General features: G+C 40.5%; 4 protein-coding genes across 4 annotated transcripts; 2 read left to right on the top strand and 2 right to left on the bottom strand.

The window, feature by feature from the left end:
• Positions 1–2,900: 2,900 nt before the first annotated feature.
• Positions 2,901–6,994, bottom strand: nefm (neurofilament medium). Its single transcript, XM_022769159.1, has 6 exons — positions 5,936–6,994; positions 4,980–5,104; positions 4,405–4,868; positions 4,019–4,353; positions 3,810–3,898; positions 2,901–3,539 (listed from the first exon to the last, which is right to left on the bottom strand). The coding sequence occupies exons 1-6, from the start codon at positions 6,992–6,994 to the stop codon at positions 2,981–2,983; spliced, it is 2,631 nt and encodes an 876-aa protein (XP_022624880.1). The 3' UTR covers positions 2,901–2,980.
• A 30,964-nt stretch (positions 6,995–37,958) lies between these two features.
• Positions 37,959–106,940, top strand: LOC111239308 (ankyrin-1-like). Its single transcript, XM_022769153.1, is given in 44 exon segments — positions 37,959–38,084; positions 65,129–65,224; positions 68,177–68,278; positions 72,395–72,493; positions 72,930–73,028; positions 73,384–73,482; positions 73,842–74,027; positions 74,196–74,294; positions 74,513–74,611; positions 74,764–74,862; positions 75,351–75,548; positions 75,941–76,039; positions 76,409–76,507; positions 77,081–77,179; positions 77,380–77,577; positions 77,702–77,800; positions 78,017–78,115; positions 78,379–78,576; positions 78,687–78,785; positions 79,224–79,322; positions 79,571–79,669; positions 80,497–80,589; positions 80,801–80,873; positions 81,058–81,078; positions 82,474–82,597; positions 82,790–82,853; positions 83,261–83,373; positions 84,691–84,915; positions 85,363–85,517; positions 85,870–86,081; positions 87,742–87,946; positions 88,161–88,257; positions 88,391–88,619; positions 89,054–89,182; positions 90,672–90,791; positions 91,989–92,073; positions 93,250–93,324; positions 93,416–93,547; positions 93,903–94,061; positions 100,388–101,039; positions 101,191–101,461; positions 101,820–101,891; positions 102,439–102,533; positions 102,764–106,940. Coding segments are annotated over 43 exon segments (5,865 nt in total). The 3' UTR covers positions 102,508–102,533; positions 102,764–106,940.
• Positions 106,941–108,521: 1,581 nt separating this feature from the next.
• LOC111239317 (eukaryotic translation initiation factor 4E-binding protein 2-like) lies at positions 108,522–112,922 on the top strand. The gene is made up of 3 exons (XM_022769163.1): positions 108,522–108,778; positions 111,518–111,709; positions 111,828–112,922. The coding sequence occupies exons 1-3, from the start codon at positions 108,643–108,645 to the stop codon at positions 111,857–111,859; spliced, it is 360 nt and encodes a 119-aa protein (XP_022624884.1). The 5' UTR covers positions 108,522–108,642; the 3' UTR covers positions 111,860–112,922.
• A 99-nt stretch (positions 112,923–113,021) lies between these two features.
• LOC111239315 (nodal homolog 2-A-like) lies at positions 113,022–115,311 on the bottom strand. Its single transcript, XM_022769162.1, has 3 exons — positions 115,048–115,311; positions 113,712–114,487; positions 113,022–113,584 (listed from the first exon to the last, which is right to left on the bottom strand). Exons 1-3 carry the CDS (start codon positions 115,259–115,261, stop codon positions 113,432–113,434), a joined length of 1,143 nt encoding a protein of 380 aa, XP_022624883.1. The 5' UTR covers positions 115,262–115,311; the 3' UTR covers positions 113,022–113,431.
• Between the last annotated feature and the right edge of the window lie 23,950 nt (positions 115,312–139,261).

Here is a 139,261-nt window from a genome sequence, read left to right as displayed (position 1 = left end):
CCAGGCGCCTACATTACCCACAATGCAATCGATAGTGGACGGTTTGGTCAGAGATTCAGGTGTGTAGTGCTAATGTAGCTGTCTCCAGCCTCTAGCTTCAAACAGAGGGCAGGTAAGGTCACTTCTTTCAAACTCCACACCCCCAGTTGTTGTTAATTACAGACATGTCCTCAGCTCCAGCCGTTTATCAGACTACACGCAGTTCCCCCTGGAGCCAATGTTTTTAGCATGAGCAGTAGGCTAACTAGTTCTCCTCAGGTGTAAAATTGTTGGGGTTCCCTATTAAACTTTACTCGTTTCTCATATTAAGGCGAACATGCGTAACTTTCGTTAAAGAGCGGCCTCCATGGCTACAAGTGGAAATGATATGATTATGTCACTAGCAAATGTTTAAGCACAGTGTAACAGTAGAGACGAGTCAAGAAGTAAGTTAAATGACTCAACAGCGTCAGTTAGACTACACAGCAAGATTTTATCTTAAGTTTGCTGATATTTGTAAACATTAGCCACCATAAGCTACTACTCATACTAGACAGAAGCATAGACTCTAAGAATTGTTTACTGCTCATGAATTTAACTCTTCATTTTGGAGAGAAAGATTGGGATTTTCTTCTTTCAGAAATAACATAGTATACTTTCACTGAAAGTAACATGAAGGACAGACCAGGACAGTCCTAAGAGGAACTACACGAACATAAACCAGTCAGTGTCAAGAGGCCAAACTACCATAAAAACAACACATTTTTCAATTGTTAATGTATCTAAACAAAATGACAATTATCAGGGTAAGGCACAGTGATGTATGCCATTATTTATTATACTTACATGTTCTTACAAATTAAGAGAAATTATGATGATAAATCATATGAAAGTGTGGTCTGTTTTCCATTATATATTCATCATTATATATTATGTTATTTCATTAACAAGTAAAATATAAAGATTGGAACCCACTGAAATTAGTTAAGCTATATCTCTTTTTTTCAATCAGCTTTGAGTGAGAGACAGTTTACCTTCTGTTTCAACAGTACTACATCTATAATCCTCCCTAATGTGATAAAAAGCCATCTACACACAAACATTAGCCACCGACACCTGGTATCACCCAGCAGTGGCTCCATTATTTTATTCTCTTGAGTAGACATTATAGTAGGGATCATAGAGCCCTGGAGATGGGTTTGAAAAACTGATATTAAAAATCTTTTTTATGTAGTGCAATTTATTTTCAGCCTGCCTCTCAGTGATCATCATTCTCCAGCTTTATGTTGCTACTGACATAAAAAAAACAAGAACAAAACAAGCCATGTATTTAAAACATCTTGGCAAACTAGTTCAGTAGCTCATCAATCGGATCTAAGGCTGAAGGAAATATCTTTCAGCAATATATGAACAGATAAGAAGAGAAATAATTTTTTTCCATCCTTTCAGCATAAACAGATCTTATAACACCGGTTTCTCCAAAATTAAATATCCACTAAAAATTTAATTAAAATGATTAATGGTATTTAATTAAATGAAATACAAAAACATTCTTAATTTGATTAGATAGAATTAGATTCCTTGGTTGATAACTTTAGTTTTACAATTAACATTAATGGCAAGATTGTCAGATATTGAGCTACTTTTTAATATAAGTACTCCAAAATCTGAGGAAACATACAATTATGTGACCACTAGAACTTTCTCTGTTTAACTGTGAAATTGAAAATTATATATGAAGGTCATCTGTGGAAACTCTTTATTGTTACAAGTATTATGTATTTATTTGATATTATATCATTTAATACTCATTAGCTGTCTCCAGAGTCATATCAGTAATCTTACTTATTTAATGAGTAGCCTGTTAGTTAAAATAGGTGACCATATAAATCTTACATAAGATATCATTATATCTTAAAGCTGCTCATTTCATAGTCAGGCATTTATTGTAAAGCTCTTTGCTGATAAATTGCAGTACGTCTACCTACAAGCAACAACTTGGAATAGTAGATGCATACAATTGTAAAGCATAGTAGAATAATATAACATGACAAGACACAAGACTTTTTTTATTCATTGACATTTATTGAGCAAATGCTGCTGGGAAATTGTTCATGATGAGTAAAGTCATGGGATTGCAAACAGTAGCACCTCATTTATTTCTGTATTTAAATTCAAGTCCATCCTATGCATACAAGAATGCATGTATCTGCGCATTTACAGTTTTTTTTTAGTTGCACTCAGGTAAACATAACAGACACTGATAAAAAGCATGTTTAAGGCTAAGAGTTTCTTCAGTTTGTTAAGCTTTAGTTTGCTTCAGTTACTGGATGTACTGTATATGGTCATGTGTTTATCATATCACTGCCTGTGTCTTTCTTCACTATATGTCGTGTATTTATTTCTTTTTTGGCTCAGTTGGTATCTTCATGTGTCAAGTAAGGCTTCTTCAGTAGAACGTGTGTCTACATCGAGGACCCTCCCTCCTGTCTGTCCCCCTCTTTTACTTAAACTCAAAAATCCTCTTAACTTGAATAATATTTCTTTCGCTCTCCCACCCACAACGCATTTATTCCTTTTATATATTTACTCTTTTTACAGTGTATTTCTACCATACATACAGATAAGAGGGGAAAGTACTCCCCTCCCCTGAGCTAGCATGCAGAGACCCCCCTCCCACCCGAGAGCTCACCCATGAACTGCAGAAAGAAAAAATAAGAGGATAAAATGTCTCAGTCACTTGCTCCTGACCGCGGCTGCAGCGAAGCCCATTTAAAGCTTTCACTCAACATGCATTTTTGAAATTTGTAGCATTTAAGTTTTGGCTTCTCTCTATGATTTGTTTTGTATGTTTGAGAGTGGTTATCTTTATTACATCGCTCTAGCTGTATGATTTTCTTTGTTATGTTAGTTCTGGGTTGATTGCTTGTGTTCATGTCCCCTCCTCTGGCCCCTGCCTCCTACACCTCCTCGGCCGCTGGATCAGCCATCTGGAGTCTCCTCAGTCGCCCTCTGTCACCTGCTTGATGGACTGGGTGGAGTGCTTCTCTGTCTTCTTGGTGGAGACCATCTTCTCCTGCAGCACCTCCTCCACCTCCTTCACTGTCTCGGTCACAGTGACAGATTTGGTGACATGCTTGGATCCATCCTCTCCGGTGGTGATCGTCTCCACAGTCTTGGTGATTACAACTTTCTGGCTGCCATCTTCCTTCACGGGGCTCTCATCAACACCGTTAGCCATCATGTCGACTTCTTGCTCCTCATCCTTCTTGTCTTTCTCTTCTGGGCTGCTCTTATCTATATCGCCATTCATGGCAACATCTTTCTTTTCGACCGTCTTGTCCTCTGTTGTGTCACTCTTTTTCTCTGATTTCTCCTCAGCTGCTTTAGGAGCATCAGGCTTGGCGGTCTCGGCCTTTGGGGATTCAGCTTTGGGGGATTCAGCTTTGGGGGATTCAGCTTTTGGGGATTCAGCTTTTGGGGATTCAGGTTTTGGGGATTCAGCTCTTGGAGATTCAGGTTTCGGGGATTCCGACTTTGGGGACTCAGCTTTTGGGGAGCTAGGTTTGGGAGATCCGGCCTTTGGTGAGCCTTCCTTGGGAGACTCAGACTTAGGAGATGCAGGCCTGGGAGATTCAGATTTAGGGGATTCAGGTTTAGGAGATGCAGGCCTGGGAGATTCAGATTTAGGGGATTCAGGTTTAGGAGATGCAGGCCTGGGAGATTCAGATTTAGGTGATTCAGGTTTAGGAGATGCAGGCCTAGGAGATTCAGATTTAGGGGACTCAGGTTTAGGAGATGCAGGCTTGGGAGATTCAGATTTAGGGGACTCAGGTTTAGGAGATGCAGGCTTGGGAGATTCAGATTTAGGAGACTCAGGTTTAGGAGATGCAGGTTTGGGAGATTCGGATTTAGGAGACTCAGGTTTAGGTGATTCAGACTTGGGGGAGGCAGGCTTTAGGGATTCAGGTTTTGATACCTCTGTTTTGGCAGCCTCTTCCTTCTTGGCCTCAGGCTTTGCAGCTTCTGTTTTCGGAGCCTCAATCTTGGCTACCTCTTTTTCTGATTTGTCATCTGCTTTCTCATCTTTTACCTTCTTATCATCTTCCTTTTTGCTTTTGTCTGCATCATCTTTTTCCTCTTTTTCATCTCCGCTTTTGGATGCTTTGTCAGAGCCTGCATCTTCATCCTGATCACCACCTTCCTCTTCAGCATCGGCTTCCTCTTCTGCCTCCTCCTCTCCTCCACTGCCCTCTTTGTCTCCAGCCTTCTCTTTGTCAGGAGAGGCTTTAGATTCTGGAGCTTTGGCGCACAGTGCTGTCTCCTCAACTTCCTCTTCCTCTTCCTCCTCTCCTCCCTCTTCTCCTTCATCACCTCCCTCTGCATCATCCCCCTTTTCTCCCTCATCCTCTCCCTCAGCCTCACCTTCTTCTTCCTTCTCTCCCTCCTCACCACCTTCTCCTTCTCCTTCTTCTTCTTCATCACCTCCTTTTCCCTCTTCTTCTTCCTCCTCTTCCTCCTTAGTGGGTGCACTAGAGCTTACTTTGGCTTCAGTGGCGCTTACAACTTCCTCCTCCTCTCCTCCTTCTTCTTCCTCTGCCTCTTCACCCTCACCCTCTGCTTCCTCTGCCTCTTCACCCTCTTTCTCCTCCTCTTCCTCATCTCCTCCCTCTCCGAGTGTGGCAGACAGCTCTTGTGCTATCTCTGCCAAGGCCTCGTCAATGTCAGCCTTGTCATCCTCTACCCTGGTCTCCTCGATGATCTCCTCCACAAACTTGTGCTGCACCTTAAGTTTGGGAGTTTCTAATTTAGGCTTAGAGATTTTGGTGGTGACAGTCTGGCGGTAAGGGAAAGTGCTGAAGTGGGTCTCCTCACCCTCCAAGAGTTTCCTGATGGGACAATAAATGTATCCATATTTTTAAAACTCACATTTGATATAGAGAAGAGAAGCCATTCTGTAAAATTAATGTAAATGTTAATTCTAAACTACTTTTATGTACCTGTATGCAGCAATCTCAATGTCCAGGGCCATCTTGACATTGAGGAGGTCCTGGTACTCGCGAAGGTGACGTGCCATCTCCCATTTGGTGCTCTTGAGCTCATTATCCAGCTGGTGAATTGTCTCCTGAGGAAACACAGAGCAAAGACAACACAAGGTTGATTAGGTACAAGAAAACTGCATGCAGGACAAAGCTACGTTCCCTTTTACAGCTGCACAGTTGTGCAGTTTTCAAAGTCACTGCGTGGAGACTCATAGCAACGATTTACTTAAAAAACCTTTTTCTCTAATCGACCTTGCTTCAGTGTAACTCAGCTTCTTTTAATTTATCCCTCTTTTATTGCAAACTGTGTAATCTCTGTTCACAGAGAGCTGTTGTAATTTATTCTGACGCAATACAGTACTCTGGAGATGTTGAATGCCTTTTTTTCAAGGGCAGCCTCCACACTTGTTCAATGCACCCCCACCCACGCCCCAAAGTCTCAGTGATGTGATGCAGAGCCAATGAAGGCATCGACCCATGCCTCTGACTCAGCAAGACAGAGAGAGTGAGAGAGGGGGAGAGGGAGAGGGAGTCTGCTGCAGTGACTCCCTTTAACTATTTCCTAACACTTGGAAATCTCTCAAGCTTGAAAAGAAAGTGAGCTCAGTGATTGTAAGAGAAATGTAGAATCATTGTGCAGCAGAAAATGTTTGAACAACCATGAAATACAAATATGACGTTTTACTGTTATTAAGGAAGTTGGATCTTTTATAGTGCCTCTAATGTAAACTGCGTCACTATGATAGAAAATTTGAATTTTAAGCATATTTACTTTATCTATCCATTATCATTAAGTGCCGATTATTAAGTTTTAAACACACATAAAAACCATCTGTTAAAGTATGAAATTAATATTTAAAAGTCTATTCAAACTGTAGTCTATTTTCAGCTCTGTACTCGGAGCTGTTTCTCACCTGCAGGCTGGCCAGGTCGCTGTTGTGGCGGTCCTCGATGTCGTTCAGCTGCCTCTCCAGTGAGTCTCTTGTCCCGCGCACAGACTCCAACTCCACCGTCTTGGACTGCAGCTGGCGACGGTAATCGGCTATCTCATCACGGGCGGACTTTATGGCGTCCTTGTTCTGTTCAGCTGCCTCGGTGAGCTTGGCATAGCGACACATGAACCAGTTTTCCACCTGCTGCAGGTTCTGGTTGGAGTGACCCTCCAGCTCGCAGCGGATCTCCCGGAGAGCCTCGGTGATGTCTGTCTTCTGGAGGTCTTTCCTCTCCATGGTCACCTGAGAAGCCTGAATCTGGGCGATGAGGTCGCTCACCTCTTCCTCGTGGTTGTTGCGGATGAAGGCAATTTCATCCTGCAGCGACTGAACTTTCTTCTCCAACTCTGACTTCACCAACTCCGAGTCGCCCATGTCCTTCTTCAGGACACGGATAATGGCCTCTGTCTCCTCCCGGATGCGAGCTTCTTCGTCAAAGCGGTCCCTGAGCCGCTGGATGTCCTCCTCAATATGGTCGGTGTCGAGCTGAATTTGCGCCTTGTCATGGTGGATTTGCTCCAGCATCGAGCGCAGCTCCTGCAGCTCCTGGTCATAGTGGTCGCCCAGCTGGGAGCGCGACACCTGCTTCTGCCGCAGTGCCTGGATCTCCGCCTCGATCTGCTTGTTCTGCTGCTCCAGGTAGTGCACCTTGTCAATGTAAACAGCAAACCTGTCGTTGAGCCCTTGAAGTTGCTCTTTCTCATTAGATCGCTTGTAGTCTCCGTTCAGGATGGAGGTTTGATTATAATCAACGCTGTCGGCGGAGCTGAGCACCGTGGAGCTGTAAGCTCGGGTTACCGGCATATTCACGCTCCTCTTGTAAGATGTGGTCATGGTGGAGCCGGGGCTTGCTCGGGACCAAGACTGGGAGCGAAAGCCGCTGGAGGGGGTGCCGCTGGAGCGGCTGTAGCCGTAGCCGGTCGTCCTAGTATCCATAACTCTCCGGAAGGGGCTCCCTACCGTGTCCACCGGGTAACTCATCCGGTCAGACTACCGCAGGGGATGTGAGCTGGAATGAAGGGGGACCTTGTAGAAGGTGGAGGCGTGTGGCAAGTGTATATGTGGGTGTATGTGTCTATGCAGGTGAGGTGTGTATGGCTCTGCCAGCGACTGAAACCTTCTCTGCCTGCTCCTTATATATCTGAGGCTCTGTCGCTAACAAGCCAAGTCTAAGCAGTTTTCTCTCATCCATTGATGGAAGGGAGGGGAGGGCCATCCCCCTCAGGCCGTCTGCTAATGGTCCAGGGTCCCATTCACTCTGAACCACGTGGGCTGGAGGAGCTGTGTGGGTGTCCGATTTGAAAAACATAGATAGATAGATAGGTAGGTAGATAGATAGATAGATAGAAAGAAATGAGTGGCTAGTCATTGCTGAATTGATGCTGTAATTTCAGCACCATGGAGAGCGACCAGCAGTAAAGCAGTCAGTTTGTTTCCTCGGCTGAAAAACTCTGTGATAAAATTACAGCAGTGTTTTTTGTTCACTGCTTATTGAAGTGAGTTGTGAATACAAGAACTTGAACAACCACACCATGACAGTGTCTATATGTTAAATATTGCTGACAGAGTCTAATGAATGCAACCAAGTGTTTGTAGGGTTGTAGTGGTGGCAGGAGTTACAGTAATAGTACATAACGTTATATGAAAAATAATAGGCCAGTTTAATATATTTCCTCATTTGTGTTCTAGCATTCATAATGAAAAAAGAGAAGTGAATATGTGATGTGTGTGTGTGTGTGTGTGTGTGTGTGTGTGTGTGTGTGTGGGGCCATTGCTCCTGGGATATAAAAGGCTTAGCCCTGCCTTTCTGTTTATTTCTATGCTTTACAGCAGTTCTCACTCCCACATTTGATGTTACTGACTCAAACAGCTCACATTATGAAATATTTAGTTCTTTACAATAAACAATTTATTTGCTGGCATTTGTGCCCATTTAAATTGTGCTTTCTAGATTTAACAATTGTTGATTTGTTCTAAATTTGTTTTGCAGCTCTCCTAAATTTGGTAGCCTAAGTCGATGCACGTTCAGTGTATTGCTTTGGATTAACAACTTAAGGTTTGTTATTGTTGATGATAAATGTGAGTAAGCCAGTGTGGAGTTTTCCCTGGTAGGCTTTAGTGGCGGCCCCCCTTTGAGGTCGATGAGGACTGTTGTAGTGTTGTGGCCAATGTGGGCTAAGCAGGCTTGTGTGCATAAAAGTCCACCACAAGTACCAGCAAGAAGAACATTGGCAGGACCTGGTTAGTTGAGCTTGGGTTGTAGTAGCTAACATCAGTGAAATCTGAAAGGTCAAATGTTCATCCAACTATTAAAAGGGTAAATATAGATGTTCTCACCTGCAGATTGTTGTAAAGCTGGGACATTTTCAAATATATTCTCCTGTATGGGGGACACATTTGCAGTTTTATACATGCATATTTAATAACATGTACATCCCTCCCCAGTTTTAACATTTGCATATCACACAGACAAACACTTTCCTTCTGGGAAAGTATCTCTGCAGCTAGAATATCTGTAGGATCTTCACTATAGCAGGTGGTGCAAAGCTATGTGAGATTTGTGAGTTATCCATCCTTTTGCTGAGACATTTCCCCCGAACAGTGAGGCGGTGTGGTGGCTCGGCCTCACCGACAGGCTATTGATCTCCTATCAGTCTTGATGCTTCACTCTAATCTCAGGTCACTCCGGTCAATATAAAACGATTACCAATCATTGGAGGCAATGCACCAAAAAACGGCTGCATCAGTGCTTTCTGAGGATCTATCACTTAATGTATTTAATTTTGTCAAAATCATCAGTGCACTTATCTATAGTTGCAGCCATATTGTGAAGTCCTGCAACCTGAGTCATTTCTCTGCGTCTGAACTATACATGCATGAAAACTATAAACCAATAGAGATGTGTCTTAGAATTGATGTCAGGTTATCACTTTTAAAAGTCTGCTTGTCATGGATCTAGAATGTGAGCAGAAAACTTAACTCTGCTTTTCAACACCGAATTAGCCATTTGCCGTAAATCACCTGTCTGCATTTCCTTGCCCCCCCCTCATTGGCTTTCCATTGCAAGCTTTAGTCAAGCAGAGCTAATGCATCAAGCACGGCCAATTTTAGATTGCTCCAGAGACAGAAAGGCAGACAGAGAGAGAGAGAGAGGGAGGGAGAGATGGTCAGAATTACTTTCTGCTCCTGTGTGTGCGTGCCTGTCTATTTTAAGCACTAATACCCTATGTATTGTCAATGATAATACTCCAGGAGCCACACCCATAGTCTCTTCGCTTGCTGACGTTAGTGTCCTTGACCACTGCCCCATGTCTCTCTCTGTTCTGGCCCTCGTGCTGGCTGCAGGATTTCAGATGAATATATTTCACAGTTGTGCTGTTCACTCGGAGCCGCGAGGTGCTTTTGGATGCCCTACGGTGGCGTGATGTACACGGCGGAACCAGGGTGCGTGAGGGATGGGCAAGAACAGGGGAGGCATTCAACATCAGCTCTGGGCTCCAGTGCACTGCAGAAGGGTTGGAGTGTTTTCAAATGGCACTGCAGCAGAAACGGGCTCGAGCAGGCAGACGAGCCCAACCCTGTGAGCACCCAGTCTGTCCCAGCCTCCAACCTGCAGAGTTCACAGAGTTAAAAGGAGCGCATTCCCCTTTGAATGAGGTCGAACACGGGCATCTTTAGGTGACATAGTGCAGAGGCGTGTTGTTATATATGCTGATACACAGACTACAAGGACAGCATGACCTTTTATTCAGCTGATACATTGTTGAGTAGCACATATAAGTAGCAGCGTTGTGGGATAATAAAAAATAATATATGTAGCTATCCTTTGATGACATGCATAAGGGCAAATAGCCAGGATTTCAGATATAGTGAGGGATAGAGTCCAAGTCCCCTTGAAACAGTTTTTAATTTCCCAATAGTAGCGATGGACCTAAATAGTATTTCTGCCCTTTAAAGCAAGACTGTAACTTTTACTAACCAGCTGCCACTGTGACCACAAGTGACAACTATAGGATAATGGTAAATTCTCCACAACAGTGCAACTGTAGCACAGGTAGAAAACACTAATAAAGTCAGCAAACTGACTTAGTAATGTTCGTTACACACTAATAACATTAATGTTAGTGAACATCTGCCATCATAAGCTACTGTGGTTAGCAGACAAAATAAGCTTATAGCAGCAAAACCACTTTTTCAATTTATTTACTGAGTAAATGCACATTTTGTCATATGAAGTAAAGTTTTGAATGCAGAACTTGAACTTGTAATGGAGCGTTTTTGTATTGTTAAGATAAAGGACGTGAATATTTCTTCCACAGCTGCAGTGAAGTGTTATATAACCAACATGTTGGCCAGTTACATTTCTGTTCCTAACATATTCATGAGGATGAGGAGAGAATGTCATGAGCCAGTGGAGAGGAAGAATGACAATGAGATAGAGAGGGAAGCAAAGGCGGGGACCCTAATTAAGATTTGCGTTGATGATGCTTAGCCCACCGCTGCAGCGGGACCTCACAGGCTTACAACTTGTGTGTATGTGTGTGGGCGGCTGAATGAGGCCGGAAGATTAATGATCTATGTCATGGGTGGTGTCAATATTGTGATTACACTGTTTTCACATGCTGTACATAAGCTATTTTAGTTGAAATGAAAACAATGTTGTTTGGTTAGGTATGTGGACAGCCAAATATTAAAACCACATTTGATTGTTGAATATTTCATTATAAAACCATGGGCTTTAATATGCTGCGTTAACAACCTACACAGCAGGGGGGAAACTGGGAAAACCATTCTTTATGGACCTCACTTTGTGCGCAGGGGCATTGATATGTTTAAGCGGGAAAGGCTCTTCCTTAAACTGGTGCAGCAAAGTTGGAAGCGTATTGTCCACTGTAGCATTAAGACTTACCTTAATTGGAAATAACTGGATGAGCACACCCCTAGAACAAAAGAACTCATCCACACACTTTTGGATAAATAGTGAACATCATAAAACCAACCCATAAAGCCATTAAGGCCCTTTGTTGTAGTTATAAAGTTTTTCAGTTGTACATAAGGGGTTGTATGTGAGTGTGTAACCACAGTCACCATAGTGTCAAGAAGACATAGAGGACAGGTTTGTGCGACTGCAGGTGGCCAGATAGAATGACTTGACACATACACAGCCATAAACACTGAGCTGCTCAGGAACCCGATTGGAACAGTCTTTTCTTTCTTTCTTTCTTTCTTTCTTTCTTTCTTTCTTTCTTTCTTTCTTTCTTTCTACTACATCCTCATGTTTGTTGCTATCATCTCCTGTCTTTCCATCTGTCACCAGCGTCTGTCCTTTGTCTCTGTCCCGCCTCCGCACTGTCTCTCCCGCCATCACTGTGTCTGGCTCGCACACTCCTAGTCACCACAATTGGTGTCTTCTCATGTTCACCTTGACAACATTATTACTTTTCCACTGTTTACAACTCTAGCATCCATCTGCTACATCTGGCATCTTTTTCCTTTAGTTAAACAGGAGCAGTTGCCACACAGGTGTCCTTCACAGGATATGGTACATAAACACGCTGGGTAGCAAGGTCGCAATTATGTCCCAATGCACCATTACACCAGAGCCAATGTGTGCTTCCAGTTTGTCATGAATAATGAGATATTATGGAATAAAAACGTAAACTTGACGTGTTAGATTCAAAGTTATACTAAATAATTCAAGTCAACAAAAAAGGTTAGTGAAAGTTTTCATTTAGATGTGTTTGGAACGTCACACATTTTCGCTCATTTGCCTCAATGTGTCCGTGTGTTTGTTCATGTGTGTGCACTTCAGAGCCTTAACAGTGGAGGATTTAGGTTATTGCATGTTCAGCTCTCAATTGAGGTTTATTGTATATTGATGAACATCTTACCCAAGAGGTTTTCAGAGCCCTGCTGATGCACATATTGGCCAAAAAAATCTATATGCAGGGTGCCTTTTGGGTTGAGGGAAAAATGTATTGTAAAACACCACGCTGAACATGCAAAGACTGAGGTCCCCATGATTATCCTGTCGATATATAAATATTAATTGCAAAAGAACAGTGGAATATAAGCATATGTACTGGTGAGATTACTGTAATTCACTCCTTTAAAATCTTAAACCTCAATGATCTGTTTAAAGTCAAATAATAAATTAATTTTACATTCTACTTGAATCCTAAATTTCCCAAAGATACCAAATATGTCAGACTGAATTGTAGGAAAATATGTATAAAGTGATGCTGCATCAGGTAAAAAGATTACTACCAGTGTGTTGTCCATATCCAGTATTTACAACTTCCTGACCCTGTCTGTAGCACTCAGCCCCAAGCTGATTCATTCTTACTGAAGAAAACACAAATATATAGTTTATATATAAATATATATATAGTTTCATGTTTGAACACAGCTCATTAAATTTCCAAAACAGCTGGACACTACTTCTCAGCACACATTACTCTAACAGAAGTAAATAGTGCATTTATTTGAGCCTCTTTTCAGCTGTGGATTATTAGTGTAAAACTAGTGTTATACTTTCTGCATCCGCAAGTACACAAAGGTCTGCTACGGTCTGCGTGACGTAAATTTGAGGAAATACGCAAGGCTCTGTGCGGATGTCTGTGTACCCTCTATTTGTTGTGTCACTATGAAGGGCACCAACTGCGTATGCACTCCTCCAAGCAAACTAGAAAGAAAAAGAACAACTCAGTGTCCATGTGCAGGTCTGCGAGTATTTACGGCAGCAGGATGGCCTATCTGACACTGACATTAAACTACAGTGTCCATGTTCAACTCAATGAAGACAACAATGGAGATTTTTGATTTATAGACAATACTTATTAGTCAATTGTTTGTTAGTTTTTGTCTTTCAGTGGAAGTTGTTGACTATAATAAAAATCTAGATCAACCTAAATCTGAGAGACAGTGGGAAAAGTTGATTTTGCCAACCTTAAGGTTATTTAAAGGGAAACAAATGGGGGGGGGCAGCATATGTCAAGGGGCTAAAGTGTCAAAATGGCAGAAAGGCATTTTAAAGTAAATGTAATTTATTTTATGCTAGTTTTTTTCCATATGCAACTTCATACTTTTACTTTATTATGTTTCAGAGAAATATTGCACTTTTTACTGCAGTACATTTATCTGCCAGCCGTAGTTACTTTAGATATTAGGTCATTTTATATAGGTAATATATAATCGTCCTCTAAAATATAGTCATTTGCTATAGACCTAAGTGCCAAACAGTATAAGTAGTAGTAGAGTAGTAAAATTAGCTCCTCCCTGACCAACTAGCAGATTTGTTTGCCACAAAGTGCAATAATTCACATGTGAAGTAAAAGCAAACAATAAATCATCGTCAGAATCAAAGTAACAAAAGAGATTGAGTGTAAGTAGTAAAATGTTAGTGAAAGATGGAGTCATCACTTATTTTGAAACAATCCAACATTTGTAATGGGGCTTAAGACTTCACACTGCAGTATTCTGCAAAGGGCAAAGCTCTGTTGGCTCTTGAGATGGATGGGTGAAAGGTGTGAGGTTAAGAGGATCAGATGGTGAGGTAAGCAGGGTGTGACAGGCTGTAGATCGCTGTATGGGGTGAAGTGAGTGGGAGGTCTGGAGGCACTGATATCATGAATAAAAAAAAAAAGAGCAACAAGAGAAGGGGGAGGGGGGGTTGCATAGGAGAAAAGAAAGGGAGGGGTTACACTAGGATCTGCAGTTTATCTGCAATGCATCAGTAGCTCTCTCTCTCTCTCTCTCTCTTTCTCTTTCTCTTTCTCTTTCCTTCTCTCTTTCCCTCGGTGTGTAGGTTGGGCAGATACAGCGTCTTTTCTCGTAGGTGATCCTCTGTGGACGGTTAAGTAGCCACAGAAATAAAACTGTTCCACATTCCCTTCACTGAGGGAAAACGACTGGCAAAAACCCAAGAAGTAGTTAGTGTATGTCACCTCAAACACATAACTGTTATAACACTCAAAAACACACACACAAAAGATGCCATCAGATTGGACTTGTATGGATTCCAGCAGGGCATCAAGAGTAAAAATTTGACTTGGGTAGTTATTCTTACACTCAGTACTCAATAAGTATAATTTATGTACCATATTAAAAATGGGAATAACTGGGGAAACAAGACTTAGGTTGAAGATGCACAAACACACAAATCACTTGCTCGTCTGTTAAGTTTAGAACTGCAACCCGAAAAAAAAGATATATCTTTCATCAGGTTCTTCCTCAGCAGGGGAGACATCAAGTTTTCAATAAAACGTCAACATTAGTTTAATCTGCCACCTTCTAATGAAGTTATGCAGCAAAATATATGACAAACGAAGTGGGGAGTGTGGTATAAATCTGTTGGCTCCCCGAATAACTGAAAAACCAATTTAATGAACACATACACTAACACACACACACACGCACACACACACATACTTTATATTCCACTAAACTTGTATCCTAATGTCCAACTGATGAAAGGAAAAACCATTAAGTGTTGATTAACCAGTGATTTATATTGTTGTTTGCACTTTATGCAGCATTTGGTGCTACAGATAAATGACTCAGGTCTAGCCTGATTATCAGACTGCTTATTCAGGCTATGTATTATTATCATATTTGCTCTGACCTCCAGTCACATCAGCATCTGTGACTCTGAGAGTTTTGTACTGTGTGTTCCAGAAATTACACTCTCTGTGATCACACCACAGCTAGCAGTATGGTTAGTATGACCTTGACCTCCATCTGTGAGGATGCTAACACTGTGTTGGCAACCTAAATACTTGCATTGTTCTTCATATTGCAAATGCGTCTGGATATTTTGCCAGCAATATTTCTTTGTAGTATGGTTTGATTGTCTGTATTTAAGGTTAGGGTTAATGGTTTTCTGAGACCATTAATTACAATCTTGTTGACCTTTTTCCAGTAAGTAGCCTATACCATACATTTCTTCATTGATTTCTTTCTCTTCAGGCAACAATTAGATTGTTTTTCTCACTATAATATAAAAGTGAAGTGGGGGAGACTTAAACACAGTTGAGTTAACCATAATCACCAATTTATCAGCCCAGCATTTAAGAACAGAGACCAAAACCAAATCCAGTAGACAAACAAACATGGACATGCTATAAAGAATGATTTAAATTTGTCCGTCACCTAAGTTTGAGATGCTGAAGCATCACTGAACAAGGAGAGTTTTCAAAACAGGCTTGTGCTTGCACCTGCACTGCAAGGATTAAGTTAGTTTGAAAAAAAAGTGACGGTGACAAATTGTTCACATTGATGGATTACCTATCTCACAATACTTTCAAAGTAATCAAAATGCACATAGTATGGAAATTACTTGAGAATGCAATAAGCACAACATATATCTAAAATACTGAAGGATCCCTACTATGATCCTTTAAGTATATAGTAAGTATATAATATATACTCTACAGAAAATTACGTTTCAGTTTTGCTTAAAATGTAAATGAGTCAAGCAACTCATTAAAAGTGGCTATACTACATTATACAGTATCTATTTGATTTAGAATCATCCTGTAACATAATATTTAACTTTTTAGAAACATATAAATATTTGCTACTGTTTATCTTTGTATGGTAGTGATACTCTAACAATATGACAACAATGCTTTGCCATATTCAGTACATATGGACTGTTTACTGTATGTATGTAAAGCAATGCTCTCAGCATGTCTGGCTGCTCTATTCCTCGCTATATGAGCCCCTGTTGTCCCTGAAACATTGTCAGCATGAACTGTGGGGCTTTGTAAGTTGTCAATATGTCCCTGCGCCAATGTCACTGAGACAAATTCGTTTACACATGTTGCAGTTTGCAAATAAAGTGACCTAATGCCTGAGGAGGAAGATCCTGCATTGGGCTGCTGCTGCAGCTGCAGGAAGCTGTTATAGATGCTGTTCTTCAGGGTCATTCAGAACAAAAGGAAGGATCACAAAGTGTGTCGAACACACAAAAACTGTCATACACACATGACAGGCACACACACAGTACACAGGAGATTAGTGTGCTTCTGTGTTTTTCTGTCTTCCTCACGCTTGCTGACAAGGTCTTGCCTCACGACCATAAAATGGTTAGAGCTGAAGTCAGCAGCTTTTCTCATCTGGAGGAGGAAGTGAGCGATCAGCGGAAGACAAACAGATTAAAGTGAATTGCCCCACTGAGGGTGACCACTGTGAGACCCCTATATAATTATTACACCAGTGTCTGTTTTCACAAAATCAGACTGTGTTTGTCATTTAAGAGGCTTCTTTTTGAAAACACAAGCTGTGGCAAGTAACTGAGTCATCCACATGGTCAAGTCATCAGGAAGAGGCTATATAAATGCCAGCACACTTGATGAAACAATTATTCACTCTGAGATACGCTTCTGTGTGTAAGGACAAACTAGCAGGTCATTGAATCTGTGTTATTTGTTTGCCACTCCTCTCTCTTTGAATCTATTACAGTAAATGATCTGTCTGTCTCTCCATCTACCCGTCCTTCCTTTGCTCAAACTTCGAGGCACTCAGCAAAGCAAACATTTGTAATTTTAGATGAAAACATCATATATTTGAATCACTAGTTATCAGTGTCATAACTAAAAGCACGTGATCAATTTCCAGAGTTCTATCTATCTCCAATATCCTGGATCACCTACATTGGTCTGACATCATGTTTTTAATCTGCAGAGTCACTCATCACCCTCTTTCTCTGCAACCCTCCTCCCTCCCCTGCTGTCTCCACCTACACAGAATCAGATTCGCTCTCTCTCTTTTTATGTCTCCAATCCTCTTCCATCATTTTTAGACATTTTAATGTTATGGCCTCTGTGGATTGCCAATTTGGTACCTGTGCTTCAGGAAATTACCTCAGTGCGTATTTTTCAAGTGCACTGGACAAAGGGTGAAGAAACCAGACTTCAAATTAGAAAATCCTAAATAACGTCTGCAAAAAATGTCTAAAAATATTTCAAATACATGTATAAATGACACTTTTCACACAAGCCAGTGGGGATAGGATACTGTTAGGAGGCCCAGCCATGACTGAGAAGTGTGACATGAAACGAAAGCAACCTTCAGATGCTTAACCATGTCGTTGAAAGCACTCAGTTCATCACATTTGTAGACATGCTCCAGTAAATAAATTGCACTTGTTTTTGAGAATACTGTCAGCACAAAGTCAAACGAAACCTTTGAGTGGAAACAGAATACTATTGTTTTTTATATCACTGTGAAGGAGAAAGAAACTGTTAAAACTAGGTTGTTTGTGTTTGACTTGGATGACTCAGCTGAATCGATCTAACTGTTATGAGTCATCAGCTGTTGTACAGTACCTGTGTGTGTATCACATTTAAATTACAGCACAAACTCCATTTAAAGAAAAGCAATTTTTTAAAAGAAATTACTGCATACGTATCGAACGCAACGTGTCAAAACAATCAGATCACTCAACAGCACATAAGATATTAAATGGCAAAGAGAAGATTTCAAAGCAGATATTAATCTTGGATCTAAATAGAGTGATGGTGATCACATAAGATTAAATAAAGACACGAAAACTTTTTCCATCCTATAAAATGACATAAAATAAAACTTAACAATCATCAAAACTTGTTTCTTAGAAATTCAACTCTAAATCATAAATCCCTCATTTCCATGACTGTTGAGCTTTTGCTGAGATGACAGAGGATGCAATTGCTGGGCTGAATAAGTATCAGGGATGTCAGTAATAACAGATTTTATAGGCCAAAACAGCTAGATATCATCAGTATAAAAAGAGCAATGTGTAGAATGGGAGTTTAATGAGGAAAGAAAATAGGAACTAGGATAGAACCATGAGGTATTCCCATATACAATATAATTTTGGCCATACCAGTATTGTGTTGTTAAAAAAAAGGATAATGTCAGTTGATCTCTTTGGGACTCAAGAATAGCTCAATAACTGCTGGATGGATGCCATGAAATTTGGTTCAGATACTCATGACCCCACAGAATAAACAGTAATAACTCAGGTGATCTCTTAAAAGAATACACCATAGATTTAGCATTGCACTTCTTAACATAGCTGGACTCACAATTGACAGTTGTTTTTTTTTTTTTTGTAATGTACCAAAACCGATGCAGCTGAGACAGAGATATAGTCTTCAATGCATTCTTCTTGCTTACTGTTGTGTTATGCTAGTAGTGGCTTATATAGCCTAAAGCTGCTAGCCTCAAACACAGGTGAGGAGCAGGTTACATATGTCTGATAAGCTCACTTCTTTCTAAATCCACACCCCCGGATTTTTTTCATTTTCAAACTTATCTTCAGTCCCATATTACACTGCCTCAAGTGGCAGGGACAGCTCCATGCAAAGAATTAGGAGAAACTGAGGTACAAATATGTAATTTAAGGAGAGATTCAGGGAAAGGGTCTGTGTACAAACTGTTTATGTGGTGCTGTAGGACATTAACATGCCTTTTTTTCCACATAAGCTGCTGTGGAACAGCTGTATGCTGTGTTGTTAACACTATTTCCATCTTTGAAAAGCCTAAGGAGAACCAAACAGTCTGTGGTACTAAAAGTACCACTGAGTGTTGTATGCTACTTGTTCATGTGTGTCTCATGAAGAGTGTGAAGTAAGATACCATGGCATGAGTGCTTGTGTGAATGAGAAAGAGAATTAGGGAGTGTGTGTGTGTGTGTGCATGCGTGTGTGAGTGTACTACATGTACTATAGGTCTTCCTCTAGTTATTTAAAGCCATTCCAGTATTTCTCACGGAGTTTTCGATGTGCTGCTGGAGAGGCAGACAGAGGCGCAGAGAGGAAAGTGGAGTCATGCTGCAGAGGTTGAGCTGCAGAATCATGATATAGCTGAATGAGGGAGGGAGGGAGTAGGAAAGGGAGGGGAGAGCGAGGAAAAGAGAGGGGGAGAGGGAGTGAAATTGGTATTGAGGCTTAGAAAGGTGTGTGTGTGTATGCTGTGGGGATGCTAACTAGCCATTCGAAAATCTTTACATAACTGCATCTGTTGCTGCAGCATGAACAGAATATTGTTGCAGTGAAGGGGGTGGTCTCTGTCTATAGTGCTGAACTCATGCACTCAACAGGTCTTCTTACCAAAATGACAAAATTTGTCATTCCCTCCTAAATGACCCACAAGACTGTTAACTTCTGGTTTAATTTAGGAAACTAAACCTATGTGGTTAGAATTAGGGAAAGATGAAGGTCATGGGTAAAAGAAATCAGCATTTGGCTGTTTGTAGGACATGGGATGGAAACTGCGATCTTCAGTGTCAAAGTCAGATGTTTAGGTTCATTGTACCTGTTGTGTCAACAGCATTTGAATTTCTGTATTCTGTATTGAGTTGAAATGGCCAGCATTAGCATTAAAACATTAGCAAACAGTGGCTTATTTTTCCATGAAGCTGGCACAGAGCAATATTAGCATCCATTGGAGTGTAAGGAGGTGAGCAAGGCTACATTTATTTTCAGACAGTGATCAGTTCAGTAACATGTCACCAGTGTGGGGCGCCTGTAGCCAAACCTGCTAAGTACCACTTAGTATTCTGAGAGTGTATGTAATCCCTCAAGTCAGTGTTACCGCCTCCTGTAAATTGTGGGTGTGTGTGTGTGTGTGTCGGTGTGTCGGTGTGTGTGTGTTGGTGTGTGTACTTGCATGTCAACTCTGCCATTGCATACAAGATATATGCGCATGTGTGTTTGTTTGGAAAATTTATCTAGCAAACGTTCATCATACATTCTGAATCAGATGGACACTGGACGATACCAGCCGCATAATAACATCACCCTTTTCTCTACCTTTTAATAGCTTTAATGTTTAGGGGGTGGGGCTAGGCACACAGCTGTGATGGTTAAGGTTAGGGTTAAGATATTGCTATGCATTACGTCAATTGGAACCCTGAAAGTGTATCTGCATGCATGTGTGTATGAATGCTGCGTACTTCTATCTTTGTGGAGACTTTGGTATTTTGGATATTTTTACCTCTTCTGTCTGAGGGCTAAGACTTGTCATTTGGGTTAGGGTTAGAATGCTGAGCGTCCTCACAAGTACAAATGTACAAAGGTTTGTGTGTGTGTGTGTGTGTGTTTCATTTTGAGTGTTTTTAATGCCAGTGATTGACAGCTTTTCCCATGGTGACTGCACTAAAAGCCAGAGATGAAAGTTGAAGTCGAAAAGCATCTCTCAGTCTCTCTTCCTCTGTTTCCTTGTGTCTCTCATTCTTTCCCTTTCATTCTTTCCTTCTTTCTCCTCCCTTATCATTTTTATTTCTTTCCACCTCGTCTCTTAATGCCTCCATCTTCAAGTCCTCTCTGCCTATTCTGTATAAATGAATAGAGTCACAGCCCATTTCTAAAAAACATATCCAAATAGCAGCACAGCTAATTACAAGGTCAGATATTGAGTTGTGTTTTGCAAGGAAATAAACTTCACTATTTCAAAGAGCTCTGCATCGAATTCAGTCTATTGTGTTATGACATTCATTTAAGCATTTTCTTGCACTAATTCTTTTTACCTGCACCCCGGTTAGCAATTTACTGAGGTGTGCTCTCGAAACTTTACGTGACACTTCATGACTAAAATATATTAAATTCAGCGTAACGAAAATATTAGATTCCGAATTTACTACCGCTACTCACTGTTCTCGCTCTGTCTAAAAGACTGTCATGAGATGCAGGGTAGCGATGCATTAAAGGAACGGAGGGATGTGGGATGGATAGAAGAAACGGAGGTGAAGGGAGGTTGTTTCCCTAACGGAGATGACTCATGGTTGTTGCAGCCTTGCATCAGCTTTGTGCCTCTTGCATGAAAATCCCTGAAGTTATTGCTTCCCATTTTTTATTTAAAATGGAAGAAATTCTGCAGTTGCCCTCCCTTTCCCAGATCTCACAGCCACTCCTCTTTCCTTTGTGTGAGCTGGGCATTGTGTATATTTGTTCCATGGCGTGATTTGTACATTTAAATGACTTATACAAACTACAGTTTGTATGATAATTTGTACTTCTCCATGCTTCATTGTTAGCTAGATTTCCCTTCAGGGACAACAAAGCCTAAATATGATTAGAAAGTAGTCCTTAAGCTCTTACTGCACCAACAGCTCAACGTACACTAACAAAAGGTTTATAAAAAAGACTGATTAGTATTACTAAATTCGGGAAAAATAATGGGAACAAGTTGGTTTGCAATAATCTGACTTCAAAGCAGATTTTTGTCACTTATTATAGATGCTAATGCTAATTTAATGGGGGCCAGGTGCAGAAAGTTTTAATATAAACCACGGGGCAATTAAACCTTTGGCAGATCTATAGTGTCAGTGTTCCAGTAATATCTTACATAAAAACCTAACCACATGTTAAGTAATGTACAGTGGGATAATGGGCATTGTTTGGTAGAATGTATACTGGCAACAATAGGGATGATTCCTTTAAAGTTCACCCATGCAGAAATGTCTGCATCCACACACTGTTACATATATAAATAAATTCATCAACTGCCAGAATGATGTCATTTGAAAAAAAAAAAAAATGCAAAGCATGACAATGTTGTTTTTCTCTCTCTTCTTCTCATACTACACACTGTGCAGTAAGGCAGACGGGCCGAGCAGAGGTAGAGTAGTATCACAGTTGAGTAATCCGTCTCTCTGGTTTGGGTCATGAAGCTCCAAGTCACGCAAGCCTGACTGGTGAATGGCAATTACGGAGCTTAACTCTGCATATTTTATGAGCCTGAACCAGGCTGCAGAAAACTGCACACTGGCAAAATTGTGTGTGTAGTGTGTAGAGGGAGTGTTTCAGTGATCCGTGCTGCTGCTAAAAAGAACTGTATGTTTTTTGGTTATATTAAATTTTCAATTAAGAAAATTATTGAAAGTGATTTGACTACATGCAGTAGCTGTACTAGAAAGTGCTTTACAGACCAAATAAATCAAATATTTATTGCAGGAAAAAAATTCAGTCTGAGAACATTTTTATGATGTGTCATTTTGCTCACAAGTTGTTTAGCCCACTTCTGATCCATTTATTGATTTACTTTCAACCATCCATTTGTTGTCCTTTTTTCATTCTTGGCTCACCACAGTGCAGTGAGAAATTAACAGCTGTCACGTCTGCAGCTTCGAAATACTTTAAAGTAAAAACTGACAGTGTTCAGACAGAGTTTTCGAGGGTTGGCTAATTCCACTAATTGAATCAAAACACTTGAGAAGCAGCTTTCCAAGATGAATAAGCTCTCACAAACACAAAAAGAACCCAACGCAGGTCCTATCTGAACTAGAGGAAAAAAAGCGGGACACTGTATCAGAGACACAAAAGATTTGGACATCCCTAACAGAGTCACTTCATACATTTTTTGAACACATATTCCACGAGGACAGAGCAGCAAGTGCAGTTAAAACACCACCGACTGACAGAGATGAAATACCCCACCCCCCCACTCCCTGGTTGCCTGACTCACTCTGATGTCTCAGAAGTGCCAAAATGCTTCGTCTTCAGCCATGAGAGACGCACCAGCTTCATCAGCATATCTCATTTCCTCTGAAGAGGGAGAGGGGCAACGAGGGGATGCGGTGTGTGTGTGTGTGTGTGTGTGTGTGTGTGTGTGTGTGGTGCCATGTTTTGCATTTTGGGTGTGGCTAGTGTTCCCTTGTGCATGGCGAGCATGAAGTTTCTTCCCTACAGAGGCTCCAAACTCTTTCTTCTTTTGTGCAGCTTTGTTATTTTTGTCTCTTCCACATGTCGTTGTTTTCTCAGAATTAACTGTTCAAAGTCAAACAAGTTTGAACGAGAACGTCTGTAAGTCAGTGTAATGCATGTGCTTGTGTGTGTGTGGTTGTGCATATGTGTGAGGCCTGTACAGGTTCCTGTTCTCAGTATGCAGTTTCTTGTCTACCACAGTGAGTCTGACATTATCATTACAGTTCTAACCCGAGGCCACAGAGGGTCTGGGTATAGCCTTGGAGATTTCATCAATATTTAAGGCGCACATTAAGTGGGGAAGCAGGTCTGACGCAGTCAGGCACCATTGCTGGAAACCCTGAGTTGTAAATAACTGCATCAGCAACAGTGCACACTGAAAAAGAAACTCAATCTTTTTGTTTCAGTTTGAGCTGAAGTTAGAAATCTTACTTTCCTTGGGGCAAGTTGTCTCAAAAATACAACTTTACTTCCATCCAAGGCAAGAGTTATTTCCTGACAAGATGTACAAACGAAAAAAAGTTCACTTGCGTCGTTTCACTGTAGTATTAAATGTCATATATCAGATTCTCTGTGATTGGCAGGACTGCCTTGTGTCATGTCCCGTGCTACACTAAAGGTACTAGACAACACAACAGACATGGAAAACAGTCATTTTCAGTAATACAAGCACTGTGACATCTACACAGCCCCAGTGATAAATTAGTACATTTCCAAAGGGAAATATATATATATATATATAATGTAATGTTTATTTACTTTAAAACAGTGGTCAAGAGTGGAAGAAACCCATTTGGGAACATAAGGAAATGGAAGCCATGAAGTCCAAAGGGGTCCAGAGAGGTGACTAATTACACAAACAAAAGCTGAAATGGAGTCAGATTAGAAAAATGAATATGACCCAAAAAAAGTAACTCATGAACACAAAACGTGCCAAAACAAAATTAGTTTACAAAACACTGCCGTGTCATCTTTCCTTCAAAAACCTGTTCCCTCTGAACTGTCTTCCTCTCTGGGTTACTTCAATATCTATCCCTCTCTTCTCATTTGACATTTTCTCTCTGTTTTTTCACTCTTGCTGTTTTATACCTCTCTCACTTGAGTTGTATTCCCTCCGTTTCTGTCTCTGTCTCTGTCTCTGTCTCATTTCCTTTAAAAGCAAACACAGCTCTCTTGATAGCAAAAGTAGCACCATTATCAATTACTCCCCGTCTCCTGCACCAAATACCCCCCACCCCCCCACCCCCCTGCAGACACAGCACATTTCCCTGGCCTGGAGAGAGAGACAGAGTAAGAGGGAGGGAGGAAGAAAGAAAGAAAGAAAAGAGGAGAAATGGATGAAGAAAGACTGAGAGGGAGGCAGAGAGAGAGAGAGATTAAAAAATAGAGATAGAAGGAGCAGGGCAGCAGAGGAAGGACGAGAGAGACAGACAGACATATATAGAGAGAGGGTAAAAAAGAAAATGCTTACAGTGTTACATTATATTGCCTGTCTTAAGGTGGGTTGGGTGATAAGGGAGCTTCTGGCACATTATGGCTTCATATATTACAATATGGCAGCTCGCCTGAAATTACCTGCTGTGTGTGTGCGTGCGTGCCTGCGTGCGTGCGTGCGTGCGTGCGTGTGTGTGCCCGTGTCCTCATTAGACCCAGCCAATACACTCACGCATGCACCGTATAAAATAGGAGCAGCTTCTCAGGATATGCTGGTGATGGTCATTACTGCAGCATCCACACCTACGTGCGTATACAAAGAATAAGTGTCCATTATCTGAAGTCCACTGACTGGTAATTTATTGAACACAGAAATACAGCAGCTGTAGGTGAGCAGCTGGTGCAACTGGTGAAAATGGAAGACAATGACACAGCACTACATGGATTTAAGTCCAGCTGTTTTGCTATTGTGACGTCGACTCTGAAGTAATTAAGGACGGTTTGGAAGTTTGAAACATTAATAAAGTTAATTGTACAGACATTGGAACCAAACTGAATATCCCAGAATTAAAACTGACAGTATGCAGAGATGAGACATGTGACCTGAATGACCCCACACAGAGAGAGGGAAAGAAAAAAAGAAAGTGGTTACTTCAATGCATTTATATTTGTTCAAAAATGCACTTTACAGTCATATCTAGTTTACTAACCCTGAACCATAACACCAGCCTTACCCTGACCTCCCTGTTTTTCTATACACTATATGATGGAATATATTTTTATATATGATATATATGATTTTTTTGGTGACATAATTATGCAAAATAAATAAATGAATAATAATCTTGTAGCAGTTTCCCCAAAGCCTGACCTATCTGGTCACATTTTTCATAACTTTGAGATCTTTAAGTAAAAGTAGAAATGCCATAATGTAAAAATACTCTGTTACAAGTAAAAGTAAGACATTGAAAATAGTTTTAATGTAAAACTACATACTTATTATCAGCTAATGTACTTGAAGTTAATAAAGTTTCAAGAGTAAAAGTACTCATGCCCTTGGCTTTCACACTTTTGTATAATAGTTCATATTATTAGTAATGATTATATATTGTTGTGTGGTTCAATCTATAATAATGGATCGTATTCTATTACCTGGCATTTTATTACATTACATATTTTTTGCATGGAAAAGAGGAGTAAAAAGTACAGTATTTTTCTCTGAAGGTGCAGTACAAGTATAAAATAGCATCAAATAACAGTACCTCAAATTTGTACATGAATCCACAGTTTCAATGTACTTAGTTTCTCTTAAACATTAACTCAAATGTAACTCCAACTCCTTAAAAACTTAAACCTTAGTTAGTTCTAACCTAAACCCATAATTTACTCAAGTCATCCAAAAAAACTCAGAACATTTCTTTACATAGTTACATTTATCCTGCTGCCTCTCCTAGTGACATTTTGTGCCTAATTCTTCTCTCAATACATCTAATCCACGTCCCATGCACCCCTCTCTCTTTCCCTGTCTCCTCTGCCTTTTGCTGCCTCTTTCTGTGAGCTGAGCCAACGCCCAGTTGCTGCAGTGCAGCTCACTTCCCCGTTTCCAAAAACTCTGCCTCCTCCCTCTCCTGATCTGAACACCCTTGCCTCTCTCTCTCTCTCTCTCTCTCTGTCTCTTTGCATCTCTCTTTCTGCAGTGAGGCAGCAAGTTGGCAAAGGGACAGTAAAGAGAGTTTTCGTGCCACTCTCACCAGCTCAAAACTGCACTGCCCTATAAACAGAAGAAGAATCTACAGTTGTAGCAAATGTTCAGTCAATACATACGTTGTAATTTGAAGAACTTGATTTGAGGAATGTTGAAATCCTCCTGGCTCACTCTCTCTAATGTAGTTTAACTGTTACTCATTAGTAATAAAACTAAATTAATTTTTTTTAATCTTTAAAAGAAGCACCACAGCAGGCAGATATTTAAACTTATATGACTTCTTCCTCCCTCCTGTTAGAAAACTTAATGACCCCAAACAGACTCACGCAGATCATCTAAATGAGTACAATTTGCTGAAAGTTCAGAGTGGTTTGGGATGCTTTTCTCTGAGACTTTAATGACCTTAATAACCTTAATGACTAACTATTAAAGTGCTTTGTATTTTGTTATCACATAAGAAGTGTTAATGTGTCATGTAAATCAGTGCTGCGGCTTTGGGAGTAATTTAAGATAAAATGAAACTTTATTGATCCCCACAGGGGAAATTAACATTTTACAGCAACTCAAAAGAAGAAGAAAAATAGTGACTGATAAATAACTATAACTGTATAAACTAAACCTATCACATATACAGATATGACCTGCAGATATGACCTGCAAAATGGTATAGAGTGTTATTGCACAAGTTTGAAACATAAGAGAAATACTATGATAAATAAATGAGAAAATGATATATGAATAAATAAGGTATATTGGCTGAAATATACAGAGGATTCAGAAACTCTTCAGACCCCTTCACCTTTTCACATTTTGCCAGGTTATAGCCTTATGCTAAAATTATTAAATTTATTTATTTTTTTAATTCAATACCCCATAATGACAACACAAAAATAGAGTTTTAGAAAATGATTTATTTATTTTGAAATTGATCAAAAAGGACTAATTGAAATATCACATTGACATAAGTATTTAGGGCCTTAGCTACGGCACACTCATCTTTGAGAGGTTTCTACACCTCGGTCCACCTGTGGACCACCTATGATTTGGAAAAGTACACACTTGTCTATATAAGGTCTCACAGCTGACAATACAGATCAGAGCAAAAACCAAGCCATGAGCTCAAAGGAACTGCCTGCAGAGCTTAGAGACAGGATTGTGGTCAAGAACCTGATGGTGACTCTGGCTGAGCTCCAGAGATCCTGTGTGGAGATGAGAGAAACTTGCATAAAGCCAACCATCACTGCAGCACTCCACTGATGTGAGCTTTATAGCAGAGTGGCCAGACAGAACTAAGCTCAGTGAAGGTTTGCAAAAAAAAAAAAAAAAGCACCAAAAGGACTGTCAGACTGTAAGACTTTAAGACTGCAGAGAAGAATGGCAGAATATCCCCAAATCCAGGTGTGCAAAGCGTGTCGTGTCATAGTCAAGAACACTCAAGGCTGTAACCACTGCCAAAGGTGCTTCAACTAAGTACTGAGTGAAGGGCCTGAATACTTATGTCAGTGTGATATTTGGGTTTTTCATTTTCAATGAATGCACAAAAATTTCTAAAACTCTGTTTCCCCTTTGTCGTCATGGAGAACTGAGAGTAGATTGATGAGGGAAAAACGATTTTGGAACAAGGCTGCAACATAACAAAATGTGAAAAAGGTGAATGGATCTGAATAGCTTCACTGTATTGTATAAAATGGTTGTGATGTTGAGGTGAGTGGTGGTGACAGAGACAACAACAGTGTAACAGTATGCCTCTGTTAAAACGTCTGACTGCTGTCAGGACGAGGGACGTGCGGTATCGCTCTTCTTACACTGAGTGTAGCAGTCTGTTGCTGAAGGAGCTGCTTAAGGCACCTCACACCCTCATACAGGGGATGAGAGGAATTGTCTAAGATGGACGACAGCTTGGATAACAGCTTCCTCTCACCCACCTCCTCTATGTAATCTAGAGGACATTCCTGGACAGGACTTACCCCCCTTAACCAGTTTGAGTCTTTCTCTGTCCCTTTCCGTGCCTGCACCTCCCAAGCAGACCACTGCGTAAAAGATCGCTGATGCCACCACAGTGTCATAAAATATTCTTAACATTGTCCTGCACACTCCAAAGGCGCTCAGTCTCCTCAGCATATAGAGATGTCCTTTTTGTACAGGACATCCATGTTGTCCGACCAGGCCAATTTATTGTTGAGGTGAGGTAGTTTGAAAGTGAGGAGACAAGGACTATTCGTCACAAAGAGAGGAATAGTTTGAGAGATGCTACTGGTGTTAATGATGGAAAAGGAACAGATATTTCTATAAAAAACAGAGGGTCTTAATTTAAGTCTCACAGAGATGGCATTACTTTTTGTTTGCCACATGTGACTGATGGTAGAAAGAACATAGAGCTGTGCTTGTGTTAAGGTTGTGCTTTCCAGCACTGCAGACAGCTCTTGGTGAGTAAAGGAATGAAGTCTGATGCTGAACTTGCAAAGTTTCTTCTAGACTAGTAAGTAAACATCTGTTAATGCTAAGGTTTGCTATGTAGCAATAGCAAAACTTACAAATAGCTCCTTTAAAGGTGCTCTTATCAATCGGTCAGCTGGCTCTATGTAATGTAAACGTTGCTGCTAATAGTGACAAACCTATAGAGAATTATTACCTGACTGCTGTTCCCATCAGCTCTACAGAGCTTTTTAGCATTTAGCATTGTTTTGGTTGCACGTCACGCAACTTCACATTTAAACTTACTGTGAACACACTCAAAACTTGTTTAAACTGGCTATATCACATAAACCACACTGAATAAACATTTCTACACTAGCTTGAGTTGGGGGTCCCATTGCTTTTGTAGCTTAGTGGGTGTGGTGATGGGTTTGTGCCATATGGCTTCTCATTAAATCATGACATACCCTGTCCTGTCCTATCATATCCATTATATTCTATTATATCCCATCGCATTCCATCATGCCCTGTCCTTTCCCATCACTTCATGTCATGTTGCATCATATTGCAGCATGACATAAACTGAAGATTACAGCTACAGTAAAGAGAGGTGCTTGTTTTGCCATACTTTGTGCAGCCATTTGAAAAGGATCAGACTTCTACATCTCAGCTGTACCTCCTAATCTATGGAACAAGGTATTTACTGTTGCGGTTTATAGAACCACTGCAAAGCAAACGCATTTACTGTAATGTAATGCTTGTAACAGAAAATAATAATAAGAAAAAAAGGGCAATGTCGATGAGCATTGATCGAAAGCAGCGCAAGTCTTGTCCTCAAGTACACTCGAGCTGCTCTCGGGACCTGCCGGGTAATCCAAGCCTCAGAGGTCAGCGAGTTTCCCGGCAGCGTGGTGAGGGAGGCAAGGCTGCAGCTCCAGAGTAAAGGAGACAAACTAATCTGGTGCTGGATTCAGTGGTGATTTTCAAGAGTTAATAAACACCTTTCGGTGTACCTCGTAATTTTTCCCACACCAACAGAAAATTGGATGATGGTGGGAGGTGTCAGTTTAAGGCACAGGGAGAAATCCAATGATTGTGTTTGAGAGCTGATAAATATTCAGGTTGCACCATCATCAGCTGCTTACTGAAAGGGCTTTGACAATGAAAAAGGAGACTATTATAAGCAATGCAGAATCGCCATGCGCGCTAGTCTCCTCATCAGCATTTCAGACGGAAAGAGAGAAAGTTTGCATTACTCTTCTTCTTGACAGGAAGCTGGTCTGCAGTATTGTGGCGTCTTGGCTTCCACAGGGGTGACTCTGAGATCATTTTTGAGTGTCTGCCAAGTGCTCTTCACCCCCAAGCACTTTGATTCTCACAGAGTGGGTCTAGCATGCCCAGTTCTAATAATCAATGGGTCCTAATGGAGTAGCGGTCATGCACAGCGTGAGGCTTAAAAAGAACACTGAGATTCTGTGCCTTTTTTCCAAGGCTATTTTCTTTGTGTCAGCATAAATCAATTGTGCCAATCTAATTTTTATGATCCATTCAAATGTGCAGGAGTCACCCCAAGAATATGTTGTAAAGGTTTTTAAACTTAGAAAGTATCTGAGTGTTCAAAGGACTTTTTGCTGATGAGAATCTAAGATCACCACTGGGCTGGCAGCTCGTGCCTAAGCGAGCAGTGCTTGACCAGTTAAAGCTAAAAATACACATCCATTAGAATGATATCAAAGTGGAAGCGATCTCTCCTTACATCTCAGATTAGTGTTCTATCCTTTAATATACAGTCTGTGGGTCTGATATCGCCTGTTTGGATTCATCTTGTAGTTTACTGCCCTCTTGTGGCTGCAGTAGGCTGTTTTCTCTGGAAGCTATAGGTGGACAACCATCCAATGCATCTATTGTTTTTTTCATTTTTACGTGGCAATGGCTGTGCCTGTGTCCTTTTAAAGGCTAGGGCTGGGGCTTGTCAAGCAGAGGGGGGAGCAGCATTTTTTGGACATTTGCAAATGCACATTGTGGATAATCCTGGGATCTTTGACGAAGGACTAGCTATAGCTAGCTACAGACAAGTGTGCCTGTCTAGCTGCCCTTGACTCAGCTTCCACTGTTCTGAGATCATTTATGATAGCCTATTACATGCATTATTATACACATGCAAAGATGCATGTGGAAACTATACAACAGTCAGCAGTCTTTTCCTCAAGTATTAAGAGGTAGCTGTAGCAAGTAAAGGAGCAAATTATATGGTGCTTTATCATCTCAAATTGCTATAAGTTGTTTTACTAATGTGTGGTGATGAAGAATAAGGGTGTAGAGTAGAGCCGCTTTTAATAAGGAAAGCTTAGACCCAAGGCTTTTAATTCTGTTCTGCTTCTTAGTTATCATATTAATATCTTTTCCTTTCTGTAGGGTTCTCTGTGCATGCTCTGCATTAAGTTTGAGAAATTTGTGCTAAATATTTTAAAGATAACCACAGAAGTGATTTTTCCCTTTATACTGCACATTTGATGTGTTGATTGTCGGTTTAAAGGAATAATACTAATACTTCTTCGGTCAGGGAGGAGTGCAGAAAGGTGAAGATATCGAGGCAGAATGCAGCAAGATGCAGGAGAGAGATTCGTTACTACCACTGTCATGAAAAGGTAACTGTCGGTGTAGTAAACAGCTGAATCCCTTAACCCTAACCCAGCCGAATCGCACATTGAGATAGTGGTTTGTGGGAAGAGGGGAGTAGAAGTCACTGTACACCGATGCTACCAGCAAGTTCTAAAATTCTAACTCTCACTTTATACCTTACTGGAATGGACCACACTTATATAGCACTTTTCTAGTCTCATCAACAACTCAAAGCACTTTACAATGGAAGCTACATTCACACACACACACAGTTGTATAGTGCTTACTTCTATACATAAAGTGCTACTATCATTCACACACACTCATGGGACAGCCATCAAAGGCAATTTGAGGTTAAGTATCTTTCCCAAGGACATTTCGACACAGACTGGAATCGAACCGCAGACCCTCTGATTAGTGGATGACCTTCTCTACCTCCTGAGCCACAGCCGCCTGTGTTTAATTTATACAAAAGGTCCCATTTAGAAAATGGTTTTACGAGGGATTATGGGAAGGACTATTGCACGGGACTATTTCTTGGCTAGATGTAGTGACTACCTGGGGTCTTCACATGTTACCAGGAAACCTTTTGGTGATGAAGTCACTCTGCCAAGCCAAAAAATAGTTCCACACATAACCCCCATAAAACCACAGATTTACTTTTTTTCACCTGCAGTCTTTATGCCTAATTATAAGATAACACTCTGCTCGCTGTAGCGTCAAACAAACATCAGAGTGGTATTAACCTTCTCCTCCAACTCTCTGCATGAAAGAAAATAAGCACATTTCAAAAACATTGCCAACATTGCCAGCAATTCCTGGAGTCTCATCTTCATTAGTACATTTCATTCATGTTTTAAAAAAATCATTGTCAGTGTTTGTGTTCAAGGACATGTAATTGCATTGGTATCAGCTGTTTCAAAAAGGGTTTAGAGAAGAAGTCAGACAGAAGCTTTTTATTCTTTTGTTTGGGTATTCTTTAGTTCTTTCCTCTGGCTGTGATTAACCATATTTAATATGTCTCAGAATGAAAAACAAGCCGTCCCATTCTCCTGTGGTGCAGTAGCTGGAGTGCTGAGCAAACTCAAGTGGCTTTTTTGTTTCATTGTGTATCTGCATCGGTGCTCTTACAGAGTCATATGTTATTTCTACCCTGCTGGGCATTGCTTAAGAGAGCCAACAGTACAATCTGTAAAGGGTTATTCCGTGGCTTATTGCTGAGGTTGCTTAATCAGATGTTATTTTATACAAATGTCACAGTATTTATGCATAGCTACATTACAGTTTTAAGTGACTGACACCCCCACAGCACAGACAATGAGGCAGAAAGAAAAATAAATAAGAAGAACAAGAGCAGAGTTATTACTCATGACATGGACTAACATATTTTGCTTACATTTTCACAGCAATTTTGTAGCTGATCTTTCTGAGTGTGGACTCCTATATCTAGCAAATACTTTCTGTTCAAAGCTGTGTGGCAGATTCATATGTTGAAACTTTGCTGACACCTACAGTTTTAAGTGTGCAAGTGTGTTGAGTTGTGTACCAGTGCCTGGTAATACAGCTACAGAAGTAAAATCAGTAATGGCAGTGGTAGTACAGTAACAGTAGTAGCAGTAATAGTAGTTTTGGTAAGAGTAGGAGCAGTAAATTAAAAAAGGAAGCAGAGAAACTCCCTCTTGATGAAAGATTGACACTGACAGTGTCAAGTTGATATCTGAACCAGTAGAGGGTGCACTGGTCTGTGAATCTCCATAAAATGTATTGTATTATATTTTCATTTACTGTATGTGATGTATGATGTATCATCTTATAAAGGTTATTATATTGACTATATACTGATGTTAAAGTTGCAACTGCAGTGGAAGTCAGTTATATAACATACATCCTCCACCCCAACCACAACACACACACTCACATTCTACATAAACTGATCCATCAGCTTCCACTCTAAGATTTTAACTTCATCCCTTTACTATTCCAATCGAAGAGCACCTAATTAATAAACAATTTAATGTGCTGAGACCTTTTTATATACAGTCTATGGCTGAGATACATAGTTGAATACGTCTATTATGAGAACAGCATGTTCCTCACATCAAGGTGAAGGCAAAGACATGTCCTCTGGTACAGCACTCACAACCTCTCTTATTTCAGATATGGCCGTAGACTTTAGATTGGACACAGCAGCACTGGCTTAGTCCCAGAATGTGTTTTTTTGCTGAGGGAAGTGCAAGTCATCGTCAAGGGCAAAGACCAGTGGATGCAGAGTCTGCTTTGGAGTTAGGCCAGATGGCATGTGACAAAACTGAAAAGACACTGCAAAACATTAGGGATTTTCAGGGACATTAAACAAACATACCTTTAACATATATTAATATTTGTGCAACAGCAAACAGGAATAATAATAAAAAAGTGCAATAAAGAAGAATACAATCCAACCACATAGTTAAAAAACATAGTCTGAAAAAGAGAAATAATTAATAACATGTTGACAAAATTAAATCACCACTTTATCTTGACACATATTTGACATTTACTATAGATTGTTGTGCAAAATTTTAATTGAGAAGTTATTGTATGTATCATCATAATAATCATAATAAGAATCTCTCTGAAAGAAAAAATACATGCATGCACTTACAGTAGACTTGATTTTTAACATCATAACAAGCATTTAAGCCGATACATAACCAGTGTATTGCGACTCCATCTGTATATTCATGACAAGAATATAGTGAATAGAAAATTAACTTAAATGGTGGACTAAAGAATACATTTAAAGAACACAAGTGACTACACAGCAGTCTCATGGAGGATATTTTACCTGGGCAATAAAGCTTATAGTTGCAATAACAATGAGCTGCCACCAGATGGTGTTATAATACAGTGAACACAAGATCTAAGCGCAGCGCACTTTAAGGTTTCAAATAGCAACGATGTACTTGTAAATCTTAGCATGGTAGACTCATGAATCACCATCCACAGAAAACAGTTTAATCTACTCAAGAATGTAGAGCATGACATGCTGGCAATAAATATTACACTTTCATGTTGTACCATAAGTTGACTGACGAACCATGACTTCACTGTTGCAACTAAAAAATGTAGATGATCCATAATTCACTCCTGTGGCATTTGCACTACCGCCCAGTTTCTCTCATTTTCGCAGTCCTGTCACTGATAAAGTGTTGAATTGTTTAGTCATGGTCATGCAATGTCCTTGGGAATCTTCTCAGCAAGCTAAATATTCCCTAAAGCACTCAGGAGAAAATTGGGAGCACTGCCTTTATCTGTTTTGATTATAAAATATGTAACACCCTGCCCAAAGATATTAGGCTGCTGACACAGCATACGTTTTCAACAGCTAAAAAATTATCCCTTTGCTAAATTCTCTTGTTCTCAGGAGTGAGTGTGTTATTCTTTATTTCATTATGGTTTAGTGATTAAGGAGTACAGTACTGTTGTGATTATATTAAGATAAACTTAATTGACTAAATGTAATGTTCATTATATTGCTATGTAGTGACAGTCATTTTGGAATCCAACTAAATGTGCTTAAGTTTTTTTAATTGGTTACTTTTTAATCTGATTCAGTTACAAGTTTAAAACATATTTAACTAGTCTGACCTCTGACCGTCTGTGACATTATTCCCTTTGCTCTGCAGACAGCTCTTCTCATAGTCAAGTTATTGTGTTCATTTCACATTAACTTAAATACTGTTTTGCCAATCTTCCTCAGGTAACACAGAAAATGAAGATTTCTACAGCTTCATCATTTTCCATATTTAGCACACCACAATTTGGCTGAGGAGCTGGTGGAATCAGATCTGGACCAACACCAGTACTGTAATAATAGATCTCAGCTCCATCTGTGCCAGCTTCTCATTTCTATTGTTTAATATATATGACGTCAACACTGAAATGTTCTTCATCACTACTGTCAGCAGATTTATAGGGTCCTGCTGATATTTCTGAGCTAATGCATGCAACAAAGCCCTGGCCTGCATGCAAAGTAAAACCTAGCAGAGGTTCATTAACACTTATTTATTTCAGATTTATAGATTTAAGTTATCTATGTGCCACACAATTATTTGCAATATTACACCATATATACATATTATAACATTACAAAGCTGCAGATCTGTATGCAGTTCAGTGGCAGCACAACTCCTCAGCTTCACAGAGCTCAGCCGGGATCAAATCTTCACAGGAAAGCGCCAGTGTGCTGAAGAACAGACGGTTTGGGTGAAAAATGAACCTCACATAATGCATTACAATGCACTCCCGTGAGTATGAGCAAAGATTGTGGTAAACAAGTCATAAATTAAACGAACCTGTCAGCACTGCGTTGCCATTAGTGATTGGTAACGTTAGCTACCATACAGTAAGAACTACCTTGAAATAGCAAACACATCACTGTTACGAAGTGTTAGCTGAGATAGCTTAATTTTAGCTAGCCCAAGTTCGTGCCTCTCATGTTAGCCTTAAAATAATGAAGCTCAAAAATGTTAATTCTAACCACCTGAAAGCTAGTGACCATCCAGTAAGGATGAGGTCATCATAAGAGGATTTATCTTGAAAATTAGCTGTGGTGAATCGAGTTAGTCCAGCTAGCGAATAAGCAGAGCCGGGCAAGTGCCAGTTAGCTAATTAGCAACACAAGCAAATTGCTTGCTAGCTAATTAACGTTTCTGAGCTGCGTCAGTTTATGCCTAAAATGTAGCTTCAGTTTTGTCATGTATGAGAGGGACGCTATCATGCAATGATGTGGCTAAATACCACAACCACAAAAACAATGCAGTTCTAAAACATTAACTTGTAGCTGTAGCAGTTAGAATGTGGGTACATCTGCACCACACTCATCTAGCTACCTGTTTCATATTGTAGATGCAGGGAAAACTCTTGCGAAAAAAGGCACACCTAAAACGTTTTGAGGCTAATATCAATAGGATTAGATCTAAACAGCAAGTATACAAGTCATACAAACTTTTGCAAACGATAACAGACATGTAGCCTTATAAAAAAGTATCTAAAATTCTGCATTATGGATACAGTTTTTCATAATAACATCATTGGTTAGGCTGGAATAAGCAGCATTCAGATTTTTGTAAAAATGACAACTGAGTGGGCTAATTAGACGACAATTGAACCAACAACAGGGAGGCATGACCGCTCTCCTTGCAAAAGCTGAATTAATGTGGCAGCACAAAGACATCCATACACTAGACCGATGTCCCCATTGTGGTTCATTCATTTAAGTATCTAAGTGACTGGTCATCCAAAAGATTTGTGCCTGTAAAAGACCATTTGTGACACATTACTGAATAAACTGCCATGGAAGCATCAATCTTGTGCACAGAGACCCTTTGCCTATTTCATCTTGATAATGTGCACATGGTGTTTAATGTGCACATGCATCTCTTGAGTGTAATTTGAATGTGGAGTTTGGAATAACTAGTCTGGTTACGCTGATAGCTATTCCACAAGACCATTCAGCTCCTTAGACAAATCTAGACTGCTGTCAAGGCTATGGCATTATTTTGTGTATCACCTCCAGCTTAATAGTTCCATTAGCATCAGGCACAAGGCAATAATACAAAGCTGTCATTCAAATGACGGCACACTGAAAAATTTAACCCGCACAGAAACACACAATTGTAGAGGCACACAAACACTAGATGTTGGGGATGTTAGTTGGCAGAGAAAAAAATATCCCAAGAGACTGTCCACTTCTGAATATCCATGTATAGCCCAGTATTGGTTTTCATCTGGTGTTAATCTCTTTGCAGGTGGCATCTATGATTGTATTTATTTCTTGTTTTGTCACATGGTCTCTTTGTAGAAGGCCATGCTGCACATTACACTGCAACATTATTTAATTAATTAATTAGAATTACTATTTTAAAAGTTTTGCAGTAATTTTTCTTCTGAATATCAAAACATGGACCAATCACTGTCTGTCTTTTGCTTTAATTTTATTCTTTGTATTTTACTGTATACTGTTCATGCTGTTGTGCTACTGAATTGCTGCATGAAACATCCAATGCATGACCTCCTGATGTAATGGAAAGAGGGAAAGCAGTGGAATGAAGGGGTGGGGTGGGGGGGCATACAGTTTTTATGAAGCATGCATGTTTTTGATGTTTTTTCTCCCTGTCTGCTCGTGACACTAAAACATGAGGGAAGTAGGCTGGTGTAAGTGTTAATGTATAGCACCACGTTTCTGTGCCACCTGAGCATCAGCATTTGATACCCAAGGTATATCAAGAATCATACCGCAGAAGAACAAGCGCCCATATACTGTAGGGTGTATTAGATAAAAGGTTATGTCCATTTCTGTTTTACATGCTGCCATCTCTCTCACTACTGTTCTTTCTCTCCATCTGTTTCCAGGAGGGAGGTGGCATGGAAAAGCCATGGTCAGAGAGAGGGAAGACGTGAGAAAAAAATAATTTGAAGGCATTCCGCAGCTCTGGCGCCCTCATCTTTTGTGCCTCTTGCAAGACACAGCAAAGGCTAGTGTGAAAGAAAAGCCTTTAGCAGAGAAGAAAACTGTGGAGGAAGAAGCAGAGCAGCAGGAAGAGGAGAACATTTGACAGATAAAAAGAGGGAGCTCTGCAGCAGCATCCCCACTGTGCTGAACACAGGACTGCGTGACTGGTCTGTGCAAGCACAGGGAGAGAGGGAGGAGAGAGGAGAGAAGGGAGGAAGGTAGGAAAGAAAGAAGGGGGAGGGGAGGCAATTCAGCGCAGTGCAAGCTGACTGGATGAGTAGCAGCCGCGGCACAGGCAGCAGCATCAGCACCACTAGCTGTAGCATCTTTCTGTGTGGCTGCTGGAGGCTGTCTTGTGGCTGCTGTAGCATCAACATCAACCCCATACACACACAAATATCTGGACACAGACGTTCCCACTGCTTGCCTTACACACACACATGTCGTGGTGGCCACCAGAGAAGAGGTAGTAAGTGACGGGGCTTGGGGGACAGAGGAAACAGGGACGACTGGTGGTAGTGCAAACAAGAGGAGGGCTGGAGCGACAGTGACTGGAGCAGCAGCAGCAATAGCAGCGGCACCATGGCGCAAGCCGCCAAGCAGCTCCGAAAGACCAAGGACCTCGCTGAGGCCGCCGCCCAGGAGCAGAGGGAGAAGGAGGAGGAAAAGATAAAAAAGAGGAATCGATCAAGGGACCGCAGGCGCAAGGTATGGCTGGCTGTCTCATGAGACAGGGGAGGTGACGGTGTCTCTCACATCCGTCTTTCTCCCTCTACCTGCCTTTCTGTATCTCTCTAGCAGTCTCTCTCACTGCATCTATTGTGCATGATTGGTGAGGATGCAATTACACATGTATAATTACACAGTTGGTCTTGCAGCTTCAGCTGGTGCGTGCGTGTAGGCTAACCAGTCATGCACATATGCCATGGTACAGGTTGTGTTTGCTCGGTCAGTTATGTAGCTGTGGGGGAAGGAGAAGGAGGCTGATGATGATTGTTATGCCACTGGAGGTGTGACCAATATAGGCTGTTGGTTAAATAACAGAAGATGTCATTTTTTCTTTTCACATGAGAAATATTTGGAGGGGTTTCAGCCATACATGGGTGCAGCTCATTCATATTAATGCAATGCAAGTTCAGTGTACTGCATATGCATTTATTTTTATGCATCACATCACCATTAATATTCTCTGCATACTCTACTCCTTCCTACGAAACTATGTGGGTCTTAGAGATCGTGTCTTCCCCCATATCACTGATTTTTTTCATTGGGGGAGATGTAAAATGGAGGGGGAAGATGGAGGTACACTCCAATAAGAGATGCAATTTTAACCCATCTGTATATATTTTGGGTGGGCATGTTTGTGGAGAAATCTATGCTCATGATGATGTATTACTAAAAAGGTATATTGGAATGTGTTGTCACTAGCTAGGAATGCAGAATGTCATGCTGTAGGTATGAGAGCTCTCATTCACCCCTCCGTTTCACTCTTCCCCTGCACTCTCCTGCTCTTGCTGTGCCTTTAGGTGGAGATTTTATTGGGGTTGTGCTGCCTTGCACTCATGCTTGGCAGCACTGAAATGATTTATAAAAACTACACATTCTATTGTGAAAGGTAGGCAACTTGTTGAGCAGACACAAAAAACTTTTATGGATTTTATGCATAACTTACAACATTATGTGTACAGAGACTCTATTCAATGCAGTACCTGCTCTCAGTGGTTTTCTGTTCCTCCTGCACACGTCTATATGGAGTTGGTGGCAATAGAGGACAGGTCTTTTTATACTCTCTCTGTGAGATGTGTGTGTGTGTGCATGTGTGCGTGCCCGTGTGTGTGCGTGCGTGTGCGCATGCATGCACGTACATGTGAGACAGAGAGAATGAGGGTTTGTCAGAAAGACAAAACCACAAAGGAAAAGAGGCAGTACAAAAAATGGAATCTGCAGAAAGAGCTCAGGTGCTCATGGGGTGTGATCTCTTCCCTCGTTATTTAATGTTCTTTCAGCATAAAAAGGGTTGTGTGTCTGGAATGCAAAGCTGTAGGGTTTGCTAAGGGTTTCTGAGGCCATACAGGAGGCTTGTAACTATATGTTCAGCTCGTTTTGCTGATTTACTTTTACTTGATGGAACTGGAAACCTGTAGTGATGAAAATGTGGTGATGTAGTGAGGTTTTTTTTTCTACAGTAGCAGAGTATCAGAGTATCTGTATATTTTTAGAAAAATAGGCCACCTGTCATGTAATATCCTATTCTTTGCACTATTCTTTTTTTTTTTAATCTCTAAAATTTAATATTCTAGGTTAGTCATACTATTTATTTAAATGTCAATGTCAATGACATAAAACACTATTAATAAGTCCTTGACAGAGGGCTTTTCTGTCTTTTTATCCTTTTTAAGTATGTCTGTCTAATCCTAGCATTTAGACATTCAAGTTCAACATAACTGGAGTCCACCTGTGTAGAAAAATGTCCATCTTTATTAGCACTTTTGTTGCATTGTGTGGGGCTGTAGTCAACTGAAGAAAATCTTGTATCTGAAATCATACCTACTCTTCAACCAATTGATTGCTCATGGGGAAAAAAATATCTGCATGTTATGTCTAGATTAACTAAATTGGCCACAGTGCACGGAGTGCACTCTACCCGGTAGCCCTATTAGCCTATTCTACATCAGATAGGTCAGCTAGGCCTGTTATTTCTCACCAACATGCTAATCTGTACTTCTGCTTTGTCACATAAAATCATATTTTTTGTTTTCAGATTAGTTTGATCCAGGTAGGGTCTTTTCTCTTAACATCATTTGAAACATGCTACTAACGAAATGGCACGTAATATGAATCACTAAACTTGAAGTTATTAAATGAAACGGCTGTGTGGAAATGTCAGTTGTTATCACTGATGAAAAAGTGAAGAATTAGGTTCCTGAGCCCACAGTCACTGCAAGCACAGAAAACCAAGAATGCTTTTTTGCCCCAGACACTGTAGTGCATTTGAGATGTAAAAAAGGCATCTTGAGTGCTTACTCATGTTATTGCACTTAGCTAACCATCCACTGATCTTTTTGCTGCTAACACTGACTACTTATTTATTTTACTTCTGAATTACCGATCAAGTCATTTTATTTAAGATTCCATACATAGTAATTCGATGCAATACCACTCAATTTCAACTGGCCTTGTAAATTCTTTTGTCTTCACTGTACTGTAAGAAATAAGCACAAGCATTGTCAGTTGATCAAAAAATAAGTATTTAACAGCTCCTCGTATGTGCTCTGCACCCAGAAGGAGTGAGGAAGCAAGGCAAAGAGACAGAGAGGGAAAGAGGAGGCACAGGCAGGTCTTAATGTTCTGGGGATGTTAATTAGCTCCATTCGATGTAAATCAAACTTGGCAGCATGGCATCTCTCTTTCCTACTCCTCCCATTGCACAAAGGTCATCCACTACAGTGCCAACAGAGATCCTACGATAACTCTGGATAGACTGGACAGTAATGTAGTTAGGGAAGAAAGTGCAGGGGCATTCTGCTAGCTCTGCTAGCTAAGGTGCATGTCATACAGCTGCAGAGTCTTGCAATAGGTTTGGAATAAATCCATGACCTCTGTCAGCTACTTGGAAAAAACACACATAATCTTAGGATAAGAACAAGAGCAGCAATATCAATGATGCAAACTGAATAATTATATAATTATATACTTTCATATGCTAAATGCTAGTCAGACCAGATTGGAAATGGGATTATTGGAAGAAGATAACAGCAAATGTGTGTGTGCAAATTCATTGTGAATCAACATTATTATTTTCTTCTCAGTCCATAGAATATCTGTATTTGTTGCTTATCCCAGGTGAATAAAATCAAAAGGCTGTTTGAAATACAGCTAAATCCAATGCATTATGTCAATAAACTGGAGTTAATTGCTTAGCTGCATTGACAGTAAGTATTCTTACCCCACTGGCTGTAACCCTACCACTATGGATCACTGGATCACTATCTGGCTATACTGTGGTCCTTATGTCTAGCATCATTGATCCCTGCTGTATGTTTACTAGTCACTAGTCACAATAGATCTGTGTCTGTATTTGATGTATGCAGCTATGAATTAGGGATGTCCCCATCAAGTTTTTTGGCCCTAGTCACAATCCAAGCCCTTTATCATTGTGTATCTGCCAATACTGGGTCTGATCCCTTCCTTAAATTGACCTAAATGTTGACTGAAATATTTATCTGACAAGTTGAGGTGCTGAACTACTAAATTTGGCACACCTTAGTTTTCACGGGCCACTTGATCCTAACTCTGAAGGTCTGTAGAGAAGGAGAGAGGTTGTCAAAACAAAGTGCTGTATAGTAAAGAAAGCAGTGGATTTTGATCTGTTTTATTGTAACAGATACTGATCCACTGAAATACTCTATGCCTCTGTACTGATCCTTAGGATTGGCTCAGGACATGTCTACTATGAATACAACATCAATTATTAAAGTATAAAATTTACAAACACCTGTGCAGATTTTGGTCTCACAATAACAACCATGCAATTTAAAAAATCTTAATACCCCACTGAATAAGTTGGAAACAAACATTTTCCTGGACCACAGTCAGCTGGGCTGATGATTCATATCAATAATCAGTTCTTTATTTTGGGTAAATAATTACATGACTGCCAAAATAAGAATAAACACTAAGAATGGAATAATATGAGAAAGTACAAGAAAATGTTGGGTTATCTTCAAATTGCACTCGTGATTGTTGGGGTTCATTTTCAGACCAGTCCGGGACAAGAAACCTTTTATTGTAGGAGCTCAGCATGAGGCTCTTGGGCCCATACATTTCCTTGTTTCCTTCAGGCCTGCACTTAATACAATGGATCCAACGATCTGCTAATGGATACTGTGTGCTCTTTGTGTATATGTGTGCATGTTTGCGTGCGTTTTCAAAGGAGCTGTATGTGTGCATGCGTGCACATAAAGTGTTTGTGCGTGTGTGTGTGTGTGTGTGTGTGTGTGTGTGTGTGTGAGTGTGCGTGAAATAGCAGGGCTTCAGGGTATCTCATTCCACTTTTATGTAACCTTATGGATACCCAACCCTAATTAGCCAAACTCTCCTCTGTGTGTCTCTCCATCTTTCTTTGCCTCTCTGCCCACTTCTGTCCTTACACAAAACAACACACAGGATAATGACATCAGAAGAACTTTTCAGTGATGCCTAACCTTGCTAATTAAAAGTTGTATCATCTGCATAAATAAAGAATCCCAAATATTTTTTAGACAAGCGGAAAATTAATCCTTGTTGGGCTAATTTATATTCCAGAGCTTTGGGTGCAAATTAATAGATCATTTAGGTAATTCATGTCATTGCAGTGCACAGCGGAAAGACTCTCATCCAATCTTGAGAAAAACAGCCTAATCATACACTGCATCACATAGTTCTGCCTGAACCATTACTCCTCTCACTGCTGTGAACCGCACCAACATTTTGAATGGAATTTATTTGCCTTAGGTCAGACCATTTAAAATACAAGAAGCCCACAGGATAACACAAGAAAGCATTGAATATTTTCCTCCTCAGTCATCTTCATATTTCTGTATGACACCTTTTTAGGGTAACAGGGCAGCACTGATTAAAGACTTTTATCACTTTATACTCAGCTGCCATCTATGACAGTTTCTTTTCTCTGTAAACTCAGTGTCAAACCATTGCAGATGCACACAAAGATGCAATTCTACCGTGTGTAAATGCCGTATTGTATGTTGGCCCAGATCCGATGAAAGAGGTGGTATGAAAAGAATACTTTAATTCACTGTGTCTTTGTGTGGCAAGGGGGAGGAAATTAAGTATGTTTATGTGTGACCATGACAATGGAGCTTTTAAGGACGTATCCTAGAATCCAAGTGGCTAATGTGTGATTTTCTCTGTGTCCAATGTTTTTGTGTGGATGGATGTGCCTGAGTCTGTATTTATGTGCGCTTATATTGCTTTTTTAAACCCACATTCATAGATTTTTTTGCCACAAGAGAGGAGAGGAAACCTCATCTACTCTATTTTGGTCGCTACCAACTCCGGAGAAATGTGTCTTTAGCTTACTAAATGTTCAGTGTGCTCCACCAGATAGCTGCTAACTTTGTCTCTCATTTTGTGGACAGGTAGTGTACTGTAGGATCATCAGGAGGTTGTTTTCTGAGTGTCTGAGTGTTGGATAAGAACAATAAGACTCAATTATACAGCTAAAAACAATGTCATAAAAGAGGCTAAAGAGCTATACATGCCAAAAAGCTCCGTAGAGCTTCAAAGCTTAATGTTCTCTTTGGCAGCACACCATTATTTGACCTAATATTACAAATTATATATATATAGCCATTTAATGTACAAGTGCTGTCTGTGCTACTGCTACAAGATATGTAATGCTTAAAACCTAATATTTTTATGTGACATAAACTTTTACATGTTCTGTTATACTGGATCCAGTTTCAGATGGTGCAGGGCGCGGTGAACGATTTTATATTACTTCTAAATCTTTGGAGACTTGGTCTGCATGTTTTTGTGAGGCAACAGTAATAGGAAGCGTAATAGTATGTGCTGCTGTCTTTTCATCCCCTTTGAGAAAAGGGAGGGCAGGATGAGCCAAGGTCGAGCAGAGCAAAGCAGCACTCAGCCCAGCCCGAAGCTGCCACAGGCTATATTTACCTGCCAGCCTAGGATTACACTGCATCTGAGACCAGAGCTACCCATCTATCTACACACCACAACCGTGTGCTAGCTGAGCAGCCGCTCTGATCCTGTATCTGATGTTGCCTCGGATCTGTTCCTGCTCAAACAACATAGGAAGATTCCAGAATAGAAGCATGATGGCCGATATTTATCAGACCTTTCTGAGGGCTTATCTGGGACTCGACTGTCACATATTTTGATCTGGAGATCAGAGTGATTTTAGATAAGCATGCCTTGTCAGACACCTTTTCTTAAGTATCAGGAAAGTCATTTTGCTCCATTAATTCAAAACTTTGGTTTCCATTATGGCTGTGTGCTTGCAATTGTAGCACATTTATGATTTTAGTGTATGGACTTAAAGGATAAGGATAGGCATATAATGTAGATATTAATTTATTATTTTCATATTATATTTTATATATAGGCATAGATGAGTTTAGTAGTCTAATTCCTTTGTCTTGGTTTTGAAGAACTGGTTAAAATAATTATAGGTTGTGTGTTTGGATTTAACTAGATCTTTAAAGAATTTGTGTTTTATGACGAAGGGTGGCTTTTAGAGAGTCTAGCCATTTAGGTTTAGATTTTTCAAGTAAGATGCCCCCTGTTAAATTCAAACCTTGGGTCGGGTATGAGTTCAAAATCATGAAGTTTTGTTTGTGTTTTAACATATTCCCCATGTTTGCATCAAATCTATATACGTTTTTTTCCTTTTTGGCATTGTTTCACAACTAGCAACAGTTGTTGAGACATTGATGTGGTCGGAGTGTCACTATGCTGATGGCCCATTAGATCAATGTGTAGTCATTGAGTTCCTCAAGAGTCACAGCTCATCTACCAGCCTGCTCCAGGTAATCAGAGCATCCATCACCATTGTTAGCAAGGCCAACCAGTGTGAAGCCCTGGCATGCAGAGGGAGGGGTAAAGGCTGTAAATCTTTTGGCGAAGTTTATTGTGACCCTGGGGTCAATCGGCAGGCAGTATGAAGTGACTGATGTTACCATGGTGATTACAGTGTGACACAGCACGTGGTGAGATGATGAAGGGACGAGGAGATGGATGAGGGCATGCCCTGGTTGGTGATGAGACTTGCTGCACAGATCGCCAGCCAGACATGAAATGCTGGGAGGAGAAAAGCTTGTTGCTTTAGCTACACTCGCAAACTGCTCCACATGGTCCCCAATTTATGTGTCTGCTGAGTTTCATTTCGACTCAGAGCGACTCTGATGAGACCACATCAATAAGAAAACATGAGTCAGACAGCAGATTTTCTGTGATATGTCTTGAATCGCAAGTAGCTCCATTTCACATCAAAAGGGACATCTAAAATATACAACGGTTACAAAACACATCTAATTTACATAATTGACCTACATGAAGTGTATACGTAGTACTATGATGCATTTGACTCATCACAGGTCATTAACATCAGTGTGTGATTGCTCTTAATTCCAAAGAATCATTAGAGTAAGAGTGAATGTGATACAGACTGGCATGATGCCACTCACACTGATATGAAGACAAAAAGCACACACACCCGCACACACACACACTTAGAGCTGGAGCTGGGCATTATGTAATGGAATTAGTGCTCCTCAAGGTCTACATGGATCATGTGGCCTGCAGGAGCCCACTAATGCACTGAAGCAGCCGCTCTCAGGCACACCCTGACTCCATCACTTTCCTCTGCTGGCCTAAACATATTTTACAGTGTGTGTGCTGGCAAATGGACACAATGCATGATCAAAAATCTAGGATTTCATAAAGTGGGTGGTGTGGTGAGATATTTGTTGCACATTCATCCCGTACATTTTTAAGGGCTTGTAGATATATATTTGTCACTTATAATTTAAGATTGATCTTAGGCCTTGAACAACTATGAATTTGAGAAATGGTGAGTGTCATGGTAATATGTGCATACAGCAACACATTACCAGTGACTCTCCTGTGTTAACTCATTACATTTGAATCATACATATTAATACACCGGCCACCAGCTCAGTCTTAACCCCTTTGATGTCCGTTACAAACAATTAGCGCTTAGGAGCTGCTCGGTACAACCACATTCTTTTCTTGGAGACTGTTAAATTCACAGATGTGTGGCATTACCTGTGCAGCAGTAAACATGCCTTTTGTATAATTTGAAAAGTGATGTATGTTTGAAAAATGCTAATGTCTTGATGGACTGGAAGTAAGTGTTCTTTTACAGGCAGTGTCACCTTTATCACACCCTTTAAGGCATGCACGTGTGTATGTGGTTAATTGCTTGTGTGTGTGTGCGTGTGTGTGTGTGTGCGTGTGTGTCTACACAATGTGAAGGGGGCTCATGTCATTGGGATTACAGACTGATGGCAGATGGAATAGCTTCTCTCTTTTCAGGCTCATCATTCAGATAACCAATCTATGCTGGTGGACAGAACACACACACACACACACACACACGTCAAGATAACATCAAAATGATTGTCTTAAAGAGGAATACTTACTCTAAGCAGTATTGGTTTTCAGGCTGCGAAACTACAGAAAACGACAAAATGTAACGTCAGAAGCTTCCAAACATCCCTGCCAAGACCAGCTGCCATTCATTGACTGATATCACTTCACACTCTCTGATCCGAGGGAGCTTGCATCAGCATTCATTGATGGCAGCCGGGCTGGGAACACGACAGGAAGGGGAGACAGCTAGGACTCAGACTGAGCGTTTCTGCTCAGTCAACTCTAAATCCTCGTCATCCCCCTGCTACTTTTTCCCCCTCTCACCATAATTCTATATTTCCCCTCCCCCTGTGGGTATGATCTTGCATTTCTGGCTATGAATGTGTCATTATGTCCATGACATGTAGCCTACTATGTCGAAAAAAAAGAACAGATACCAATAAACAGTGCTGCATGTTTCCCAGCCTGCATCTTCCTCTGCTGTCTACTGTACTGTGGCATTGAGTCGGAAAATCCACACTGCACTTGTATAAATACTTCATTGCTAATTCAATTTTAAACTCTAGATGGAAGGAGCAAAAGTGTAGCAACTGTTTGTTCTTCCACTATGCCCTCAGTGCTTTTCTCCATCAACTATCTTTCTGTCTCGGCTCATCCCTGCCCTGTATGTATTTCCATCCCCCCATCTTTTTTTCCTTCTACTTCTTTGTTTCCATCTTCCATTGTGTCTTATCTACTGTTTTCTTGGTTTCATTGCTCTTCTTTTTACCACACCTATTGCTTTAGATTTTTTTTTTATGGTAGAAGCAAATGCATACTGTGTAGTTTTTCTGGCTTAATTGCACATTTATGTTTCAAATGGAACAATTACATTGCTAGTGCTGTATGTGAAAATGTAGAAAGTGTAAGGTCAGTGACTTTTGACTCGACCAGTTTGAGTGAAGAGGTCACTGGAGAAAAATGATAATATAACACATTGCTTGATCACACTTTTGGCATACAGGTTGGTCTCCATGAGTGCGAGCTATCACAATATTGCAGTGTGTATGAGTATTGTGCTGTAATGGACATTGTTCATCGTAAAATCCCATTTATAGCCATTAATATTTGGATAACACCCCAGGGCTGAGCTAGTACACCATACCAGTACACTATACCAAATGTTGCTCAGTATTGACCGAACTACATCCACTGATGAAGGCCATGAGGAGTGGCTGTGAACGTTCAGAAAAATGTGTGTTAACAGTTTTTGTCAAACTACAATGTTCAACGTAAAAATAATGATTCTTTGAGCTCAAAATCTAACCACACAAGTCAGTGAACATTATACTGTATATGTATTTACAATCTGAGTAGTTTAGTAGTTACATAAGCAGAGTAATGAAACCAGGAGATGTGAAAAGTGTTTTTGTTTCCATAGTCCTCCCAAAAGCCTGTCAAATGTCTGTGTACCAGGGATTCAAAAGCGATTAAAAGGCTTTCTCTCTGGAATCCCATACATGCTGCTGTCAGCCAAACTGACTCACTTCACATGTCAGTACCTCAGGCTACATCATTCAAGCACTGTAGTTGCAGCACCAAAGTCAGCTGCTAACAAATGTGTCAGCCTGGCCAATGCCCCCGTAGAGAGCCACTGTGAAATCAAAAGCCAGGAAATCAATAAATTAACATCTGTACTTGCCCCCATTCTACATTCTAAAAATGATAGGAAAAGCAGTCAAGCGAGTCACCACATTTCAAAAGTTTGGAAATATGTATGTGTAAATCTAAAATGTCAGGGTTTATTTTTAAATATGGGCAACATTAGAAAAAAATAATGAGCGTGTGTGTGTGTTTGTCTGTGTTTTACCACTGTCCTGTAATTTACCGGTAAGGATGTGTTGCTCGCGCACCACACCATACCAAATGTTAATTTACTGCTTGGTGTGCAGATTCAACCTCGTTAACTGACGTGGAGATTTTTCTCACCGGAAAACCCAGTGCATGCGGTTTGCCCTTTTCCCTCTCTCATATCCTTCCACCTTCCTGCCTCCATCCATCTCTCTTTCCATCCCTGAATCTCTACCCTAATATCTTGATGACATTGACCACAGCCCACTGATCCAACATTGATGCCAGCTACTTAAAAAACTAAGAGTCAGGGTTAGTGGGCAGGGAAACAGTTCAGCACATTCAAACATCCACAGTCCCACCGAGGAAAATAGATGATAGTAAGTCTGTTTATTTCTCTTCAGCTCAATTTCCTTTTTTTTCCCGTTATCCAGCAACATGACCTGTCATTAGTGGGCCACGCACAAACAATACAGTGTGTCTCGTCTATTATGGCAACTCAATCAAACAATCAGGTCGCACAAATCATCCATAGGACAGCCATCCATTAGCAGTGTTAGAGGCTGAGTACAATAATTAAATGTTAATGTGTTTTTCTGGTGCAGCCTGTGAGTCATAAAGTATGATTTTCTAACGTTTAGATGATCTTGAGTAAGCAGAAATGGATGCAAAGGTAAAGCTGCTCTCGGAGTCTTGTGTGCTCCCTTGAGAATCGTCTTTGGCTTGGCACCCACTCCTCTTGTTTGTTTACTTCCTGATAGCATCTGTTACCAAAGTCACAAGAGCATGGAGCAGAGCCAGTGATTAAACCACAGACAGTGAGAAGATATCTCATCAGCACAGTCATTCACTGCTCTTACTGTATATTGTACTGTATGATTCATCCGCAGCAGAACCTCTGTTCAGTAAAAACACTAATTCAAACCAGCAATGAGACAGTAACATGATGATGCAGATGCTGGCTGCCTGAATGCAGGGTTATCAGCTGACTTCATCACTCAGTACTACACTTTGTATTTCACCAGAAAGACACACGTGTATCACTGCAACGCCTGACTTGATTGATTGAATGATTTATTGATTGACTGAGTAATTGATTGCATGCATGTGTCTTAAATTCTTACACTCTCGTCCTCGCTCAAACACACACACTTGACTTTTTATATTGTTCTCTGTCTCACATCTATGAGTCATATGAACACTCACAAGTTAAGATATTTGTGGATCGTGGCCTGATTATAATGAAGCAGAGAGACTGACTCAGCTGTTTTAGGCAGGATGACTAACTGACAGGGTGACAGGGTGTGCATTGCTGGCTCTGCACCAGTTGTCCCACGGGGAAGGCCAAGGTGAGAGGAAAAACACGCAGACACACAGTGTCAATATGCACATAGCATACATATTAAAAAACACCTCCTTAATCCTATAGCTTTAACAAGCTGAGGCTTCTTCTTCTTCTTCATCAGAATTCAAGACAACAAGCTCACTGAAGCTTGCAGAAAGTCTACAGTGATTGATTACACTATAATTTGCATCACCCACAGGAAAAAGAGAGAAAACTAGAGACCATCTTGTGATGGGATCAACATGTTGACGTCCCGACCCATGAGTATTCTGTAGTTATTACTACATTATTACATGAACACTCAGTAGCTATTATTTCATTATTAAATGGGTACTCAGTACTCATGGGTTGGACCACGCCCATCTTGAAATGCCTTCAGTTTGATGGCAACTGCACTACATAAAGTTTCATGACTGTATCTTGAACAGTTGTGACACTATTGCGGTGACAAAATATGTCCAGACACCTGCCAAAGTACTCGAAACTGCCTGTGTGGTAGTTCCTGCTTCAGTAGGTCTCTTCAGGACCACATTTTGCCATGATGACACACGCACACACACACACACACAAAAAAAAAGATGAAAACAAGACCATCCCCAGTAACAACTCTTGCCATTGTACGTATGGCACATAATCTTTATCTCAGTTTACAAATCTGTCTGTGCTGAGATCTCGCCCATACCAGTTTAACTTTTGAAATAATGAATGAGTTTTAGCACAAAAGAAAAATGTGGAAGTCCTTTCTCCAGCTTCCACTGTCAAAAAAAACAGGTACAGTTCACATTTCTTCTGTCTATTCTATGTGTGTTTCAAAACTACCGCGCAGACTGTATGAAATATCTGACACAACTGATACATAACACAGCAGCAGCGTTTTCTCTAGTGTCCCACATCTCATGGTTATAACATAGTTTCAGGGGCCCTTTTCACTCTGACATGAAATATTAATTAGAAAGAGAGTGTTTAATACATAGATTGCCTGCAAAGCCATGCATTGTGTTAAGGCCTATCTTTTAAAGGTGTTCAGTCTTCCAGCAGAGGAATACATTTTTCAAAGCTTTGATTTACTTATATTTTAATAACATGCAAGTATTTTCCCCCGAAATGGAATAAGTTTGTTGAAAAGTGCAAGTCAGCTGTGCAAGGTTTATGTGTGGATGTGTTTGGCATTCTAGTGTGCATGTATGGATGAATAGCATGTGTCTGATACACAGCACAGACAACAAACATCCCCAACTGGTAAAAGATGAGTATGATTGATGGCACTCTGAACGAAGTGCGGCTTTCTGCAAATGCAGTCTGTCAGCTTGTCTAGCCCATATTTTTATCTCTCCCTGGTGCATAAAGTTTATTATAGCATGAGCTTTGGAAAGAACCCAGTGACTTCTCATGGTGACATCATGTGACATGTGTCATAGTCATGCAGCTACCCACTTTGCATCTTTAAATGCGTGTGTTTGGGATAAAGCTTGATAATGCATTTTAGTGATTTTATTTTGCCATAAACTGAGGGCACAGTTTGACCTCTCTTTTCGGGTACTGACGGTGATACGTCAAATGAAAAGCTGGTGTTTTGGAGATACAAAGTTTTTACTCAATAAACAGCTGCTGTGGTTTATGTCATGCAGTATCGGAGCCATTTTGCCGTCTTGTTGACTTGTCTTGAGAGATGGATTAGCCCTGGTTGGATTCAGTAGTCTCACATCTTGTGTGTTTATGTCACTGTGATCGTCTTAATGTCTGCTTTGGCCCACAGCCCCTTTTGTCAATATGTTAATGAGTTTAGATCCGGATTCATTTAGTATTCCAGTTTCTTTCATTTTCTCCCTCTATTTTCCTCCGTGACTCACTTCTCTAATCTAGACTTTGTAGAAAATTGTATATGGCTGGCCTTTGGAGACAAGCAACTTGCTGCATCGTTAAATTGACGGGCTGTGTGTTAACCCTCTACTGGACCTTGTGCTTCAGGCCTGACCCTGGCATCAAGAGTTTGTCCCATTGATGAACGGCTCCTCGTGGGCTAAACGACCCTTGTGAACCTGTGCAGAATGCTGAATCATAAGGAGCTGGCTCTATCGACCGGCCTCAGGGAGTGGTCACTGTCCTGTGAAATCCATCAGACCAGCAATGGCAATTTGTGGCTGAGGAGAATGCCATTATTCTTTTACAGTGGCATGTTAAGATGATTTTCCATTTTTATAGTTCTGGTTTTATAAGTGGTGATTATGTTTCTTAAAATAATTAATTTTAATTTTGATGTTATCTTCATTTTGAATAAATACCAGTGTGCCAGATTTAATTACTTGTTTTACTACTTGTTTTTTTCCCTTCATGGAAAACGGGCACGCTCAAGGTCTAAAAACTATAGCAAGACAGAGTCTGATGCTGTTATCGTTAATGCTTTTGCTATATCATCGCTATTTTTAGAAGCAGTAGTGGTGCTAATAGTCATAGTGGTAGTTGTGAACTCACATAACTGCTGGATGTAGCCATGCTCTCCTTCGATTTTGTCTTCTACTGTATCTTGTGCTTGTCCTCTTTGACTTCTCCTCCTTCACCCTCCATCAGCCTCTCTCTGCCCCCAACCCTCTCTCAGCATGCGGCTTGCTGGTTTGACTCTACACCCACTGGGTGATTAGTGATGACCTGCTGTCACTAACACAGACGTGCACAGTGGGGACGACTCACTGTGCTCGTGTCAGAATATACAGAGCTGCCACATGTATGCACAGACACACACATTTGCAAACACATGAGTATAAACACAAGCGTTTCATCTTTCTTGAGATAATAATGTTAATTGCTATTATCTTGGACTAAAAATCTCAATTGTCGTAATTACTAGGGATATATTTTGGAGGAAAGAAATCATACTTGAACCCTCTCCTTCATATAGTATGTTCCTTTCTTTTCTCTCTTTCTTTTCTCTTTTTGCAATTTAAAGTTTGTGTTTCGATATCTGAATGTGTTTTCATGTGTATATATGTATGTTACTCAAATGGTTTATGGTGTATGACAGCACTGATACTTTTTCACATCTCATGCATCTTTGATATTGTCTCTCTCTCTCTCTCTGTCTTTTGTGACATCCGGCTCTAGTCAGCTAGTCTGTCATTCAAGTGAATGAGATTGAAGGGATTTCCATCCCCAGTGGAGCTGCAAAGGAGGATTAGCTTTTAGGGCTGGGTGTGGTTTACATGTGAGATATTGTTGGTTTGCATTTGCTATGGAAGAAAAACATTGACATATGAGTATGTAAGATTTTGAAGGAGGGGCGTCATGGTCTGTGAACTGGGCACCATTTGACCACTGTTCACGTGCTGTGATTTGTGTGTGTTGTAGGCACAGGGTAGTGCGAGCAGTGACACGGGCAATCTTGTGTATGTTGCAGTCTTTACATCCTGCAGTGAGGAGCATATGTCAGCTTCTGTGACCGCCTGTTGGCAGCAGGACTGAAGATGATGTAGCATGTTACAGCGTGTGTCTATGCTGACATGTCTGCACATGACCGAAGTGCACATGTATGTGGTTGTGTGTGTGCATTAAAATAATCGAGTGTAGATCTGTATGTCTGGATATTGGGTGTGATGCATCCACATACGTGTTGGGAGCCTGTGCATTCATGTGTATTTGTCCTATGCCTGTGAGTGTGCTTGTGTGAGTTAGTATGTGTCAGCTCCAGAGCCCTCTACAGTTCTGATTCATGACAGGGGTGATTTGGTAGTCAGTCAGTCAACGTCACGATAGGGCAGCAGTTTCTGCCCCCCACACCAGGTCCCCCCCCCCACGCCTCTCAGCCCATCTATCTCTCCCTTCCAGGCCACGATCACAGATACTCTGGCATCTAACATCCAACTCTGCCTTCAACTACTGAGTCATACTGCAATGACCTTACAGTGACTTCTATGTTGAGTTCTGTGGTTGATTTACTTGCATGGTATCTAATCCAGTTGTGGTTTTGTTTTTCATATCAATGTTTTGTTTATTTTAGATTAAGGAAATACAGATTAAATATATATTGCACAATTAGGATTGTGTTTTTTTTCTGGGTTGTTTGTTTTCTCTATCAAATGATATTTTATCATATGGCAAATAACATTTTTTTTCATTTGCATTGTGCAGCTTCTTTGATCTACATGATGCAAAGCATTTTCTCATCACAACTCAGGATTGATTAGCATATAGTTTTGTTTTTTTTTTCTTACAAAACATTAAGATATGCTAAAAATGTTCGAAGCTACTATTTTCCTGATGGGCTATTTCTCACTTGTCACACATATCATTCAGTAATAGATGTGCATGCGTGTTTCATCATACTGATGGATGCATAATAAAATGGCAAAAAGAGAGCAGTACCGGCGGTAGAAATGATTTGTTCTTGCTCTTACAGGTACACCCTCATACAGGTACACAGATTTTCATGAATCAATCAGGTTGAGTGTTTTGGCGGTGTGGCAAAGGGACAGGAAGCGTTAAAGTACTCTTTTATGTCTCAAGAGTTTCACATAGTAACATGTACAGATGTATGTTTGAACAACTACAAACATGGCTTTGATTGTATTTTATGCAGTACTCAAGTTTGAATACCATCACCCGATTCATACAGTAATGCAGGAACATAAATAATGAATAGTGTATCAAAAATTAAACACTGAACTCTTTGTTCAGTGAGCTTTGTAAATTTGCTCAAATGCTATATACATATCTCTGTTATTGTGCTGTATTAACTCTTAGTCTTTAATCTGTTGAAGCGAAGTTAAACGCAGTAAAATGGTCACTAAAATGTTGTTAAAAAAAGCTCAATAATTTTTGTGGGAATAATATCTCAAACTGCAACAGAATAACATAAAGAGTCATTTTATATTCAGTAAGTTTGCTTGTGAAAATGTGTCCGTACAATTTTGCTAAATTAGAGTAAATGTACCAATGACCAAAGGCAGTTTCAGCAACCTCATTCTTGACCTGAGATCACCTCGAAATGAACAGATGACAGATAGATGGGGGAGGATGGAGTGATAAACAGCGCTGAAAGGAGAAGTGTTACAACACAGTGTCATCTAGTGGGACAGCACCGCGGAGGAGCTTTTGTTTCCCACTCATGTGTGAATTACAGTGCATGTGTTTAATGTGTGTGTGTAAATGAGTGCACAGGTAATGTCTGTCTGTTTATTGAAGACTGTTTTAAAGAGACAAGAAAAAGAAAGAAGTAGCTGTTATGGTCAGAACATCATTACTGATGACTGGGTTCCTGAATCCAACATCAGCCAATACTGATTCACATTATCTGATAGATGGGTGAACAGTTGGATGGACCGGAGATTGTATATGAAGATTTATATACAGTCTATGGGAGGGACATATAGGTAGATAGATACCTCACTTCTAAGGAATCACTGAGTGTCTTTGAGCAAGATACTGCATCCCCACCAACCCCAAAGGCACTGCCCTGTATCTGACCGTGACCTCTGACCTCTCCCTGTAGGGGGAGCACAAATAAAAAGAAAATTTCTCAGCAGGAATTAATTCCTCTAAGACATCTATCCCACACAGATAGCTTGCTCTGACACATGACTTCTCTTACAGCGGACTTTCACGCCTCCTCTCTCCATCTTTCTCTCTTGCACCTGACCTTTACTTCTCTATATCACTGTAAAAGGCACGTCCACACTAATGCATTCATTTCTGCTTCGGCCTTCCAACCACACTAAAACCAGCATAACTACCAAAACAGACTTTTTGAATACTCCCCCACTTAAAATCAGCCATGTGAAGGAATAAAGTCATAAAGATGTTATGCAACATACACATGCCCGATTTACAGAAAGTTTCCGTTACAATGGTGTTTCAAAGTAGACACTAACAAAAACAACCGGAAAATGCTCATTCAGAAAGAGACCTTTCAGCATCTCAACAGCATTTTCAGATTTATCAGCTTTAATATAAGGGTGGACATGTTCATCCTGACCTCCACAGTCCTTACCTGTCTTCTCTGGCATTCTTCTGTCCCCCTCCTCCCTTCTTTCAGCTCCTCCTCCACACCCCTCTCTTCCTCTATCCCTTCTCCTCTCAATCATTCTTCCTCTCATTACCCTTTTATGTCCTTTACACCTTCCTTTATTTGGTTTTCCACTATCAGACCCCCACCCCATCCTCTCTTCTTTATGTCCTTCATGTCTTCTTCTTTCTTCCTATCCATCACCCTGGCTCCTCCCTCTGCTGACTGCTCCCTCCTGTCACAGTGATTGTATATTGGCCTTATGGGAGACAGTGCAGTCACTGACCAGTTCAGTGCAGCTCAGTGCTTTGCATTAGTTATGCACACATGAGTTTCAGACATAGTGGCTCCCAGCTTCTCTGAGTCTTCTCCTCTTCCTTATATTCTCGTCTACCTTTTTCTGTCTTTGCAGTTTTCATGCTTTCTTAACCATTTATGAGTTGCTGGGGTCTCTTCTCCTTTCGTGCAGAACTTTCATTCATTAAAAATGCAGCCATACTCATCCTGAGCTGATCATTTAGACAGTATATATGTATTTTGTCAAGTATACTTGACTGTTTATTTTGAGAATTTTTGGTTTGACATGTTTTTAAATCTAATTTTAATAACACTGTTGAGAAGATTAATGCCAATCTCACATCTGTCTGTTTATTTTAAGGTTAAAACCTGTAGCCAGTTAGCATACCCTAGCAGAAATACTGGAAACAGATGGAAACTAGCTGTTTACTAATGAAAAAATTATATTTCATTTGTTTAATTGTATAAGAATGTGTAGTGTAAAAATGACAGATCACCATTTTACAAGGGCAGTATAGAGTGCTGCAGGGATGACATATTTTTGTAGGCCAACCTGGAAACTGGCATCACCCTGGTTCCCTTGACAAAATGCCAATGAGGTTTTTACATTGGCTTTTGGATTATTTCAGAAAGTTAGCTCTGTGGCAATCAAAAGTGTATGATACTTACATGTTTTGTTCAGCAAGATAATCTTCATAAATGGACACCACTTTACGATTTTTGAAGCTTAAATTCAGTTGCCAGAAGTAAAAATCTAATGTCAGGCTGTAAACGAGCTACACCACGGATTCATGACATTACCGTCACCACTACTAAACTCCCAACTTGTAGTTTGATTTTCCTTTCTTACTTCTACAAAAGCTTTTCCTCTTACAAAGTTAGTGATAGTTTACAAAGGCGCAAATATAAACACAACAAGTCAGTCAAAGCAAACTGATGAGATCAGTTTTAGTGTTCGGCTTGATGACATTTAACGTCCCCTGTCATCTCATTTAGCCACTAAAATGCTAACTAAATACTGTGATTCAGGACTCATTACTGCAGCTCTCTATTTCTTGGCTGTGACCAGTAACTTCCTGGAATGTCTGCTGGTTGCCTGGAAACTGAGTCACACTTAACCTAGATAGCTAAGCTAACCCAGATAGCTATTGGCTGTAGCTTCATATTTAACAGGTAGTTATGAGAGTGGTATCATCTAACTTGCTGACAGGAAATGAACAAGTGTATTTCACAAAATGTCAAACTTTTGCTTTAAATGAGAGATTTATGTGTTAAGGGTGAGAATACACTGTACCGTATAACAGTCATACCCAGCAAACTCACTCACTAACTCAGCATACGATCACAGCCTTTAGCCTCACACCTTTTGAAGGGGTTTTGTAAATGAGGATTTTCAAAGCTAGTGAAAAGCACACTGCTTCCTTGTGCCAGCACACATTTAAGGCTGGTCCCATCAAGTCCTGAGTGATCAGATACAGCTGAAATCAACTTCTAAATCATGTGGTGCTTATTTAATATCCCCTGCCTCTCAAAGCTGATTGGGCAATCACAGACAGCTTTGCTCCCAGCAAAGTTAATGCTGCATTGGCCAATCAGTCCCAAGCCCCTTAACTGCCTCAGAGAAAACTTATCAGGAGGACTCCACAAGCACCTGGTGAAAAATAATCTCCTAAAAATGTTCCATATTACATGCTTTGGTTCAAATAAGTGTGCTTCTTCAGCAAAAAATGATGCAGTGGCACTGTTGACACAGTGACACGTGTCATATAGTTATCTCCACCCATAAAAGCATGTTTTTGTATTTCTTTGATGGTCTGTTGTTCTTGTAGTGGGAGTATACAGCCTTTTTCATGGCAAACAATTTGGAACGTCACAGCAGGAAAAGCACAGGTGCAATTAATAATCATTTGGGCACGTAATTGAACTGAGCCATCGTTAAAGTTAATAGTAACACCTGTGCGTGTCCTGCAATGACATGTCAAAATGGCTGCCGAAAACAGGCCCTATTGTCTGCTTGCCTTTTGAAAATATTGCAGTCAATCACAATTTGCCTGCATTGTGAAACCTACTGGAATTGGACTTTTGCAAACAGAAAATCATTCCCTCTCCTCGTATGTTTCTCTGCAATGCTTCCTCAATTGAAGAATGTAATTTATGGCCTATTATTTATCTATTTATTTATTTATTTATTTGTTTGTTTGTTTTTATGGCCTGTGATTGCTCTGATGAACATATTATATTGAATCAATATTGAAAGCATTTTTTATTACTGGATCTGAAGATACAATACAACCAACACCAGACACTCATCTACCAAACCATTAACAATTTAGATACAAGGTTTTAGTTGAGACATTATGTGCAGTCAAAAGTCTGTTTTTACTGTAGTTAATGACTAAATTCCCAGATGACACATTACTTCCTGTTTGTTATTAAAATGTATTCTCAGATATCAGTTGTGCTGGCAGGGAACTTGACTGTAGTTCAGATACTGAGACGGGGCAGGGAGCCCAGAATGTCAGCACAGAGTGATGATGTCAGGAGCAGACTCTGAGGGACAGCTCTACCCAGCATGCTTTGCTAGTAGCATTTCTGCAGTGCTCATAAATATTGAAGGTTTATGAAGAGAGAGAGAGAGAGCAGGCAGACTGAGGGAGAGAGAGTTTGCACAAAGCTGCAATAGACGTGTAAGGGTTAGGATGAGAGAGATGTTCAAGGAGTGATGACATGAAATGAGTGGATATCATGTAGCTGAGAAAATAAATTCAGGAGTTCAGGGCAGCTTCACTCTGTAACGTTAGTGTCCCTTACTCTGGCTCTCTCGTTTGTCTCTCCTCTCTTTTCTGTGCTGTAGGCAAAATACAAACTGAGAGAAAGAAAACAAGGGAACTAGAAGTCATGGAGAGGCAGAAGCAGGCAGATGACTTAAAAGGGAAAATGTCCATGCCTGTTACCTGAGCAAATCTTCCAAAGGCAATGAAAATTGTTCAGTGAAAGGACAGAAAGGTGTATTTCCTTCTCAGTGCATGTGTGTACACTATATCTGTGATCTTGGGGATTATTCTCAAGAGACAGTAGATTATGAAGTGAGGGTTTGGACTGAGAAACTTAAATGGAAGAATGATAAATTATGTAGTTTAGAGGAGGATGTAACAGTATTTCTTTTAGACTGCTTCACCTTAAAACCAAAAAGATGAGGAATGTTGAGGAAGGTTTCAATACCTACTTCAGCTTCCTCACATCCAGCTTTTAACATTGGAAATCATCATCGATACCAAACAGAGTCTGTTTTCAATAAGTATTAAATTTTGGCATGTATCCCGAGTAACATAATCAAGGCAGAAAGCGAGAGCTTCGGTATTAATCATGTGCACGTGCACAGTGTGTGTATGTATAGTATGTGTGTGAAGTAGTTGTGTGTGGGCCTGTTTTGTCGCCCGTTTTCTCAATATTTTTTGTGTGGGTTCTTGTGCACTATGTATTTCTGTATGTGTGAATGTTGCATTGTTTTTATATGTCTCAGACTAAACAGACTGTAAACCTACATATTACACAGTAACAGTCCCAATATCAGCATACTGTGTGTGTGCGTGCGTGCGTGTGTGTGTGAGTGAGGTGCATGGAGGTAAACATGAAGATACATGTATAAAAATAAGGAAAAGCATGCTTTGATTGTAACGGGTTGCAGAAGCAGTGGCCTGACAGAGGCTATAAATATTTCAGATGCTCTGTTTTAGCACAGGGATAGAGAAGACAACAGGAAGATCCTCGTTTTGATGTGTCTCATCATTGTTTCACGAGGAAGACAGAATTTGGTGCACTGCAAAATAAATTCATCTCAACAAATCATTTAATCTTCTATTCAATATTCAGCTCTTATTTTTATTTTTGAGATAAAGGGCAACCAAGCTTCAGATGAGCAGCTTTTAGCAGACATGGAGCTGGTTACACAAGTAAATGTTAGGCTGGTCTCCTGAGTTAGACCAGTGTTAGTTTTACCCGTGGACTACTCTAAACCCAGAATTTGTTTGTCATCACAATAATAAGAACTGAATTCAATAAGGGTGGGGATAAGATACTGTAATAAAAATGACTTGAACATTAGCTGTTAGCAGCAGCTTGCATACAGGAACTTGTGGTCTATTTGGTAACCACACTCTTGGGGTTTTCTTCACAAACTGTTGTATAGATGGTGATTTGTTTTGAATTGACATGAGCTTATGGTTGTGCAGTCTCTACTGTACATGTATCGCTCTGTGGTATTAGTATGAGGATTTGGAGCAAGCTACACTAGATTAACACATCATAAACATCTTTATGGACCTCTCTCATTAGGAAGCCCTGTGCACTTCATTAGCTTTAACATTAACATACAAACTCATCTGACATCTCACTATTTGTTAGTCTTTGGCAAACAATCTTTTGTACAAACTGCAGAGCTTCAAAAAGCCTCAGTGAAAAAAGTCTCTCTTAACAAGTCATTTATTTTTAATTAAGTCTTATGTTTTGACTTTTATGCCAAGAAGATTAAAAAAAAATCAGTTAATGAAGAAAATGGGCAAAACTATCAAATGCAGTCTTTCTATTGAAAAGTTACATTTCCTGCATGTGCGGCTTAACATGTATGTTTCTACCTGTGTTTAGACACAGAAAGCATCACTGGAATTTGTGTGTCCAATGTGTAAGCATATATAAACCTGCACTTACGTATTTGGGGGCACAATCTCACTCTCACAGACTCCTTCCCTGCTTCCATCCATCAATATTGAATCAACTCCAATGCTGTAGAGTCTGCTGGACTCTATAGATTTTTCGTTTTCAGGACTGTGACTTCATCTTGCCAGGCATAGACATGCTCATGAATTGATCTCCTCCCTCCTCAGCAGTGTAAAATTATGACACATATTTTTTTTTCAATTGAGGTGGCGATCACTTGTCACATGTTACATCTCTTTAACAACCAAGTATTTATACACTAATGGCTTTGTTACTTTGCTTGAAAATTGTATGAAATCATTCAGATTGGCATAAAAACTGAAGTTGTAATATAATAGCAATAATACCATTATAATGTTAAGTTTGCCTGGCACATAAAGGGAAACAACAATGTCACAAGATACAACAATAAATGGCAATATAAGTTATTGACTAAATTCATCAGTTAAGTGTTAATTTGATCTTTTCACTTTCATTGTCTGTCACATGATTCATGTTAAATACCAATTATCAGATTTGAATGAAACCATGGAAAATTATATGATTGATTTTTTAATTGCAGCGTTTATCTCCAGGACTTACTACTTACTCATTTCCTATTACTGCAGATTGTTTATTTGTCCACGTATCAGCTATCGTTTCTTAGACACCACTGATCGAGTTCTGATGAAAGCTAATGAAAACTTACAACTGCACTCTGCCGTTTTCAACATGACACTGATCGTTGAATTGTGCTGCAATCACAAGTCAGAATGAGGCGACATTTCTTATTAAATGACTGTAGTGGGAAGAATTTGTGGAGGATGACGCCCTTTAAGTTCTTTTCCAAATCAAGGACAGAGGCTGCTGCATGTTGTGAATATAAACCAATTGAGGGTATAGCTTCAGAGTCTAGATCTGTATCAGAAGTTTTGACATGATAATCCTGATCTGTGTTTTTCATTAACTCTGAGTCTTCCTGCTCAGGAAATAGTTTACGCTTCCAAGCCTAAGTTGAGGGAATTGGGGAATGGCTTGAAGAACTGTGGAACCAAGTGGGAAAGAAGAAATAGTGCCAGTAATATTAGAAGTGATAAATGTGGTGCCTTGTTTTAATGTGTCCCTGTGTTGCACAGAGCAGATCTCAGCTGTGATGCTGCCATGTTTAAAGGTCCCTATCTCTGTGTATCTGTGGTGGATGATGTCATTAACACTTCCCGGGTTTGGGGGTTGATGATAAAATCATGAGCACTCCAGATAATGAAAGATGCTTTGGACAAATGTGCAATATGCAGCTTTTTTTTAATGTTCTGTTATGTGTGTATGCTTATTGACACACAAAAACAACTCATGGGAATATGTTTGTGCACATACATCTGTTTTTGCTTTTTTATTTTATACTTGTACTCATGACAGTGAGATAGACTTTGCACGAGAGGCCTGCAAGGCTTCTACTTTCTGTCAGAGCCTGCAAATCATTGTGTACCCTTTATTGTGAGACTCTGCAACGTTATATTTTGTGTCTGTCCCTATTTTATGTCCGTGTGAGTTTGCATTAGAAACTGTCTTTTGTAGCAGAAGTGGGTCTTTGTTTAAACCCATGAGGGTTCATTACTGTGATCCATCTCCCCCTGTGTTGGTGCCAGCACTAACATACTGTGGCATCTATGCACTGCAGCTATTTTTAGTTTCGTTTTGCGCACGTGTTTGTAGATAATTCGTCTTCATATGCATTTGTTTTTTGCCTTATGTGAATTAGTTTCTTGTTTATACTCACAGTGACAAATAGCCACTATTTTCCCATCAACACTTGTAATCTGTGACTGTCCCCCAGTATTTATCTTGATACTCCAAAATATGCTACTTGAGCTCCAGCACTTCCTCAGACAAACATCATCGGTTTCAATCTTTTCCTTGAATTTCCAGCCACTGCTACCTGGTCTAATAGCTACACTTCTCTGTAGAGATGGATTGGTTTCAGGATATGAGGATGTCTTTACCCTCTCTGTCCATGCCCTTGTTTTTTTCTCCCTTTCTCTCTCCCTCTTTTCTATTTTCTCTTTTCCATTTAATGATGTAAGACAGTGAAAAGTTTTAAGTATATCAGTGTTGATACTTAATTATACTCACTTATATGTGCATATTTGTATTCATCTCCTGTATTTGTTTTGCGACAGAGAACATTACTGTCACTCTCAAACAGGCATAGATGCTTAGAAATAGCTTTTAGTAGTTACAGGTGAAGTTTCTGCTGAAAATATTAGAAATTTGTCTCTGCAAAATTGAAGTCCTCAAATATTATTAACACATTTCAGATGCATTTCACAAATAATGAATGAACTGATAATAATAATTGATAATAATAATAAAGATAATAATAATAATAATAATAATTAAACAGATGCGGGAGATGTGCTCTGATGACAACATGCTTGTGTAAAAACATTAGTTGCTGCACCTTATTCAATAACTCATGTACTCTTGATCACATCACTCCATTATAGAAACATTTTAAAGAGGTTCACACATAATATAATGTAAATAATCTATTAAAATAGACCATGGTCGGGGCGTCGAGTGGCGCAGTGGTCTAAGCAGGCGCCCCATATGTAGATGTATTCCCCCTCTCTCTGCCTCCCCATTTCCTGTCTCTCTATACTATCCTGTCCAATAAAGGCACAAAAGCCCAAAAAAAACCAAAAAAATAGACCATAGTAATATTGTTAAGTAGGATTGCATTCTGTGAGTCTCTACTTTAATACTTAATGCTGCTCATCTTCCCTTCCTGCTGATTTCACAATCAACAACATTAATGATTAAAGGTCTCACTAAACAAACATAGACTTTAACATATCCTCCTTCTGTGCTAGCATCAGTAGTATAGTATGATAGTAGAAGGTATTTCTAAAAGCACCTACCAAGTTACAGTGCAAAGGAGATGAGATGCATGTTGAACTTTGAGGAGAAGTCTCAACTTGAAGTGACACAAGGACTCATTTCAAAATCAGAAGTGACAGGAGCTGTCACTACAATAAGTACACGTATGCAACGTTCTGCCAATGACTTCTGTCAGAGAAGGCCCACAGTACAGAAAACCATCAAATGCTTCCAGCACAGAGAGTTTGTGGTATTGCCCCCCCCCCCCAACAAAAGCAATAGTCCTGCTGTGAGGACAATTAAATTAGTCCTGAAATATTCTAATATGAGTCTTTCTGAACACTTAAATGTCTTTCTCAGATCATTAAATCAGTCACATACATGTAAAATTTACACCAAAAGTAGCTTATATAAGCGCTCATATTGAGTCTGTGTGACTCAATGCCAGTGTTCTCATCTTTTAGGGAAGGAGGTGTTACTCATCTCATGGGATTGGTTTCTATCAATCTAGTTCCTTTCACTCGCTCTTGACCATTTGTCTGTCTTTTTAACATGATTGTGTGTGTGTGTGTGTGTGTGTGTGTGTGTGTGTGTGTGTGTGTGTGTGTGTGTGTGTGTGTGTGTGTGTGTGTGTGTGTGTATGTGTATGTGTTTGTGTTTGTGTGTGGTTACTGATTATAGAACTGCACAGATAAAACTGATTAAAAAGCAAGCCTGAATTTGTGGCGATGGCAGTTTTGATTCAATATTCTCCGCAGCAGTATTAATATCTGAAGTCTCTGCCTTTTCTGGCTTTTGTCATGTCTACATGTTTGAAAAGCAGTCTATTTTTGTCCCAGCACAAAGATTATGAGTCTGTGTGTTTCACTGAGAATATTAAATCTGATTTCAATTTGAGCGGGTCAGCCACACTAACACACAGGAATGAAATTCATTGTTTAACACAGAACATGCTGACACACTAGGAACAAAGACAACAGAATCATAACTACACACACACACACACACACACACACACACACACATATATATATATATATATATATATATATTCATTTTTCATGCATCTTCAAAGGAGGTGGGTGGTATTTATTTGCCTAAGTGTATGAAGCTGTTTAACTGAAGTCTGGCCCACTGACAAAAGTCATCACAGCATAATAGCTTAAAAGCTTTCAATAAGATTAATGTATAGAGTATATCCATTGACTTATGTGGTGTGTGTGCTCTGCATTAATCATTAGTCATTAACCACTTGGCTTACAGGCTACTACTGCGTGTCTTTCTAAGATATCAAAGTCTTTTCATGCGTATAAGTCGGAAAGATCTAGCTGCACACCTGTAAATCCAGGACACAGTAAACTCTGATTACCGACCTTCAAGTCAACACTTGGATGATGCTGAATAAATTCTGAATCAGTGACACCTGTTGCATTTGTGTAACAATAATTTCAAGGATTTTATGTTCCTCGTGCCTCATTTAAAGCGGTTTACATGCTGCTTTTTCTGCTTGTATGTCTCTGCCATTAACTGTACTGTCTTGCCGTGGTGTTGCCCTGGCTGGTGTGTGTTGTCTTCTAGGCTCATGTGGGTCAGCGCTGACTTGTCCGTCAGGTCAGTATTGTGAGCTGTGAGAGGTTGGCCGAAGCCCGAGGAATATGGTTCTTTAATAACAGAGTAAATATGATGCTTGTATACATCCTTGTGTACACTTTGCTTACTTCTTCAGCACGTTGTTTGTGTGTCCCCATCAGCTGCAGTGGGGTTTCGTAAGGCCGTTTTCGTAAATGTCACCTTTCTATGTCAAGAAAGAACGCTAGCAATGAGTATTTCCACTGATGTTGGCTGGTGTGAACTGGATTTCCCTTTCGACAACATTAGTGAATCAGTATTTCATTAGAAATGTGATAAAATAGAGTAACTAACCCCACTTTTTTTTTTTGATAAAAGTCTGTTTTAAAAATTTAAAAACACAATTACATAACTTTTTTAGACTGACTTTTTTTTTTGCAGTGTGGTGGCGGTTGTGTGTTGCTGTTGCTTCTTTTCATGCCCCTGTGGTCACTGAGCTCAGGAAAACTGCTGTGTTGTTGTGACCTTGCTAGCACGTTTCTAGTCACGCTCATTTGTGCTTTTCCGGTGCCGTTGTGTGTCTCACCTCACCAACTTTGCCACTTTCCAAATGTTAAATGATCATTTGTTTTAATAGTTGAAATCCAAAACACAGTCTAGTAGTGCGGCTCCAACAGAAATATTAAGTGTGAAGCTGAAATTGAAACATACTTCTGGTCACGGAGGTTTTCTGAGGTAAACATTTCTCCGTTATGAAAATGAGAATGTAAAATTGAAAATCTATTGGTTCACTGGCTGCGAATTGGCTTCATATTCAATCAGCGTATCACCTGAGGCAGTAGACTACATGAGATAAAGTGTGATACTCTTTCGTGTCCACATGTAGGTCCTTTTGGCCCAAGAATCACGTCACAAATGTTTTAACACCTAAAGACCCCAAATAATAGAGTTGATTGTGTGTGTCAGAGAAAGAAGGTAAATGGCAGGAATGGGAGAGGCAGCAGAAGGAAAATCAGATTTACATCCAGGCAGGTTAGAGAGAAAGAGAGGGAGCATTTGTACAGCATGATGCATAGTGAGGGGTTTCAGTAATCTGATCATTTGGTGTAACTGAGCCGATGATTACAAATAAAGTAGAAGTGAACTGGTTCACAGCTCTCATGTCAGTGATAGAGGGAAGACTGAAAGGGTGGAAGGGGCGGTAGTGGAGGAAAATGGATTCCAGCCTGACAGCAACATGAACACAAACTGGTATCGAACGAGTTTGTGGAATGTGGTGTGTGATTTTTCATTTTCTGCAAAATGCGGTCAGCTCATGGCTCAATGCGCACACGCTCACGCACACACACACACACACACATACAGAAAATTACCTGCAGTCATTAACGAACGCATACTTCAGACGATGAAGGCACATAGAAATCTGGTTCATGGAGCAGCGGTGTGGAGGCATGGGGAAGAGGAGGAGGGATGCAGGTGGAGACTATGATCAGTGACATATCATGAACACACCACTGCACAGAAGAAGAAGAAAAAAAAAATGAAAGGAGTTAACTGTGAAATTAGAAATGGCTTGAAGCTGTCGAATGAAAGTCACAACATTAATACGTGTTTTCATATGCCAGTTTTCTAATTTTAGGATACTCATAGGAGGTCTGCGTTGTGTGACAGACAGGTAAAACATACAGTACCAACGCTTGGAGAGGCTCCTGTCAGTGGCAACGGCTGTTTGAAGTCCTGATCCTCAGTTCTCTTATGCTGAGTAATGTGTAGCTCTCATGTTCAAAGCAAAGAGATGAGGTAGTGAATATTGCTACCCTGACACTTAGTAATGGGATGCAAGAAAGTAGAGGCAGAGAGAAAAAACAAAACATATCAAAAGATACTATTAGATATCAACCAAAGCTGTAACATTTAGAATACACAGTGGCTTCGGAAGGCATTCAGACCCCTTGGTCTATTTAAGCAAGTAGGCTGCTCGGAAATATTCAACATGGCTTTTTGATGCAACAGAGGCCCTGAAAAACATATTGACTGATCAAATTGAGATTTACTTTACAGAATGTCAAAGGAGCTCAGTTCAGGTGGGAATCTAAGAGTCCAACAGAAAATAATGAGAGTAAATAGAAGTTGGAGGAGGGAGGAGGTTGTCAGAAAAGAAAATGATTTTATTTGTTTGTTGGATAAAATCTAATGCAGTGCATCATTCACACAAACAAAGAACCCTCGTTCCTGATGCATCAGCACAGATAAGAGATGTGAAGAGAGAAAAAAAAATATGTCTTAGTCATTTAAAAAGGGCATGTGTATCTTTCAGCAATTCAGTGTAATTAAAGCACTTGAGAATAACAGCTCAAAGAGATACGTAATTTTGCAGGTGACAGGGGTGGAGTGAGGGTCACGAGCACAGTGCCTTACGCAGTATTTCCTCTTAAGGGCATTGGAAACATCTCATTGTGCAGGTCAGCTGCATTACACTATTGGCTGATGAATGAATTCCAAGGTGGGTGTACAAACAACACACGGAGGCACACGCCACAGGAGCTTTCCTCTGAGATCAGACAGGCAGACAGTGGAGCTCGTGGCGAAGTGCGCTCGGCTATGAATGCCTGCCAAACTCACAGCGTGGGCGAAGCTCGACTGTAAGGAGTCTGACATTTTTAGCCTCTTACAGAGGGCAGAAGAGCCAATGAATGTAGTATCGTATTTCCTGTATGTAGTCTTGTGTCTTGTCTTAAAGTGATTGTTATATATTTTTTTTTTTAGCATGGATTAAGATACTGTATGTAACCTGACTGGGGCTTTTAGTGCAACTATATCCTGATATCGAGGATAATGTTGCTCTTGAAGTATCAGTGTATATTTCTGGTATTTGTGTATATTTCAGACCATAACTTTTGGTTGTGGACGAGGTATTAATGTGTTTGCAACATTATCTCTGTTGAGCTTTTATTTACTCTGAAAAGCTGTGTTGATCTGTGTTGATGCGTGTTTACGTACGTGCTCTGGTCTTCCTATCCTCTCCTTTTTAACCGCCCTCCTCTTTATTCATTGCAGGCTGATGCAGCCACGAGCTTTCTGCGTGCAGCTCGTTCAGGGAACCTGGACAAGGCTCTGGATCACATCAAGAATGGACTCGACATCAATACAGCTAATCAAGTAAGATAGTTTCTATCAGCTCACTAATCAGCTCACAATATGTTTTTCTGTGTGTGTCGCGTGTCAGTGAGAGTTAAAGAAAAAAGATGCAACTCTGAGATTTCAATTAACAAAACGACAAATTAAATTGTGGCTCATATCAAAAATCAATTGCAGTTAGTATTCATGATATTCAACAGTACCTGCTCCAAGCATCACACTCAATAAAAGATTACTCTTTAGTTGTTCTGAATATGAAGAAATGAAACAAACTTCAGAAGCACAGTCATATCTTGGTTTTTCATTTGAATTTTTTTTTTCCTCTCATGTTTTTACTGTTACTGTCAGTACATTGGTGTTCTTTTAATTTACATGGAAAACCAGTGGCTGGATGCAAAAAATGTCTATGGACGTTCTGTGGAGGAGTAAAAATCTGTTCTGCAAGAAGTGAGAACTGACTGAGTCAAATAGAAACTGAATGTGGATACAGTGGTCTTGAATATTAATAGAGAAATATGAAGTTGTCAGTATAAAGTAATAAATGAAAGAGTACTGCTGAGCTCATGCACATCATAAGAGCAGACCAAGGGAAGAGAACTGTATTACTTTAGTTGGTAATGTTACTCAGGAGAAATTTTTAGATAATATTTTTTATATAGCGGGGCAGAAATTCATTACACTTTATACACTCTTTTCCTTGAAACCACCTTCCAGTTCGTTCATTCATGCCCCAGAGCAGCATACTGGGGAAAAGCAAATAGTTTTGTCTGGTTTCACTGGTTCCTTTAGTCAATGCCCTCTGGCTACCCTTTTGTTCTGAGCATAAAATATAACACAGTGAGAGGCACCACTGTCTTTGGAGAGTACCCATTGTTAGACCAGTACGCTACGCCTTTTGCTGAGATCATGAGAAGCAAAAAGTCTGAGTGTCTTTGCTAAGATGTTAGATATAATCTTGATAGCAAATTTAAAAAAATAACCTTTAACCCATCATCAAATTGTTCGCAACAAATTCATTGATAGAAGTAGAATATGTCCTGCTGCATTGGATTTCATTCAGCGGATGAGTGGCTTGTTCTGTCTGCCGAGGGAACCCATAATCACAAAATGAAGAGTTATACCATTTCTTATTTTCTGACATATGTACATATATACTGTATATGTATATACACACATACACATATGTATATATATATATATATATACATATACATATATAAAAACGTTACAATGTTGGATGTTCATATTAAAATGGCCCAGGTTTCAAATGACTAGAAACTTTTACTAGCAACATTATCCCTGGTATTTCCTGACAGCAGACGTTTTACTCTTCAGTCTGCAGGGCAAATACAGGAAAACGTGCAAATACAGATTGTGATTGAAAGACTAAATCCACCATTATGTGCATATATATCAAACAATAAGCAGGTAGTGGGGGTAATATTTGCCAAACAGAGACGTCCTGCTGTAATCTTTGTTGCGGTGGATGTTGGTGTCGTCCACTATCATATTCTGGATCGGATTCTGGCTCGAGCTTTTAAGGAGGCCTGAGCTAATATTGCCTGTTTCGGTCACAGGCTCAACAGAGTGGCTGCATAACAGGCAGTTTGAGATAAATAAAGACTTTTTCTGAACTGTGAATCATGCAAAGCTACTCTAGTGGAGTCCCAGAATGAAAATATAGAGCTGGAAATTATCATAATGGGTCCCCTTTAAATAAATAAATGAAGAGAATGGTAAAATCACAAAGTTTTGCCTCTTGCAGAAGTGTCTGGTAGAGTATGGAACTTTTTATCATCTCACTGTGGGAACCAAAGAGCCTCTTCCCCCTGGTAAAAAGGTCGTGATTATAAAACAGGTTGAATGGAGAATGGTATTTAGGAAAGGCATTTTATTCCGCTGGGAAAGACCAAACTGTAGAAAGTTTGCTCTTAAGTCTTCAGAGGAATTTGAGTGCACCATGTAAAGTAATGCCACATTATTCTCAATGGAAAGTCATGCTGCCATATCAGCAAAATAAAGGATAAAAAATTCACAACTCATATACATCCCGATTCTCTATTTTTGTGTAAAGTGGGGTACATAAATCATTAAGTGTATTAGATTATAGTTTTTTCAATCCTCAGGCCCTCTGTGTGCTCTCTTACACCTTGTTGCATCATGACCATAACACAACAATGTCAGGCAAGTGAATATCATGAGACATGAATGTGAAAGTGTGAATGTGAATGTGGTTTGGACTCATTCACTCGTCACTATGTTGTAGTGTTAAGGATGGTGGGAGTGATGTTTGGTAAACGAAGGGGGCAAGTGCTTTTACACTCAGACCAAACACTGCCAGTGAGATGGAAGTCTGGGCATTAAGGATGAATGCCCAGCTCCCTCAGTGTGTGTTGTACTAAATATACAAGTAACACACACACACACACATACACACAGAAGATAAGATAGGGAAGACTGATGACTACTGAAATTAAAGGAAATGTGCATTTTGCACAATTCTCAAGGGTCGTTAACATCTGTGTATTTAGATTGTAATCAACTAAATAATGAGTATGGATAGGATCTACAATATTTGCATTTCATACCCACAACCATGAGATCAAATGTAATTCTAAAGGCCCTAAATTTGATTTTCCAATACAAAAATCTCCCTATATTTCCTTTTGCAAGTCTTTCTTTCTTGCCCGCTTATTTTTATTTTATTTTACTGTTATATTAATGGCTTTTTACTGTGGACTGAGGCAAGGGCAGAGATGGTATTTTTTATATGTGATGTATGGGATTCTGCTGCAATAACCTGTCCTTGCTATAGCTGAAATCCTGCAGGCTCTTGTTAGTGCTCTCTCTCTCTCTCTCTCTCTCTCTCTCTCTCTCTCTCTCTTTCCTTCTCTCTCTCTCAACACACACAAACACACACACACACACACACACACAAACACATATACTCTCTTTACCTATATTTATTAAAGTGTCTGACTACTCACCATTGTCGTGCTCTTGCCCGTGGGACTATGCGTGCATATACTTCACAGATGTAGGTGTTTGTGGAGTGTGAATGGGTGGTGCAATTTTTGTGTTAAAAACAAAACTGAAAATCACTATGTATCTGCTTCTGTAGATGTCCACACATGTTGTGTGTGTTTAACAGGGTGTTTCATTTCCACTGATACAGAGTGTGTTTCCCATCACTCTGCGCATGCTCCCAGAGAGGCTGTGTTACCCATTTGAATTGAGTGACACTGCAGTATGATGGGAAGCCTGAGAGCAGCGTGGATCATAGAGACTCCTAGTGGCCAGATTGGTTACAGCAGGAAATTTGCACCTCAGACTTCACAATATGAAGCCAGCCGGAGAAACAATCAGACAGATAAACAGATGACTGAGATATAACAGTTGTCTTCCAGCACCCCCTGCTCTGCTTCTTCCTCGTCAGTCTCTTCGGGTTGTTCAGTTTGTCAGAACTGAGTCCTCCTGCTGTTGCTGTTGATTTATCAGTTATTTTTAGTGAAAGTGTAACCAGACAAGTGATGTTCTGCGCAGCTGGAGAAAATTGGCATTTGTGGCTCTGCTCACAGGCCCATGAGACTGTAAGTTCCATCAGTAATGCATTTAAAACAGATGGAATATGAACTTAGGAGTTTGATGATGTTCAGCTGCAGAAGTCAAATACACAACACCGCACTGATGGCAAATTTTGGCAATTCTGACAGATCATGAGATACTTCTATGTTAACGGTTGTGGCCGAGACCACATTGATCAAGGCCAAGGAGAGAGGACAAGGACAGAGGTGACTAGGGATCGCCTTGGCATGGATCTATAGAGACTTCTGAGAGGCCTTTGCACAGATCCGCTCCATTAAGTGATTTAGGAATGTAGAATGTGTTACTCAGCGTATTACACTAACACACAAGGGCACAACTTAACTCATTAAGTTTCCCTGAGAGATGTGGTATCAGTTTTCAGTTAATGTAGAGTGTGATTAGAATAATCCTGATTAACAGGATTACTATACCATTACTGAAGCTTTAAGACATAGATAATTCCATGTTTATGTATAAATATATATATAATATGTATATGTTCATGTTCCTTCTATTTCTAATGTGACTAAATGACTCTGTTTTCTCCCTAAGAACGGTCTCAACGGGTTACACCTGGCCTCTAAAGAAGGTCACGTCAAAATGGTCCTGGAGCTACTACACTCTGGCATTGAGCTGGAAGCCACCACCAAGGTACATTGTTCTCTCTGTCTGCCTGTTTGCTAAAGTAGCATTTCATTAACTGAAAAGAATAAAACACTTTAACTGTTACACTTTCCCAACACCTTTCTGAGCCAATAGCTGATTTATACCCCTGGATTTTTACTAAATCAATCAATATTCAGTCTACTTAACAGTTTTAATATTCACAGTGTAGGCATTTTGCTTCTAAATGAGCTAAATTGTAAATATGAATAAAACTGTGCTGCTTTCATCATCACTGTTTTATTTATCACAGTGGCTGAATACAATACAATGGATGTATTTCAGTGTCAAGTTCTCAGTGTAGAGATCTAGGCCATTAGGTTGCAATCATTTCCCTTTCATTCACTCTATTTTCTTCTCTCTTTTTCTGTGTGTGTGTGTGTGTGTGTGTGTGTGTGTGTGTGTGTGTGTGTGTGACCTCCAGAAAGGGAACACTGCTCTCCATATTGCAGCGCTGGCAGGGCAGGAGAAAGTGGTGGCTGAGCTTGTCAACTATGGTGCCAACGTTAATGCCCAGTCACATGTGAGTCACCGCGAGCTGTGATAAGACTCACTCAGAGTGTGTGAGCGAGTGGGCCCAGTCTGTGTGTATGTTTGTGTATTTCTGCGCTTGTTTATGTGACACACCTGGTAAAGAGTTATCCATATATTTACATACAGTATCTATAAGGATGAGTGTGTACTGTATGTCTGTGTGTCCTTGTGAATTATTTATTTCCCCACATCAGCTGACTCTCAAATCCATGTATGTATGCAGATGTGTGTGGGTGTTTGTGTGTGTGTTTATTTTCTGACAGCACCTCTTGTAATGTGGGTTGAGGACTATGTTAAGGTGTGTTTGTGTGTTTGTAACTATACATGTATTTGTGCCCTAGCAGAAAGGCTTCAGTCCTCTCTACATGGCAGCACAGGAGAATCACTTAGAGGTGGTCAAGTTCCTGCTTGAGAACGGTGCCAATCAGAGTCTCCCAACTGAGGTACATGTCTGTCTCTTCAAGTGGCATGTTTGATTGTGAGTTTGTTTGAGGTTACCCTACTGATGATTAGTAATTAGATCCTTAAACATCAGTGGTGTCCGTGTGCTATCACACATTGTGAAACAGGTCACAATGGTGGGGTTGGGTTGGAAAAATCTTATTTCACTAAAAGAAGTAAATATAATTTTCTGATTGACACAAAAGAAAATGTTATTCAGCATGGTTTCATATTCTCATTCTCCCTTTTCGCTCCCTCTTCTCCATTCCTCTATCATTCTTGCGTCTTTCTCCCTTTGTACACTGTTCTTGCCCTTCCACCATTTCTCAATCTTTCTTTCACTCCTCCTCTCTCTTCTCAGGATGGCTTCACCCCCCTGGCCGTAGCCCTCCAGCAGGGTCACGAAAACGTTGTGGCACTGCTCATCAACTATGGCACCAAGGGCAAGGTCCGCCTCCCCGCGCTGCACATCGCTGCACGAAACGACGACACACGCACCGCCGCAGTACTCCTACAGAACGATCCCAATCCTGATGTACTCAGCAAGGTGTGCGCTCACTTTTGTGTGAACCGGTTGAATGTTTTACTTAAAATACTTATACTCTGTGTCATGCACTTTCTAACCTTGCTTTTCAATTGTGATATAAATAGATTGGAATTATCTGTATTCACTCTCTTGTTCTCTCACTCTCCCATTTTGTGTCTTCCTCTGTAGACTGGATTCACACCTCTCCATATTGCAGCCCACTATGAGAATATGAGCGTAGCCCAGCTGCTGCTGAACAGAGGAGCCAATGTAAACTTCACACCCAAGGTCAGTCTGTCTCAGCTGCAGGATCAAACATGGCACCTTTTTAAAGGAATAATAATTTGTGTGTGGAGAGAAGAATAATATAAAAGAGAATAGGTGAATATCAACAGTTACATTTTCCCTGTACCGAAAAAAGCTCCATCATACTTTTTTTCATCGTTTCAAGTAATCTGAAGACTTGTTCCAAGAAGTAGCCTACTTTCTTGTTTCTGCTCCTCTAGAATGGCATCACGCCCCTTCATATAGCCTCCAGGAGGGGCAATGTGATGATGGTCAGACTACTGCTGGACAGAGGAGCACAGATTGATGCCAAAACCAAGGTATTGGATAGTATTCTCTCACGCGTGCATGCTTAATGCCTTCTCAGTATCTGTTTCCCCCATCTGTTATCCTCCCTGCTGATGTTCTCTTCCCTGTCTCTTATGTCATTTAACACTTTTACCAGTCACTCTCCCTCTTCATCTCTTCACAGGATGAGCTGACTCCTCTCCACTGTGCAGCCAGGAATGGTCATGTTCGCATTATTGAGATCCTGCTGGAACACGGTGCTCCCATCCAGGCTAAAACTAAGGTAGATGACTTAATACTGCAGTCATTTTGACTGTCTTTTAGTATTTATTGGGAGCTTTCTAATCAGCAGTGACCATCTGGATTTCCTGTTAAGTACTGATTTTTTTTTTTGTGATTTGAGTTATGTGAATTCAATTAATATTTCTAATGATGTTCCCAAAGCCATCAGAAAATGAAGACACATATATACACTTTAATCCAGCTGTGGCTAATTAGCTAAAATCAAAATGCCTGACACATTGGTCTGTTACTGAACATTTTGAAACTGTGCCTCATTGGCCATGGATTGATTATATCCCCTCTAAGGACTCAGACTCTGCTTTCCTGAAGATAAGAAACTGTATCTTATTGGCAAAGTGCTACATACAGCACGATACATGCTCAGGACTTTATTTTGATGACAGTGACAAATCTATCTCCACCTTCTCTTTTTCATTCCTTCTCCGCTTTATCTTCCTCCCTGTACGTCCTATTCTTTGTCTCCTACAGAATGGTCTGTCTCCCATCCACATGGCAGCTCAGGGGGATCACATGGACTGTGTCAGGCAGCTATTGCAATACAACGCTGAAATTGATGATATCACGCTGGACCATTTAACCCCTCTCCATGTAGCAGCCCACTGTGGTCACCATCGCATGGCCAAAGTCCTACTAGACAAGGGGGCCAAAGCCAATGCACGCGCTCTGGTGACTAACTTCTACTTTAGATTTCATGAAAACTGAAAAAGTTTGAGCAGTAATTTATGTATAAAGCGCTTTGAATGTCCTCAATGTTTTAAAGACGCTAAACTGATTATTAGAGACTTGCTTAGACTTTCATAGTCCAGGGTTACAGTACAAATTTACATATTACTCATTTTTTATCACCACCACTGTACAGAGATGATAGTGAAATGAATAAGCTCCTGTAAAATGTTAAAAAGCTAAATTTAAAAAAAAAAAAAAGTATTTTGTAAACAATTAAAATATATTCACAATCTTTAGTATATGATAGACTTGTGACCTTTAGTCTTTTCATCAAAAGGCTTCTGGGCTGTACAGTGCAGTCTGGTTGTGAACTATTTCCTCTGTGTCTCCAGAATGGCTTCACCCCTCTCCATATTGCTTGCAAGAAGAACCACATGCGGTCCATGGACCTGCTGCTTAAGCACTCAGCTTCCTTAGAAGCTGTCACAGAGGTGAGACAATGTGACCACAAATGACAGACTCTGAAGATGAAAAAATACCCACTGTTCTGATGTGAAGAAGCATTTTCATTCAAGTGGCACTCAAAGCATTCCTCGTCTTTTTAACAAGTGTTTTGTGGCTTTCTTCTTATATCTACGTTTAAGGTCAAGCAATGGCAGGACATGCATGGTGCTATATTTTTAAATTCCCACGTCCCCTGTCAGATATCAGTGTCATCTGTCCTAAAGTTTCAAAACTGGCTGTTTGATTGATTGCCAGTCAGTCAGATGTGGCTAATGAACTTGAAGGTCACTTGATGTCTCTGTAATGCATTCATATTGAGCCCTGATGCTCCTCTCTGTCTGCTTTTGTGTCTGTAGTCTGGTCTCACTCCTCTTCATGTAGCATCGTTCATGGGCCATCTGAACATAGTGAAGAACCTGCTCCAAAGAGGGGCTTCACCTAATGCTTCCAATGTGGTGAGAACCCCTTTATCTTCCCCATAACTAAAGTCCATTTTATTTCTTTTAAATCACTTTCCAACTTTGCCAGTTGAGTGAATTAACTGTCTAAATTATTCACGTTAAAGATGTGTTACAGAAAGTTCTCTCTCTCTCTCTGTTCACGTTTTTAAAAAAGAGCAAATTCCACAGAGTTCAATAATTAATTACAGGAGAAGATTAATTTTGTGGGTCATAAATTCAACAATTAGCCATAGATTCTTCGAGTTTCTTTTTCACCACCACAGAAAGTCAGTGCTGTTAAAAATGATATTGCAGAATGAGCTTTAATTATTTCTGGATTACTGAAATTAATAGACTGATCTGAACTACGGACCCTCATATGAAGATGGTGGATTTAATGGTGGATTTTCAATCAAAAAACAATATTTCACCTTGGTCTAAAAGTTCTAAAACTGATAATAAATTAATTACATTTTTTTACATGTAAGAATAACAGTGCTTGTGGACAGCACAAATCTCTTGATGCTTAGCAAATATACAGTTATGGATGAATGAATTTAAAATCTGTTGTCTATGTTTACCCACCAGAAAGTGGAGACTCCCCTCCACATGGCCTCCAGAGCAGGACACTGTGAAGTTGCTCAGTTCCTGCTGCAGAACGCAGCACAAGTGGATGCCAGGGCTAAGGTATGAGCTGTGCAGTCTTTCTTAAGTCATCACAACCTGAAACAAGCTGTTTGTAAAAGCACACAATCAAGTTAGCACACATCAATGGCAGGTTGCTTAGGGATACCTGGTTTCCTGGTTATTTTACCCACAACTTAATGATGTCACTTTTCCTGTTTCAAACTTAAACTGACCAGTTTCTCCTTTTCGTCTGTGTCCAGGACGATCAGACACCTCTACACTGTGCAGCCCGTATGGGCCACAAGGAGCTTGTCAAGCTGCTCCTTGAGCACAAAGCCAACCCCGACTCAGCTACAACTGCAGGCCACACACCCTTACACATCGCTGCACGTGAAGGACACGTCCACACCATTCGAATATTGTTGGATGCTGGAGCACAGCAAATCAAGATGACAAAGGTAGGAGTTTGAGAGGTTTTATTGCTGTTAGGTACTAGTATAGGTCCAGCTTCTAAACCATATGAGAATAAAGAAAAATGAAAATAAATGTATGTATCTGTATGTGTTTCTTGACTTTGAGCAGAAAGGCTTCACTCCCCTCCATGTGGCCTCTAAATATGGAAAGGTGGACGTAGCAGAGCTACTTCTGGAGAGAGGAGCCAACCCTAACGCAGCTGGGAAGGTGAGACAATCTGTGCTCTCTGTAGTTCAGATCCCTGATGTACACATAAACAAATGAGGCACACTCTACAAGGTTGTGAAGAGAAATTCAGCTAGAAAGTTTGAGCTCATACAGATGCTTTTAGGATATCAGCTGAATGATAGATTATCATGGTATGTGTTTCATATATATATGTTTCTGTGTGTGTGTGTGTGTATGTGTGTGTGTGTTTAACAGAATGGTCTGACACCCCTTCATGTGGCCGTCCATCACAACAACCTGGATGTTGTTAGACTTCTGGTCAGCAAGGGAGGATCTGCACACAGCACTGCTCGAGTAAGATGCTCACATATGTGTGTGCACGTACTGACACAGGCAGGCCAACACAGCATGCCAACCCATCGCTGACACAAATACCAAAACAGGCCATTTGAGTATGTGGTGCTTAAACATACAGTAATTCAAATGACAGTCTTTGTATTCCGAAGCACTCTCTCACATCAGCACTCGAGTTTTAATCTAAAATTAGACAAGAAGAATGTTAAGAAAAGAGATGATTGTTCTTGTTTGTGTCTGTTTGTCCTTGTTTCTCTCTGCAGAATGGCTACACTCCCCTGCACATAGCAGCCAAGCAGAACCAGATGGAGGTGGCCAGTTGTCTGCTGCAGAATGGGGCTTCACCCAATGCCGAATCCCTGCAAGGCATCACGCCCCTACACCTGGCTTCACAGGAGGGACGGCCTGACATTGTAGCTCTGCTCATCTCTAAACAGGCCAACGTAAATCTGGGAAACAAGGTATTATATCAGAATGGATCCAAACACGGGCAAAAATAGAAATACCTTTAAAATAGTCTTCAATGAAGACATATTGCTCATCCCTCCTGTGGATTCCTTCTGTCTTTCAGAATGGGCTGACCCCTCTACATCTTGTGGCTCAGGAGGGTCATGTGGGCATCGCTGACACATTGGTCAAACAGGGAGCCTCCGTTTACGCCGCTTCACGAGTAAGTTATACCGTCGCCCATGGGAAACTACATGATGTAGTTAAAAGATGTCAGTGAATTAGAATATTCTGCTTTGCTGATGGAAACAATGTTGTAATTTTTAGTCTGGAGCAAGACAGAAATGAGAAATTAGTCGAAGGATCTGGGCAGACCTCAAGTATTTTGACATGGAAATCCAGCAGTGAATGGAGAAGTTGAAATAGAACTTCTTAAATAAACAAATTAATGACTGTGAATATTTAATTTACGTGTGGCTTTCCACACCAGACGTTAAAAATGAATATAAAATACATTAAATATTTGCCACCCTAATACACTTGTGCATGCTCTTGTTTGTTTGAGTTTACACATGTTTTTATAAGATCTGAGCTGCCTATTAGGAGGCATCAATGAAGCTACTAAACAACAACCAGCTGTCTCTCTCTCTCCTCGTCTCAGATGGGCTACACCCCCCTTCATGTGGCCTGTCACTATGGCAACATCAAGATGGTGAAGTTCCTTCTGCAGCAGCAGGCTCATGTTAACAGCAAGACGAGGGTAACCTATCTCTATCTCACTTATACTACATATATAACTGTATATGACTTGTACTCCATATGGGCGTTTTGACGAGCTGTGTGTTTCTGTTTACTTGTTTGTTTAACCACCAGCAATTAGTTAACCAGTATGAGCAGATTGGCTGGAGCTACACTGGTATTAGCATTAGGTGCCAAAATCATAAATGGAAACTGCTGTCTTTGTGTTTTTTTGTTTTGTCTGACCATCCTCCCTCTTTATTTCCCCAGATGGGCTACACCCCTCTACACCAGGCAGCTCAGCAGGGCCATACTGATATTGTCACCCTGTTGTTGAAACACGGAGCGCAGCCCAACGAGATTACTTCGGTGAGACACTTTTAGGAATACCTTTTTATACTGTTATAGCCTTCCTCTTATTACTGGGCGCTCCCACTGACCGGCACAGTGATATCTCTGGACAAACATAAATGTGTGTGCAATAGATAACCTGGAAACAAATAAGCAAAGATGTCTTTGAAGGCGTCCCTCTAAAATTATACCTACTCTCTGATCTCTCCTATCACACTTGACATGATTCAAATGGCTCAATGGAATTTAATAAAACAGTTACTGGTTAACTCTCTCTCAAATTGAATCGAAGGCAACTGGACTCTTATCCAAGCGGCTTCATGATGAAGCCGCTTGGATAAGAGTCCAGTTGCCTTCGATTCAATTTGAGAGAGAGATAACTATGACCTGGACGAATGAGAACATTCACAGACAGTTACTGGTTAACTGTTGTCCTGGTGGACAATTTATGTCTTAAATAAGTACTAGATATATATTTTCCTTCAATCTGTAGGTTCACAGTTACTTTGTGTGTGAACATCAGTTTCTCCTGTATAGCAATGTTTTCCCATTAAAAACTAGGTATGTACACCATATCTACATTCATTTGCATTTTGATTTAATGTGCTATATGTTCATTCACTTTGTGCCTTTATTCTGACATTTTAAAAGTTTATCACATTATGACATTATCTGTAATAATAAGGTGCTGTGAAAGCATACTTTATTATCAAATACTTTCTACTGAAGGAACGAAATGGTGTTACGTTTTTATTGTAAATGGAGAAAAAAACCTAATGGAAATATTTTGTGTGTGCGTGTGTGTGTGTGTGTGTGTGTGATGTTTCTCATCTTTCTCTGTATAGAATGGGACATCTCCCCTGGGCATCGCAAAGCGGCTTGGTTACATCTCCGTCATTGATGTGCTGAAGCTGGTTACCGAGGAGTCCGTCTCCGCGGTGAGCAACTCATCATGCGTGGTTCACATGGTTACACCAATACGCAAAGAAGTGGCCTCAACACGTCATGACTCAGATGTTCAATAAAATAATTTCCTTGTCTTGATCAGGTTCAGCTCCCTCACCTGTTCTCCTTTCTTTCTTCTCTGTCTCGCTCCTTCCTCTGTCCCTGCCATAACTCTCTATTGCAACCTCCTCCTGCTCTTCACAGATCACTACAGAGAAGCATCGGATGAGTTTTCCTGAGACAGTGGATGAGATATTAGATGTCTCCGAGGATGAAGGTAGGCTATCCGATTTCATTATTTTAAACACGTCAACATTACAGCCTTTATAATTCATTTTCAGCTCTGACTATTTTGGTAGAAGAAGACTGTTTGGGAGGTACACTGACATATCGAAGTACCACTATGAATTCAAATATGTAAATATGACTGTGTATAACGCCCTTTTCCATTTGTTTTGTAGGGGTTGCCCAGCTAACGTTAGGTAGGATTGTGTCTGTATCTCTACCTTGTCCGGTCCGGTGATTAGTGAACTTGTGCCTTCATTGCAATTGTATTCTCTCATTTTCTCCGTGCGTCACTAATTGTCTTTCTAATCAGTTCTTCTGAGTCTGCTCTCAACTCCAGCCCTGTTTGCTTGTCTCTATCTTTATCGTCTCTATCTTTATTCTCTTCTCCTCCTCCTCGTGCTCAGAGATTTATTTAAAAAATTTCAGTTTTTCATCAGCATGTAGTCACGACATCCTCCTTTTACCAGTGTTCAATGCACATCTGTTCATGGTCATTATTGACAGAATTCCAGTATTTCTGCATTTAAAAGACAAACGGCTTCCTCCCAATTCAGCATTGAAGTTACTCCTGCCTTTTACGGCTTAATTGAACGATAAGATGATTACACACATGCTGTGCCCCAGCTGTGACATGCTTCTCTAAAGAAAACACACAGTTGCTGTTTATGCAGTTGTCCTTCTGCTTTGAAGAAATTCAGAGTTAAATCAAATCCCTGTGATTTTTAACACATTTTGAGCATTTTTACACGCAAGCTTCATCTTTAATCTGTTTTGTTTGTGTTACTTGTTTAATTCTGTTGCTTTTTCCTTCATTACCATTTTTTGTTTACCTGTACAGCTTGTAGTAATTCATGTTTAATCGTCTGTAAACAGCTCAGTTGTTTGAAGTGGTTCATAGTTTACTAATGTTGTTATGATTATTATTTCACTATCATTCCTCCTTAATAATTGAGGTATTTTCTCCCACACAGAAACAACCATCACCACATGTGATTTCATCTTTAATGGGCATGCTCACTAAAAAAGCTGTCACCAGGTGCCTTGCAGTTTGCCGTCCATGCAGTGTCCTAAACTCTGTTAATACTCACTGTCTTACCTATCCTCTTCTTTCACTTCTTTGGTTTCCATCGGCTCTACTTGTTGTTGGTCTGACTCCATTGCTTGGACTAAATATATCTGAAATCGCTTTGTGGCCATTTTTTTCTGTGGTTTCATGAAGGTGAAGGGATGGGATGTATGGTGATGTAACAATTAGTATATCCACCCATGAAGAATTGAATTAAGTGACATTATTTTGAATGAAGTGGAGAGGTCAGCCGCTGTTCAAGATACTGTCACTCATAAAAAACAAGTCAAATGCATTGAGGAAAAATGGATTCCATTGGCAGATCAGATTAAGAAATTTAGATTTTACGACTGAGTGGAAGAACCTGAGAGCTGAGCTCAGCATCATTTTGCCCTGTATTCCCCTGGTCTCGTCCTTTTCTCTCTTAATTCTTTATGTGCTCTTTGCAACCTGTCCTTTGCCAGTCTTCGTTTTCCACCTTTCCTCCTCCTCCATGTTCCTGACCTCTTTATTTTGCCCACAGGAGACGAGTTGCTCGGGATGGATGGAGCACGCTACTTAAAGCTTGATGACTTCAAGGACCAGGACGATGACTTCCTCTCCCCTAAGAAGACTCTAAGAGACTTTGAGGGTGGCATGGGTACCACGTAAGTCATTGTACAGCTTTTGTCATAAAATGGGATTGTTTGAGACACTGAATGACTGGCATAGATAATTTATCTTTGACTTAAATTATTAGAAACAGCAGCATGAGATAAAATTATTCCAAAATTTCTGTCACAGAATAATAGCAAGTTATTGTCTCTTGTTTTATATTATTGTCACTTCCTCTGCCACAGGCCCTATTCTCCTGCAATTCCCAGGATCCCTTGTGTGTCCCCAGAGACAGTTCTGCTGGATCAGGTAGGTTTAACTCATGACGTTTAGAGCAGGCATTGCATTTTGTAAGCATGTGTTATTTTATCCTACTGAAGACAGATATTCATTTGTCAAACTCAAGTACCTCCGATATTAAAAAATGTTCTGATATTTATTTTTATCTCTTCTTTTGGTTTCTGATTTTCTCCCTGTCTCCTACTACATTGTGTCCTGTTTCACTCCCTGCCTGTTTCCGTCTATCATTATCTCTCTTTTCTTGCACTCATTTCATGGTGCTGTATTTTTTTTTATCAACTACTCCTCTCTCTTCTCTGTCTGTCTCTTCTCTGTCATTCCCTCCCGCTTTTCTCTGTCTTAATCTTTTCGGTCATGGTTATTTTACTGCCTCTCAATTTTTCACTGCCTTTCTTTTTTCTCCCTTCTGACCTCAGCACACCCCCATCCCCCTGCCAAAGGAGTATGATGAAGACTCTCTTATCCCGAGCAGTCCTGCTACGGAGACTTCAGACAATGTCAGCCCTGTGGCCAGCCCTATTCACACGGGGTAAGCTAATAAAAACATTTGACTGCATGTTAATGCTCATTTTTGATTTTATTCATGTTGAATTCTGTTATTCATTCATACTGCTTGTCAGGATTATCATCATAAAGTGGCAGACTCAGTCAGATTACCAGTTTTACAAACTACAGCTTCGTACTGGAGATGGAATAATGGGATAAAATATGAGAAAATGCATTAAAGATTTAGGCTCACATGTATAGAATGTATCATTTGTGTAATCTTGGAAAGTCTTGCTTTGATCAAATAATAATGACCATGTTAGCATGACCGACAATGCATAGCAAAAAAAACACTTTTATCTAAGAGGGGAAGGCAAATCAAAACCCCACAATTAAAGAAGCACAGTTAATGCTGCAGAATCATCCTTCATCTTTTATGATCACTGGTCCTCATTGATGTTACAACATCCCTGATCAGTGATGCTAGAACATCAGTGATGATGATCAGTGACCAAGACTGAACCACAGACGTCTCACAGTCTCTGTCAAAAGTCAAAAAATGACTACAGATATAGGAATGTTTTTATTCAATTTGAACATTGTAAATTGGACGATACATAAATGATGCATGTTGAGGATCACAAACTGTTTTGGCTGTTCCCTGTTACACTTTGTTTATATTGTGAATTCATAAAACTGTAATTAAGGTATTTATGACAAGCTCCATAAGGCTAATGCATAATGATGATCATTTATGAAGTCTGCTTAGTCATAATTTATGCAGAGCACAATGAGTCAGGATTTGAAAAGCAGAATATAAAGTGAGGGTGTGTGAGGGGGAAAGATGAACTCATGAGAGGAAAAGAGTCACCCTGCCAGACAGACACACAGACGCACTGACACACACACACACACACACTGACACACACACACACACACACACACACATGCACTGACACACACACACACACACACACACCCATACATCATACAGCATGGGTCTTTTTCATGTCATTCTTGCTGCACTTAGTGGCCACTCCAGATGGCTTGTCCTCCCCTGCCATACTGAGACAATCAAGTGAAAAGGGCACCAACAAAATGAATTGGTGTCTCTTTTATGAATTGCTCTGCAAAGTAAAAGATTGGATCAATTCAAAACACCGCTAAAGAAAATAAGCAAATTAATAATCCTTTTCTGTCTCATTCAGTGGGAGGAGTTTCACACAGGAAAGTTCAGCATTAGTTGTTTAGTTTTATGTTCCTGTCCTGTGTTAGTGAATGCTAAATGCATCTTGATCATAGAGCTGATTAAGTGAGCTGAACTTGTCATGAAATCACAATGTCACTGTATGACCCTCAGCTTCCTGGTGAGTTTCATGGTGGATGCTCGTGGAGGCTCCATGCGAGGCAGCAGACACCACGGGCTGCGGGTCATCATTCCTCCTCGAACCTGCGCTGCACCGACGCGCATTACCTGCCGACTGGTCAAACCTCAGAAACTGACCACGCCTCCTCCACTGGTGGAGGGGGAGGGGCTTGCTAGCCGCATCATCTCTCTAGGGCCGTCCAGTATGCAGTTCCTTGGGTGAGTCAACTTTGCAGTGGGTTTATTTACTGTATTCGTTCAGCTTCAAAACATGTGCATGTAATAATAACCTGTCAAGCATGGCAAAGTGTTGCATTTTCTTTAAATGAAATTTAAAACTTTATAAAATTATTTTAAAGAATCCATTGTACTTTTTTATACATGAATTATGTCATGGTTACTGTGCCATCTAGTGGACATTAATACATCTATACATCTCATGGACACACTGTAAATTGTGGTGTATTTTATTTTAACAATAGCAGAACAAAACAAAATTGGATATTATTGTTTTAGGCTAAAAAATCTTTTTTTTGTCACAAAACACATTTTGTAATTCTGTTTATTTTCTTATTTAAATTATTTCAAATTATTAATGATGCAGTATAAGCTTGAAAACAGAATCAGACCCAGATTTTTTTATGCACTTTGTGGTTTCTTCCACAGGCCAGTAATCGTGGAAATCCCACACTTTGCCTCACTGGGCCGAGGGGACCGAGAGCTTGTGGTGCTCCGCAGTGAAAATGGCTCCGTCTGGAAGGAACATCGCAATCGCTATGGCGACGAAGTGTTAGAAACTATTCTGAATGGCATGGATGAAGGTCAGTGTGATGGTAATGGATGTCATTCTCAGTGAAACCTTGTACGGTTGCAGATAAGTCAGTCGTAGTCTTGATGTATGGCTGTGGAGTTGCAGAACAAGGGCACAGGGAGGTGAGACTTTTTTTTTTATAGTAAACTTGTATGAGCAGAAGTACACTTTCTCTCACCTGGACACTTGTAATTGTACAGTGATGATTTTATGACTCACCTATGCCTAAATTAAGCTGTGAATATTTGCTAGACCTGCAGTCTAACATTTATCCACCTTCTCTTTATTGTTCCCTCTGTGTTTCATTTTGTATTTCTGTCCTCTCTTTCTCTTCCTTCTTGTTCACTGCTCACCATCTGTAGACCTGGAGAGTCAAGAGGAGCTGGAGAAGAAGAGAATCCGCCGGATCATCTCCACCGACTTCCCCCTCTACTTTGCCGTGGTCTCCCGTATTCAGCAGGAGAGTGATCTGATCGGTCCGGAGGGTGGCAGGCTGACCAGTAAGCTGGTGCCCCATGTGGAGGCCATCTTCCCTGAGACAGCCGTCACCAAAAGAGTGAGACTGGGACTGCAGGTAAGAAGAGGAGTTGAAATTATAGTGCAAATACAGTAGAGGGGGAAGGATATGAGAGAGCAGGAATTAATTAAGAAAACAGAGAGGAGAGGGAAGCACGTGACTCTATGCAGATCCACACCTTTCATAATTGACTGGGTGTTTGTTATTTTGCAATCTGGTGGGGTTTTTTTTATAAATGGACAGATGTTTGAATTATAGAACAGCTGACTTTCAGTGTGTGACTCACTGGTCTATGCCAACGCACTTACCTGTAGCATTTTTTGTTTGTGCTGCAATCGCTATGAGTTGAGTTCTCACAGATTTCGAATCCTGAAGTTGATGTTCTGTTTGGCGAATGAGCTGTAATACATAGTACTTGTCTGCTGACTGCAGAAAGATGATTATTCTGATGATTATGTTTAAGGAAACTTATGAATTGTGGAGTTGCTGCATCTAGGACAAGCAACAAATCCACCTCTTCACCTTTCCAGTTTTTTTTGGTTCAGTGTCCATATTTTTGCCCATTTAGTGCAAATTGTTTACACATTTTTCTTTTTTTTAATGAAAAAATTAATTTTTCTGCCTTGCTTTCCTTTTAGTCATTGATTTCCATGAATTTCAATGTGTTACATCACTATTTCCAACGGAGCTCCACCCACTTCAAAGGACACTTGAAGTTTCAAACGAAACTTCAAAATAAAAGCAAGGAAAACAGGGAAAGGAATTGGAACGCTGAAATCTCTCATGTGAAAACCAGCTTTAACTTTGGCAGAGGCTTGTGTGTTTGTGTAGGAGCCCATCACTGACAGTAAGAAGTTTATTGAGAAAATGGGTTTTCGCACCTTTAAAATTGTGTTTGATATAATGTTACAATATAAACAACCCTGCATATACTGTTTCCAAGAACAAGGCAACTTGACCTGAGGAGTGCCTCAGCCTGTCATGGCGTACTGCAGTGTTTCTAAATTAGCATTTGCAACACGTGGTGTCTGTCCTGCCAAACAGGAGCTTTTGGCGAATGTGTGGCTGTCACTCATCCAGACCTCCACAGACACACATATGGGAACTTGGCAAACACGCATGCTGAAACCTCCACACACAAAACACCTCCACTTGGTTTTGTTTTCCATGACAGAGAGATTATGACAGATTATAGGTTCCACATTTCAGTGTTTTTGGTCACTTGAGTGTACATTGTTTACGTTGTCTGTCAAAGCACTGATTTGTCATGGCACTGATGTTACTGAAGGAAACTGCATGGGTCCAAGTTTTGCTTTATGCTTATGCTGCTCTGTTTATGTTTTCCTTTTATCCAGCCATTCATCACTCCTCAGTTCCCTGATTTAAGTTGTGAGCCACACTGACCGAGCTGATGCACTGATCTGACTTGGGTCAGGTGTGAAATATGAATTGGTTGCATGTGTGAGTATGGCTGTGAGTTTGATGTTTGAGTCTACTGCACTTGGCCTGTTCTCTTTGCTCCTCTCCTTGTTCCCGTTTCCTGTCTATGTCCTACTCTTTTGGATCACTGATACTTACCTCAGCTTTCACTGTGCTTGTGCTTGAGTTTAGCTTTCACATATTTATCCCCCAGCCTTCTGTTCAACTCCGTATCCTTTATTCTGTGTTTTTGGCATCTTCCTGCTCACAACCTCTTCCCTCACCACTTCCACTTTAGGCGCAGCCAATTCCTGATGAACTGCTGACTCGACAGCTTGGTAACCAGGCGACCTTCAGCCCAGTGGTTACCATCGAACCACGCCGACGCAAATTCCACCGTCCAATCGGATTGCGCATCCCATTGCCACCATCCTGGAGAGAGAGTCCTCGAGATGCTGGGGAGGGTGATACCACCAGCTTGCGCCTTCTCTGCAGTGTCATTGGTATGATCCACTTTGAAGATGAACAAATAAACAAGAATTTTGCCCACTTTCTGTGTAATGTAATGACTTTTTGTGCTGGTTTGAATTTTTTTGGATGTATAGTGTACTGTAAATAACATAAAATGTGCTGTAAAAGTGTGTATTTAGGCATCTAACAGATGCCTTAATATGTTTATCGGGACATGAATGGCACAGTGTGGTTGTTGTGTCACAGGTGGAACAGCACCAGCTCAGTGGGAGGACATCACTGGAACCACAAAGCTGATGTACGCCAATAACTGTGCCAACTTTACCACCAATGTTTCTGCAAGGTGAGCACCTCAACAGCGAGCAAGACAAATTTATTACCAGCTTTCCTTCCCTGCTCTCTTGCCCACATCTGCATATTAATCGAATTTCTATCCGCCACGTTCCCTCTCTTCTCTCTTCTTCTACTTTATCCAGATTCTGGTTGGCAGACTGTCCACGCACGGCAGAGGCAGTGACATTTGCCAACTTGCTGTACCGGGAGCTAATGGCTGTGCCATATATGGCTAAGTTTGTGATTTTTGCCAAGATGAATGAAGCACGCGAGGGACGCTTGCGTTGCTACTGCATGACGGATGACAAGATGGACAAAACGCTGGAGCTGCACGAAAACTTCAGTGAAGTGGCCCGCAGTCGAGATATTGAGGTCAGTAAGGAGCAAAGGAAAACGATGCCAAGTTCACAAAAAGGGAAAGGTGTTATGGAGATCAATATGGCATTTGGCTCTTGTTTTATATCATCTATCAATTTAAGTGCGGCTACTTAAAAGCCATATTAAGTGTATGCAATAGAAGATGCATTAGAAGCCTGTAAATCTAGCCAGTAGCAGTGCAGCCAAAGAAGCACTCAGTTTTTTTTTTCTTTTCCTGATGAAAAGAAAGATGGCTTAAGTAACTGTGGGCTTTGCTGGCATTGTTTCCAAAAACCTCCCCATCGTGGAGAGCAACAATCCTGCAAGTGCAGTGTTTTATCAGGAGTAGGTTTGTGTCTTTGATATCAATCCTCACTCTGGCTGTTTTACAGGGTCAAATCATTCTCACATGCCCTTTGTGTTCTGATTTATCTTGTCACCCTTAATAGCTGATGGAGGGCATGCCACTGCACCTGGAGTGTTCTGGGAACCTAGTGCCCATCAGGAAGGCCACCCAGCAGCCTCGCAGCTTCAGCTTTCAGGCCTTCAGAGATAACAGACTGCCTGTCTCTGTCAAGGTCAGTCTCTATCTGACTGTTCATATGCCTGCTTTTCTATCACTCGCTATGTATTCATACAGTATTGTGGTTTTGTTTGTTCAGTTTTTGGGTTCGGTGTGTCAAGGATCCTTTCGCCAGTTAGTCAGTTTTCCCCCTGACCACCCACCTGCTGATCACCCAGACAAACCCGTTCATATGGTGGTTTTTGTGTGTCTGTTTGCCTTTCATATCTGTGATATCTGTGAGCTAGACTTTTCAGTTTGTCCCACCATTAGCATGTAAAAGTTCAGATAACAGAACAGTGCTGTGTTCCCTCCGCACCCACTCAGCGACACATAAACGCCACACTAAGAAAGTGAAATCTACACCTGAAAGACTGTGTAATTAGCTTCGTATTGACATAAATTCACTCAAACAGTAAGTCTGATCTTTCATTCAGTATGAGGGTATATCAATAAAGTCAATCGTCAATCGTTTTTGATATATTGTTATATTACATGGTGTGTTGTCAATCAGTGCCTTCATTGTTGTGGTTGTCAAATCATTGGTATTTCTACACAAATGACAAGATAATAATTGTCCAAATTTGTGCCTGATTTTTTTTTTTTTTATGTAATGCTACAGTTTTTTTTTTTTTTTTAGTTTTTCCTTCTTTCTGATCATAATTGAGTCATATCTTAGTCTCTTTTTCTCTCTTTACATTTTTGTTGTTTAAAGCCCCTCTCTTGCACTACATCTGTCCCTCTTCATGTCTGTCTTGTAATTATATTTATGTCATTTTTTATTTTTCATTCATTTTGTTTGGTGCTTCATCTATTTGTCTGTCAGTGTCTTTCTGTCCATGTGTGTCTGTCAGTGTAACACATACACTATCGTTCAGCATCGGCTAGATGAATGATAAAAATCTTTTTCATTATGAAATAGCCAAGCAACAAACAACTTACCTATCAACCTGTCAACTCTCTTGGGTAATTGTTTGCATGTCCTGTGACTCCCTCACTTTCTTTGCCTGCCTTCCTATCTTGCGGCCTTGCCTGTCTGTATGTGTCTGTCTCACTGTCTCTCTTTCTCTCTCTCACGGTCACTCTGTAACTGTCTGGTCTGACAGACGTCCAGGTAAAATGTGCAGGTAAATCTCTCCCTCTCGCCTGCCTGTGGACTGCTTCCATCCCTGTTTCCCCCTGCTTCTCGTCCCATGTTACTGCGCCACATGCTCGAGACATGGTGGAGGGATCTAATACCTGTTTTGATGTGTTTTTTTTTTTCCTCCTCTTCCTTGCTCTTGCTCTGATTCATTCTCTTCTTCTCTTATGCGTTCTGTCTCTTACCCTGTCTCTTCCTTTCACTTCTTTTCTTTCCTCTTTGCCTTCATCTTAATCCTTTTGCTCACCCTTCTCTCTTCCATTCCTCTATCTGCTCTCTCCTTTTTCCTCTCTCCTTATTCCTCCTTCTTCGTCTTCTCTCTTTCTTTCTCTTCCTCTCTACGTCTGTCTTTTCTTTATGTCAGGTCAGAGATAGCAACAAGGATGCCACTGGCTTTTTATCCTTTCTGCGGAAGTGCACCAAGTACGAGGACACACAGCACGTACTGTGTAACCTTAACATAACCATGCCACCTTGTGTCAAGGTAAGGGCTTGATCCCAAACACAATGCCCCCAAGCACACATACACAAACCTTTGTGCTTGAATTTCCCTAGACATCCATGTGCTTCATGAGACAGAAGTCTGGCTATGTGACACTCTCCAAATAAGAAGTCATTTTTTCTAAAGTTATTTGACAAGGTATAAAACAATTGTGGTTTAAATCTTGTGAGCTGGAGAAAAAGACGATCGGTTCACCATCAGTTCAGATCTCTCAGGCACAAATATTTATTGTAACCTTGGTACCAAGGAGAAAAGGGTGACTAGTACACAGCCAGCAAGGGACTGTGCCATACCAATTTCTCATCGTGTAATACAACGATATCTGAACAATAACCCATTGTATAACACAGTGAGGGTCTTCATGGCCTGAACTCTGGGTCTATAAGTGAGGCCAAGGAAAGCAAGACGAACACTGGAAGATAATGAAATATTTAGACTATATATTCTGGAGAACCTCATTTGATGATGTCGCTTGTCCGGTGTCTGAAACAGGGAATACTGTATTTATCATAGGACCAGCAGTCTCTAATTTCAAATTAACTGAAAGTGGATTCTTTTAGAAATAAAATGCTAAAACTGTGTACATACAGTACATTTTAACTTTAACAAAAATCTGTTGAACAATCAGGTAATTTTTTAAGTCACTTTCAATCACTGCGCACAAAATCTATACACACAATTCAAATAGTGCGCAAACAAATACATATTAAAACAGTATGCAGCACTGCTTTACCCCTTTAACACCCAACCCCTTATTAGGGTCATCTACCTAAATGACAAATGCAGCAGTTTTGATCGTAATACCTCCACGATGAATTTGGACGTTTAGTTCCCAATGATGTAATTCACTGTAGTACAGAGACTGCTTAAAAGGTTGGGAGATGCCATATTTTAAGGTTTCACTTGTATGCTCTGCAGTGCACTATACCTGGATCAGTTTTATGACAGGGCATTCATTTGGAAAGATGGACTTCTGACCTGTTGATATGTATATTACATGCTCATATTCATGTAACCTTTCATGGTACCAGTACCAGTCCATCCATGTCCTACATAGTGCTAATGTGACGTAGGCCAGACAGTGGGTTAAAAGGGTTAAAAAGTGCTGCATTAATGACATGCCAGACAGAAATTATAATGTGATTGTATCGTGATTCTGTTGTTTGAATTTATCTTTAGGTCGTTGGAAGTGAGGAGCGCAGGAGAACTTTAACCCCTCTCGCCCTGAGAGAGCGCTACAGTGCGCTGAACGAGCCAGGTGTGGGTGAGTCCTTCACTGCCTGACTCTCAGCCCTCTCCTGATATAAATAAAGTGGAGACGGGCACTGAATGTTGCACTGCCCCTTTTACCCATAACCCTCTGCTTCCCACTGTACCCTCTCTATTTTCCTCTATCTGTCTCGCGTGCACGCATGGCACAAAGACTTGATGAGCCTTGGATGCAATGCACTGCTCTACAATATGCCCCAGAGTTCTTTGCAGTGCAGTTAGAGGAAATCTTATTGAATGTGCGACCAAAAGACGAACAACAATCCCCAACGTGACTAAAAAATGGCTCCATGGCACATGGCAAATTAGCCTCTCCTTTCCTCAGTGTCCTGGTAGCTATGACAACCGATGAATGACTTCTGTGATTGGTTTTGCATGGCGCTGGTGTCTCCACTGCGATTTCCAATGGCATGGCAGCAGATACTGTTAGCATTAGCATTGTAGCTTAGCACTGAGAATGGGCAGGACCTCGCAGTGGAGCTAGACAGAGGAGCCCTTATACTGGCCTCTGGTAAATGAACAGAGTCAAGATGGCCGTTACGGTGGGTTTAAGTGGTGCTGATGGCGGGTGGGGTTGAAGGGGAAAGGCCTTTTCTGTCTATCAAATACCCAGCGCTGCTACATTGCACTTCAGTCCCTCTGTAACTGTTACTGAATGCTACTTTGACTGGTGGGACTAGCACCTGAATGAGCCCCAAATTCTAACCTCCCCTGCCCATATGGTGTGCTAACCCTGAGGATTATATGGACAAAACAATGCTGCTTATTTCCTTCAACAGAGAAATGCTTTTGTCAAGGTAAGTATTGCTATTAATAATTTTAATAGCAACTCATGTGTTTTAGGAAACAGAGGATGAATTGAAACCAAAAGGGAAATTGAAAAAGAATCAAACAATTGTCTGTAGTATTTGAGTAACATAGCTTTCAGTTACACGTATTTGGATATTCCAGAGTTGATATGATCTACCTATTAAATCCAAAACACAGTTTACCAGTTTACCAGTAACAGTTTACCAGCAAAATATAGCCACTGGATTGTCCAAATAAAGTGTGACTTTAAAGTTAGAGTCAGAGTTACAGTCTCCTCAGTTCAGTAAAGGAGACACTGGCTTTGTCTTAGGTGTTCCTAAACTAGCTGTTTTTTTTTGTTTGTTTTTTTTTTTGTCTTTAGCCACAGTGAACGCCATGGAGAGGACTGAGATCAAAATCAACATCATATCTGAACAGCTGGGATTGAGCTGGGCAGGTCAGTCCCTTCAAATATGTAAATATTTGTATCCCTCTCTCTCTTTTTGTATGTATACTAATGTATCTACTCGCCCTGTACTGTTTGGCAGAGTTGGCACGAGAGCTTCAGTTTGGTGTGGACGACATCAACAGGATCCGTGTGGAGAATCCCAACTCACTGCTGGACCAGAGCTCTGCCCTGCTCAACCTGTGGGCCTGCAGAGAAGGCAAAAGGGCCAAGAGTAAGTTCAACAGAGCTGTAGATCTCCTCTCTTTTAGCCACCTAAATACTGTTTTATTCATTTATCAGTACATAAAACTGCTGCAAGTCTGAGAGATGTTCTCTGAGAGATTAGACGTTATCTCAGTTGCAGCACAGAAGTGAATCTGACATCACATCATCAAATTATAGATCTCTTTTTGAGAATTCAATCATCAGATTTACCCTATTTTTAGAATACTAATCTAACTTCCCGTCTCTTCTGACTTTCTTCGTATGTCTCTCTCTTTTGCATCCTTGTGCACACAATCTTCTTTTGTGGTGTTCCCTGTCTGTTCCTCTGTCTCCCCCCTGCCCTCGATGTGTTTCCCTCTCAGTGGAGAGCCTGTACACCGCTCTGAAGAACATTGACCGCGCAGACATCGTGACGTCTGTGGAAGGTCAGGCTCCACAGCCGGCACCCGGGTCTTTGGAGGAGGGTGCCTGTCGACTCGGCGACCGCGACTCCACCCTGCTGTCCCCCAGCATCATCAATGGTAAGACACACAAACACAAACATCACACACACAAGACATGCAATGTTTGAAAATATAACATATTCGTCAGTGTGCAATGAATTGGCCCGTTACGTTTAGACTGAAAAAAATGTGCCTTGCTCTTCAACAAGTGATTTAATTCTGTATTTAGCCTTAACACCTTGTTGCCTTAAAGCAGGTGAAACAGTCTGTCACTAAGTCTAAAGCATTTGACATTTTTCTATAGCATGTTAGGAATCCATTTAATGCAAGAATGTTCTCAACTAAAGTGTAATTAAATTAATTAAACCAACTAAAGTGCAGTCTTCCTCATTCAAGACATGGGACAAAAAGGTCAAACAGTTTGATTGTTAATAAAGTTTTTAATACTCGAGAAGCTCGTTGTTAATATAATAATTGTCTCATGATGATCTGTGATGATCAGAAATGGAAAGTTTACAGGGATTTCCTGCTCAAGCAGAATCTGAAGGAAAGTTAATCACTCAGTTACTATACATTCAGAAGAAATGGTCTATATTAGAAGAAAAGCTTATTTAAAATCACAATGATTCTGACTGATTCTGATTTCAGTTTTTAAGGGTTTATTTACTCAAATGCTTACTCAGATAACGCTAACAGATATGTAGTTCATGACAGTTATAGTCAGCACATACTGAAAATCTGAGACAAAATTCTTCAGCACAATAAGGTGAGCTGTTGCTCTCATATACTTTCCACGTCTGAAAACCTCCCTGCTTCATTAAGTCTGGGTAACAGCCATCTCACCTTGTCTCTGTTGCTCCACAAGAGATCACGGACACAAGGCCATTGCGTCTAGTGCACAAGCCACGAGTTATTAGACCCCCGTTTTTCAGAAGGGGTAAGTTGAAGGGACCTTGGGCTGCATGGTGGTTTGCTGCTCATGTAAATGATGATAATGATGATGATGATGATGATGATGAATCTCAAGTCATGTTCTTGAGGTCTGAGGAATGGTGTCATTCTCCCACCATGAACCCGGCCTTTTGCAGCATGCACTAAGGGCACTGGGGCACAAGTCATTTTTTTTTTAGTTACAGTTTTTCACACCTCATATTTGAGCCCTGAACATGATGGTTCTGATTGTTCTGACTTGATATGAGAAACGAGGATAAAAGTCCATTTCACCAAGAGTAAACACAACATTTAAGGCCAAACAAGCCAACACTTAATTCCTGATTTTTAATTATGGATGTTTGGGGTTGTTTAGATTACGTGTGGGTGTATGTGTTGCTGCGTGAGGGTGTGCACACACACACCTGCATGTGTGTGTGCATATGTGCATGCGTGTGTGTCTGGGATGGATACACTAGTCAAAAGTGGCACTAGTACACAGATGATAGTGTGCTCTGGGCCTTCATACCTTGTTTCTATTCCTCCTTTGTTCTTTCTCTCTGTCTTTCTCTTTCTTTCCCTGAGAACAAGACAGAATTTCACCTGTCTGACTTTGCTTGACTGACAGCAGACATTGTTACGTAACTGCAATGTTCCAGCGGCCTTGAAATTTTGTCTTGTGCTCAGGACGTTCTCTCTCTCTGTCCTACTTTCAGTCTTTCTCTGAACCTATAACATGTCATATCTGCTGCCCAGCCTCCCTGCTCCTCCTCCTCCCTCCTCCTGCTCTTCTTCCGCACAGCTCTTCCTGTCCGACCTCTGACCTCATATGACCTCATGTTGACCTCTGGGCCTCCTCTTCTCTTGTCATCTTATTTTCCCGCGCTCCTCCCTCGTTCAGTCGAGCGGGGACCCTCTCCTCCTCTCTCAATCCAGCTCTGTGTGTGTACTACAGTTTGTGCATGTGCATGCTGCATGCTTTGCTATTACAGTATCTGTTTGTGTGTGTGTGTGTGTGTGTGTGTGTGTGTGTGTGTGTGTGTGTGTGTGTGTGTGTGTGTGTGTGTGTGTGAGCATGTTTCAGACCTGGGCTACAGTAAATTATTATTGTTAGTATTCAAAGAAGGCTAAGGAAATCACTTTATTTAGGTTAGTTTGCAAAGAATTTATGTGTATGAATATTTTGTCTTGTTTTTAAATCAGACTCAGTGTAATACTTAAATTACATTAAAAAAAATAATTTACATACATTTATACCCAGAATTACGTAAGATGACTTTTGTCTGTGCAGTGAAAGGGATGTGTGAGTGTGCAGTTTCTTGAACAAAATAGTTGAAAAAGTTTGCTATTTTTTGATTATGACATCTTTATGTGCATGGCATGCTTTCAATGTATTCAGGTTTTCTTCACAGTGTAAAATGTTTTCTCTGTTCAATGGGTGTATTTCAGTCTTGTTTTAAATGCTATATTAACAAACAAATGTTTTCTTTTTCTTTTCTTGTAAAATAAATGGTGTGTTTTTTTTAATGCTACGCTGTAAGACATAGTCAGCTGCGTAGCACATAATGTTCAACGCACAATGTTGCTTTGACATCGTGTCTTTCATTCATGGGCAAAATAAGAAACTGTAAATGAACTATGGCTTTGTCTTATTTTTCACACTTTTTTACTTTTAAAAATTTTACTTTTTAAAATAGTTTTCTGCAATTAAAATGAACGTAAAAGCAAAAGAAAATCTTTCACAAAATGTTTTTACTTTAGAATATTTAATGATTTTTATAAACTAGGTTTTGCCCAAGTCTGATGACACACTCATTGTTAACATTGCCTGAATGTTATTTGCCAGCAGTGATAATGCTCTGAGGTGTGTTTGTGTATTGTGTATTGGTTTGGGTGTGTGTGATTATTTCTGTACATTTAAGCCTCACCTGTGAGCCAAAAGTGTGTGTCCTCATCTGTCTTTTAATATGAGTGCTGTATTGTGTGTTTGTGTGTGTGTATGTGTGTGTGTGTGTGTGTGTGTGTGTGTGTGTGTGTGTGTGTACAGTGGCAAAGTGAGTAGCGTGCTGTGCTGTGTGTTGTCTTTTTTTTGTTCCTTGTGCCATGACAATCTCTGTTGAGTTTATTTGTGCTTCACCACATCCTGTGCCTTTGACACTTTGTGTGTGTGTTTGTGTTTAAATAGCAGGAGTGAAGGGAAAGGCTAACCCAGATTCATCAAACTCATTCTAACCCTCATTCTAATTCTGACTCATTCCTCCCTGTTCACCTCATTCTGACACCACCTCTCATCATCCTGGCCCTGTACCATCCCAGAAACATACACACATGCTTACCCACACTATGGTCCATTTGCGCATAAACTCTGAGAGACGATTACTGACACAGTAAAGAGGTATTTCACCCATTAATACATGCTATTGTTTTGCTGTACAGAGCTGCTGTTATGGATCCCATTAGAATAAGTTTCAGTTTTTAGCTACACAGATTGAGATGCTATTTTTGGTGCCTCAATGTGCTGGTAAAATTTAAATTATCCTCACTTATTATTCTGACCTTGAAGCATCTAAAATCTATGAATAGAAAGTACCTTTAAACACAGGTCAGGTAAGGTAGACTTTGCTGCATTGTTTCACCCAATCATTTTTCTGCCCATAGCTGGACCATAATAACTGACTAAATATTTATACACTCTGTTTTTGCAACAACTGTTGTGCTACTACTCAATAAATGGATAAATTAATACTAAATTTCAGGTTATTCATTGATAGAGACCCCTCTTAATTTCCACTGTGTTTTGTTTCGACATACAGAATTTTCTACTCAGTAAATGTACTGGTAGATATCATTCTGTAAAAGCTGTCATTTCTTACGGAGCATTTTTAATTGCAATGATATTGTTAAGGCCAATCATATTCCTTCAAATCCAAAAATTCACGTAAAAAAACAAACAAATGAATGTGATTGTGAAATACAGATGTTGTTGCCTCTAAGAAGTCATTGATTGCCTTTTGCCTCTCTTCTCTCTTTTCTCTGTCTGATCCAGACTGAGACTGGCAGAGTGATCCAGTTAGGACTTAGACAGGAAATATTTTTGTTTTTGATTAAAGTGTTTTATTGTTAACGTACATTTGCTATATTAGTTAAACTGAAAACTTTTCTTTATTTTCAGATTTTTGTCATAGATTTTTGTGGTTCTTGCTACTTGGTGCTTAACTGAAACATTTCCTGCAGGACTGGACCACAGTGTGAACACATCCTAACCTAAATTTTGGGTGAAGTACTCCTTTACTGTTCAGTTTCACTGAATTTCATTCATCTGAACTCATTGATGCAACAATTTGTCTAATTACAGTATCGATTAATCAGGCAATCTCCAATCCATATCTGTCACGTGTCAAAACATGAGTAATATTATCTTCAAATATCATCAAGACAAGGTTTATTTTTTTAGTTTTATTCAGATTATATTTCCAAAGTTACTATACCTAAGTATACTATTTCCTAGCATTTATTTTAAATAGACATTTAACTGTGTTTTTAGGTTAACTTAGATAATAGATAACAAATCAAAATGCCACTCAATCAAATTATTACTTATAAAAAAAAATTTTATATATGAGCATATTAAACAACAAAGAAAAAACTACTATGAATAATAATTATTTAAGAATGTATATACAACTACACAGCATAGCAAAATATTGAACCAAAATTACATGAGAAGTAAATACAAAACAAATTTGTTCTCATTAAACTGTATGCACTAAAAATTTAAATATATATAGCTTTTGATATGAATCACATAATTAATACAACGCATTTTTATTGAAACTAAAATTAATATGGTAAAGAATAGAAAAATTATTACTATAAAAAATTTGTGTTTGTGTATTTGACAGTATGTTTGTGTGTCCTTGTGCATTTTGCTGATGTTTTCACATTGAATAATCTCTTAATATAGGATCCATAGTAGAACAGAAAATTATTCTCAAATACCCCACAGTATTTGCTTATTATATTCAAGTGTTATTCTACATTAAATGATAAACAAAATGTGTGTTGAATAATATACATAACGCATATCATTCCTATCAAGTCCTCCTCAGTCTTATAAAGATAATAATTGGATAAATGAAAATAATTCATACTGCAACTAGGTGAGTGATTATATATCAGTTTAGAGCAAAAACAGGGACCAACTTCCATTAAATCAAGTACAAAGAAATATTTAAATATAATAGTTTGTCTAATGTATGTGCCTTTGTACGTGTATGACTGTGTGTGGACAGTGACCTTAATTTGGATGCTTGGGATGCAGACATAGGAACGCATGACTCTGATGTGCAGCTACAGGAGAACGCGTGAGCGACAGTAACTTGCATTTTCCTCTGCAGAAGCTGCAAGATGCTGCTGACCCCCCACCCAGGGGCCTGTAACAAGGGTTGGGACGATATTAGAGACGTTTGCATAAAGCTTTGGTATTTGAATCCCAGCTTGTGGGACATCACAGAAAAAATCCAAGTAAATCTAAATTGCAGAGCACCCAGCACCCCAGACTGATTAGTTACAAATATACAGTATACCCTTTAAATACTGCAGCGGCATTATGATTGGTGAAAAAATGAAGTAGAATTTAAACAAATTTGTCTTTTAGGGATTGGCTGTACATTGATACATTTTCATCGTCTCCATTTGTGATCGGGACACTGAAATCTGGAAAACTAATCTAAAAAAATTCTCTCTCTTTTTGCTGAGAGGTCAGAGGGAATGAGAGCAGTAAAAAAACCTATATCGTTCCAACCCCACAATCAAAATATAACTCCAGACTCACCTTTTTTGTCTCTTATCAGGGAACACAATGTGTGTTCTGCTTATTCACTCTCTTACATGGAAACAAACTACAGTCCTGCACCATTCACCTCACACACACACACACAGTGGATGACACACCAAGCCCCTTTATCCCTCACCTCACTCTTACTGCTGTGTCCCAATGACAATAACCTGAAGTGCCTCCTTTGCATCAAACCCAAAAACAGAATGAAATCAGTCCAAATATGTTTTACATCAATTAGACAAATCAACAGTAGAAAGATGTAGAAGATGTTTTGTTGCTTACAATAATTTTATTGTGTTCTGCCTTTTAAAGTGAAATTAGTACAAAGCATATTGGCTTGGATTTGTTCAGGGTCTTGGAGTCAGGTTGCTTCAGAATCAGTGTGTCTCTTATCACACTGAATGAAATGAATTGAAGGATGTCTTAATCCTAAATTACAGGTCTAAACTTTTAGGTGCGTAATAAGGACTAGCCCTATTATTTTTTTCCTACTATATTGGGACAGGGCTGAGCCCCACTGTTTCCCCTATAAGTCAGAGAAACAGTTGACCCACCACCCACCTCCCCTTCCTCCCCCTGGCTGTGCCTGCGTGGTGTTAGTCTTTCTCTTGTCTCGCCCCTGTCTTCCCTCCAGGTTATGGGCTGGTGCAGGAGGAGCTTCTGTCCCCGGCCTCAATGCAGTACAGCTTGCCCTCTCCACTGGGTGTGGAGCCCTACTGGCAAGAAGTGTCCAGCCTTGAATGCGCCCCTATTGCCACCACAGAGGAAGACACATTAATGGAGATGTCGGACGTTCAGGTGTGGCCAGCAGGGGTCAGCCCCTCGCTGGTCACAGTGGAGGACTCATCTCTAGAGGGCAGCAGTCGGGCTGATGACTCAGAGGGCGCCACGCTCTCCCTCCCCTGCAGCTTGGGTCGCCCGAGCAGCGGAGCCAGCGGGGCCAGCGGCTCCATCATGGAGCTGGAGGAGGAGGAGGAGGAGGAGGAGGAGGAAGGGGAGGTTGAAGAGGAGGAGGCGCCACAGGAGCCAGCAAGTGCACTGGCAGAAAGGGACAGGGTGAGGGCCAGTGGTGCTGTTCCCAAGGTCAACCTAAACGGCCAGCTGGGAGGTCAGAGGTCGGATGGGAGGAGAGGGGAGGGCCTTGCGGCGGGAGGAGGAGCAAAAGGAGGAGGTGCAGGGCTGGGTTCAGTGGAAGGGATTTCTGTTGTTGCAGGCCAACAGGTGTACGCCCAGCGGTGTGAGATGTCGGGACTGAGTCGGGCTACAGAGCACAATGGAGACAACCGGTATGTCGGCCTTAACTGTGGTCAGACTGACTTCACTGTGTGTCCTTTCCCACTGTCTGTAGTCAAAATGCACATCAACATATCGTCACTATGTTTTTTATTTCTTTCTCATTCTCTTTCCCTTTTGCTTTATTTGTATTTTGCTTTCCAGGATGGTGGGAGGCGGAGCATTTCAGCCCTATTTACCAGACAAGGACTCCCTGCAGGGCTGGGTTGGCTCAATGTCATCGGGACGTGACGGCAGCATGCCAGGCTTGCGTGTGGCCCAGGAGGCTCTGCTGACTCCGGTGTGTGACACGGGTTACTCTCAGGTGCTGCGTGGGCGCCTCCTGCAGGGCACGCAGCCCTTTGACAAGGGGCTGGGCTTCTCTCACCAGGAGGCGGGTCAACATGCTTGGGAACAGGAGCAGAGGCGGGTCCAGGTCAGGTTGCTACGCCGACCACCCCCCGCTTCCTGCGCCTGGAGATGGAACATTTTTGTCCATCCCTTTATCTTTTTTGAATTATCAGATGGGAAGACAGTCATTCAGTTTGATTTTTTGCTCACGACCATCAACTGTTTTAGTCTCACTTAACAAATGTCATCAAAATGGATCATTTTGATGAAGTCACAGAACCGGACCAGAATGATGTGTTGTGCGGTGCAACACATGGGAAATATCTGCAATGACAGATACTTTTTGGTTTTGTTTTACATTCTGATTGCAAACAATTTGTCATTGTAGCGATATGAATATTACGAATTTATATCTATATCTTAATTGTGTTATTTTTCTACAGAGAGAGGAGAAAGAGGACTATGCTGCTGAGGCGCAGTTTGTTGATGAACACGGAAACATGCTCGCTAGAAGGGTAAGTCTGTGTTTTCATCATTTACACTGAGTCACACACAAACACTGTAAACTCAGAAGCAGAGAGCGATTTACTGTGAATCAGCCACATAGCCTGGTGCAAAGGGTGGGAAATTAACAACAGCCACCAGCCAAATGAAAGTAAGGTTGAAAGTATTTTGTCCCCGTCGGCAGATACGAAAACAAACCAGCCATGATTCAGGGATGATTTCTGACTATAAGTCTTTGTACAAAACAACTAGCGCTAGCAGAAAACTTAGACATTACCATCCTTCATTTTGATTGTCATGATACATGGGCCAAGCTCTTGCACATTTGTGAACTGATTTGATATATTGAACATTGTGCTTTGGGGGGAGAAATGATGACGCTGATGAATGACTAGATGTAAAACAATGACAGCTGGTGAATGCTGGGACTGCAGTGAGCCATTATGGCTGGCAGGTGGTGAGATAAGTTAGTTTCCTGCTCTGGTTTCATGTAGAGGCTTCAGTAGTTAACTGGTCCGAGTGTTGTTTCCTTCCCTCCTCCCTCCCTCCTTGCTCCAGGTGGGGGTGGATGTGAGAAAGGGCGCTCAGTCAGTGCAGCGCTCCAGTCTGCGGAGAGTTAAACACTGAAATACACATACTACCCAGTCCTCCAGGTACGGGACACACAGCAAGCACTTGTGCATCCCAGTGCTTGGATAGATGCCACTATAGCGACATATTGGACTCCGTTAGAGCCTCACAGTCTCTCACATGCTGTTCTGTTCAATTTATGTTCAAAATTAGAGCTCTAGATTTGGCAATCAGTTCGCTTTAATAATCATTTTTGGACGGCCAAAATGATTTAGCCTGTGTTTTTTGTGTTGATGGTGTCTTTGTTTTCTAGGACCGGAAAGCCACTGCCAAAACATCCTCCACAAAAACACAACCAGACCGCAGAAGAAAATGATGAAGGAGGGGAGGAAGACTAAGACTAAGACTAAGACGTGCAAACTACAAAATGATAAACACAGAATCATCCTCAACGTGTGACCATGGAGAATCACAAAAGAAAAGAAGAGGAGAAAAAAAAGAGGAGTTCAACTTGTAGTTTTATAACATTTGTAAAGAAAAATATCAACTAGACTAAGGCATGATGATTCCTTTTATACAAAAAAAACATAAATGTCAGTAAAATAACCGAGAAAAAAAAAAAAGCAACAAAAAGTGCTTCCTGTGAACTGTAATCGCATGATGACTGCTGGTGCATGCCCTTTGACCTTTTGAACTGTCATTATCTACAAACTGAAGGGGTACAAGGTACGGGGCTGGCCCACGTGTGGGTCACGGGCCATTTTAAGGACCTTATTCCCCCCAACTGGAGTGGTTTGTGTCAGCAAGTTGAGTACAATAACACTACAGCCAAAAAAAAGTCCCTCAATGGATGGTTCTGTATACAGCTAAGCCTCTGCTGAGCCTACCAATGCTTCTTTCACTGGACCCTTTCCCCTAATATTCTCAATGTGATATATGCACTCTATGCTACGTGGACATGTGTCGGTGTGTGTATGTGTGCGTATGTGTGCGTGTATTCTTCTCTACCGCATGTGTTTCTTGCTTCTGGCTTGGCGCTGAGCCCTGCCCCATGATTGGCTTATTGCCCCTGTGATGTCACGGCGTGCTCAGTGCTGGAATGAGAAAGCCGCTGTGCTCCCCTGCTCGTGAGTGTTCCTGTCTGCGTGTGCTGACTTGTCTTTTTCCTCTGTGGATGAAGCTCGCTTCTTGTTATTTGTTTCTTTGGAACCTGTCCACCTCAGATTTAAGGATTGTTTGACTTCGGGACTGACACGGATCTGAATCTATTTCGCCCCTCGTGTTTTCAGGGGAAGTGTGTTTTTCAGACAACAGGAATGTTTTCTTTGGAAAGGGGTTGGTTGCTTGATTGCATTGTGCAGCAGCTCTGCAACACAGAGATTGACTTTTTCCTCCCTGGTGACCTTTTCTATCTTCTTCCGTCATTTCTCCCAGTAGCGCTCGTCATCTTGATCCACAATCTGTATCAGTAGCCTCTGACAATATGCAGTAAAAACACAGGCCTCTCCATCAGCATCTATAGCTCCTCCATCTAATGTTTAAAATTCTGTGTGCTCCCTCTTTTATCTGTTTGCAACGGCTGTAGCGCCGCACTGTCGAATTTTGGTTCATTCATTTGAAACTAAGTGAATGAAGGGGCGAAAACCTGGAGGATGTGATTCATGTGAGGATGTAGTGATTTGGAGGATTGGAAGTGTAAAATAGCATAATGCTACAACATGTGATTGTGAAAGGAACTGTGCAACAAGGTCAGACAGGTAGCACTGTGATTGTCTTATTAACACCGACCCCAGACTCGTGAACTGTGAAGACACAAAAACATTCACATATACAAACAAAAGCACAGCCACACACACACACACAGGCGATACACACACACACATAATAAGAAACATATTACACAATGAAATAATTATTGCCTGGTCAAGAGTGTCAGATTGGAGTATGCCACAGCAATAATACCGAACAACAGGAACACAGAAGATGGAGGCCAGAGTTGCGTATATCTCTATAAAGGATTTGATACTGAAAGGTTTAAATGACTGAGCTCCTCAGTGAAGACAGAAACTCCATCTGGACGAACAGCATTCGAGTTTGGCATCGGACAGCTGTGCTGTACCTGACTGGTTCCATCGACCTTGAAGTGAATGAGTCAGAGAGGACGCACTGATGCAAGATCAGATGACTCAGCTGTAGCAGTGTGGGAACGTGGAGGCCTGAGAGGGATTGTTTGTTTTTCAGCACTTAACGTAGCAAAATATAAACCAGGATATGTTAATTTATTACACTGATACCTATTAAGGAGTCTGCTGCTGCCGTAAGGTGGAAATCACAAAACTCTATTTTCTTTTTTCTGAGTAATTTAAGTTGTATTTATTAGTGTTTCACACATTTCAAAACTACATTGGCATCACTGTAAATCACCTCTTGTTCTCTTCATCTCTGAAACACTTACTTTATGCAGAAACCTAAAGGCAGCACTATGAAGGGGTCATATCACAGTAGCACACATTTCCTGGAAGTCAAAACACAATATTTATCCCATAAGTACTGTAAATGCTACTGTAGCCTGAATGTGCGAGTGAGACACTGAATGAATGAACACATTAGTTGCACATCACATAGATGCACATGTTTTCCATGCCCAGTCCGTGCACATGAGAGCCTCATCTGATATAGCACATGTTTATTACATATCACGTGTTTTCCACTGTTACTCCACTCAGGTTTTCAGTTCTGCTCAGTCAGAATCAAAATGTTTTTGTTTTTAAGTTCTGAGTCCTCCTCTCAAAGACGAGTGCGGGACGCAAAGTGAGTGCTTCAGAATAAGGCTTTGGTGTTGGGGTCGTTTGGGGCGGGATGGGGATGCACGCAGGGTTCTTGTAGATTTATGAAGAGGGATGGTTTGTCTGCAAGTGCGTTTGTGAGTGACTGAGTGTGTGTGTGTGTATGTGTATGTGTATTTGTGTGTGTGGTTGGGAGTTGTTGAATTAGATTAAGACCAAAAAGCACAGAGTGTTGAGTTTGTGTGGAGAACCCTCCTCTCTACCGCTCAGCTCCTGGAGCAGCGAAGGAGCCACAGACACCTCTGTTGGTTGTGTTTATCCTAATTCATTTTTACCACCAGAAAGGTATAGCTGAAGCATTACTCCCTCTACAAAGAAGCACACAAGGTTAAAGAAGACACTTTGAAGTAATTAATGAGGAACTAATTACCGTTCATTGTTTGCAGTTTCCTGTGGGCTGCTAGACAAAACACAGCTCTTACAGTGTTTTATTTGAGTTTGTTTTTGTTTTTTTACCCACTCTGTAATACTACCAAATCAGCTGTTCTCAAAAAGTCAAGCCTTTAATTCTGAGCTCTTGATGCACCCTCCGGGGGACAAACAAGACACCCTGTCCTTATATTTACAGCGTGTCTAATCTCTTAGTAGTTTTCAGATGATGGAGAGCGGTGACTCCCTCAATCACTGAAGTGACACACTCTCCCTCATCCTATTAGTTAGTCCTTATTTAAAGCCCTGTACTGATTCAGCACAAGAAAGATGCTGGATTCAGACGTTTTAAAGAAAATAAACTACTTCACCTTTTGTTAAAGTCAAAATCCTTAAGATAGTCATTTTTGATTAAAACCCATTTTTGATACTCTTAATGGCATTTTTTGCAGCAACAGCAAAATTGCGTCAGTATAGTATATATACAGTAATAGTTTTCATTGCTAGTAGACTTACTCACATGGGATTTTGATTGTGTGCCCACACACAAAGGATTCACTGGAACAGAGGACAAACACCAGTGAATGGACATGTCTCGCGTAATGTGCAAGACAGCATTCAGTCAATATCACTGAATCATGACATTGTTGACCGCCTTCTTCAGTCTTCACGATATGAGCATACAGTTTGTTTGAATGTGTTTAAACCAGATAAACAAGTTGCTCTTCTTTGTCATTTCTGAAAAAGTAGCCACCAAGGCAGTAGCTACCATTGAACAAATGTCTGGCGAAGGGTTTCAAGCTCATTTAGCACATGATGTAGGAGTTCCAAATTATTTTACAAAAAACAGTTTTACACAAATCATAGAACGTGGCTAGGTTTCTGAATATCATACAGGAAGTTTGGACTTTGGGGCTTATATCATTAAAACCCACTTGCCATTACCACCAGTAACCCCCAAATTCATCAAGATCGAAATATTAAGGATTATAACTTTAACTTTGAGTCATTATCCTTTTCTTTATCTTAAAAGACCAGATGTTGAATTTCAAATTCAATTATTTACATTTATCCACTAAGAGAAATGATGTATTAAGCAGTTTTATGTGAATCTGTTTCCACTCAGGTGGATTTTTACAAGTATAATTTGGCTTTGCAGGGTGAATTTAACTAGTCACTGATCTTCTGCAATGATAAATTGAACTTCACCATGTTGTGTTTTATGGTGTGTGTGTGTGTGTGTGTGTGTGTGTGTGTGTGTGTGTGTGTGTGTGTGTGTGTGTGTGTGTGTGTGTGTGAGTGAGTGAGTGAGAGAGAGAGAGAGAGAGAGAGAGAGTGATTGTGCTTGGTTCTATAGTTGGATCAGGGGGGAGAAGAGAGAGAGAGTCTTTACCAGGCATGTGACTGAGAGGATGTGTAACCTACGACAATGTACTAAAAAAAAAAAAAAAAGTATTGTAAAATTTTAACTGTTGCGAAGAATAGAGCTCACCTATACTCCTTTAGAATGGATACATGACAATGTAAACGCAATATCATATTACTCTATCCTAAGGAATGCAACTGCGCACATGCACAAAAAAAGATGTTTTTATGAAAATATATGTATAAATATATGACAAAATATATTTAATTAGAATGCTATGCACCCTCATAGAGTTGTTATGGATGTTCTTTAAGCATTATCTAGACTAGGCCAACGCCCATATCATGGGGAATGTAGAGGCTTTGTAGCTATGACCACTTGTTTTCTTTTGTATTGTCCTGGAGAGAGGATAAACAAACGTGAATATGTATACAAGCCTTTCAATCAGAGTCATTCTGACATGAAGATATGTATAGATCATCTTACCCTGTACACCAGCTCAAACCATTTACAAAAATTAATAAACAAAGATGTGACATACATGTTGTGTCTTGTTTTCGTTTTAAAAAGTTTTTTTCTTTTCTGTTTCATTTTATATATATGCTCTTATATTCAGGTATAAATCTAAATATGAACCTCATGTGATACCCTCTTTTCAGTAATGCATTATTTTAAGTGTCCAATAATTTCATAGGAAGTTTCCTGAGAAGAATTATGTAATTTTTATTTTTTAAGCTGTTGTTTCCTTAGACATTTCATTGTAAGTAGCAAATGTTAATTCATCATCATTTATTATTGAATATACTAGCAAATAATCAACTAAAGTAGAGCTGCAACTACATTTTATTTTCATAATGAATTAACCTACCAATTATTTTCCGGATTGATGGATCATTTGGTCTATGATATGTCAGTAAAAAGTGACGAAATTTACTTTCACATTAACAAAGAAATTATGGGGCAAAGAGGACCGTTTTCTACTGATCAACCATTTAGGTGCTCTAGATGTGTTTATAGGCAGTTATAGGTTTGCAGAATTCCCTTGAAAACCTACTTGCCCTGCAACAAATGTCCCCTTCTTGCATGACCAGCTCATTAAAAAACTCTGTAGTTCACTCTGTCAATTATTTTGGGGCATTAGTAAATGGAAGTTTGGGAAGTGAACATTGTATTTCCCTTGATATTAGTACATTACATATTCTTTTCCTGGAAACTTTAGTGAATTTAGTTCCATATCAGTGTATTTCTAGGAAGTTATATGAAAATATGGGGCCCATAAAGTATCCTCATAAAAATTAATTTGAATATTTGACATTTCTTGTGCAATTAGTCAGATTCATTCTTATTCTTCAGTTTGCATTATCTGTAGTTCACCGAGCAGCGTGCACATCAGGAAAAAAAAACTACAACTCCCACCATCTGTGACGCCCCCTGCATTCAGTCAATCACAGCTCTCCTCTCCACGTGGTGTTTTGTAGGAAGTCCCTGGGTTGTTTTGGATTTTCAGACCACGTGGAGGCACAAGGCAACTTTCCTCCGGTCTAGCTGTGGCTTCGTAGTGTTCTCCACACTTTCAGTGACCCAACAAGCAACGACCCCGTGTTGTGAGAGATGTCAGCGGGTAGTCAGACCACCAGGAGCCGGGAAATCCCAGCCGTCAGACGGGTCGCTGTCCACGATGCTGCTCATATGCCCCAGGACTACTCCACGACCCCCGGGGGAACTCTGTTCAGCACCACGCCAGGAGGTAATGATGTGCTGGGTCATGTCAGGAAGAAAGGAGTTAGAAAAATATGCAACAAAATGTAAACGTTATCAGGAAATAGAAGATACAAAGACAAGGAACAGGCCTGTAAAATGAGAAAAAACTGACTTAAGGGAAACACATACAGTGAAAATCAGAAAATGTGAAAGCTGCGGAAGAATTTTCAAGAATATATCATGTTGATCTGAAGACACGTAGCATGGTGGGAATAAGTTAGTATGACTTAGAGAACCAGACAGAAGCCTAATATTTCACTGATATTCCACCCTAGATGCTGGGCCACCCCATTACACAGTAGGTGTGTTTGCTTTGGTGTCTCTGTGTTGCCCAAACATTAAAGTGGATGGGGTTTAAATTAAGAGAAATCACCTTGGCTCTTGGTTTTGTACCACTAAAAAAGTAATACAAAGTGTGTAGTTCCTGTTACTTTTACAAACTTAGTTTTTTGTAGCTGCCTTGAAAGCAGCTCATTGTAAAGGAAACACTTCTGAGAGCCAGACTATAGGTCTTGTCCACAGTTGTGTCATGTTTTTCTGTTAATGTTTGATAGTGATGGCTAAGAGCAGTTCTTTGCACCCATATCCTGCAGTCTGTAGATTTCACAGACCTTTCACTGCCCATAATTGTTTTCCTACATGTACTTTGCACAGACACTTTTTACTAAAGTCTTGGTGACTGTTGTATTTGCTTTGTACAGACAGCATGTCACAGTCTCCCTGTCTCTGATTAAAGGACCAGTGGAAAGACTGGAGTACAAAACAAACCATCTAAAAACATGCATTCATTTTGTCCTCTCCTAACAGTGACTTTGTGCGGATTTATTTTTTTGATGCAGAAGTCGGTGTACAGACTTGATTAACATTTTTAATTTCAATATAATTTCATGTATGTTTGTCAGTGACAATAAAATATAATTATCTTAATATAATTTTCAATTTCCTTGCTTAGATAACATGCACTGAAATGAATCGAGAATTGCCAATCACATCGCATGAATAGAGGTATGCTGCATTGCGCAAGTTAGGCTTGTGACTGGTTAGGTCAGATTTAATCATTATAATTGCTTTGAATTTTCAAGATCAGATTTGTGACATGTTGTGCTCTTAGCAAGTTTGTTTTAAACCACAATTAACCGTGTGGTTTCTTCAACTTTCACTCAGAAGCAAAATCAGCCTTTAACCTTGAAATAAATAATGATTTGACATTTATCGTGATGATTATCGATATCGACTGATATGGACATTTTTTATCGTGATAACATTTTTGGCCCAGCCATGTTCGTCAGCCTGCTTCCCTCACTGAAGACTGCAGCTGATGGATCTGGTGAATCAGAGTTGTTTAATGTTACTTGACTTTCGTACCAGTCAGTTATGAACAGCACACTCCTGACTTCGGTGTCAGTATCCTGAGGCTGTATATTACTTACACAATCAAGGACTGTATGGTCAAATATAGGACTGTACTCACTCATACCCTATTAATAGTCTTGTTACTACAGCATGCTGTTGTTGAGCTGCAGCAACATGTTTACTAAATGTGGGCTACACTGGGCCACAGTGGTTACATTTAAGTGGAAGAAGAGAGCTGATAACTGCCTTTATGTATTATAAATGCAACATATTTTTTACATGGATACATGGTAGTTTCTAAAAATGGGAAAACCTTCACAAGCAGGCATAGTTTTAGCTTTGAGGAAAAAAAAACAATATAAAACATAGCATAAAACAAAATGACAAAGTGTAAATTTATAATAAATTGTTGATATGAATCAATAATGATAATAATCCAGGAAATGTAATAGTTGGAACCAAAAAATCATTTTAAGGGCTAGTTTTATTTCCTCAACATGGAAGCAGCAGCAGCAGCAGCAGCAGATAAGACGAACAAATAATGTCACGAGTGCCAGTTTCACCCTCATCAACACAGTCAGTTGTTTGGCCCACTTGTTCAGTGTTTCGCTCAGACACTTGAGGCCTTGAGAAATCTCCAGTATGGTGATAAAAGTAAAGAGGAAAATGTTTTCCCTTTTGCTTTTGTGAGAAAGTTGACGCCGAGTGCACATGTCTATCATAACTGATACTGTGTTCTGTAACATTACCAGGTGGGACGGTTTTTACTCAGATAAAACAGAATTGGGTCACTGAAGGTGTGTTGACATCACTGATATGGATAACACAAAAAAATAGGCCACTGGTCATGGGCATGTATGGGCATGTATACAGTCCACTGAAGAGACACTATGGAAAACCAACATAACAGGAAGTTACTGTAGCCTACTTTCTGGGTGTAGGAGTAAGTCCCCTGAATCCTGTGGAGGACTTTAATCTAGAATATTTTTACTTTTATTTCATTTTATATTGTTAATCAATCAAATTCAACTAGTTAAACGTGTTTAATGTTAAAGTTTACAACTGAATTTATTTTATTTTATCCTTTTCAGCTTGTTATAAGTGTTTAATATCAATGTTTTTTTTTATCTTATTTTAATTTAGTTTATTTTTTAAGTCAATTTGACGTGTTCATCACAGTTATCTTCTGTGGTAGAGTAGCTCAAACAAAAACTTTAGAAAATACTCAAAATGAACACAGCTGCTCTCATATAGCCTTATTGATCACTTGAAATTTCACTACACTGTATGCTGTTTGTTTAGCAAGGCAAAAATATTGACAAACAATTAGCAAAAAGCTAACTTTGGTTCCTTTTGGTGCTGCCCCCCGCAGGTACCCGCATCATCTACGACAGGAAGTTCCTCCTGCAGTGTCGGACGTCTCCTCTGGCTCGTACGCCTCCCAACCTACCGGACATCCCAGGAGTCACCAGGCCGCTCAAACCCAGCAACTCCGCTGTCACAAACCAGCCCGAACAGACGCCTAACAATAACACTGACCACAGCCTCTGTACAGGGAGCCCAGGTAAATATGTCTGTAATGTGGAAAAAAAAAAGAAAAAAGAGATGAGCTGCAGCGCTTTATGTGTTTTCTGTAAATGTGTATTTCCCTCTACTCAACTGCAATATCTTTTCTGTTCTAGGAGAAGATGCCCAGTTTGAAATGGACATCTGAAGAGAGTCGCCTACAAGGATAAAAATAATGTTCATTGTTTTTGTTTACTGGGATAAGTCCAATTGAAACGAGAAGCCTAGTCTTACTAAGCTGTGTAATCTTCTTTCAGATTTGTTTTGAAAACAAGGCGGTATTTTTTGTGAACGTGTTAAAATGTAAAATACACAACAACACTAACTGATGCACCTGACTTTGTATGACCGGTGTCATATACAAGTAAGTGTACGTTTTGTTAAAATTAAGCCATTCATATTTTATGTGATTTGACTCATTTCATGAGTTTAAAAACGTCTTTAAAACTTTCAATGTTAAAAAATTAAAAAAAAAAAAAAAAATGACATTATGAGCTTTACTTTGTAATGTAACAAATGTAACAGTTAATGACCTCTGCAAAGGAGGTTATGTTTTCACCCGCGTCTATCCGATGGTTTGTTTGTTTGTTGACAAATTATGTATCAAGTATTGAACCGATTTGCACCAAACTTAGTGGAGGGATGGGTCATGGGCCAGAGAAGGACTCATTAAAGTTTGGTGCCACTCCGGTTAAAGGAGCGAATTCAGGAATTTTACTCTCACTTTTGTCAACATTACTGGATAGGACATTTTTCAACATTTTTGTCAATTTCTCAGGAAATGATACAGTTAGATGTGCCATTATTTGGTGCTGACATGTAGACTTGAGGGGAACTGTAGACAGTTCCTATATAAAAAAAAAAAAAAAGTTCAGGGAAGCAGCTGTGCATTGCTCTTTAACAGACATGGGTTAACCAGAGATACATTAGTCCAGATCACGTTCATCCTTCAAATCTTTTCGCTTGTAAAACTGTAAAACATTGTTTCAAAACACTTCAGGCACACATATATACAATATTTCAAGAATAGTCAGGTGTTTGTGTTTTCAGGTTTAGCAACTTAACTCTTGTATAAACCCTGTAATAAAAACCACTGAACACTTTGTTCAAGATAAGAAATAATTTATTGTATTACTGCACATAGTACATACACAAATGGATCAATGTGACCCGAACATCTTAATAAAGTTAAAGCGCTTACACTATTCTGACATCTGCATTTCTCATTTCTATGGCATTAAAAATTTCAGTTAATTGAGCATAAAAACACAGCTTGTATATAAAACTGTGTGTGTACAGCTGTGTTTGTGAAACTTCAGTAGTGCTTCTGTCAGTGACCGTATTGTGCTTTTAAGTTGATCTTGACTGGATCAGCCCACTACCATAATCGCACCTTATAACCTTGAATTATAGCTGATCCACTTGTAGTCCAAGGCACAAATGTAGGTCACCTAATCTACAAAAAGTACCAATAATTTACAATTCTTTAATTTAGAGAGCAGTGTCCAGTATATACAGTAGTTCCCTTCTTTCATCTCCTGCATCGCAGCAGCAGCCTCCGTCCCAGTGTCAACATGGACGTTTCTGTAAAGTGCCTGTGGACGTACATCCACTTTGTGCCTCTGAGCAGCTCAGTACTCTTCTGTGCCTGTGACTCAGTGGCTACAGTCCAGTGTTTCTCTGACTTCCAACCTTTTTAAAAGGTTTACAAGTCTCTCGCTCAGTTGCAGCCGCACTCCTCCACCACCATGTTCTCGTGATGCCTCATGACCATCTTTCCGTTCTCGTAGTACAACATGGAAAGCGGCGCCAGGCGTGTTGGCACACAGGAAACACACGGCACCTTGTCTGGGTGGTGAAGCTTCAGCAGGCTCTGGATGAACAAAGAGAAGAAAATGACTGATCAGAACAAATCCAAATAGAGTATGAGTGTATTATTATTATTATTAAGTATATATTGCTGCTGCAAATCAAACAAAAGTAATTTTCCTTAGTCTTACCTGCATGTACGCATGGTTGGTTGGGGTGAAGGTCTCGTCTACTGGTGTAGGGCAGCTCCCTTCACAGCGATAGGCGTTGTACTGTTTTGGATAAACAATCCACTCGCTCCAGCCGAGCTTCTCAAAGTCCACCCACATGTCCACCTTCCTGCAGAGAGGACCCTTCTTCTCCTCCTCTCTGGGTTTGCCAGCAAGAACAGCTTCGGCTACTCTCTGTCTGTGCTGCTGGGTCTGGTGATGCCTCTTGGCCCTGTGGCTCCTCACACTGGAGCTTGAGCCAGCCGTCACCCGCTCCCTGTCCAGGCTGACGTACTTAGAGTGCTCTGCTGTGCGGATGAGCGTTGGCATTCGCTGGCCGTTAGGGTTCTGCCTGGAGAAGACCACCATCATGACCTGGTCTGCTGTAGGGTGTTGTACTCTCTCCTGCTCTTCCTCCTCCTCTCTCACCTCAGCCTCATCCTCCTCCGTCCTCTGCGTGGAGTGCTCCTGCTGCAGCCAGCGGCTCAGCATCTCTGTCATGTTGAACACCTTCCAGGAGGAGGGGGAGACCATCGAACTGGGATGAGATCTCAGGCTGCCCAGGAGCAGCCTGCTCTCCGGGCAGTGCATGTCGGAGCACTGGTCCCTGTGGGAGTGGTAGATGTCCACTGAGGCTCGGGAAGACTCGGTGAAGGCGGGCAGACGGATGCGAAGTTCAGCCAGCTGGACATTGTCGCTTGCAGACATGGAGGACATGTCAAAGGTGATGGACCACCTCTTGCCAATCTGATGGCAACCTGAAACAAGGAAGAGTAAAGAAAATTGGTTAGCATTATTCATGACTTTGATTTCATGATTGCAACACCAATTTCTTGTGTTTCTGCAAATGTGTGATGACCATAATATTGCAGCTCCTATAAACATCACAGCTTTTATTCCCAGTTGGGGGCTGCATAAGTGCTAAAATACATTCATCAAGCAGAGTTTGATTAGACAAATGATTAAATTATAGTGAGTGAAATAAATCTACACACACCCACATTTTGTAGGTGTGTCAAAGAAAACCTAAAGAACATTTTGCTCAAGGGTTTTGCAATGGAGTTTAATACCTTCACTTTAAGGTCTATATTTTTTTCATCATGATGATATTTCAAGTGTACAATCAAAACTGAATGAGATAAATGATTCATACAGAGCAGCCTTCTACCCTGAGTTTTAAGTAGAATAACATATAGCCTATGTGCATTGCATGCCATTAAAGGGAAATACTGTAAAGCACAGCCACGCTATAATACCAATAAATTCCACTCAAAAAAAAACAAAAAACTTTTTTTTTCTTCTAATGTTGAATACTCACTTTTAGCGACATGGCTGATCACAGAGTCGGAGTCATGCAGACCGGCGTTGTCCTCCGTCCTGGTCTGGCTCACGGTGGCAGCCGGAGTCCCGGCCCGGTCCTCGGTCAGCATAGTCCGGTAGAGCTGCATCATGTAGAGGGGCAGCTTGCTGGTCTGCTGCCGCTGCACGGTGCGCCTGGAGCCTATCCCACGGAGCAGTGCGTCAGGGTGCATCCGAGGAGAGAGACCCAGAGCCAAATCCACCAGAAGAAGAAGAAGCGCACAAGAGAAATCCGCAGCTGGTCCCTTCATAATTCCCAGGTGTGGTGTTGTCTCTTCCAGAGGTAAACCGAAATGCTCCAGGTGAGATCCTGAGACTCTTGTTTTATAATCACACACCTCTGTCCTGACGTCCCTTTGAAGAGATGTGTCAAGCCGCAGATGGCTGAAGGGCGTGTGTGTGATCCGCGGGAGCGCTCAAAGACTTTAATGTGACAAGGTCGTTGTGTATCGAAACCAACGGGTCTTTGTTGTCTCGGAGGTGTGAAACTATAAAAGTCCACCACTCTGATTGTTGTTGTTGTGTATATTACAGATCCCTTTGATAAGAAGGCATGACAATAATATTAGTTAAGGAGATTACGAACTGCTCGACTGCGCTGTGATTAATGGGAAAGCAACAGGGAGGGGAGTTAATCAGAAATCACTTTATGTAGCGCAGGCCGTGACCGTGTTGGAGCCTGTTGGGACGGAGTGAGAAAATTTATGATAAAGGGGGGCATGTTAGGGTCAATATGATAAAACTCCAGCGCAACCTTTTTATGTTTTTCATGCTGAATTTTAATTATTTGTTTTCTTTAATTGTATTTTTGCTATTTCAACTTGTTACTTTTGAAAAGTATACAGAAAGTTACACTGGCCTAATACTGGCACTTTAAGACTATTAGGTACATTCTCAGTGCTAATTAAACATAAATAAGTAAAATAATCATTCAACAAAGACAGTATTGAGACAATCGATTTGTGTTTCAAAAACTAACTAGTTTTGCCCAGATGTAACAATAATACAACTTTGAAATTGAACTGAACAGGAGAATATTTGAACATTTTCAGTAGATAAAATATAAAAACATAATGTCACTTTTTTTTTCTTTTTTGGGGGGAAAAAATAAAAAATAATGTGTGTGTGGATCCAATGGTAATACTTTTAAACTCTACAAATCAATATTTAGATGGGTTGTATGAATGAACACTTTTGGATATCTTAAATGAAAAGATTTGGCACATTACAACACGTGTCTAAAAACTGCAGTGATAATTGACAGCAGCATTAAAGGGACATTAATGACGCCAGCTGATCGTTGCCCATTCATAAAACAAACTGCACACTTGACCTCAAAAGAAAGAAAAAAGAGCTGATGGCAGACTACAGAGCTTTGATCCTTTTTGATGTGTGAAAAGAATTAAAGAACTGAGGTTAATGTGCCATTAGTATTAAACTACTCCTGTTCTTTGAAAGTTCTTATTGTCATATCATCAAATAAAACCTTAGTTCTTAGTTTCAAACTATAATTTGGTGCACGTTTTGTGGTTTTGGCTGAAAGGAACTAATGAAAAAGTCTTGCAGATTTTGGATGCATCGGTCAGCTTTTAAAAGTTTATATTATCATTTTATGGTGATTAAAATGAAACTAGTATCATATATGGCAGCCTATATTTGAGAGCATTTTAAGTAGCTAATAAAAGCAAATGTGTAGACTGAGTGCAAGTCAGAGCCACAGGAAGTGAAAACCTTTAAATAAATAAAGTGCACTACTACACTGCAGTAGCCTATCACAGGGCTTTATAAATTATTTATAAATGATAAAACTTGAAGTTAAATATCCATCACTGTTCACCAGAACAAGGCAAAACAGTACACATATGTCTTTCATCTCTCAGGTATCCTGGGAATACGTCCCCAAACCATGTTATTTAATGTATGTTATTTTATTTTTTAAGTTCAAACATTTGTGAAGCCACAAATAAACCGTCTGTACTGGCACGCGCACCTGCAGCACTGGGAGCTAATTAAAGCGTTTCCTCTCAGGTGAAAACTGTTTGTCCCGACGAGTCGCGCGGGCCGACATGGACTTCGACCAGTTCATTTGTTTGATTTTTCTGGCAAGTCTGAGAATTTCCGGAGGTAACAACGTTTTAAATTTTAGTATTCAAGTCATGTGTGGGACTTTAGCCAAAGTATGTGAATGTAACCTTCTGCTAAAGCGTTCATTTTCACTTAAATAACCGGCAGGGCTGTTTGGATAATTTGTTTAGGTTATAAATGTAAAGGAAGCAAAATGGCGCTCACTCCTGGGCCCCATTTTTCATTCATGACATAGATGAATGGTCAGGCCTACAAAGCTTTTTTCGAATTCAAGTTCGAAAGTTTCAATTGGAGTTACTTCATCTTTCCAATGAGGTTGACAAATTCAAATCCAACCTGTGTATCTGTGTCCTATTCTAAAGGAGAGTGTCAGTTTACCAGTCAGGCAATTTTACATAGGCAACATTAGACACTTTGAGGGCCTTCAAGTGAGCACCTGCCAATGTTCCTATTTCTTTGTGCCAGATTTAGAATAAAATTAATTCAAAAGTGGTTAAGAGGCAGGAATTGGGTTTTGGAGCCTTTGAAGCTGAACCAGAATGGTTCATTTGACCATGTGCAAGTGCTTGTTTCCACAGTGATTTTGTTTGGCCTTTCTTTTATGTAGCTATATGCAATTTTTTTTATTTTTTTAGCTCCAACTCTGTCTGTAGTGTCTGTAGTTTTTCTTTTCTCCTTCCTGTTGAAGGGATTTCTGGATGTTTTTCTGTAATCTGTGGGTTTAAGGAATAGAGGGTGTATGTTGTACTGGTTGTAAATCCCTTTGGGGCAAATTTATGATGTGATTTTTGGACAGGAACTTAAGGTGGGTTTCTGTAAATCCTGAACCATGTCAATTTGAGTTGTTTTTCTTTTTTCTTTTTTCTTTTGAATCCACGCTGTCCCAGATGTTAGCCATAACAAGGAACTCAGTACAACAGGATTTGTCATGGCTTACGCAAATTAAACCTCTGGCTCTGGTCACTTGGCAGCTTTATTCGATTACATTTCTGTTTATTGTTGTAAAATATTGCTTAGCCCTAAGTTGCTGTGTGGCTCCAAATCACAGGCACAATAGTGAAGGAAAAAAGAATATGTAATGTTTGCATGCTGTTCTGTTCTGTTGCATTTCCTATTATGTGTCAGTGGCTCAGAAGACTTCAAAGACTTTCCAAGCGGCTCCCTAAATAGCCAAACCTTACAGAAAGTATCATTTCAGTGGCCATCAAATTGTCAGAAGAAATCACCTTTCCAATCTAAAAGTGTGTGTCTAATTTTAGACAAATTAAACAATTAATCTAATCAGTGGCTTTTACTCAATCAGTGACAGAGGCCTTTCATATTTTCTGAGCTTCCATCTTATTTCTTGTTTGTACTTTTTTATACTGTCTTCCTCTCCCTGTGTGTTTGTAGGACAACTATTGGGATGCCATCAAGGCCAGTGGCAGTGTGATGATGGAAACTGCATCCCTGATGTGTGGAGATGTGATGGAGATGGAGACTGTCTGGATGGATCTGATGAAATGGACTGCGCTGGTAGATATACTTCCTGTCCTTCTACAAAACATATTCTTTGCACTAATATATCATTTAGATTATGTCTCGAAGAGAGTCTAAAATATTTAACAAGCAACAACTTTTAATGTAATCAGCAGCAATCGTATGGGATACATCTGCCGCTCCTGAAGTTAAAATATAGGTTGTATTGAGTCATAGGTAGATAAGAATAAGTTTCTATTTAATTAATTCACTCTTCCCCTTCAACTTTATGTGCATTTCCTTTCATGGTGCCTTTTATTTTCTTTCCTGCAGCAGCATCAGGTTCCCCTGAATGTCCGGCAGGTCAGTTTCCTTGCATGGACTCTGTCGGCTGTGTCGACACGTCGGCCCGTTGTGACGGACAAAACCAGTGTCCCACCGGCTCTGATGAGGAGAACTGTACAACCACTTACGGCTGTTTGAACTCAGACTGGACCTGTCGAAACCACATGTGTATCCCCAAAGAGCTGCACTGCAATGGACTGTACGACTGTATAGACAACTCTGACGAAGTGGACTGTGGTGAGAAAGATGAGCAGGTTGAATGCCACAGGATGTTTCAGTCTGTGTTCATGTATGGCACTATTGAGTGAAATATATTTTGAAGGATCTCTGGTGGCATCTGCTGTAGCAGTGCAGATAGTAATGGTTTCATTTTTCTGGGTATTGAGATGCCTAACCTTTAGGATATATTGCTATATTAATATTAGGACTTAAACAAACACTCCTCAAAAAAAAAAAAACAACCAGCCCAATATGAACAGAGTCTGAGTGAACATAGTGTGTAGAGAAACTGTTGATTTGAAGCCAAAGCGCTGATTATTTGTCCTATCACAGGTCCGTGTGTTGAAGGCAGCACACGGTGTCCTGACGGGACATGTCTGTCTCCTGAAGAGAGGTGCGACGGGCAGGTTCACTGCTCAGATGGCAGCGACGAGCCCATAACCTGTGGTAAGTTTTGGCACTGATTGAATAAATTTCACTGATAGGTAGTTTGTTGCAGCATTTTCTGACACTTTGCTGCTGCTGATGTTTATCAATCTCAAGAAACTCAATGCACTCAAATGCATGTGTGTGGATTTCTGTAATCGTGAGCTGTTTCATGCTTCACATTGCACCTCTTGCAGGTCGTATTTGCTCTATGAAGAACGGCGGCTGTAGCCATGTGTGTGTCGACGAGCCCTGGGGCGCTCTCTGTGCCTGTCCTGTTGGATATAAGCTCTCTGCCAATGGAGCAGTGTGTGGAGGTTTGTGGGTTGTGAAAAAACTGTTTACTTTAAATTTTATTGGCAGGGTAATTGATTTTATAAGGGTTAGATTACAAAAACACCTATAACAATGGAGTGAAAACAAAATACAGCAGTCTGGAATGGCTCTGCCCTTTGCAGGACCATCCCGGACCCTTTACCCCAGTTACATCAGCAAAATGAAAAGATTCAGAAGCATGTTGAGTTTTCAGAGGAAGCTTTCACAAAGTTCCCTTCCGAAGACTGTTTCACAGTCCTGGGAAGTCTGTTTTTGATGAAAAACTCATGCTTGTGAAGCTAAAACCCATTTTCCCTCCCCAGATTTGGATGAATGTGCCTCACCTTTGTCTCCCTGTACGCATCACTGCACTAACACCATCGGATCGTACTATTGCCATTGCAGAGAAGGCTTCAAACTGACTGGAGGATCCGTATGTCTAACAACAGGTAATGAAGCAGTGTTTTCCCTATTTATCCAAATCTAAGGTCACGTAATCATCACAGACATTGTGGCCTCTTTCACCTTGTTGTTTGTACCCACTAAGCCTCCTCTTGTACCAGGGAAATCACTGAGTACTACAAGACAGATGTTTTTGACACATTGAACAACATGCCAGTATGACTCTGCTGGTTAAGATCTAGAGCTTATCATAAGCTAAATTGAACAGTGTGACTCTAGTCAGGATTTAGTTTCAGCCTCTGAAAAGATCAAACCCAAGAACAAACATGAGGTGCACATGGACAAAAGATAAGTGACATGTTAATGAGCTACTGATGTGGCCGAGCTGATGACAAAAGCCAAAAAAAAGAAAATCAGTAAGATCAAAGATGGAACTTGTCATTTAAGCTATTGAGAGTTAACATCAAAATGTAAACTGGCGCCTGAAATCTTGATGATAAAAGGAGGATTAAATTGTCAAGTATTTAATGAGGTGCACAAAATATTGAATAGTCATCCAGATATTTTTTTATGTCCAAATGTAGTGTTTTTTTTGTCAATGTCTTAGTTATGTTACTTTCTATACTCAATTCAAGTATTCACACTAACTGCACCCTTGTCTATACATGTGTCCAGGTAATGCTACCAGACTGCTGACAGTGCAGAGGAAATCTATGGGACTGTTAAATGTGAAGTCTCAGCAGTTTGAAGTTATCCAGACTTCGGTGTTTGATCCAGTGGCTTTGACCTTTGACGTCGCCCACGGGTGGTACTTCTGGGCTGACAGCCGTGGCAACATTTACAAAAGTGATGGACGACAGAGCTGGACAACCCACACTGGTAAGTCCACCCAAGGAGTTGTGTGTGTGTGTGTTTTAGTTTTTAAAGGTATTATGATGATACAGCTGTGTTATAATTGCGACATGTTTTGTATATGGTGTATGAAGTGACAGGAGCAAGAGAGCATGGAAGATGATTAACTGCTTATGTTGTAATATAATGGCATCTTTTCTTTTTGATAGTCTGCTAGAGTGGCTCATTGCCTTTTTGTCTTGAGGTCCCTTAAAGCAAAGCAGTGTTTACTTGTGACGACCAGTTGCATTTGTCTACCAGTTGTAAAAGACTCAAAACACACAAGAATCATCAAGTGATTCATGAGAAAGCAGCAAATATTAGAGGAATAGAGGAATGAACATTATTTTGGGTAAATGAAGTGGGTTTTTTTTTTTTTTTTTCTATTGTCTGCCTTCCTCTCCTGTTAATAATCCTTCAGATTTAACTTACAACCCTGTGTGGAGATCTGGAACCACAGTCTGGGAACCACTGGGCTAATACAAAATAATAATTACAGCTGCACTGGATTTTCATTTAATGACAATGAATTATATTCACATTGTTTTGTTTTTGTGCTGAATGTACTGCACTCTTCAGTGTTTGTCTCAAAACACCTAATATATTTGAAAATAATACCTTTTGCACAATTATTAAGAGTCTATGAGTTATTGTTGTACAGCGTAGTTTTAGCCACAGTCCATGTTCCAGTTGTGGATCATAATGAAATCCATTCCAGACCACAAATGCAAAACAAAAAACAACATTTCTAAACAAGTTTCCATGATTTCTAAACAGGAGAGCCTGGAATCAAGAGTCTAGCTTGTGATTGGCTGAATGGAAACCTTTACTGGACCAATCAGAGGACGGAATCAATCTACATGCAGGCAGCTGATGGGAACAGTTACACTACTCTATTGAGCAAAAACATCGGCCCATCAGATCTGGTGCTTGTACCTGTGGAGAGGTATGATGACTTTTATTCTGTCTGTTACATAGCATTTAAATTTAAAGTAATCTAATTTTTTATTTTAATGTCATCTTTAAAATAAAAAAATCTGCTCCCCTAGCTCGATGTTCTGGATCGACGCCGGCCCAGGTGACAGGGTGACATTAGAGAAGTCATGGATGGATGGGTCAGAAAGAAGCTCTGTGACAGTCCTCACTGCTCAGTCTGCTCACGGCCTCACTGCTGACGTGGCTGCCAGGAGGCTGTACTGGATCAGTGACTTCAAGAAGGTGAGCTAAAGAAAGAAACACAAAGCACATCAGAGTTCATCAGACATAGTGGAGTATAGAGTTTCATCTCTTTTCTTCCCTAATGGTGAGAGTTTTTATATTTTATTTACAAATAAACAATTAAATGCAATACTACTGTAAACAATGCAATATTTTTGATATATCTTCGTCAATAAAAATGCAATATATTAAATGTAGTTTTGTTTTAACAGTTTATCTCGGGGCATTTTTATAGCTAATTGAAGCACAGAGAAAGAAGGAAGATATGACGAAATTAATATGAAACCAGTGCCCTGCTATTGAGAAAATAGAATCTAGCTATATTTCTATACAATGGTCTGTTTCACATAAGTGATTGGGTACACTGCTTACTAACCTAAATAAACTGATTTTTACAAATAGTAGATACATCTGTGACTCCTCCAGGGCTATTGCATGCCCATCCATGGGCTACAAATATGGCATTTGTTTTGATCAGTGAAAATGAACAAAGTTAAAACATTAGGACATTATCTCATGCTGGAAATTGCAGCCTGCATATTAGAAATTTCCTCTAGATAATCATTCTGCCCATCAATAAGGTTATGAATGAACAGGGTCAAGGAATCACTACACTTGAGTTCCTTTCCATTATTAAAAGTCATATCAACATACAGCTTCACCATCTATCACTATTTATATTCACACAGTTTACTGAAAAGTGAAAATGGAAAAGTTTGCTCATCAGTCTGGATGAATTTTGGAAACCGTTTGTTTGATATCTTTCATACAGTAATAATTATTATCTTCAGTCTATAGAGACGGTGAAGGTGGATGGGACTGGCCGTTACTCCTTCACAGGACTGTTCAACAAGAGAGCGCCTCTCAGCCTGGCTGTTTTTGAAAGTTTATTCTACTGGGTTGATGACAAAGGACTGTGGCAGGTTCCACAGAACCAACCAAACCAGAAGAAATTTCTTTTGAAAGCTCAACTGCCGCTGTTAACTGTTTACCATGAGCTACAGCAGCCTCAAGGTATCTACTGAAACAATAGATTTAATGTCTGTTAATTATTTCTCCCTCAGAATTTCCATTGATGTTTGAGGCTATGGTGCTTTTTTTATGCAGTGTGCCCAGATATCTTCATTTTACGACACAACCATTGTGTACCAAGTGTATTAACTTTGTTCTTGTGTATAGATTCATGTACAAAAATGTAGCCATAACATAATGAACTGCAGAAATACCGTCACAAGCTGGTGTAAGTTAGATCTTTCACAGTCATCACAGTTGTTTTTGCAGGACCTAAATTTAATCGCATTAATCTCATCTTGTCATCACTCAGGTTCTTCTGCATGTGTAAACACTCCATGCTACCTCTGCCAGCTAACTAAAGCTAACCCTGTTGGATTCACCTGTGCTTGTCCAAACTTCAAAATACTGTTGCTTGATGGGACATGTGAATGTAGGTTTACCATAATTTTAAGTTGTCATGTCAAAATGTTTATCATTATATGCATTTTATGTCTTTTTCTTGTTTCTGGTAAAGGACAAGTAATACATTTTAACAGATGTTGCTGATTTTAGTTTTCGTTTCTTTCAGGCCCAACCTGATCTAGTGATAGGAAGTGGGCTTGTTAAAGCAACTTTCCCTCTTTTCATTTCATTTCAGAAAATTGGAGCCATTTTGATTCCAAAATTATAGCTTAGGAAATGGGTATAAAGCTTGGTTATAAAATGTTATCTGTCCTTAGACTTCTGGTCATTATGGGATTAATATACCATATGTTTTCTGCAGCCCTGCGATAACTCGATGAGGATGTTATTAAAATCTTTTTTTGTTCCACAGATCCAAGATTTATATATGCTACCATTACCAACATCAACCTGTTGGAGTTTACAGGCAAAGAGTCATCTGATACCCAGCTGTTTACCACTGATGACGGCATCCTGTCATTGGACTTGGACTGGAACAGAGACTGGCTGTACTGGGCCAACCAAACTGGCCATGTCCAACGCACCAGTTTAACGCAGGTCAAGACTGAGGTTGTCCCAACACCTTTACCAGGTTTGTGCTTTGAGTTTTAGATATAGATGGTAAAAGTTGTATTGTTGGGGTGGAAAAAGCAGTCACTAGCTCCAGCTTCTCAAATGTAAAGGTTTTCTACTTTACACTGTTTTACATCACTGTAAATTTAATATTTTGAAGATGATGGATGGGCTGTTGGTCGGATGAATTACAATAACATTTTTCACTATTTTCTTTAGCTTTGACCAGTCAGTGGAAACGGATCGATAATTAATAGTAATTGTTAGTTTCAGCCCTATCTGATAGACAGCTGAGTTGACTGACTCACTACTTTGTCACATTACAATTGTCTGCTCTTTCGATTCTTTTTTTTTTTTCTTTAGTTTGTCTGATAAAAGTAGACCAGATGAGCGGAAGCCTTTATTGGGTGTCATGTGACCAAAACACCATTGGTACCACCACAGCTGACAGTCATTACCCACAGCAGCTTTACCGCACCACAAAGGAGATTCGAGACTTTTATCTGGATTGGCTGAGAGGTGGGATCCTCTGGCTGGAGGAAGACCAAATCCTCACCATGAGCATGACGGGTGGCAAAGCTAAAGGGTTACTGCAGTTAGCAGGAGGAGTCAGTGGGAACATCGCCTTTGACCTCAGGGCCAATAGTCTGCTCTGGAACTCAAAAAGGGCAGGTTGGTTAATTACATCAATCATTGTGATCTTGTTCTTTCTCATCCTCAAACTTCTCACCAGCTGCGACTCGTGGGCTTGAAGTATTAAGTGTTGCAGCATTTTCAATGAATTATCTAATTTCAAGGTGAATAAACAGCCTGAAAAGTAGACGTAGTCTTTAGAAGAGCTCTGAACCAAGATATTGTTTTAGTACTTTCCTTTTTTTTTTTTTTTTTTTTTTTTTTTTTTTAAGAGGATCTGTTAAGACCAGTTAAGTTTTGGTCCTTGCACCTTTTACAGGCCTGGCGACAATGAGTTTGCTACAACAGAGAAGCCACCAAGCTGGAAGAAGATGGAACATTTCAGGCTCAGTCGTAGCTGCCTTTGAGCCCTTCCTGTTGTCTCTTTCTGACAATGTCCTAACTCTGTGGGATCGGCGTGATGGGAGCCCCATCCAAGACATGACTGTCAGAGGTCATGTGCTCGGTGTAATCACTGCACTCAGGGATGTTCGCAAAGGTCAGACTAAATTAAATCTGAGGGGAGGAAAAAAAACGAATTTATTCAGAAAGAAGAAGCTGTTACTTTTATTTGGCATTGTTTTACTTTCACTTGAATTTGGTTTGAATAGTTTTTTTTCTGTTGAAGTTTGACAGTCTGTAGCTTGTGGTTTTCTTTGGTACATCTACGGTGCCATCATGGCTCATGTTAACTCCATTATCCTTTTAATTTAAAACTGAAAATATAAAACAGCACTTTTCTCAAGACCAAGCTTACAGCAACAGTTTTTTTAAAAGCAAATCAAAAAACTTTTCAGATTCTCTGATCTAAAGGTGGATCATTATTGGATTATAGTAATTTGTGATGGAGGACATTTGTGTTTTAATTTAATGTAACTGTAATTTTCCATAGTGCCCAGTGCTCCAGTCTGCAATGAACCATCTGTGCTGTGCCGACACTCATCAGTCTGCCTTTCACAAGCCCAGCTGTGCGATGGTAAAAAGGACTGTCCTGATGGAGATGATGAGGAATTTTGTGTTACATGTCCATCTAAAGGTAAAGTCTCAATATGCAGGTCTAAAACCTCCATGTGAGTAGGACCATATTCACCACTGACTTGCTGTTAACTTGAATTTCCTAGTTGTGAGAATTTGTAATCATCTTTTCTTCCTTCTCTGTTAATATTAGAGGATTTCAAGTGCAAGGACAGTAGAAGTTGTGTCAACAGGAATCTCGTTTGTGATGGTCGCTCTCATTGTCGCGATGGCTCAGACGAAGTTGACTGTCCAACCGTAGCTCCTCCTGCAATTGAGGCAAATGTCCTGAAGTGTCGCAGGGGCTCAAAGCCATGTAAAGATGGCATAGAGTGTGTTTTATACAGTCATGTGTGTGATGGAGAGAACGACTGTAAGGATGGATCAGATGAAGAAGGATGTGGTAAGTTTCCTAAGACAAAGTCTCGCTGGTCTACGTTATAACTATGAACCATAATGTTTGACAATTTAGTTCAAAATAGTTTAACCTAACTATGTGATTCATATATTTAAGATGCCACAGTACTGACCATGATTCCAGCTAGACCCAGCATCGATTCATCAAACCAAATGCCTCCTCCTACCACACCTCCGGCTCCGACTGTGCCAGCCTGCAGCAGCCCGTCTGTGCTCTGTCCTGCCTCTTCTGTTCACCTCTGCATTTCACCGAGCCAGTTCTGCAATGGCCATAAAGACTGTCCTGATGGCTTTGATGAAAAGAACTGTGTGAAAAGATGTCCTTTGAAAAGTAAGTCATAAATCTGGAGTGTGGTTTAGTTCAAAATGTTATTTTAACAACAATAGATGTTAAAAAATAATAATAATTTGACTCATTTGAAAATTCTGGAGTTTAAGAAGTGTCCTTAAACTTAGAAAGTTCCTAATAATTTTCTTCCAGACGATTTTCGCTGCAAAGACCGTCGGAGCTGCGTCTCAAAGAGTCTGGTTTGTGATGGTCGCTCTCATTGCCACGATGGCTCAGACGAGGTCGACTGTCCAAGTGTAGTCACTCCAGCAGCTCGGGCAAACATCCTGAAGTGTCGCATTGGCTCCAGACTTTGCAGAGATGGGAGCGAATGTGTTCTCTTTACTCACGTTTGTGATGGAGAGAGAGACTGCCGGGATGGATCAGATGAAGAAGGATGTGGTGAGTTGTTATGGAAAGGTACTTTCTATAGAAGCTCAATTTGCTGTTTCTTGTATCAAAATAAAAGCATGACAATATCCTCAACTCAACACTTCTCCAGCTAACTCTGGGTATGATACTTCCAGATGCTGCAGACACTGCCACCACCATCCTTGCAGAAAATCACTTGGATAAACCTCCTGCACCTGTTGAACCAGTTACTCAGCCTCCCACCAAGCCACCCTGCACCAGTCCTTCAGTTCTGTGTCCAGGTTCATCTTTATGCATCAACCCAACACTGATATGTGATGGAAAGAGAGACTGCCCTGATGGATCTGATGAAAAATGTGTGAGAAGATGCCCCTATAAGAGTGAGTAGTCAGGTAATGGGCTTTGTAGCTATGAATGCTTTCTCAGCCCCTGTTCAGACCTGGATTAACATGCGTCTTTGGTGATCTGATCACAAGTGGACAGCTCTAAGTACAGATGTGAATGCGCCCAAGACACATTGAGGATGCATTTGAGATCCAATCACTCAGCCGATACAAGTGTGTCCCGTGCCACAGTGAAAGGACCACGTACTCGGCTGATATCCTGTGTGTGTGGTGTGTGTGTGTGTTACTCACAGAGAGAGGTGATCCACAACAGTTTGTAAGATGATGGAATGACTTCCTTTCCTACTGAAGTACCCCATTGTTGGAGGGGGCAGGGATGGGCAGACAAGAGCCATCTATTGCTCCCCCACGTTTGGGAACCCTCATCTCTCCTCAAAGCCTTCCATAATCTCCCGTCATCTGTAGCCTCCAGGCTAGTAATAAATTGGCGCTGAAGTGTGCATGTAAGACGACGAACGTGTCAAACACATTTTTCCAATGCCAAACAACTTGGACAGTGTTTTGAAGTCTGTACCCAATGCAAGGACAATTGTCACCACAATCCTCTTCTCCAGTTGTACATCAGTGCAGAAATGTGCACTGCTGTGTAGGAGTTGTCACAGTTTCTCACATATGAAATCAAATGTATGTGTTTATTTGCATATAGAGTGAGGAAGTGAAACACTAGTCACACCAGACATATGTGATGCATTTTAATGGCAGGTGTGAACTGATCTAATTAGAGCTGTCCACTTATGATCGGATCACCCAACACACATGTTGATGCCAGGCCTGAACAGGACCTTAAACCGCTCCCTAACTGGAAAAGTTAACAGCTAACTTTTATTATGTGGTTGGTTTGGTATCATATTTGACTTGAACTACATTTTTTCCAAGAAACATCACTATCAACAAGTATTGGTGTGAACTAATATAACAACATGTCCAGTTATTGTAAATTAAGTATGCAGAACAAATTTGATAGAATTCCACTCGTATCTCTAAATATTAATTTGCCCTCCACAGCTGACTTCCGCTGCAAAGACCGTCGGAGCTGCGTCTCAAAGAGTCTGGTTTGTGATGGTCGCTCTCATTGCCACGATGGCTCAGACGAGGTCGACTGTCCAAGTGTAGTCACTCCAGCAGCTCGGGCAAACATCCTGAAGTGTCGCATTGGCTCCAGACTTTGCAGAGATGGGAGCGAATGTGTTCTCTTTACTCACGTTTGTGATGGAGAGAGAGACTGCCGGGATGGATCAGATGAAGAAGGATGTGGTGAGTTTCTGTGTGAATGTTGCTTTTGAGAAGCGGAATGAATGTGGAAGTGCTTTGTAGACGAGCACGGCCTGCTGTGGCCAATGAAGCTGGCAAGTCTTTTTTTCTGAAATAATCAAAAACTTGTAGCTTAATAAGTCACATTGTTTCATACCTAAAGGTGCCCAGCAATTTTTTTTGTAGCTATAGTATTGATTTTAATGAAAAATAACAGTAACTTATAATGGGAGTAATAGAAATTTTGGAAATTAGGCTTGTTCTGAATTATGAAATATGACAATGATATATTCTAGTCTTAGGATGTAACTTTTGACTTTGACTCGTGTGTTAATCATTTTCTAGATGCTGCAGAGATTGCCGCTAACGCAGAAAATCTCATTTTAACTGAATCCCCTTCACCTGTCAAAGCCTTGACTCAATCTCCCGCCAAGCCATCCTGTACCAGTCCTTCAGTTCTGTGTCCGGATTCGTCTTTATGCATCAACCCAACACAGCTATGTGATGGAAAAAAAGACTGTCCTGATGGGTTTGATGAGAACTGTGTGAAAAGATGTCCTTACAATAGTAAGTTAAGGATTAATTGACTTTGTTTTTCTCTGATCTCGACCACACTGGAAAATGGAGGGTTATATTTTTGTTTTGTTGTTGCTTTTGTCTGTCTTTTGATATGTTGATAAATGTTTTCCTCCTCAGCTGAGTTTCTCTGCCAGGACCATAGGAGCTGTGTCTCAAAGAGTCTGGTTTGTGACGGTCGCTCTCATTGCCACGATGGATCAGATGAGGTTAACTGTCCAAGTGTAGCTACTCCTGCACCTAGGCCTAATGTCTTGAAGTGCCGGCTGGGCTCAAGGCCATGTAACGATGGCACAGAGTGTGTTTTATACAGCCACATATGTGATGGAGAGAAGGACTGCATGGATGGATCTGATGAACAGGGATGCTCAGAAACCTGCAAACAAGGTTTTTTACTTTAAACACTTGAACTTAGAACTTATAACTTAATTTATAACTTATAATTCAGACTTTCCGAACACACTGCACTGTAAATTAATACTTTGAGGATTAGCTGTAACGCTGTTTCGTTCAATTAATTGCACTCCACCCCAGGTGAGTTTCAGTGCTCCCATGGGAAGATGTGCATCCCTGTAGCTCAGGTGTGTGATGGGAAGTCACAGTGTCGGGACCAGTCTGATGAACAGGACTGCTGGGAACGAACCAAGAGCTGCGAGTATCGTTGTGTTGACGGCAAGCGCTGTATCCCAAACAAATTCCTCTGCGATGGGGAGAGAGACTGCCTGGATGGCACAGATGAGGTGGGCTGCGGTAAGTCCTCACAAATAATTTTTCCAGTATTGATTCATCATTGATAGACTAATGAGGTTGTATTACTTCTACCACTACTAGAAGTTTGAGCACTTGTGTGTATTGGAAGCAGATAAACCTAATGAAACACTGTCACTAACTCTAACTTTATCTGACATCTGAAAACATTCTCATCATTTTAACACTTAGTTTTCACCTTTCCAGACCCTACTACAACAACTAAACCTGCTGTCCTCATGTCCACATCAGCTTGCATCGCTCCCTCGATTCTTTGCCCAGGTTCATCCCTCTGTATCTCTGAAGATCAGCTGTGTGATGGACAAAGAGATTGCCCTGATGGATTTGATGAAAATGGCTGTGCGGTACAATGTGAAAACCAGGGTAAGTCTGTGTCCGGCAATTACCTTGATGCAAAAGTAGCTGCACTCGTCCTGCTCAGCAAGCTAATGATGGCATGGACACACTGTTGGAAAATTTTTATGAAATGGATGTCAGAGCAGCAGCAATATTTTAACAATACTTGTATCAGTATATTAACTCCTCATATTGACCACTTACTCCCTGCACATCAGATGACTTCTTGTGCAGTGACCGCAGAAAGTGCGTCCCCAGGATGCAAGTGTGTGATGGTCGTGCCCACTGTCCTGACGGCTCAGATGAGAGGCAGTGTCAATCAGCTGATTCTCCTGCTTCCTGTAAGAAAACAGGAAAAATACAGCACAACAATGACATGTAAAAGCAGTTGATAACAAGAACATTGTAATTATACGTCACAACAGTTGGAGTTATTGCAGTTGAACAAACATGACAAATCGTTAGTTAACTACACACTTCTACCTACCAACCATCTAGAGTCCCCCTGACTACCAGATTATACACCTTGGCAACCCCCCAATGCCTTAGCAACTGCCCAGAATACCATAACGACCACCAAGCTGCAATACACCTTGCCAAACACTCCAAACGCCAAAGCCACCACCGAGTAACACCCTAACAACCTAACACATGTAAACTATCAACTAGTCTATTACCCAATAGCCATCATAGCAATATCCTAGCAATACACTCCCACCCATTTAGCTACACCGCAGCAACCTGAGCGCTCAATTATTTTCACCGTGAAAACAATCCTGTTTTTGCCTGTTTACTTTAATTGTCCTAATAACCCATTAAATTCAAAATTTTCTTTCTGCCAAGCCTCCATCACCGTCCTAAATGCCAGACCTGCTCCTCTGAGGTGCCGCAAAGGTTTCAAGCCATGTAAAGACGGCCTGCACTGTGTTATGTACAGCCATGTGTGTGATGGAGAGAAGGATTGCCAGGATGGATCGGACGAAGAAGGATGTGCTGTTAAGTGCAAAGCAGGTTCGTTTTGTAGCTGCAAGGAAAAAAAAATAGCATGTAGGTGCAAATGCATTCATGAACTGGATAATCATTGTTAAATCACTTATCAATGTGATTTAAGAGTGATGAATTTGAAAGATGACAGTTTTGTGTCTAAATTTTAGGACAGTATTTGAGATGTTTCTTTTTGCTCTTCCCCAGGTGAGTTCCAATGTTCTCACGGGAATCGATGCATCCCACCAGAGCAGATGTGTGACGGGCAGTACAACTGTCAGGACCGATCTGATGAAATGGACTGTTCAAGGCTGAGTGATGGCTGCCATCAGCATTGTGATAACAACACCCGCTGTATACCAAAGACCTTCCTGTGTGATGGCGAGAGAGACTGCGCCGATGGGTCAGATGAGGAAAAGTGTGGTAAGTGACTTTCAACATTAATTTGTACAGCAACTTGGATCAAGACACACAAAATCATCATAACATATGATATCCATATTACCTGTTTCCCTCTTTCCAGGTGTGGTGGCCTGTACAATTAACCAGTATCGCTGTGCTAGTGGCCAGTGTGTGTCTGACGCTCTGAGATGTGATGGATATGCTGACTGCAGTGATCGCTCGGATGAGATGGACTGCACAAGACCCCCACGCTGCCTGACGCAGCTCCGATGCCCAAACAGCCATGAGTGCTTACAGAAAGAGTGGCTCTGTGATGGTGAGGACGACTGCAAAGACGGGTCAGACGAGAAGGTAAGGAGGGATAATGTGATAAAGTATACTGAATCTTTGCTTGTGAAAATAGAGGACGAAACATCAGATATAACTGCTCCTCATTTGTATCCAGAACTGTGTTACACCACCAGCAAAGTGCAGGGAATACCAGTGGCAGTGTGGAGACAGCAGTCAGTGTATCCCTCTGTCCTGGAGGTGTGATGGGAAAAGGGACTGTTACAATGGCGTGGATGAAGACAAATGTGAGCATATTTATTCTCAGATATTCTGAACAAAAACAGAAAATGGAATACTTTCCCATACAGTAAAATGTCTTTTAATCACTGTGGAGGACCTCTGAAGCAAATCTACACCTCTGCTTTCACAGGCAACCAGAGAAAATGCCCGTCTCACCTTTACCAGTGTGGGAGTGGTGAGTGCTTGGAGCCTGGCCTGGTGTGTAACGGCTTTACCAACTGTGCCGACAGTTCAGATGAGGGCGTGGGATGCACTCAGCGCAACTGCTCCAGCCCATCAGCTCCTCAGTGTGACCACCACTGTGTCAGCACCCCAAATGGAGCGGTCAGTACACAGCACATGTGTATCTGTTTGTTTTCAGTCCAAGGTTGTTAGCATTGTTTTTTCCTCACTTTGACCTTGGCATTCTCATCCATTTATAGTGAGCCTGTCACAACTAGAGAATTGTTGCAAAGTATCTAGAAACGTACACACATGTTGACTCTTTTTGCATATGGATGTACACAAAACTTATTCTTGCTTGGTTTGAAAATAACTTTTCCAACACTTTTGCAGCGGTGTTACTGTGCCGCAGGGTTCAAAATACAGTCCAGTGCTGTGTCCTGTGTGGACATTGACGAGTGCAATGGATTGCCCCACGCTGTATGCAAACACACCTGCCTCAACACTCGTGGGTCCTATGTCTGTCATTGTCACCCTGGCTTCTACCTGGAGCCTGACAACAAAAGCTGCAAGACCAAAGGTGTGCAGTAGGCTCTGTAAACAAAGATCTGTTTGTAGAGGGAAAGATTAATTTCTGGTGTAATTTAAGAGCCATGGGGTGATTGTGCATCTTTTACTCTGTTAACTACACATTGTGAATTACTCCTTTTATTTGAAATACATTTTTTAGATTTATTTCATGATTACCAGACAGTCAAAATTCCCCATTCATTTCGATAATTTAAAAGAATAACCCTTTGATGGTTTTGCTCTTGGTTTTGGTGCCATTACCGTACTCTGTTCATGTTTCAATCCCTAGACGAACCTTTGCTTCTGGCGTCGGTGCAGTCAGAGTTGTTACTGCTGGGAGTCCATAGCAGCACGTTGCGTCTTCTCTCCTCTTCCAGTCGGCCGGTCTTCTCACTGGATTACCACTGGGCACAACACAGAGTTTACTGGCTGAGCCCTGACTATCAGAGCATCCGCTGGACTGACATGGAAAATTCAAATAACAAAGGCACACTTATCAAAGGTGTGGTCGTCACAGGAATGCTACAGTGTTGTGACAGGATTTAATCGATTTAATCCTTTTTTTTTTTTTTTTTTTTTTTTTTTTTTTTTTTTTACAGCAGACATTTTGACATGTAATGAGGAAAAGAAAGTGTAACTGATAACATTTAAACTGACAGCATTTGATTTAGGTGAGCTAGTTCCAGGGTCCTGGTGTTGTGCATGCTGGTTCACTGTCATGACTTACTCAGGACACTTTGTAACTGAGCCATTGTTAACAAAATTAATTTCTTCTGTGCTTTATCTTCTCTGACAAATCAAAATGTCTGCTGTGAAAATGGTCTGTAAACTTAATGGAATGAGTGTACTGAATTAAAGCCACCCCACAAAAATCATTTGAGGAGTTTCGTCTATGACCTGATTTTATAGTATTCAAATGAAATCTGTTACAGGAGTGAAGTCAGACTTTATCGCTGTAGACTGGGTCGGTAAGAACCTGTACTGGGTGGATGGACTCGTAGGCCAGATTCTGGCTGTGAAGCTCAGTGATGCTACAGTGAGATCTCAGGACTACACTGTGGTCCTGGGTGAAGATCTGGAGCAGCCAAGCTCTTTGGTCTTGCTGCCCCACAGAGGGTAAGGAGTTCAGTCTGGTTATATATAAAATACATATATATATATTTACCACCTCAGCTCTTTCATAATTGCATTAATCAACTTTTGTTTCAGTCTGATGCTGTGGTCTGAGATTGGCAGCACCCCTCAGATTGAGCAGGCTGGCATGGACGGTTCAAAGAGGAAGGTGGTGGTGAGCCGAGCCTTGAGCTGGCCTGTCAGTTTGGCCTATGACCTCCTGGACAACAGGGTGTACTGGGCTGATGAGAAGCTGCGCTGCATCGGCTCAGCCTCTGTGGATGGAGACGACGTCAAGGTAAAGAAATTTTAAGGATGAACCTCAAAGACAAGTGGGTTTCAAAGTTTGAGTTATCTGAGGAAAGCACATGATATCGACACAGATATTTCAGATGGTGTGATTGCAGCTGGTCTCCCAGCATCATTATTAAATGGTGATGTCGATGCCCTTCTCTCACTAGATACTCCAGTTAGCCGAAACTCCAAACCCTTTCTCTGTGGCCGTCTTCAACGACAGAGTCTTCTGGTCTGACACAAAGAGGAGGACCATCCGCTCAGCTGACAAGAACACAGGAAAAGATCAGAAGGTTCTTCTGAAGAGACCAGGACAGCCATTTGGACTTAAAGTGAGTATATAGCTTCTAATGGTGTGGGCATCACTCTAAAACGGCTTTGAAGTTTTTAAACATATTCAGTTTTACGAATATATTGGTGTTGGCTGTAACTGTGAAATTCTCAGAGGTTGCTAGATTTTTTTTTTACTGTGTGTTTACACTCACGGCTGCACAGACTGCAGTATTACTCCACAGCTGTGAACCTTCATATGCATGTTTTCTGTCTCCGCAGCTGATGCATGCCCTTTCCCAGCCAGCCATACCCAGCCCCTGTGATCAGCTACACTGCTCCCATCTCTGCCTTCTGGCCCCAGCGGTGAGGGGCAAGTCTGGAGCTCCAGGAGCTCCAGTGGTGAGGGGGCTTACTGCAGTTTGTCGATGCCCAAAGGGGCTTCTACTTTCCAAGGACAAGATCACCTGCTCTCTGCCCATGGAGTCAGCGTTCATCCTGCTTTTGTCTCGTACAACAGTCTATCAGGTGAGTTGTTTCATTGTTCTCAAGACCAGAGAGCCTGCAGGCCTTTGTCCCTGCCAAACTCTAAGTTTTCTTTTGTAATTGAGGCTTTTTTGATTAATAACACTCTCCACTTTCTCGTTTGCTCTCCTATTCCTTGTAGATTCACTTAAACTCAATGCATCAAGATGGTGTTGCTCTTAAAAAAATGCCAAACGGTCGAGTTCTAGCCCTCCCTGGAGTAACTGAGGCCTTGGGGCTAGATGCATCCATCAGAGAGCTCTCTCTGTATGTGGCTGACGCAGGACAAGGATCTGTGGATGTGCTGAAATTGAGCAGCTCCAGGTCAGGAGGGCAGCTGACACCTGCTGGACAAATCCTAAAGCTGAAGGTTGGTTTGAATATCTTTTCAAATAAAAATGTTATTAAATCCTGGAAAAACTAATTGAAGGCCATTAATTACTTTTGATGTGTTCAGTCTTTTTTGTCATTCATTTTTATTTTTGGGGCAACACAGCTGTAAAATAAGATGATAGCATTGTTGAGTTTAATGACTTTTAGTATTTCCTTTTATTTTTTAACAATTGCCTTTTTTTAGTTTGATTTTTGACACATTTTAATGCTTCGTTTTTTTAAAGGCCTTAACTTTGATTTCTAGGTAAGGACCATCAAGCCAGCGTAAATCGGTTCAGGAGTTCATCCTATGCTGAAAGAGAAACTTTGATAATCCAGTAATATGCTGTTTAGAAACTGACTTGGACAGCAAGCATTTTCAAATGGTTCATGGCCATCAGCTTTACTTTCAACCCAGCAGCTCTCCAGTAAAAACATTGCCACTCCCTCCTGAAATTCAGATTATGGAAACTAAACTTCTGTGTCCCACAAGGATGACACTGTCTCGGCTCTGGCAGTTGACTGGGTGACGTCCAACCTCTACTGGAGCAGCACCACGCGGCCTGATCTCCACGTGACCTCCCACCGTGACGGCTACACCACCTCACTGCTGCAGGGGTCGCTGGAGGTGAAGCTGGCTCTGCTGCACTGCTCACATTTGCTCTTTTGAGTTTCTCTTGTCACCCCCCCAGCTGCATGTTCTTGCTTACTTCTACTGTGGACAGTCCTGATAAAATTATCACAATATACAGTGCAATTTGAAGGAAATCTTAGTTTGTTGTCTTTGCTTATTTTTATTTTGCAAACTAACATTGCTGAGCTGTCATGTTCAGTGAACTCAATCTAAGACTATTTGTAAAACTGGTGACGACATATATTTTACTCTTGGCATCAACAAGTGAAGGCAAATTGTCATTTTGTATGTCGGCTACTCAGCTACAATAATATAGCACGTCCTTTCAACTGCCACTGAGGTACTCACAAATTACTTCATTGAAATTTTTATTCAGAGCTATACATATAGTCAGATATTCTTTATGAATGTGCAGTTATTTGAAACAAAGGTACAAAATGTCTTTCTCAGAAGATGGCCAAATATGGCAGGAATGGCTTCTATGAAGCCTTTTATAAATGGTAAGTGAATGTAGATTAAACATGAATGTAACATGAAAACACCTTTTATCTGAGCTTCCATATTAGTGTTCTGTTAATGTGAGTCACCAGAAATATGTACAAGGCAGGGGAAAAAAAACCCCTTTTTCCCTGCTAGATAAAGTATAGCTCATGTTTGTCCCTTCAGGGCACCACTTCCATCGCGCTGCATCCCCCCTCAGGACGACTTTGCTACACAGCACTAGTCGTGGCAGGTGGGAAGAGCCAGGCAGAGGTGGTCTGTGCCTGGATGGATGGCCGTAATAAAGCAGTGCTGTGGCGGAAGTCGAGCATCCCCACCTCGCTGGTCTTTTCCAATAAAGGAACCATGATTTACTGGGCTGACACGGGTAAGGAGTAAAAATAATCTCATGTGCTTGACGACTTCAAAAGAAAACATTTTTACTGGTTTATCTGTCTATCTGTGTCATTTGTCTGTTCTCAGGTGAGGGAGTAATCAGCTCTATTGGAGTGGATGGATCAGGTTATAAACAGTACAAAACAGGGCCCGGTCTGCTCATCTCCTTCACACATACTGAGAGCATCCTCCTCTGGGTCACCCTGGATAAAGGTCAGGGTGAATGTACTTTTTGTTTTGATATGGTTGTTTAGGCTACTGTGAAATGTGAGTCTGTTTGGGGTATTCTTTTTCTTCCACTCCCATAACCTGTTCAGTCCTGCTTGTGGAATTAAATTTCTTACCTTCTCATTTGTCTTTTCCCCCTTCAGGCAGCAGATGGCGTCACAGACTAATGTGACAATGAATTATTCAGACGACTAATTCCCAGCAATCTGTACTGTCAGACATGTTTAAACTTCCACTTCTTTCTTTCAAATCTTGATTCTCCTTGTGAATAATGAACACACATGAGAACCTCAGGCCATCCCACCCAGTAGCTTCTGAATTCTGCACTGTAGAAAATTAAGTAGTTGTTTGGAAGATGTTTTTATGCTTACTAACATTTTTGCTTTTTGTTTGTTTGTTTCTTTCTTTCTTTTTGTAGATGTAACCAAACTGTGGTTCAGTGATGGGCTCCAGCCTAAACAACTGTGGTTTGAGACAAAGACCAGGATGGTGGAAGTCAGAGCCTACAGCAACAACAGCCAGGCTGGTAGGTATCTGTTGAGTGTCTATTTATTGAAGATAAAAAAAAAAAAAAGTTGTCACAAGTTTGCAAAGTGCTTCTTGATACATAGATAGGAAAACAGCATGACCTAAATACAGGCAGTCTGACACAGCATGACACAGCAGGCTGAGTGAAAAGCACTTGACCTGGTCAGTGGTGAGGCAACAAGCAGCAACAAGGAGGCATGCAGAGTCGCCTACAGTGGAACATTTGGGAAAATAACACATCTCAGACATGATGGTATAAACTAAATAAGTAAAACATTTTGCACAAAGTGCAATGGAAGACAAAAACAGAATGTCACTCTAGAAGCTAAAGTGTGACTGGCTTTACTTTTCAGCATAGACCATTGAACAAGAGATTTATCTGTGGCACTGGCTCATATGAGGTTCAACAAAGATCAGTGAAATAGCTTTGGGCTAAATCCAGCTGAACTTGAACAGTAGTTAATAAGAATTCAGAGTTAATTTTAAAAATGGAGTTTAATCAAAGTAGAGACCCAAGGACTGAAGTGATAGGATCTTGTTTCTTTGTTCTGCTAGTAAAAGGCTTGCAGCAGCAGTTTGTGGGAGACTTGAGAACATTACCAGAAAAAAGGGGGTTGCAGTAACCTAAACGAAATGTGACGCATTTCATGGTTACAAGTGCATTTTTTGGACTTCTATTTAAAGAAGCATGACTGTGCAAGTTCTTAGTACTTCTAGTACAAGTTGATAATCACATTCAAGGCAATGCCAAAATGTTTTACAAGGCAGGAATGTTTTAAAAGGAAGATGACTGGTAACAAGAACACTCCTACTACCAGAACCAAAACATCTTGCATCCAGTTTCTCAGCTCTTACTTGTACCAAATTATTGATGCATCTGTTTTTGTGTGTAGGCAAACTACTATACAAAGTTGGCACCTCAACAGCACATTTGTAAATGGAACAAAAATATTGGCTCTGTCTTCACAGAGCATTGTGGAGCTGAAAATGAGAAACGAGTAAGTTTTAAAACAAAGAAATTGAGAAAGTGGCTTGTCAACACTGAAATCATCTTTACTGTCCAGGTTTGTGATGCTACCAGGCAACAGGCTTGCAGCACACACTGTCAGCTTAATTTCTT

Source organism: Seriola dumerili, unplaced genomic scaffold (genome assembly GCF_002260705.1).
Source record: "Seriola dumerili isolate Sdu_G_001 unplaced genomic scaffold, Sdu_1.0 BDQW01002273.1, whole genome shotgun sequence".
Lineage (NCBI taxonomy): Eukaryota > Metazoa > Chordata > Actinopteri > Carangiformes > Carangidae > Seriola > Seriola dumerili.
Note: the sequence above shows the minus strand (reverse complement) of the source record. Positions and strands in the feature narration are given on the sequence as shown.

Coding starts and splice junctions, on each gene's coding strand:
- nefm (XM_022769159.1), bottom strand. CDS start 6,994: ATGAGTTACCCGGTGGACACGGTAGGGAGCCCCTTCCGGAGAGTTATG. Junction 5,105..5,935: donor GCGACCTGGCCAGCCTGCAG/GTGAGAAACAGC, acceptor GTGTTTCCTCAG/GAGACAATTCACCAGCTGGA. Junction 4,354..4,404: donor GGGAGAGAAGGAAGAAGAAG/GTGAGGCTGAGG, acceptor ATGCAGAGGGAG/GTGATGAAGGAGAAGAGGGA.
- LOC111239317 (XM_022769163.1), top strand. CDS start 108,643: ATGTCAGCGGGTAGTCAGACCACCAGGAGCCGGGAAATCCCAGCCGTC. Junction 108,779..111,517: donor GTTCAGCACCACGCCAGGAG/GTAATGATGTGC, acceptor TGCCCCCCGCAG/GTACCCGCATCATCTACGAC. Junction 111,710..111,827: donor CCTCTGTACAGGGAGCCCAG/GTAAATATGTCT, acceptor TTTCTGTTCTAG/GAGAAGATGCCCAGTTTGAA.
- LOC111239315 (XM_022769162.1), bottom strand. CDS start 115,261: ATGCACCCTGACGCACTGCTCCGTGGGATAGGCTCCAGGCGCACCGTG. Junction 114,488..115,047: donor GATCAGCCATGTCGCTAAAA/GTGAGTATTCAA, acceptor TCCTTGTTTCAG/GTTGCCATCAGATTGGCAAG. Junction 113,585..113,711: donor CCAACCATGCGTACATGCAG/GTAAGACTAAGG, acceptor TTGTTCATCCAG/AGCCTGCTGAAGCTTCACCA.